The sequence below is a fragment of the Stegostoma tigrinum genome, chromosome 6 (assembly GCF_030684315.1).
Source record: "Stegostoma tigrinum isolate sSteTig4 chromosome 6, sSteTig4.hap1, whole genome shotgun sequence".
NCBI lineage: Eukaryota > Metazoa > Chordata > Chondrichthyes > Orectolobiformes > Stegostomatidae > Stegostoma > Stegostoma tigrinum.
This window is the reverse complement of record NC_081359.1, coordinates 62,059,690-62,203,868: the sequence shown is the minus strand read 5'-3', so window position 1 is coordinate 62,203,868 and position 144,179 is coordinate 62,059,690.

Here is a 144,179-nt window from a genome sequence, read left to right as displayed (position 1 = left end):
CAGACCGGATGGACTAGACACCACAGTTCTGAAGGAGTTTGCTGAGAAGAGTGTGGAAGCATTGGTGGTGATCTTTCAGGAATCACTGGAGTCAGGGAGAATCCCAGAGGCCTGGAAAATGGCTAATGTAACACCCCTGTTTAAAAAGGGAGAGATGTAGAAAACTGGAAACTATAGGCTGGTTAGCCTGACCTCAGTCATTGACAAGAATTTGGAGTCCATTATTGAGAATGAAATTGTGGAGTGCTTGGAAATGTACAGTAAAATAGGGCTGAGTCAACATGGCTTGGTCAAAAGGAGCTCTTTGAAAGCATTGTTGTTCAGTTTGTAGATGACACAAAGACAAGTGGAGGGACAGGTAGTGTTGAGCAATGGAGAGGCTTCAGAAGGACTTGGACAGGCTAGGAAAATGGGCAAAGAAGTGGCAGATGGAATACAATGTGGGAAATGTATGAAGTTAAGAACTTTGGAGTCCTAGTTCAACATTCACAAAGTTAACATGCAGGTTCAGTTGGTAGTTAGGAAGGCAAATACAATGTCGATATTTCATTTGATCGGGCTGGAATACAAGAGCAGTGATTATTGCTAAGCCCAAATAAGGCTGTGGCCAGACTGCATTTGGAATATTGTGAGCAGTTTTGAGCCCGATATCTAAGGAAGTTGCTGGCATTGGAAGGAATCCAGAAGACGTTTACAAGAATGATCCTAGGAATGAAGGGATTGCCATATGAGGAGTGATTGAGGACTCTGGGTCTGTACTCAGTGAAGCTTAGAAGGATGAGGGGGATCTAGTTAAAACTTTAAGAATACTGAGACGCCCTGAATAAAGTTGGCAGAGAAGAGATGTTTCCTTTAGTAGGAGAGACTAGGTCCCAAGGCACAGCCTCAGAGGGAAGGGGCGATCCTTTAGAACTGAGATGAAGAGGAACTTTTTCAGAGGGTGGTGACCTGTGGAATTCATTGCCACAGAAGTCTGTGGAGTACAAGTCATTGAATGTATATAAGACAGCGATAGATAGGTTCTTGATTAGTAAGGGAAACAAAGGTTTCAGGGAGAAAGCAGGAGAATGTGTTTGAATAGCATACCAGCCATCGCTCCTGTAACTTACTTTTAATGAACTTTGACCTTAGCTTTATGTTGCTTATGCTTTGTCATCCAAATCAACTGTAGATTTAACACATAATGATAATTAATATGATATTTTTAATGATGTTTACATAGCATAATTCATTACAATCACAAATTTAGTTGATAAATAGTCCCCATTATAAAGTCTGATTCACTGTGTCTGTTTGAAGCAAAAAAAACTTTTCCAAAGCTCTTGTAACAGTCCATCATTGCTGAGTTACAACACTTAGTTCAAACACAGACAGATTCCTTCAGCAAAACATAGAAACACTGTAAAATGAGTGACATTCCTAATTGTTAGGTCATCACCAGACTTCATATGTTTTCTCCTTATTTTGCTCAATTCTAATTTGCTTAATTTCAGGCATGCCAGCAACTTTGTAAGTCCGTATCTACATATTCTGTGTTAAGTTTGATCTTCTTAGAATTGATCAGAGCACCTTCTGAACTTTGGTTTCACTGAACATTTATGACTTTCTCTGGAGTCAAATATTCTTTTGGCAGTAATAAATCTGATAAAAGCAATTCCAATGACAATTATAAATTCCAACCTTAAATCACATCAATCACATATTTCCAGTAAACTGTAGAAATTTTTGTGGATTCCTCTGGATTCTGAAATTTTCTATGAAATATTACTCTATCAATAATCATATTAATCTGATGTCAAAGTACTTGCTAAATGCTTTCAGTGTGTTTTTAAAATGTCTTAGGCTTCGTTTTAACTTCTTGGTGAGATACAACTTAGTCAGCTTTATTGGCCAATGTAAACAGAAGCATATTAAATTGGAGATAATGGGAACTGCAGATGCTGGAGAATCCAAGACAACAAAATGTGAGGCTGGATGAACACAGCAGGCCAAGCAGCATCTCAGGAGCACAAAAGCTGACGTTTCGGGCCTAGACCCTTCATCAGAGAGGGGGATGGGGTGAGGGTTCAGGAATAAATAGGGAGAGAGGGGGAGGCGGACTGAAGATGGAGTGAAAAGAAAATAGGTGGAGAGAGTATAGGTGGGGAGGTAGGGAGGGGATAGGTCAGTCCAGGGAAGACGGACAGGTCAAGGAGGTGGGATGAGGTTAGTAGGTAGATGGGGGTGCAGCTTGGGGTGGGAGGAAGGGGTGGGTGAGAGGAAGAACAGGTTAGGGAGGCAGAGACAGGTTGGACTGGTTTTGGGATGCAGTGGGTGGAGGGGAAGAGCTGGGCTGGTTGTGTGGTGCAGTGGGGGGAGGGGACGAACTGGGCTGGTTTAGGGATGCAGTTGGGGAAGGGGAGATTTTGAAACTGGTGAAGTCCACATTGATTCCATTAGGCTGCAGGGTTCCCAGGCGGAATATGAGTTGCTGTTCCTGCAACCTTTGGGTGGCATCATTGTGGCACTGCAGGAGGCCCATGATGGACATGTCATCTAAAGAATGGGAGGGGGAGTGGAAATGGTTTGCGACTGGGAGGTGCAGTAGTTTATTGCGAACTGAGCGGAGGTGTTCTGCAAAGCGGTCTCCAAGCCTCCGCTTGGTTTCCCCAATGTAGAGGAAGCCACACCGGGTACAGTGGATGCAGTATACCACATTGGCAGATGTGCAGGTGGTTCCCACTTCCTACAGACTAAGGGGGTGGCCATGGGCACCCGCATGGGCCTCAGCTATGCCTGCCTCTTTGTAGGTTACGTGGAACAGTCCCTCTTCCGCACCTACACAGGCCACAAACCCCACCTCTTCCTCCTGTACATTGATGACTGCATCGGCGCCGCCTCTTGCTCCCCAGAGGAGCTCGAACAGTTCATCCACTTCACCAACACCTTCCACCCCAACCTTCAGTTCACCTGGGCCATGTCCAGCACATCCCTCACCTTCCTGGATCTCTGAGTCTCCATCTCAGGCAACCAGCTTGTAACTGACGTCCATTTCAAGCCCACCGACTCCCACAGCTACCTAGAATACACCTCCTCCCACCCACCCTCCTGCAAAAATTCCATCCCCTATTCCCAATTCCTCCGCCACCGCCCCACTGCTCCCACGATAAGACATTCCTCTCCCGCACATCCCAGATGTCCACGTTCTTCCAGGACCGCAACTTTCCCCCCACAGTGATCGAGAACGCCCTCGACCGTGTCTCCCGTATTTCCCGCAAAATGTCCCTCACACCCCGCCCCCGCCACAACCGCCCAAAGAGGATCCCCCTCGTTCTCACACACCACCCCACCAACCTCCGGATACAACACATCATCCTCCGACACTTCCACCATCTACAATCTGACCCCACCACCCAAGACATTTTTCCATCCCCACCCCTGTCTGCTTTCCGGAGAGACCACTTTCTCCGTGACTCCCTTGTTCGCTCCACACTGCCCTCCAACCCCACCACACCCGGCACCTTCCCCTGCAACCGCAGGAAATGCTACCCTTGCCCCCACACCTCCCCCCTCACCCCTATCCCAGGCCCCAAGATGACATTCCACATTAAGCAGAGGTTCACCTGCACATCTGCCAATGTGGTATACTGCATCCACTGTACCCGGTGTGGCTCCCTCTACATTGGGGAAACCAAGCGGAGGCTTGGAGACCGCTTTGCAGAACACCTCCGCTCAGTTCGCAACAAACTACTGCACCTCCCAGTCGCAAACCATTTCCACTCCCCCTCCCATTCTTTAGATGACATGTCCATCATGGGCCTCCTGCAGTGCCACAATGATGCCACCCAAAGGTTGCAGGAACAGCAACTCATATTCCGCCTGGGAACCCTGCAGCCTAATGGTATCAATGTGGACTTCACCAGTTTCAAAATCTCCCCTTCCCCTACTGCATCCCTAAACCAGCCCAGTTCGTCCCCTCCCCCCACTGCACCACACAACCAGCCCAGCTCTTCCCCCCCACCCACTGCATCCCAAAACCAGTCCAACCTGTCTCTGCCTCCCTAACCTGTTCTTCCTCTCACCCATCCCTTCCTCCCACTCCAAGCCGCACCCCCAGCTATCTACTAACCTCATCCCACCTCCTTGACCTGTCTGTCTTCCTTGGACTGACCTATCGCCTCCCTACCTCCCCACCTACACTCTCTCCACCTATCTTCTTTACTCTCCATCTTCGGTCCGCCTCCCCCTCTCTCCCTATTTATTCCAGTTCCCTCTCCCCATCCCCCTCTCTGATGAAGGGTCTAGGCCCGAAACGTCAGCTTTTGTGCTCCTGAGATGCTGCTTGGCCTGCTGTGTTCATCCAGCCTCACATTTTATTATCTTGCATCCCTGAACCAGCCCAGTTCGTCCCCTCCCCCCACTGTACAACACAACCAGCCCAGCTCTTCCCCTCCACCCACTGCATCTCAAAACCAGTCCAACCTGTCTCTGCCTCCCTAACCTGTTCTTCCTCTCACCCATCCCTTCCTCCCACCCCAAGCCGCACCCCCATCTACCTACTAACCTCATCCCACCTCCTTGACCTGTCCGTCTTCCCTGGACTGACCTATCCCCTCCCTACCTCCCCACCTATACTCTCTCCACCTATCTTCTTTTCTCTCCATCTTCGGTCCGCCTCCCCCTCTCTCCCTATTTATTCCAGAACCCTCACCCCATCCCCCTCTCTGATGAAGGGTCTAGGCCCGAAACGTCAGCTTTTGTGCTCCTGAGATGCTGTTTGGCCTGCTGTGTTCATCCAGCCTCACATTTTGTTGTCCAGCATATTAAATTGTTCAGCTTTTAATTTGCTATTTTGAATGTTATTCAGCATCTTAAGAACTGCCATCTCCAAATGTCTAGCTCCATTCTGTACTAGGCCTCACTCTGAAAATAACTCTTCCTAGCAATATTATTTCTGCAGCCACGTCTTCCTGTGATGTTATATTTTCCTGTTTTAAGAAGCTTTTAATTTTATAGTCATGACAAAGCTGCCACTGGAGGGTTTTCCTGCGTGTTTGCAGTATATTCCCACATTTTGTGCATTAAGTGGAGAATTCACCATTTCCTATAGCTTCACTGGACGTTTTCCACGAAAGAAGGGTCAAGAACCGAAACGTCGGTTTTCCTGCTCCTCTGATGCTGCTTGGCCTGCTGTGTTCATCCAGTTCCACACCTTGTTATCTGAGACTCCAGCATCGGCAGTTCCTACTATCTCTGCATTAGTTCCTGTTTCCTTAACAGTACTATTGAATGAATCCCACGGCCTGCTACTTTAATAATGATGTCTGCCTATGTCATGTTAATTTTTGCTCGTCTCTTTGGCACCAAAAACAATCCCTATTTCTTTCACCTTTTAATGATTCCCACTTTTTGGAGTTTCAATAAATGTTTCCCACCTTTACTGTTGTTTTACTAATGGATTTCCTGCCGTTCTGTGGCCATATTAAAATCCACTGATCTTGTTATTTCATTATGCCTTGTCAGTTTAGGCTTCAAATATGCCTTTTTATTTCTTTAATTCTGGCTCTGAAATGTCTCTGAATCTGTAATGTTCATCTGAATCGCTTCTATGTTCCTTGATTTCCCTTCTTGTGCTTCGTGATACCCAAGTGCACTGTTGATGACACATGACCTAAGTTGCATTTACTTTTCCTCACTTCTCGTTTTTTCCCGCCTGTAATTCTACACTTTTTTTTTAAAGTTCTCCTTGTCTACCAGTGATTTCAGCTTTACTCTGAGATCCTTCGATAATAATTCCTTCCTCAGCTGAATCCCAAATCGGGATGCTCCAACAGATCACCAGCATTTTGTGTGATCTATAACTGCATTAGTGTGACTAATAATCCAACTCATGGAGTTCCTAATATTCCTGTTTGAAGTGTATCTTTTACTTGGTTGCAAATGTGTTTATTAACAACAGTAGTTTCTGTGTTTTTGCAGGAGGTTTCCTTCTTGAGTTCTTGAATGTTCAGCTCTTCTTGCTGCTGGCTGTATACACCAACAGGATTCTTAAAGTTGTGTATGAGGAAATCTCCAGACCTCTGCTGCTGCCAGCATGTGATACAAGGCAGCTAAATAGAACCCACACGGCTGCCTGAGCAGTCCTCACCTTGAAACACCTACCATGCAGTAGGTTTGTTACTGCCTTCCTTTTTTTAGCATAGTGACCACACAGGCCTTGCGGTCTGATATGGTAGTGAAAACCATTTGCTACTTTCATGAAAAGAGGTTTTTGTCTTCGTCAAGATGATTTTTACATGTTAGCAACTAAGCACACGTTACACTGATATGATGGACAATGTTGCAAAGACTATGTGGTGGATCTGGATGGTATGTTTTACTCCTTCATGATCCTAAGCTGTTATCGCGCCAAGCCTGCGTGGCATCATCAGTCAGTGGTTCCTAATGCACTCCTCCATATTATTATACAATATGTAATATCCTTTTATTGTCACATGTGCCCCATTGCAGGAGTAAAGTGAAAAGCTTTTACAATGTCTGCCTTCTTATGGCAACATCTTAGGTACAAATATTTAGGTCCAATTCTTGCATACAGCAGAAAGATAAAAGTATTACTTAATTACAGAGTTGAGGTAAGTTAAAAGCAGGAATATATTCAGAGAGATATTAATGGGTTAACATTGCAGTGTTATAGGGTAAAGATTGTCCTCTCACACTGCTCTATGTCCACGACTTACTGCCTACATGCTGCTACAGGGATTCTTCTCTTTGCAGCTCCGAGCTCACAGCCCACATGCTACTCCAAGGCTCAGAGATAGTAGGAACTGCAGATGCTGGAGAATCCGAGACAACAAGGTGTAGAGCTGGATGAACACAGCAGGCCAAGCAGCATCATAGGATCAGGAAGGCTGACGTTTCAGGCCTAGACCCTTCTTCAGAAATGGCTCATTGCTCATGGTGTTCCAGGGCTCAGGGGTCAAGCCTGCATACTCCCAAGTGCAAGGCCATGCTGCTCGGTCCAGCCCCCACGGGTCTCTGCCCTCTCCTTCTACCCCCCACAGTTCTCTGCCCTCTCCTTCCATCCCCCATGGGTCTCTGCCCTCTTCCTCCATCCCCCATGGGTCTGTGTCCTCTCCCTTGGCCCCTACAGGTCTCTGCCCTCTCCCTCCGGCTCCCACGGGTCTCGGCCCTCTCTCTCCGGCCCCCACGGGTCTCGGCCCTCTCCCTCCAGCCCCCACGGGCCTTGGCCCTCTCCCTCCGGCTCCCATGGGTCTCGGCCCTCTCACTCCGGCCCCCACGGGTTTTGGCCCTCTCCCTCCGGCCCCCACGGGTCTCGGCCCTCTCTCTCTGGCTCCCATGGGTCTCGGCCCTCTCCCTCCAGCCCCCACGGGTCTTGGCCCTCTCCCTCCGGCCCCCACAGGTCTCGGCCCTCTCTCTCTAGCCCCCATGGGTCTCGGCCCTCTCCCTCTGGCCCCCACGGGTCTCGGCCCTCTCCCTCCAGCCCCCATGGGTCTCGGCCCTCTCCCTCCGGCCCCCACGGGTCTCGGCCCTCTCCCTCCGGCCCCCACGGGTCTCGGCCCTCTCGCTCCGGCCTGTTGCGGGTCTTGGTCTGTTCACTCCTCAACTCCACACTTCAGAGAAATGGAAAAAGAGTGAAAACAAAAAGGGAAAAGAAGTAAAGAACCGGTGAGCAGAGGAGCTCCGACTGGAGCAACCCATTCTGCCACCGTCTTGCCATCCATATTAATCCTTTCAGTCACTTAAACCCTTATAAAACAGTACATATTGCTGCCATGATACACCATTGATAGACTGACTGAATGCTGAAGGTAGGGATTAGGGCTGATCATATCAATCGCTTTGCCTGGATGATGTTGAGCCTCTTGACCTATAAAGGAAAATTGGGAATTATTATCTTCTCATGGAAGAAATCTAGCAAAAAGAGTTTGAAAATCTGGCATCTCAGAAATCGGTCATAACCTATAATGTATACCATATGACTATCAAATTACGGTCAAAATGCATTGGAAACATTATAACAAAATGAGATTAACAAATAAATCTTTCTGACCCTGTGTATTTGCTTCCTATATCGATTTTTAATTTACCAACATTTCATGAAAAGTTGTGCTTGAAAGCTCCCATGGTTAATGTGAAGTAATTACAATATTAATAAAAGTTGCCAAATTTTGCTAAATACACAAGAAGTAGCTGTGTCTTCATTTAGACTGAATCACCTATTTCCCAACAAAACAAAAATCAGAATATGGAGCTTGTGATGATCAAAGTTATATATTTTAAATGAAGCTGGGCTTACTTTAGTTAAAGCTTTGCATTGTTAATTATTTTACAGTGTTCTTTCGAGAAGCTGACAACAAAATCTGAAGCATAATAACAAGCTACACTATCCTCAGTAGGAGTGCCATCTACTCTGTGATTAATTGAACACAGTTAATTATTATTTCTCAATTAATTGTTGTTCAGATCTCAAGTGTAATAAAATTAATGATATGGGGTAAAAATTTGTTTGGTCACTGTCTAAATATGTTCACAAAGTTTGCTTCACCAATCTGTATTTCTAAAGAAAGGATAAATGTGTCTTTCACCTTGGGTTTTAAGCTAAATGGAGATACTGAACTGAAGAATCTTCACAGATGCATTTACAAAATCACTCGAAATAACAGCCAAAGGAATATTCTCCCCATGCTGTGTTAATTAGCATGAGATCATGTTGCATAATTTATTTCAAATGGAAGAGAAATTGAATGAAAAATGTAGCCAATTTTTAAATAATATCTAATAATTAATTGCTTGCTTATATGTTTGTAAAAAAATTGCACTTTTACAGGGATGTGTGTAAAGTATGTATCTATATTCTTTACCTTAAAAAAAAGACAGAAAAGCTGTACTCTGAAAGTTGACTGTTTTACTTGATTTAATTTAAGGCACAATATATTAACTCACAAATCACAAAACTCACAGTACTAACTATCAATTTCTGCAATGTCATTATAAGAATAACAATTTTTGTATAGAGAAATAAAATCATTTTTTTATTTGAGATTAACATTTTATTTGCCAATATTTTATTATTATTTATTTTATGTATATTTTTATGAACGATTCACCATATTACATTATTTGTTTACGTTAACTGCAACTTCACATGATCAGTCACTTAGACATGCTGCAAGATGCAATTAATCTTTGGATTTAAGTTAATTTCTTCATAAGATTAAATAAACCAGTTGCCACATCACTCAATTTTAGGATAATCTCTACATATTAAGGCAACTTCCTTCAGATTAGGGAGCTATGAGAAAGTTAGTCTATATTTCTCCTTTGGATTACACATGATCAGACACTTTATCAACTCTGCCTCCCTGAGACATTGTCAATATTTCAATCACAGTTATTAAAGAAATTTAGCAAAGCCAGAAGTTCCGGCCAATATTTTCCATCTTGATTCACTGGTCATAGTCTAATCTCTAAATCTGAAGGTTTTTGAATTATGTTTGCACCCAGTTACATAAGTGGGTATCCTTAGATTGACATTTCAGTGCAGTACTGGGGAAGTTCTGCATTGTCAGGAATGCTGTCTTATGGACAAGTATCAAACTGAGACCGTCTTGTTTATTACAAGTGGACACGAAACATCATGTATTCACTATTTGAAAAGATGCAAGAATATTGACAAATTCAATATTTACTTCTCAACTAATATCACTAAAAAAGACGTAGTTAGGTCATTATGTTATTGCTGGACCTTGTGTATAATTTGGTTGCTGCATTGTTACAAGACAGCAGTGATTTCAGAAGTACTTAATTGGCTGTGAAGCACTTTGGCATGCCCTGCGGTTGTAAGAGGTGTTATATGAATGCAAATGTCTTATTTCTTTTAATTATTGCTTCTAACTGATGTCCATCAGCTTACATCCTCTGGAAAAGGAGATTCTAATTCAAGGAACACAGTGATTAGTAAATAGTAAGTATACAGCAAATCTAAAAGTACACTTTCCACATTTCAGAAATAATTAAATCAGAGTTCTAACCAATTTAACAACAGAATGAAATTATTGTCAAAATGTTGTTCTTTGACATCACACCCAGGCCTTAAAATACTTTTTTATGTTTACCTCATCCTGTGATGATTACTGCTTAGGGCATTGTTTGGGGTTTTTGAATTCAGTAGTTTATAACAGCAGGTCCTGGCAGAGGCACAATTTTATTCTGAAAGCAAAACTTCTGTTTATTCAAGTTCTGATCAATGTTAGAGCTTGGAAACAGGCAGTTTCTTTATTCATCATTTCCCTACTTATTTATATTGACATTTGTTACACTGGTTTCTTGCCTGGCTTCAAGTTAGTATGTCAAAAAAACAAAAGTGCTCGCAGAAATGAAAGTATCCTCATTATGCAAATTCAAGTTCCACTATTAGGCATGTTCTGTTTTGTAAATTACATCCACTTGTCATGAGTCAAAATGTATTTGAATATCAGCAGAGAAATTGTCACCAAGATTTTAGAATTATGTACAATGAATGCCACTGTTGATTTGGTCAGTGAGAGAAAAAATAGACATATGTTGTTTTCCCTTGAATTTGCATGCAAGATTTCTATGTCACAAAATCTATTTACATGTGGCCTAGATGCATATCTTATTTATCATTATCTGTTGCTGCTTATTTTCCTTTTTGCAAATTTCACAGTGTTTAAATACATCTTAATTTTGAGGTTTCAATATCATCCAATAATATTTAGTAACATCACAGAGTATTACCTTGTATAAAATTGGTTCATTCGGTCTGGAAAGAATTCTGTATTTTTTAAAAAATAAGATTGATAACTTCACCTTTTAAATAAGCTAATTAACCACTCTGTTCAAAATAAAACTAGCTGGATAAAGTAATAATTCAAAAAGGCTATCTTTGATTTTGGGCGCGAGCTTGAACAAAAAGGTTAATGTATGAATACTAATTTTATTGAAGGAGAGGAATAGCAAGTTAACAAGAGATTTTCTGTTGTCGAAATGGCAATACTTTCACAATATATTACAATTTAAGAAATAAAACTACTTATATTTGTATCAAAAATAATTGTGAATTAATTGAAGTGCACAATTAATTTGAAACAGTTTAAAAACATTTTCCTCCTATTTTAGGGGTCGGGCTTTTCAAAATCTAGGAAACCCGAATCAACTGCATTAAGAATAACTGCTACCATTGCGATAAAAAATAATTTTGAACATTTTTACTGGACATATTGCATAAAGAGTTTTAAGAAAAAGATGATTTGCTTGCAGAGCTTGATTTCAAAAATGTTAAAAAAATAGCATCGTTAATGTTTGTTTTCTGGTTTCAACAATGATTTTATCTGGAGAGATATTATTCTGCAGATTTTTTAAAACAGATTATCATTAATTGTCAAAGGTGTGAAATAGTTTTAAAACACAGGATTTGATGAAAAATAACAATAAGAAGGTTATTTCTGCTTGGACTATTATTGTATACATTCACTTAAATAATTCAGAAAGTAAAAAATTGTGTAGAATGATTGGATCTCTTCTGATCACCTGGCAATTAGAATGGCAGAAAATAATTTTCTAAATACATTTGAATCTAATTTATTCGGATATTATGTGTCCTTTTCAAAGCAAATCAGAGAAAAGCAGTTTAAGAGCAATCTTTGTTTTGATACAGAAATTTATTGATATCTTTAAGATGTCTTGCAATAAAGCCATTCAAATCATTCTATAAAAAAAGTTTTTAATTTTTTTTGTTCATAGTTGAAGCTTAGTTATTAAACCTAAAATAAAACTTCTGACCAAATTACCACTGTTTTTCCAGTATGTGGTGTCAATAGCTGTTTAATTTAATTTTTGATATAAGCTCTGCTTAGAAAAATCATGAGTTCAACTTGTGTTGCCATGGATATCATACGGGATCTAAGCATGTCTTGCACATCTGGTTACATTAATAACTAAGAAAAGCAACTTTTATATCAGAGATATTTAATTATCTTTATATACAATAATCTCAAATTACAGGAAATTTTAAGTTTCAAGTATTTGTCAGAGTAGAATTGTGCCAATCCTCAACCTTCCACCCACCCTGAGAAAAAAATTGTTGGGGCTAATTTTAATATTAATGAATTCTTTACAACATCAGTTCAATGGTTTTGATTAAGCTTTAATTAGTAGCCAGAGGGGTATCAAAAACCAAAATAAGGAGTTGAATTGCTAATTTGGAGTGTTTATATGTAAGCAGAGCAGTAGGAAGTGTCTGGTAGTTGGGAGTCAGACAGGTTCTAACAATACACAGGATTGTTATCTTTATTGAAGTCAAGTACTGAATGTTGCTAGATAATACCACAGGCAAATTCTTCATTATTTTATAAAGCTTCATATCTACAATCACTCAAATTAAAGTCATGTTAATACAATAATAGAAGGGAAAGTGAAGAAAATTACAGATATCAACTTCATTAATTGGTAACGGTCTTCATTTAGCTTATTCATTTTCCAAGTATTTTTCCGAAATAATCTTTCATTATTGCAAACTCCAAATCTTGAACAGACTGACGCATGTATGGAATATTATATGCTGAAAGAATAATTTTATTGGCAATATTTTATATCATATGCTAATTGATGTTAGTTAATTTTATTAATTTAAAAATGTTATTTGAATTTTTTAACTCTGGTTTTCTTAAGGAGATGCATGGCCTTAATAGAAAATAGCTGAACATCATAAATTAAAATTTAATTACTTCCGCTTTCCTTGGGTATTTTCCATAAATAACAAATACATCAGCTCTGATATAAAATCAACACATTAAAAGTTTTTGTTTGAGCTTTAAAAAGTCCAAATTATCATGTCCTGGCCCATTTTCTTTCTTCTATGCATTCTTTATTTGTCCATTTAAAATGAATTAAAAGATTATATATTGCTGTCTTTCTGCAAAAGAAATGTTTTTGCGCCCTTGTTTCATGTGAATTTAACCAGGACTTTTTTTTAACTTTTGATATTACTATAAATATGATCATAGTATTTCACCCCATTTTAAGAACATATGAGATAAATATAGGGTTGCTTATTCTCATTGGATCAAACGTGCAAGCGTAATTTTTTGTGTATTCCGGCATTACTGTTGTGTAGTGTGTAATTTATTTTTAGTCCTTCCCTTAGTCCACAGGCTTTAGAGTAAGCCAACCCATTAACCAAAGAATAAAATAAAACTGGAGAAGAAATGATATTTTTATAGAAGCATTAAGTCTAAGCCTGGCTGTCACATCACTGCAGTAGAAGAGAATTCTGAGCAGATGATTTGGTTTATCCAATTGTGTTGTATAACTGATGGACAGAACAGTTGCAGTCTGTGGTTGAGGGAATTCATTCCACTGTGAAGACTCCAGAGAATTAGCCCAGAAATTACCCAGTCTATGCATTGTAATGTAATTCTACACAGCATAAATCCACATCAAACAGTGCCATCTAGAAACTATCTAAAAAGTTCAGTTGTCCAACAGTAACATCTGGTAAAATCTTATATACAACATTGTAGGCATCAACTGGATCATTGAATTTATAAAAGTAATTGATTTCATGGACATGGTAGAATAAACTCAATATAAATCCTTATCATTTATATTAAAATGAGAATATGAGTCTTTCTGGCTGTAGAATAACCTTTTCCACTTTAATGCCTTCCTTTTTGTTGCATTGGTAGCATTATGCTTCAATTATATTACGTCTTTAAGACAATTTCTCATTGAAGTAATAAGTGGGAGCTGGAAATTGGTTAATGTGCATTCAGTAGCTTCCTATGAGTTTATATCCAGGCTCAATGCGATTCTGTGAATTTGAAATAAAACTATTCAATGTTGATAATTTTCTGATTCTTTGGCTGTCATTTATTTTTGGTTATTTTTGATAGATAGATTTTGGATATTTTTGGCATGAATGCACAGTTTATGTAATATAATAATATTTGCCCTGATATATTATTTTTCCATATTGGCGGAATATCTCAATGTACTTCTCAGAAATAATTACTTTTAAGAGCAGTGAATGTTATTATGGAGGCAAGCACAATAACAATTCTGATAATGGGATATCCCATTGAATAATCTGAGCTTTAAATGCTATTGGTTGTTGAAAGAATTTAGATTGGAGAGTAGCACAATTTTCTATGTTATGTTGTATAGAATGCAAAACTTTCCAAGGTCTGAAGTAAGTGCAGCAGAGCTTTGCATACAACAAGCAGGTCAATGGATGGGAGATAGATTGTGGCTAAGGCAGCTGCTATTTTTCTACATATCACTCCAGTTTTGGAAGGTTGCATTGTTGATACATGGTCACAAAGGTGCTTCCTTGAATGTGTCAGAGATAATGGGAACTGCAGATGCTGGAGAATTCCAAGATAATAAAATGTGAGGCTGGATGAACACAGCAGGCCAAGCAGCATCTCAGGAGCACAAAAGCTGACGTTTCGGGCCTAGACCCTTCATCTGATGAAGGGTCTAGGCCCGAAACGTCATCTTTTGTGCTCCTGAGATGCTGCTTGGCCTGCTGTGTTCATCCAGCCTCACATTTTATTATCTTCCTTGAATGTGTCATTGGTTTAATATCTGAAGAATGGACATGTATGATGACCAAGCACCTGTACATTAATTAGATCTTATGTGTAAATTAAAACTATAAACATTATTTAAGAAACTGAATCTCATCTTGGAATGTTTTTTGCCTAAAGCTGTACTTTCAGAATAATGCTCTTAATGTGATCTCCATGACTGCAATAAAGTTCACTGTGACTTCCTATGTTGACTTATTTTCATGAATCATTATTTGTGTGTTTTATTAGTTTTTCAAAGCAGGAAAACATGTGCAAGTTATTTTCGTTTATATTGGAAAAAAAACCTTCCTGATTCTGACCAAATAAGCAAGGATAAAAGATTGAGGCAATGGAAGTGATGTACAGTTTGCATTCAAACTGTCTACTGCCTACCAGACAGAAAAGTCACAAAATAGAAGCTAAAGAGAGAAGCGGCTGTGCCTTGTGTTACTTTCCTAATTAAAATGTCATTAAATATGTTACCAAGCACCAAATTGCTATTTTAACTTCCCGGCATGATTGGAACGCATTTATGTTGTTAACAATGAGAATGACTCTTCAAAGCAAGGTATCCAATCCATTTCAAGTTTACAGAAGCATTTTCCAACTCTAAACTTCTGTTCTCATCACAGTTGTTTGATAAACTTCAGGACTTTAAAAAACTACATTCGTACATATATTTATAAGAGTTATTAAAGAGATAGAATTATTTTAAAGCTCAACAGAATTCAAGGCATCTCACACCTTCCATTCCATTATCTCTAATATTTATCCTGCATCTTTTCACTGCGTAGTTGGAGAATCACCTGCTAGCTTTAAGACTTCAGCCCACAGAATTCTCAATCTAAATGTTTCTATTTTGCCAATGTCTGAGTGGCCTGCCAAAGGAATTGTATGTTGCCACGCCTAGGCCAACCAAGGACATATTTTGGGGCAAATTTATTTGCTCCAAATGCCTTCCACTGATTGGAATGACCTCCAAAGAAAATCCACTATCTCTCCTTTGTGTATCTTATGTTGAATTTTTCCGCAACTCTTCTGAAGGCATAACCTGGGCACAGTTTAAGAACTGTTGGAGAGTCGGCACCCATGAAGACCTCAGCTGACTGCAAAACAAGCTACATTTCCAATGGTTTGTTGCTTGTAAGTCAAGAGGCATCTTTACTCTCCCCATACCAAAGTCACATAGGCAAATTATAGCACATTTACAGTACGCTGAATGAAATTAGCTAATTCCATGCAAACTGACGTTAAAAATTGGGACCTTCTGACTGCACTGTCTGGACTAGAAGGGCCGACCAAGACTTTAGTTTTTATTTGATTATTTTGGTTTGTGAATGTAAAATGAGTTGTTGTTTTCATTTGAGTGCAAATTTCAAGAAGCTTTTAAAAATCACTGTCTGAATTTTAGCACTAGTAGTTCTGAAAACGCATGTTGATTGAGCTGTATGGCAAAATCATTTAACAGTACAACAACCAATGTGATAATGCACTAATCAACATTATCATTTATTCATTTATCACTCAAGACAGTGTGATTGTTGTTTTATTTATTGGAATATATATTACTTTATGAGGTGAAAATTAGTTATTTGACTGATTAATTGATCACACATAATCTCCAATGTTGCAATGCAAAATACCTGTTTTTGACTATATGTACTTTTAATTTAATCCTCCAATCCCTGATTCCAATATTGGTTACAAACTGAGCAATGATGTTAACACTTTTGAAAAACATGTTCGACAAGACCACTTTACCACTTTGTGATTCAATTGACATGGATTCAAAGTCCCACTGAACTGAACAGATCTCTTTTAGAATAATTTAATCTTGGCAAGAAGAAACAACAAAACAAGACATAAATTAAGGTATTTATGAAAGGACTGTTGTCTAATATTATTGAACAATTTTAGGAAAACTTATTTTTGTTGTTTTATTAATGATTTGCCTGTAATAATAATTAATCCTTAAATAGAGCCATAAAATGCCTCTTAACATGATTTTCATTTTGTTTTTGCTTTTCCTCATGTTTTTAGATTTGTTCACATTTGTTGCGAATAACGAAACACTTCACTTTGTGTTTCATGCTAAACCATCACAATTCATTATTACAAATTAGGGTTCACTATAATTCTTAGCCTAAGTTAATTGGAAGATGACATTGCGCTGCACCGGATAATGCAACCAAGCAGTAGGTTAGCAGCTGTGTGTACTGAAGTGTGACAAGGTCAGTTCCTTAGCTCTGTCTCCTAGGTCAAGCCCTGCACCCTTGGCAGGATTTGACAGTCACAGCTCACAGCTTCCACCTGCTGTGGAAAGAAAGCCTCCAAATTAAATAAATTATATCAATTCCTATTCATGTGAATTCATGGATGGTGATAAAGAAAAGCCTTATATGTTCATAATGCTCCAGCACACAAGATTATGGAAAATAAAAATCAAGGCGTGTCAAACAGTCATTCATTTGCAAAGATTTGGTTGATATTAATTAACACTTTCACATGAATGCAAACTTGCAATCATCACATCTTGTGAGTGAAATATTGCATGTTGAATTAAGCTTCTTGCTTTAGTCTTTGTTGCATGTGTTAATTTGTGCAAGTCACCAGTCAAAACTGATGATAAATTGACTGGTAATATTATTCAGCACAATATATCTCAATGCCTTTCCTTTTGTTTTCTGTTTTCTAATATCATTAATGCTAATGTGACCTAAATGATATATTTATGCAGTATTTTGCTATTAGTGTAAAAAAGTAATGTACCTTTTAAAATTGTTATAGTCATCTTGGATTTACATTCTATTCATTTCTAATCTTTGCAGCATCTAAGCATTGGTTTTGCTATGCAATGCCAAGATTATATGTTTATTCCTCCTCACACAGTACTTACTTTAGCTAACCAATTCAACGTTAGTTGTGGCTCAGTGGATATTATTACTGTTTCTCAGTTAGAAGAGTGTAGGTTCAAATCACAATTCACAGATGTAGGCATAAAAAAAAATCAGAGTGCTATTCAAGTTCAATACTGAGGGAGTGCTGCATTGCCAGAGGTGTGTTTCTTTGAATGCAGTACAATAAACGCAGATCCTATATCCTCTCTCCGCTGCTTGAGAATTACCCAAAAATACGACTTGAAGAAGATGGGGATTATAATCCTTAAGAGTTCTTGCTATACTTGTTTCTTAATCTATGTTGCTAAAACAGATTATCAGATCATTATTCTTTGTAGGAGCTGTGACCAAGGTGGGCATTGTGTTATCTACATTACAAGAGTGACTACACTCCTAAAGCTGCTCCATTGACTGTGAAATGGTTTTGGTATATCCTGAGGTCATTTAAAGGTCTGTGAAAGTGCAAGTCTATTCCAGCAGTTAATGTTAAGAGATAGCATATTGCAATCCAATTGGCTGAAATGTCATGCATATAAATCTGATCAAGATGAATAGAATTTTTATTTACAAAAAACAAATATGTGCTTTTGAATCATTTTACCACTTTGAAGGGGAGGTGATGGCCTAGTGGTATTATTGCTGGACTGTTAACCCAGAGACCCAGATAATATTCTGGGGACCCGGGTTCAAATCCTGCCATGGCAGATGGTGGAATTTGAATGCAATAAAATATCTGGAATTAACAATCTAATGATGACCATGAATCCATTGTCCATTTTCAGAAAAACACATCTGGTTCGCTAATGTCCTTTAGGGAAAGAAACTGCCATCCTTACCCAGTCTGGCGTGCATGTGACTCAAGACCCACAGCAATGTGGTTGACTCTCAACTGTCCTCTGGGCAATTAGGGATGGGCAATAAATGCTGCCTGACCAGTGGTGCCCTCATCCTGTGAACGAATAAAGAAAAAAAAAGGAGTTAACAGAAAGGGATGTCATCTCTTCACAAACAGGCACACATACTTAGTTGAATTTCTATGTTTCAAATTTAAAGTTGTATGTATGTTCACTGAATGGGGTGGTATTGTGATAATGTCCATGGACTAGTAATTCAGAGGCTCATGTCCTAGGGACATCGGTTCAAATGCTTTCAGAGCAGCTGTGGAATTTAAGCTCAATTTATTTAAAAATAATGTGGATTGAAAAAGTATTAGTATTGAAATTCAATCTCAGCGATTGTCATAAAACCCATACGGTTCACTATTGCTCTTTAGGAAGGGAAATCTGTCTGGCATGGCCTTCGTATGGTACCAGCCTTCCAGCAAAGTGGTTGACTCTTAACTGGCCTCTGAACCAATCTAGTAAGACATTGCAGTTGCAGCAAAGCACAACAGAGAAGTCAAAAGGAAACAAAACCTGAGGCAGGTCATTTGGGAACACATGACAAGAATAGAAAAAATCAGATTCTCGATGTTGTGGAAGAAACGGTCTACTTTTCCACCCGAGCTATTAACAGTAAGACAGGAATCATACTTGTGAGCAGTGAGAGACCTATTAAGATCTCATTATTACCTAACCTTGCAGCTGTTATATGCAGTTTGTTGTTTTCCCAGGTAAGGGTGAGAAACTAGGCAATAACAATGGCCAACATGAAGCAGGTATCTGGCATTTTCTGTTCAACGTTGGCTCTTCCAGACCACCATTTCGTCCATCAATCCATCAGCATGGTATTTACATAGCTATCCAGTTCCGTTTCTGGTCAATGACAATCCCCAGAATGTTGATAATGGGAGATTCAGTGATAGCAATGGCATTGAATATTAGGGAGAGCTGGTTTGATTCTCTTATGTTAGAGGTATTATTGCCTGATCGTTATGTGACGTGAATGTCACAGACCACTTGTTAGCCAAACTGGGATATTGTACAGGTCTTACTGCATTTAGACACGGATTGCTTCACTGTCTGAGGAGTTGAAAATGGTGATGGATGTTGCGTAATCACTGGCCAACATTCACTGTCTGACCTTATGATGGATCTTAGGTTATTAATGAAGCAGTTGGAGGTGGTTGAGCCTCAGTCACTACCCTGACAAACTCGTGAAGAGATGTCCTGGAGCTGAGAAGACTGACATCTGATAGCCACAGTTATTTCCTTTGTGCCAGGTATGACTCCAACTAGCAGTGAACTTTTCCCTGATCCCCATTGATTCCAGTTTTGCTAAGGCTCCTTGATATCACACATGGTTGAACACAGTATTGATGTTAAGGGCTGTCACTCTCCCCTCACCTCTGAAGAGATCTTTTGTCCATATTTGAACCAAAATCATAATGCTATCAGCAGCTGAATGGCCCTGGTGGTACTCAAACTGGTGTGGTTAAGCAGGTTGGTGCTAAGCAAGGTGCTGCTCCTTCCATCACTCTACTGATGATTGGGAGTAGATTGATGGATTAGCAATTGGCTGGATTGGACTTGTTCTGTTTTATGTGTACAGGACATACCTGGACAATATTCCATATTCCAGTGTTGTGGCTGTACTGGATCAGCTTGTTAGGGGAGCGGCAAGTTCTGGAGCATAAGTTTTCACTATTATCGCTGACTTGTTGTCAGGGCTCAGAACATTTGCACTATCCAATGCCTCTAGCCATTTCTTGATACCACATAGATAAAAATCAAATTGGCTGAAGGCTGACATATGCAATACTTGAGTCTTATTTAGGAGGTCGAAATGGATCATCTGCTGACCACTTCTGGCTGAAGATTGCTGTGATTACTTCATGCTTGGCTTTTGCGCTGATGTGCTGAGCTCCTCATAGAGGATGAGGATAGTTGTGAAGTCTCTTACTCCAGTGAGCGGTTTAATGGTGCACCATCATTCATGACTAGATTTTGCAGGACTGCAGAGCTTAGATCTGATCCATTATGTGTGGAATCACTTGTGCTTGTCTATCACATGCTGCAAATGTGGTTGGCAAGAGTGTAGTCCTATTTTGCAGCATTGTTGGGCTCACACACCATTTTTTGATGTACCTTTTGTGGGTCCTGACATGTCCTTCCTCTACATTCACTTTGAAAGGCCATTCCTGTCTGACCTTGATCAACCAGCTGCATTGCCGACCTGAAATATGCAGCTGGTGGCAGAGGCCCCGGCAAGTCCTAGCAGTAAAGAGTCCTTTTGCCGCTGGCCAATTCCCACTAGCGCAAGAGTGTATCTGTATAGACATGGTGTGTACATATGTGGGCTGTGAAAAATTGCTTCAGCTAACTCACTGGAGCTCATGGAGAGAAACACTACATGAAATTCCCTGAAATTGATGTTTAGCCAGCTTCTAATAAATTCCAGTCCCTGGCACCAGTTTAGGTACCAGAAATAACCATGTCATGATCTACCCCATAAATTCCTCTTTGTTAACATTTAGGGACAGTGCCAAAATTGGAAGAGCTGTCCCACAGATAAGCGAAACAACTTTCCGGCATACGTTTTTTTTACACCACATGGACTGCAGTGGTTCAAGAAGGCAGATCACTATCGTCTCCTCAATGGTAACCAGGGGTGAATAAATGCTGTATCCAGCCAGTGGTGTTGTCATCCCACAAGTGATTTAAAGATACACAAATAAAGAATCAGACTCTCAGAATTATCCCTTATTGAAATTGTCCCAGATGCCACCATCACCATTCCAAGGTTGCCCTGTTCCACCAGCAGGACAAATCCACCACTGGCACAGTGGTGTACTAGTCAAGAGAGAGTCACTCTGTGAGTCCTCAGTATTGACTCCAGGCTCATTGAAGTCTTGTGGCAAAGTCAAACATGGGCAAGGAAACCTCCTGAAGGACGACTAGCACCCTTAAGCTGATGAATCAGTATTCCACTGTGCTGGAAGTAACACTTAGGGTAGTAACTTTGTACTCTGACTGGGAGACTTCAATGTACACTGCCAAGAGCAGCTCCACAATACCACTGCTGACCAAGCTGGATTCAACCTGAAGGACATATTTTCCACACTCCCTAGATGGTGAGGGAAACAACAAGAGAGAACCTTGTTGAGTTCTCATCCTTACTAATCTATCTGCCACAGATGCATCTAACCACAATTGTATTGTTTGGAATGACAACTGTACAGTGATTCGGAAGGCAGAGTACAATCCTTACAGTGAAAGTACTCTCTATGTTATGTGGCGGTACCACTGTGCTAAATAGAATTGATTTTTAACTGCTCAAAAGTGAGCATCCCAGTAAGTGCTGTGGGCCATTGCAGCTGCTGAATTTCAATCACAATGTGTAACTTCAATGCCCAGCCTCATGTTCACTCTACCATTAAGGTTAAGGTTAAATGAAGATTGCAGGAGGATATAACAGGAATAGCAGTTATAATGAAAATGAGGTGTCAGTCTGGTGAAGTTACAATACAGACTACTTTCTTGCCAAACTGCAGCATGAACTGGGGAAAGTTAATTTGTTCTAAATTGTTGTGGCCATGTCCACTGTTACGATATGAGATCATTCCTTCTTATTGGTCTTAGTCTCAGTAACTGTTACTAAGTGGGAAAGGCAGAAAAGAGATTTGATTTTGATAAACACAGTAAGTTTATTGCATTGTAGTTGGCAGCTGGTTATATTTGATTTACAGAAGACTCTCTGTAAAAACTGTGAAATCTGAGTCTATACCTAAGGGGAACTATACATTGCTGTTTAACCACATAGAGTTTCGCCCTGAGGTTACACCTCAGAAAGTCAGATTAGCTCCTCCCAAGAACTTGTTCTCGATATTATGATCGGCAAAGCTTGTCCCATCATGTCATTTAACCTCTTCAGGTACTAATTCCCTAATACCACATCTCCTCCAACCTTTCTTTCTGGCAAATAACATATTTTTTACAATTATGCAAATCAATAAACTTGATTTATCAAATAAATTCACCACTACCCCAGTGGCTGATGACTTGCTTGGTTTGGAAGTCTGGTGCTTGAGGATAAACTTTCATGTCTACATTTTTACTATGTTGGAAGCTTAGTGGAACATTGATCTGCACAATGTCCTTTGCAGAGTATATCCTGAGGCATCAACGTTGCTGTTGAAAATCTGTGTCTTTTAGTGAATCTTTAGTGTCCTTAAATCATATCAATGAAGATAGTTGTGCTTCTGAAAGAAGTAATCTTCTACTTTTTTAACATTGTCATGATGTAAACTCTTATGTGATCGCTCCATTCTCATTTATGTTCTTTTGAGTAAAATTGTCAATTTATCTGGTTCAGTCACAGATAGTCAGGCTGACTGAACTGTTTTGCTGTTGTTTGTGTACAGCTGACTTGACGGTATGAAGAGATGACTGCTAACTACTGGTGATTGTGGTGTCAGGTCCCCCATCGCCAATCTTATTTTAAAGATTCTTCACCGGTTGATAAACAATTGAACAATTCCTCTGGACCTGCGAAATTAGGCATATCTTCTTATTGCTAAATCACGAAGAGTTGTTTTACACCAATGTAATTAATCTTTGTGGTGCATATTTTCTCTTGGGTTCAAGAAACTCTCTTCATGCTATGTGTACTTAAACCCCAGTAGCACACGATGTCAAACACTACCACTATGATCTGAAGTAACAATCACGAGTCACAATTCTGAGAGAGAATGCAGCAATACTGCAAGAAATTTAATGACTCTCTATGCTTTATAAAGGTAAGTGCCACCATTGTCTGTCTACTACCTCACACTCAGTCTAAGTCTGTCATTGCAGTCACACCCCTTCTTTCTCGGTGGCAAAAATCTCATTTTTCCGACCTCTCCATATTTTACCAACTGACTTGCAATTGTCCATGTTATCAAGGGCCTGGAAAATTCGTCCTGTAGAATTTTAAGAGGGAAGCATGCAGGTCGAAAGTGTTGGTTTCTGATGATATTTCACATAGTATGATCTTCTGTGTTATAAAGCTTTATGTGACTTTTAGCAGTGTTCTGCCTGAACCATGCAGCACTCTGGCAGAAGCTTGTCATTCTCTTCAAACCTGATTGCAAATAATCCAGTCACTCTGGTCTTGGTATCAAGTTTGAATTGATTTGGATGACTGTTAACCTGCATGATCTCTGTCAGATCTGATTTAGATAAATCACCTATTATTCTTAGGCATTTTTGAGCTGCATTTTCTTTAGGTAGTATTTCCTAATGTCAGGATTTGAATTCCAATGGAATTGTAGCAATCCATGTTCTGTAGGTAGACTGACAATGCTGTAAGTGAATGGACTACAGTAGTTCATCACATCTCTTCAAGGGCAACTGGACAAAAAATATCTGTGCTCAGCTCCCACCAAAGCTGATGCATTGCTACTCTCACTATTGTCTGCAACAATTTCCCGCACCTACTCTCTCCCACCCAACCTCCCATATTACGATCTCTGCATGGATTTTCATTGCTTCCTCAGTTACTCAGAAGGCCGCACCATCATTCCATCACCTGTGCTAGCAATAGCAGCAGGGCCACCCACATTCGCCTCAGTCAATTCCTCCATTTCTCCCAGTACAGGAGAAGACAGCCCATAACCGGGCAGAACAGGCAAGTATAGGTGAACAGGTGACATTCGGCTGTTCACCCCAAAAGGAGAGAATTATGATCCTTGAAGGAGAAGACTGACCCAGCTCATGTGGGATGTAGGGACAACCATGCCTCATTTAACAAGTAAATACTACTCTTAGTTCCACTGTGATTCTCACAGTCTGCTTCATTCATTGAATACCCCTTCTAACGACCGGCTACAATGCCTTATGCCTTTGTGCCTTTCAGGCACAGCTAACGTCTCCAGCACTTCCAAGGAGAAATACCCAAAAGGCACATTGGGAACCTCTAAACTCAAAACTCCGAGACCTTGGCCTCAGATCCACCCTCTGCAACTGGATCCTCAGCTTTTTGACCCACAGACCGCAACCAATGAGGAGAAGTAACTGCACCTCCGCTACAATAACGCTCAACACTGGTTCTCCACCCTCCCCCCAACAAAGATGCATCCACAGCCCCTACTGTACTCCCTGTACATCTACAACTGTATTGCCAAATTCCGAACAAACGCCATCTACAAGTTTGCTGACAACACCATCTTAGTAGGGCGAATATCTAACCAGGTTGAGTCAAAATACGGAAGGGTGGATAGAGAGGTTGGTGACACAGTAGAATGAAAACAATCTGTCCGTCAAGATTGGTAAAGGTCCCTCACCAACTTCTACTGTTGCACAATTGAAATCATACTGCCTGGGTGCAAAATAGTTTCATGTGGCAACTGCTCTGCCCGTGACCTCCTACAACCTCTTCAATCAGGCTGAAGATATAGAAACCTGAATACACGCACAAGCGGGTCCAGGACCAGTTTCTTCCCAGCCGTTATCAGACTGTTGAATGGACTCTAGCCTCAAATAACGTAATTGGCAAAGTAAACTGTATGCCTCTAAGTCATTTTGATTTGTACTCCTTTGCTTGCTGGGATCTGCCTGTCTCGCTCGTATTTCGGTATGTGTCAATCAATCAATTAATCAATGAATGAGTATCAGAGTCACAGAGGAAGCATTCTCAAAGTCCTCCCAAAAGCCAGTTTCAATAGAAACATTAGGCCTAGAAAGTGTAGAACCAGAATCCAGTGGGCACCTGGTCATGACAGATGCCCCAGGAAGAAATCAACCACTTGCGCTCACAGGCTGTTCAACTATTAGCACGTGAAAGACTGCTGGAAACCAGGCACATGCTCAGCCCCCCTCAGGAGGAACCCGTGGAGTCAGCAATTGTGCATTTCATCCACCTGCAAAGGAAGGAACCGGAGCAGCAGACAGGTATGTGGGTACAATGGCCCTCATTACCCAGAATTTGTCACAGAGCAGTGAGTCATGTGACAGTTTGTCTGCCTCCATGGATAGGATGCCAGTTGACATGGAGACCCAGGTCCAAAACAGCACAGACACGCCTGCCCTCCATTTCTCCAGCCATTTGTCCTCAGGACAAGGTATCTTTTTAATAAGATATTAAACAGTGGGGCAGGGAACTTGGCATGTACTGCAGGTGCCCTTCCACATAAGGAGATAGGGTGGTGCCAAAAGTCACCCAGATGGAGCTTATACGGTACATGGCCCTTGGTCAGGCTGACACTGTTGGCCCTGCTCATGCAACACCTTCAATCTTTTGCAACCACTGTGCCAGAATTCTAGCTGTGAATGATTTGTCCAGCAATGTCAGCTGAGTAAAACAAATTAGTGTGTGCCTAATGAATTAGGGTGGTCAGGGAATGGTGACCATGCAGATTGGTGCCCTGTACAGTGCATGAGTCTGTGTGCAATGCTCTTTCCGTTTAAAAGTCCTAACATTATGGGTGCTGCAGCCCCCTCCCTAACAGGACAAGTCACTTACCTCACCCAGACCCGAGTGTGGGCGCAGCCGTTCTCTTATCCATTGTGCACTTTGCATTTATAGAATATTCGAAAGTGACAATGAGTGCTCCGTGGATAGTGGTTTGCTACCTCCATCTGAATGGTGTGAGTGAGCCCCAAAACATCCAAATCCCTTTCTTGATAACCCTTCCAGTAAACCACAAAGGCTTTAACCCTCCCTCTGTTTCCAACAGCCGTCTCCACTTACTCACCTTTCTCACCCAGCCCAAGGCAAATAGGGTGACCAGCCCAATTTTAGTCATTCACTGCACTCCTTTGAACTCAAGGTGCTCTTGATCACGGACAAACCCCTCTGCCACCACAGAGATGATCCTGTTCCCAGCCATGTCATTTCATAATCCCCCCCCATTACAGATACTGTTGACCCCCTTAACAATTCTCATCTACCCTTCCCTTCCTCCACTTAATCAGCACCATATCATGCATCATTTATCAAGAGCACAAAAGTCGCTGCGAGATGGCCTCTACTAAACTTCATGTTCAATTCTGCCTCGCCATCATCCACATTGCTGAGACCCCTCTCTGATTCTGCCTGCTTGTTTCTTTGTTTTTTTTTTAATCTTCCCATCTGGAACAGCGACTTCCAGCAGTAAAGAGTGTGATGTTGTGATGTTGTCCTGTTTTAGTACCTTAGATGTTGGACAAAGTCTGTTTATCCCTTCTTAAGTTTGGTTGACTTTTTATTCCCATCTGTTCTCTGGTGCTATTTTCAGATTTCAGCTTCCACTATCATCTGGGTAGCTTTTTTCTTCCAGTATAAAATCCTCTTTGGACTACAATATACCTGAAAAAGAATAATTAGAAATTCCAACTACAGCCCTATCTTGAATTATTAAGTTACCACAATCGCATAATTATGACTGTATAAAGACCATTACCAATATTGTTGGCAGGTTCTGCTGGAAGCTGTGTTCTTCTATTCAATTTTTCTCTGCATTTTATGACTAGTCCCTCATGTGAAGCAATTGTCAAAGGTTATTACAATATACCAAATGCATCAGTCTTTTCATTGCATTCTTCTGCCTTAAAACAAGATCAACTATGAGACCTTCTCTGGGGTTCTTACATGGTCTTGAAGTTATTCTTTATCGAATGAATTGTTGCTTTCATGTAAAAGTTTAATTTTCTGTCTAAAGTATTTGTAATTTTACATCTGCGTAGAGGTATAATATAGTGTGCCTTGTTGACCATTGATTTTTTATTTAACTGCTGTTTCACTTTATAAAATGATTTACTTGACAAGTGTTGAAGGATTTAAGAAGAAAAATTGCACCTGTAGCTAGTTTTGCTGTTTGTTTATGCACCACTTCAATTGTATTAAATGTTGAATATTCTTCAACACATTTTTACCAAACTTCTATTAATATTAGATGGGGTTTTCAGTGATTTTCTCTTGGAAATTGTCACTCGACCCCTTTTTTAATGAAACATGTGAGCTCCTCATTTACGACAGAAAATTTAAATCAGCACCCCCCAGAAAAATGAAACTGCTCTTTCATTCTGACAGTTGTCTCAGAACTGACAGGAGACGGCAAACCTGGAAAAGGTCCCTTCTTCCTGCAGTGAGCTGCTGTATTCTGAACCTTTAAGGTCCAGACTTACAGCCAGTTTGACGGCTGCTGTCAAGTACTAAGTACATAAGGTAAGTGAGAAGTTTGGGCGCCAGGAGGCTTGAATGCAAAAAAAAAGTTGAGGGTAACAGATTGGATCGATTCCAAGTAGGTAGGAGGTCAGGTGCCAGGTATGCAAAATGGCAAAAGGGCCTCAGGTAAATGAGGCAGTGCTTATGGCAAATTGGGATTGTTGGGAGATATTAGATCAGACAGGAAAGGGTGTGTGTTGAGTCTCGGGGTTTCCAGTAGCAGGTAAAGAGGGGACTCAGGTGGTGGTGAAGGGATCAAAGGCAGATTAATTCCAGATCAGAGGATAGAGGGGCAGTGGGTCCAGATTGGGAGGAAGGTGACACTGGATTTAGAGTGAGGGAAGAGGGGAGTGGGCCTGGAGTGACAGAAGGAAGTAACTACTGGAAGTTGGGAAGCAGATCTGGAGCAGGTAAAGGGGCCTATATTGTCTGGAGAGTGGTTGTCAGGTTCAAGGGAGGGAGAGAGGGGGTATGTCACAATCAGAGGGCCGTAAGTGGTCTGTGGTATTGTTTTGGAGGTGTATAAATTTGGGATCTGTTAACTACTTACTCAGGAGCTAGACTATGCATTTAATAGTCTCATGTTTTTCCTGATTTCTTTGTCTTATTGGATCCTGCTGAATTTTATATTTTAAATTGAAACTTAAAATAATTAATTTGAAAGGATTCAAGATATAGAGGAACCGCTCCATAGAATCTTCGTTTTCCAGGCCAATTTCTTCAGATTTCCTCTGCACAGGTCCCAGCTACAGTGGGTAATGACTATCTGTACTGGAAAAAGTCTGGGTCATGTTCATTAGTTTTAATTTACGGGGCAATGAACATGGATTGCTGAAAAAGCTTCACTATTTAAAGTTTTGTTTTACTCAAGTGATTTTTTAACATCTCTTTTCATTTTAAGAATCTTACTTGAATTTCAATCTGTTTTAAAGTTGTAAATGTTAAATGTTTCAGGAAATCCTCTTGTGTCTACTGAAAACAAAACTATTTTCACACATTTAAAGATTATCGAATATTTTAAAATGAAGAAATTGGGCAATTTTTTTCCAAGATGAGAGCAATGTCTGGAAATCTGGCATTATCGCTAGGCTATCAGTCCAGAGACTTAGATGAATTTATGGGGACACAAGTTTGAATCCTGCCATGGCAGATTGAGGAATTTGAATTGGAAAAATCTAATGATGAGCATGAAACCATTGTTGATTGTCAGGAAAAACCCATCTGGTTCATTAATGCCCTTTCAGGATAGAAATCTGTCATCCTTACCGTGCCTGGACTATCTTTTTGTTGAAATATACTTCTTTGTGCGATTTATTCCTATAAAATGCCACTGCATTATTATTGCAGGAATTAGATTATGTTTTTAGATATACAACAGATATTTGTTTTTACATCAAACCAATAACTTTGAATAAACCATTCCTTTAACTTTAAATGTTTCAGTATAAGTAATCAAATTATACTTCTGGTAAAACAGCTCTCTTAATGTGTGGAGCTGGATGAACCCGAAACGTCAGCTTTTGTGCTCCTATGATGCTACTTGGCCTGCTGTTTTCGTCCAGCTCCACACTTAGTTATCTTGGATTCTCCAGCAACTGCAGTTCCCATTATCTCTTAATGTGTAACCATTTTTCCAAAAATAATTTTTCCAGCTTTTCTTGATATTTTAAAATTTCTTTTTGCCTCTCAGACTAGATTTTTTTTGTAATGGAACAGACTTAACTTACTATAGGCATCCAACATTAACAGCTTTATCGCAAGTTTATGGTTAAGATTCTTCTTCCTATAACTTTGGTGATATTCTTTGTGGCCTTCACCAGCTTTTTCAATATGTTTCACTCTTTCAATGAGCATCTACGAGCAGGTTTAGTACTTTGATTGTCTTTCTTAACTGCTAGTTGCTCATTTTACAGAAGCAGGCTGACACTGAGCTTTGAAATATTGAATACTTTAAGATATGGCCATGATTTTCTATACTGGAATTTCTTTTCTTCTTTCTTCTCCTCAGATGGCTGTGTTATTTGTTGCAATGAAGATGTATTCAGACTACCATAACATCCAGCATATCTGAAATAGTGGTACCATCTACTACTGCTACCATGTGGCATGTTGGTATAAACCCAGTGATGTAATTATAGGATATATCAAATCCCAGATTGAAATCTGGCTTGATAGATCATATTTTGTTTATTTTTGGTTTAACGTGGTGGTCCTGTGCTGAAATACAAACACACAAATTTGTAGATTTGATTTTAACAATAAAACCAATGGTTACTATTCATAAGGTCAAATGTAGAATGGATAATCCATATGATTTACATACAAGTTTACAGGTTTTGTAACAATTAGTAAAATGCAATCCTATTAATTTCAACAGCATCCCTTTTTAGTACTCAAATGTCAGAGAGAATTATTTTCACTGTCACTTGAATATGGTTTAACTTAATAGATACATCAATTCCAGGTCTTAAGAATCTGGTATCCTCTTCATTGAGTCTTCGACAACTGAGCTTAGGCTTTCACTTCTTCACATAAACCCTTCAAGGTTTTGACCAAACACTTCTGGACTGAAACTTTCAAACCAAACTCCTTATACCATATACCTCCTTAAATCATACTATTTCTTAACAGTCTAAACAAATTCTTTTCTTCAGAACCAACTGTTTCAGACATTAAACTTCTACTAAGCGTTGCACAAAGTGAAATCCAACACATTTTCTTCAAGTTATTGGCATTTTCCTGAGCCAAAATAATTCCATAATTCTAATTCCTCGTAACGGAAGTATAATGCAAAACTGTTCAGAATGAAAGTTGCCATAATCCTAGGGGACCTGGAGTGCTATTCTCTCAACTCTCTCTCTCTCCCTCATACTACATTTTAAAAGAATTTGCCATGGCTATGGAAATACTTATAAGTTAGTTATTAAACCCCTTAATAACCACAGATCAAATTACACGTACCACGAGTTCAAAATCCAAGTTCTTAATCTAAATGCTGTTAAAATAGATATAACTCATACACATTATATCACAATAGATTCTGGTCATGTCTATCTGTACCACCTGATGTTCATTATGTAGATTGAGTACTACCAATTCTTCTTGATAACATAGTCTAAGATATTGATATTAAATTGGGAAAGATGCCAACATAAAGTCTGTGGCAGATGAGAGGATTAGTTCTGACACAAAGAAGGGGTTTATTATGTTGCACTTAATAGCTAGTTACTTTACATCTGAGTCACATGTTTCTTTCATTTGTTCATGGGATGCAGGCATTTTTGGCTAGGCTAGTATTTATTGACCATACCTAGTTGCCCTGTAGATAGATGTGGCAAACACCAACCTTGAACTTCTGGAGTGCATGAGATATAATGACAGCCAACCTGTTCTCAGGAAGCAATTCCAGTATTTTAACCTAGCAACAATGATGGAACAGAGATAATAATCTTTGTCAGGGGGGTGTGTGACTTACAGGGGAACATGTAGTTGGCAATGCTCTTGTCTTTTGATGTATTACAGTTGTGAATTTGGAATGTGCTTTTGAAGGAGAAACTCAGCAGGCCTGGCAGCATTTTTTTTATATATTGCTACTGCCAGTCAAGAATAGCAAGGCAACTTTCGTCAAATCAAAACACTCTTCTCCATCTCTGTATCAACTTGGTCAGCTGATTTCAAGTGAGTTAATCCTTGACAAATAGAAACAACACTTGCAACTCCGTTTTGATTTTGCTCTTCTCTCTCTTCCAACCTTCGATGGCTTACATTGCCCTTAATGGGATTTTTTACATAAGTTAATCAATTGGAAAGCATGAGCAATTTACTAGTCATAGAATCACTGTGTGGAAAGAGGTCATTCAGCTCATTGAATCCACACTCAACCACAAAAGAGCACCACACCCAGACCCAACCTCCCCATCCCATTAACTCGATATTTACCATAACTTACCCAACTGTTCAACTCATCCCTGGACACTAAATGACAATTTAGCATGGCCAATCCACCTAAACTGCACATCTTTGGACCATGGGAGGAAACCAGAGCACCTGGTGAAAACCCACACAGACACAAGGACAATGTACAAACTCCATACTGACAGACACCTGAGTCTGGAATTGAACCAGGGTTCCTGGTGCTGTGAGGCAGCAGTGATAACCCCTGAGAAATGCTACCACATTTTTAAAAAGTATTTCCTAAGTAAAGCCAGTAGTGTCAGTCCATAAATATGTACTATTGGTGATATGATAAAAAGAAGTGATCAGTCGTGTGCAACAGCACTTCAGGATATAAAAATGACTTGTAGGCTCAGATTCAAGTCCTACTTGCTCCATAGTTGTGTTATTCTGAACAGGTTAATTAAAAAACCAACAAGGAAAACGTGTTATGAAGTCTTCCCTTGTCAGAAGTCATTTCATAGGATCTTATATTTGTAAATTACTCTTTCATTTGATTTTAACAGGGAGATTTCATATACAGAGTACAGAGATTTCCCTCATTACTACACATGGTTTTTGTTTCTCCCTTCAACAATCCCTTAGGATGAATGGAACAAGAGATATCACTTTTGCAATTGATTAAAGAGCTACTAAAAACTAACTAAAATACAAGGTCATATGACATCTGTCACGGGACAGTTTAAAAAAACATTTCTCTTGGAAAGCATGATCCAATAATTTGCTTTCATAATTAGCAGCTACTTCTCATAATCCTATTTCTTTTGATCTTTTTTTAGAATGTTTCTGTTTTCTGCATCCATTCCTGACCTGGTTGTCTATTCCACTCCAAGTCGTATACTAAAGATCTGCAAATCTCATCCTTTTAAACCTTCCCTTTGAACAGAACTAAAACAAAAATATTGCAACTAGTAAAGCACTGTCTATTTTTTGTCATGTTCCATAAACAGTAACTTCAACATTTAATCATTTTATAAAATCCTTTGAATGTCATTCAACCATCCGGCTTGTAGTGTAGCTCTGTCTTCACTTGATCATTGCATCTCAATTTTCCAAACTCCACTCTGCCTTTAGTATTTGATAATACCCTAATTTAATCACTATCAACATCCTCCTTGTTTGTGTGTGGTACTCTTCTTTTCCTTTCTTGATCTTCCCACAGCCTTTGAAAGAAAACTGCCTCTGTCTTTATTGGATTCCCCTTCTGTACTTATAATCAGCTCACAAATGTCTGAGACTTCATTCTAGCTCCCTGAAAACAACATCAATGTGCATCAGAGATAGTAGGAACTGCAGATACTGCAGAATCAGAGATAGCAAGGTATAGAGTTGGATGAACACAGCAGGCCGGAAGGGTCTAGGCCTGAAATATCAGCTTTCCTTCTCCTATGATGCTGCTTGGCCTGCTGTGTTCATCCAGATCTACACTTTGTTATCAATGTGCATCGGTTTGGACTCCTCATTCATGCACTTTGGTGCTCAGCTCTGCATTCTCTTCCATGACCTCAACTTCCTTATCTGTCTGCTTGCCTTAAATATGGACAAAGTTTTTCAATTTAACCTGGGAAAAATATTTATTTTGTTTCACTCCTTTGAAGTATGCTGACATTCAGTCTCACTGTTAGCCCTTTGGGCTCACTTTCCCTAAATGCCACTGAGGATGGCTATATCCATATTAGTATGAAACTCTCAAACTCTCTTTCCAAACCTTTCATTTTGCTACTGTCATAGGCATGTCATATTTATGTTATAAGTGTCTTTGGTTACTGCACCTAACGATCTCCCAATGCTCACTGTTTGTGTTTACCTTTGTAAAACCCTTCGGTATATTTTACTGGATTAAAGATTCTATAATCTTTGGCATTGCTGAGTTGAAGTGCTATGGGTTCATATATCATTAGATATACGTTAAAAGTCAGGATTATTTTTTAATAGCTTCTCAATGAAATTTAGTGCATAACCTTGGCTTTAACCTCAGCATTTAAGCTGTCCCCTGTGAAGAATTTGCTTCTCATTCAGTTAATCTGTGTTAAAACTGTCAAATTCTGTTTAAAAAAAAGTTGATCCTCTGAGAACAGTAGTTCCATTTCTGTACCAAAATATCATAGTTTTGATTGTACTGGAAATACTCTGATACTGGTCTGAGAGCATTCGTTTCTTTTTTTTTTATTTCTGTCTTGCCCTGCTCTACATTTTTTAGCAACTGACGCTCAACTCCCTTTCTTCTTGTCTCGCTGTGTTGTAGTTCTTTCTCTATGTCCATCAATTATAATCTCTGATTACTTTATGTCCTCCATTATTGATTTCTCCAACAAAGAAGATGTTTGTTAGTTGGCACAAAAATACAAAGGATCCTAATATGAAGCTCCCAACATGTTTGCAATGTTAATGAACATTATAGAGCCCATTTTTACTACAAAAAACTCTGATATTGCATTTTAAGCGAAAGTTGTGCAATTATTTATTTTATAGTTGCACTTTGGCAGAACCTGAACATGGTCAACTTTAGACAAATTGATAAATGTTGTGCACAACCTATTAAATTCACCCATTTATTTTTTATGCTTCCAGCTGTTAAATACAATGTTTAATCAAAAAAATGTTTTTGTCATAACCAATATGAGAGGCAAAAGACCTTAATATGCTTGCAGAACGGATGTTGGAGAAGTTCTTGGACGAGGTTGAGGAGAAGTACAGAAGGACTGGCAAAGACATCAAATGCTATCAAAATGTTTGTTGCAATGCAACTTATTGCAACACAGACCAATGCACAGTGAGTTATAAGTAACTGAAGAGCAGAGGCTTAAGTTTAAAGACAATCTCAACAATGGCAGGACCACTTCATCAAACTCAAGTATGCCATAGATTTTGGTTGGTAAGCCTTAAGCTACTTTAACATTACTGCAGAAAAGTAGCAATTACAATCGTCTGAATAGATTGGGTACATTATTGACACTCTCTGGAATCATAGTCAACAACAGAAGTCCTCAACTGGTTGCAAGCCTGTTAATCTTCTTCATGTTGTCGGGCTACAAAAACCAGAATCTACAAAGCACAAATCTGAGTCTCACTTTCTGATTTCTAAAAGAACTTGGGAATTTAAGATTCCTGAAGCTAAGGTTCTTTAAACTCTTCATGAAGAATTCACATTTCATTCCTTTTATTATCCAGTGGGTGTGTCATTGAGCAAATTTAGGAAAATAAGGATTATAACAAAAAATGTTATTTTAAAAAAGCAAAAATAATAAATTAATGATACAAATAGATAAACATTTTAAAAGTGGCAAGCAGCAGAACTAACTAACAAAACCATTTTATGAAGAGAGCTTGAGAGATGCAGACTAGGTCTCAAAACACACATTACTCAAGCAGAGCTTAGGAGTTATGTTTAACTAACGATGACATTGCTTTCAAGGGTCAGGGTGAACGTAGAAACACTGGGAATGATTCTGGACTTCACAAGCAAGATTACCTTTCAAACGACAGTGTGGCATGTTGTATAAACATTTATCAGGCATGTTACATAAGTAAAAGATTTTTTTCTATAGCTTAGTCAGTACACAACGTAATGGAGTCACTGAGATAACAAGGTGTAGAATTGGATGAACACAGGCCAAGCAGCGTCAGAGGAGCAAGAAAGCTAATGTTTTGGGCCTAGACCCTTCTTCAGGAATGAAGTCACTGTTGGCTTTAGTTTGTTACAACAAAAGTCTTAAAATGGTAAATCTTCTCACAAGATACTTCAAATTGGCCTTCGGAAATTCAAAATTTTTAATAAAAAATATTTGTCTCTATTTCGGTGACTCTTTTTGCCTGGAGTGTAGGAGACTGAGGGGTGACCTTATAGAGGTCTCTAAAATCATGAGAAGAACAGTTAAGGTAGATAGCCAATAGCTTTTCTCCAATGGAAGGGGAGTCTAAAAGTAGAGGGCACAGGTTTAAGGTGAGAGGAGAGAGATACAAAAGGAGTCAAATGGGCAGTCTTTTCATACAGAGAGGAGTGAGTGTCTGGAATGGACTGCCATAGGTAGTGGTAGAGGCGAGGACAATTTTGTAATTTAAGCAATACTTGGACAGTTACGTGGGTGGATAGGTATGGAGGGATTTGGACCAAATGCAGGCAAATGAGACTAGATTAATCGTGAACATTGGGCAGCATGGGTAAGTTAAGCCAAAGGGGATGTTTCCATGCTGTAAACATTTATGGCTTTCTGACTCTGTAGGCATCATTATACTTCTTAGGTGCTCTGTGGTGTATCTAAACCAGATATACTGCAGTTATTCTGGCCTTATTCTCATCAGACTGCCTGCAGGCATAGACAGTAGAACCATCATTATTAGAAAAGATGGCTGATGCATTTCTAGGGAAAATTTCAACCAACTCAAGTTTGATTGACCCTGTTTATTTTGATAGACATCTCATTAAAATTAAACTTGTAACAGGGTAGGGCGTCAATCTCTTTTCACATTGTTCACTCTTTTGAAGTAACAAAAGTTGCAGTCTACAGTTACTAAACTAAACTGTCTAGGTGAAACAGCTCTCAGGATTAATGGTTTTCTACAATCATAAAGTGTCTAAGTTACTAGAGAATGTATACGTCATTCTGTAGTCAAGAAATCTCACTCCTGAGCACGCAGACATGTCTTAACCACAGCCTTCTTGAAGTAGTAGAAAGAGCCTAACTAGTTACAACCATAACAAACAGATCAAGAGAGATCAGTTGTGCCAAATTTGCTAAAGAAAAGCCATTCAGAGAAAAGTAGTCCAGGAGCAAACAGTTGTTGGACATGTGCTGAGGGAATAATTTATAGATCATCTAACTGGGTTTCTTAGACTTATTGAGAAAGCAAAAAGGGAAAAAGGCCTCTACATCGCTGAGGCCAGACGCCAACTCTCCGACACCACCTCCTACCGCCTCCTCGATCATGACTCCACACCCGAGCACCAAACCATCATCTCCAACACCATTCACGACCTCATCACCTCAGGGGACCTCCCACCCACAGCCTCCAACCTCATTGTTTCCCAACCCCGCACGGCCCGTTTCTATCTCCTTCCCAAAATCCACAAACCTGCCTGCCCTGGTCGACCCATCGTCTCAGCCTGCTCCTGCCCCACCGAACTCATCTCCACCTATCTGGACTCCATTTTCTCCCCTTTGGTCCAGGAACTCCCCACCTACGTCCGTGACACCACCCACGCCGTCCACCTCCTCCAGGACTTCCAATTCACTGGCCCCCAACACCTCATATTCACCATGGACGTCCAGTCCCTGTACACCTGCATTCCGCATGGAGATAGCCTCAAGGCCCTCCGCTTCTTCCTATCCCGCAGGCCCGACCAGTCCCCCTCCACCGACACTCTCATCCGCCTAGCTGAACTCGTCCTCACACTCAACAACTTCTCTTTTGACTCCTCCCACTTCCTACAGACTAAGGGGGTGGCCATGGGCACCCGCATGGGCCCCAGCTATGCCTGCCTCTTTGTAGGTTACGTGGAACAGTCCCTCTTCCGCACCTACACAGGCCCCAAACCCCACCTCTTCCTCCGGTACATTGATGACTGTATCGGCGCCGCCTCTTGCTCCCCAGAGGAGCTCGAACAGTTCATCCACTTCACCAACACATTCCAACCCAACCTTCAGTTCACCTGGGCCATCTCCAGCACATCCCTCACCTTCCTGGACCTCTCAGTCTCCATCTCAGGCAACCAGCTTGTAACTGATGTCCATTTCAAGCCCACCGACTCCCACAGCTACCTAGAATACACCTCCGCCCACCCACCCTACTGCAAAAATTCCAACCCCTATTCCCAATTCCTCCGCCTCCACCGCATCTGCTCCCATGACAAGACATTCCACTCCCGCACATCCCAGATGTCCAAGTTCTTTAAGGACCGCAACTTTCCCCCCACAGTGATCGAGAACGCCCTTGACCGCGTCTCCCGCATTTTCCGCAACACATCCCTCACACCCCGCCCCCGCCACAACCGCCCTAAGAGGATCCCCCTCGTTCTCACACACCACCCTACCAACCTCCGGATACAACGCATTATCCTCCGACACTTCCGCCATTTACGATCCGACCCCACCACCCAAGACATTTTTCCATCCCCTCCCCTGTCAGCTTTCCGGAGAGACCACTCTCTCCGTGACTCCCTTGTTCGCTCCACACTGCCCTCCAACCCCACCACACCCGGCACATTCCCCTGCAACCGCAGGAAATGCTACACCTGTCCCCACACCTCCTCCCTCACCCCCATCCCAGGCCCCAAGATGACATTCCACATTAAGCAGAGGTTCACCTGCACATCTGCCACTGTGGTATACTGCATCCACTGTACCCGGTGCGGCTTCCTCTACATTGGGGAAACCAAGCGGAGGCTTGGAGACCGCTTTGCAGAACACCTCCGCTCAGTTCGCAACAAACAACTGCACCTCCCAGTCGCAAACCATTTCCACTCCCCCTCCCATTCTCTAGATGACATGTCCATCATGGGCCTCCTGCAGTGCCACAATGATGCCACCCGAAGTTTGCAGGAACAGCAACTCATATTCCGCCTGGGAACCCTGCAGCCATATGGTATCAATGTGGACTTCACCAGTTTCAAAATCTCCTCTTCCCCTACTGCATCCCTAAACTAGCCCAGTTTGTCCCCTCCCCCCACTGCACCACACAACCAGCCCAGCTCTTCCCCTCCACCCACTGCATCCCAAAACCAGTCCAACCTGCCTCTGCCTCCCTAACCTGTTCTTCCTCTCACCCATCCCTTCCTCCCACCCCAAGCCGCACCCCCAGCTACCTACTAACCTCATCCCACCTCCTTGACCTGTCCGTCTTCCTTGGACCGACCTATCCCCTCCCTACCTCCCAACCTACACTCTCTCCACCTATCTTCTTTACTCTCCATCTTCGGTCCGCCTCCCCCTCTCTCCCTATTTATTCCAGTTCCCTCTCCCCATCCCCCTCTCTGATGAAGGGTCTAGGCCCGAAACGTCAGCTTTTGTGCTCCTGAGATGCTGTTTGGCCTGCTGTGTTCATCCAGCCTCACATTTTATTATCAGGGAAAAAAAAACTTATTGTTGTGGTTGTAACAAGGTTTGCCAGCTGGACCTCACAGAATGTGAGTTCCCTCATTAGGAGCTGTTATTCTGGTCCAATCAGGGAGCTGTGACTGACAGATAAAAACTGGAGTGTCAAAAGCACTCTACGAGCTGACTCTGAAGAGGCAGTACTTGAGTCAAGGACTGTTCATGTGGAAATAAAGGATGATTTGGTGACAGCATACCGGCCTCTGTGGAGTTATTTCACCTCTAAGAAATATGTTCCATGTGGTTAACAAGAACCTGAGGAGCCAGTGAGACTAAATAGGCTCAAACAAACTCATCAAGAATAAAAGGAGACAGAGAATATATGACTATTTGCTGGTATTGGGTTGGAGGAAGACCCAAGCAAAAATCCAGTGAATTGGCCAAAAACATGTTCTACAAACACTGCCAACATTTCACAATCACAGTCAGTCTGCTAGTGTTTGACAGAAAACCAGTTATTTCAGTTTTGCCTCACTATGATGTCCTAGAAAGGATGCACAGGGACAGACAGACGTTATAACATTGTATTCTTCACTCCATTCTATTAACCTATGCACTTTGTATGGTATGATCTGCCTGTACTGCACGCAAAACAAAGCTTGTCACTGTACTTGGGTACATGTGACAATAATAAAGCGAATCAAATCAGAGCTCAGTGAGTCATGTGATGGTCAGAACTCTCAAGAGAGATTGAAGATTTCATATCTAATTGTGAAATCTGTAAGCACACAAGACTATCAGGACTGGAAAACAGGCTGATCATCCCTGAAGAAAATTCAGTCAGAAACTAGCAACATTTGTGAGAAGATGCAAACAGGAACAAAAAGCATGACCAGAACAATTCATTGAGCTCAGTGATCAATCTTTAACTGAAGTTCTTCAGGCATTAACACAGCCTGTGGGCGAATTGTAACTGAAGATTTGAATTTGCTGTCAGATGCTGAAATGACACAACTTCAAAATGACACAATATATCAATTTGTCTTCCAAGAAAAAATCATCAGTATTAGCCTGAGAAAATCAGCAGCAACCCACAACGAGCATGGCTGAAGATGTTAACATGTCATGTTCATCAGTAAGAAAACCAGAGAGTGAATGAAGATAGTCAAGTAAGTACAAGTTGAAGCAAAATGTTTACATTACTCAATAACCGTATTAGATGATTGAGAATAATGAGTGAAGATGGGCTCTATGGGAGCCAACACTGAGATGAAATAACCAATAACTTGAGGACACTGTCAAGACAAAATTTCCTGTTTCAGAAATTCAGGTGGACAGCAAAAAAGAAAATACTGTTTCAACAGAGCAGCTGTTTTCCATGAAGGCAAATCATGAGATGAAGGGATCCCTGCATGATATTGTGCAGACTCTAGCTGTCTAGGCAGGGAATTGTTCCTCTACAAAGGAAATTCAGGAGATAATGGTTACCTGATAAGGTACAGGTTTTAGGAGGAACAAAATCCTCAGTGAAGCCTGAAAACTACAGTACAGAGAGAGTCTACAAAACATGCAGAGCCAACAAAATGGTGAAGGTCAATTGTCCTCAAATCAAAGACCAAATCTCCTGGCTGCGTGAATCTGAGACTTGGCATGGAGATCTGATGATGACAACTGTGACAATAAATGTCAATTATTTGAAAGTTGGAGAGATGAGGATGTATGCTGTGCAAGGTAAAGGTTCCTTAAGGGCTAATTTAGGAGACTACATTAATAATGATGGCATAAGGGCTTGTTTAGAGATAGGCAGAACATCTTAAAATCTTGTAGGTTGAAGATCTATGGGTCCAGAGGTCTGGCAATAGTCATAGTAATAATACCCACTTTAATAATGCAATTTGTACTTCTTTGCCATCAAGAATAAACTATACTCTGTTTAAGACAAGAGCTTCTACTTGAGAACACTCACTAGTGATGTTTCTCTACCACTGTAACCAACTAGGCCCTTAGATCTAGACCCAGTCATTAAATGAGGATGGTGTGAGCAAATAACCCCAACCACATTCACAGCACATACACCATGCATCTTTGCATTACTGTCCTCTTGTTATTCGTCCTTAGCCTGGTCAGGTTGTCCTTCATTGTGTTTAGGAGTATAAAGTCACAAGGTAAAGCTAGGATGCCAGGTTGTGGTGTCCCTACCTTTTAGGCAGGAGCCCTGAGTTCAAGTCCTACCTCCTCCAGAGGTATAAGTGTATATTGCTGAGTAGGTCAATTCAGAAAATTTATCAAAAATAAAGGTTGTGATGTAGAGAGTTAAGTGGTAGAAGGTGTTTGTAAATCAAAAGAGACTTTAAGATGAGCAGGAGGTGGGATATATGAAGAAGAACTCTGCCTGAAGGTGCCGTCATCTTTGGCTTAAACCATTCACTGACCACCTTAAGGGTATTGGGCGCGGTCTCTTTTATGGTCATGTCAGCTTTTCCCAGGACTTCATTTCGATTCTGGATGTCAATAACCAAGGCAGTCCTAACAATGGGATATATTCCACTGGAGAGGCACTGGCCTAGAATGCTAACCCTGCGATCCAGATAGTGTTCTGGGGATTCAGGTTTGAATCCCGTTCCAGCAGATGGTGAAATGTCAATCCAATAAAATATCTGGATTCAAGAATCGAATGATGACCATGAATCCATTGCAGATTGTCACAAAATCCATTTGGTCTACATGTGACTCCAGACCCACAACAATGTAGTTGACTCTCAACTGCCCTCTGGTAAATTAAGGATGGGCAATAAATGCTGCTTAGCCAGTGATGCCCTCATCCTGTGAATGAATAAAGAAAAAATAATGAAACATCACATGCTTACCAACACTAACAAATCAGAGCTCAGTGAGTCATGTGATGGTCAGAACTCTCAAGAGAGAGTCAGACGGCTTACATAGGCTTGTCCAACAATCAAACCAAATCATGATCAGCCTGCTTCATTTTAACCTCCAGTCACTGATCGGAAAACTCTCATTCCAACGCTCGTCAACTCTTGCTCTGCGGCATGCTTTCTTCAACTTCTTTTCCATGTGAGCAACTTATATGATCAAAACTTGACACTGTCCAGCCTTCTGTAATTGATCATTTCAACCACTGGTAAATATCACAAGTGTGTAGTGTTTTCCATGGTCCAGTTAGTCTTTTGCTCGGACAGTTACTTGCTTTCACTGAAAAGAGGCTTTTCTCTCAATTTAAACGAGTTTTGACCTTGGGTGTTGTCTGTGTTTCAGACACTTTGAACAGTTGATGCTTCAAAAACACTCTCCAAGTAATCTGGTCAGTGAGGCAGACAAAAGGACACAAAATTTGGTTTGTGCTTCAACTCGATTTTATTCACAAAATATTCTTTATTAAAAACACAATGGGAACATTTCCCAAATTCCTGCAATATCTGCTGTCTAGTTCTATTTGTCTGAGAAAGGATATTATCTGCAATGATCCATGTGTTTGAATTGTGCCACGAGAATCTCTTTCCTCTCCAATGTAGGGCCAGCTCTCTTCCACAAAGGTGGATCTTGCAGATAAGGATGGATCTTCCCTGCATCTTCTTAGTTTGCTACACAGTCTTCCGCCAATAGTCTTGCTGTGAGTCTTTGTTGAAGGGGTGGCTTCCAGGTATGTGTTTTTATCCCTTTTGCCCAAGACCTTCCTGAATATTGTCTGGTCTTTGGCCAATGGGTTCACGAGCAGGGTTCAAAACATACATGGGGTTGTGCTAACACCATTCACTGTTGTCATACCAGGGAGGTATAAAGTATCAGCCACTGGTTGGAAGTAAAGGTGACAAAATGTCTGATCAATACATCTCTAATACACAACTGTTGTGCTGGTTGTAACTGGTTCCTCTCAACCGTTGTGGCCTCTTTGACCCACTGTTCTCCATAGTCAGTAGCTCCTGGTTGCTGTTTAATTCAATTTGGTCCATCATCTGTCAGGCCCGATTTCTCTGGTTGTGGGTGGAGTGATTGTAATGAAATTAGCCAGATGGATCTCATAGAATATGTCTTCCCTGACTGGGGCTATTAACCTGGTCCAATCAAGGAGACCTGGCTGACAGATATGAACAGGAGTGCCAGAGGTTCTATTCATTCTGAGAACTGGCTCTAAGGAAGTTGGATAAGTGTCAAGTGCTGTGTACATGTTAATAAAGGGTGACTTGGTGATTGGATACAGGCCTTTGTGGATTTACTTCTGTGGGTCAATTTTGAGTCCAATTTTCAATCCATGGCCAATTGACCACATAAACCAGCTTATTCAAGTTGTTCATAAAAGCTATTTCAATTCTTGTGTCATTCAATCCACAGTATGAAATTATAATCACCCACACTTTGTTTCAATGACAAATGGTACAACATAATACATCCAGTGTACTGTATCTGTTTTAAAAAGAACTTCAACCAGACCACCTGTGACACAGTTCCAACACCAAGGGTAAATGTGTGTATCCCTTCAGAAAACTCAGAAACCATTAAGACAAAGTCCAGTGATTGTGTAAAGTTTAGGTTACCGTTCGACTGACATGCTAGCAGGGCACGCTTCATAAGTTTTTCCTTCTCATTTTTACTAACCCAGCAAATTCTGGATGCTACCAACAGTCATTAGGTCTAGCACACTCCTCTGGGCCCTGCATTTGACTCTTACTGTCTTGTGCTACATACCAACCTGTCCTGTGATGGGTTAAAGGCATCAGTTGATGCAATATATTCTGCTTGGGTGATGTGGGCATAATGGGTGTATAGCTGGCAGCACATGTAAGTAGTGAGATGTTGGGTTGAGGTTTGCAGCAATGTGTGAGTGTGCAGAGAAACATGTGAATGTATTTGCAGATTCATTCACTTATATTGATCACTGACATGAATTCATTGAACATGGTGCAGTAATGAAACCAAATCCTTGGGGATTCATTCTTAGCATTGTCCTCCATGGTTATCCACTCCCACTGCTTTCTGAGTGTCTGATTGGATCCCTGTAGCCAACGGCATCTCTTTTTCTTTTTATCTCCTTCACGATAACTTCCAGTGCAACATCTGAAAGTGTTGGATGTCAAATGTTCCACGTTTTGACATTTGTTATTGTTTGCCAGGCCAGAATTGCTTCTGCCATAGCTATTGGAATCTGCTCCAAGCGCACTAAACCATTCTTTAAGCAATGCAGGATATAATTTAGCAATACTAGCTATTCATGATGTCAATCTCCCGTCAATGCATCTAGTCAATCAGCAAACAATGAACATTAGCTAGGTGCCAAAGTTTTTGAAACAACCAGACTGAAGAGTCACTGGACTCTGTTTTTTTCCCACAGATGCTGTCAGACCTATTGAGTTTCTCCAGAAATTTCTATTTATGTTTTTGATTTCCAGCATTCTCAGGTCTTGGTTTTATATTAAGGTACAGATGCTACCTCCATTAGATTCAACAGTCATGCGTTAATCATATGTTGCTATCAGATTTAATCCTTAAACTATTGCTGCTGGTTCAGGAATCGAGGAACCGGGAGACATAGCCTAAAAATTATAGTATGGTCATTCAGGAGTATATTTAGGAGGTTCTTTAATGTGCAAAGATAAGCAAATGGTTAGAACTCTCTCCTGCAAATGGTGGTTGATGCTGAGTCAATTGTTAACTTTAAATCTATATTTGATAGCTTCCTTTCAACCAAAGCAAAGTATTAAGCAGAAAAATTGTATGGAATTTGACCACAATTCAACAATGTTCTCATTAAATGGTGGAACAGGCTCTAAGTGGCCTGTTGGTGTTCCTACAGTCCAAAGTAAAGCATAGTAAAATGCCAACTTGAAAGAAAAAGACTTTCATGGGATGAGAATGTTGCTGGAAAGCCCAACAGTTGTTGCCCATTTCTAACTGCAGTTGAGGAATGCTGGACAGCCACTGCAGTCTGCCTGAGTTCAACACACCTACAATGTTGTTTATAAAGAAATTCCACACTTTTGACCCAGCAACACTGAAGTCCAAATCAGGATGCTGTATGGCTTGGAAGAAAGGTTGTAGGTAGAGATGTTCCCATGTGTCTACTGCTTTGCATGATATTGAGGACTTTGGTGGTGGCGGGGGGGGGGGGGGGGTGAACTAAATTAGATAACCTACTCTGTCCTGCTGGCTGAAGCTAGTTGCAAATACCTCTGTTTTGCTTTATGCAATGATGTGCTAGGCATTCCCCTTGTTAGGTCTGAGCAAGTTTATGGATGTTTTTTCACTGCACTCAACAAATGAATCTTCGAATCACAAAGCTGTTATAGTACAGAAGGTTGCCATTCAGCCTGCCATGCCAGCTTTAGATCTCTGAGAATTTTGGTTTAGTGCCATTTTCCAGCCTTTTCACTTAATCCTGCACATTTATTTTTAAAAAATCATCTCAAATCCTGTTGAATACCTCAATTGAACCTGCCTCCACCACACTTCCTAACAGTGCTTTTCAGATCCGAATTACTCACTGGATGCAGGAAACTTTTTTTGTCATGCATTTGCTCCTTTTGCAAGACAGTTTAAACCTGCTGCCCCTGCTGCCTCAACTCCCCACCCTGGATCTTAATCATCTTTTTAACAGGCATGTTTTTCTGCTAGCTATTCTGGCCAGACCCCTTATGACTGACAACTTCTATTAGATGTCTTCCTAGCTCTCTTCTTCCAAGAAAAGAAGTTCCAATTTCCATAGTCTGTCCTAATAACTGATGTTTCTCACCCCGGAGTCATCTTCACAAGCCATTTCTGTACGCTATCCTATGTGCTCACGTCTTTCTTATAGTGTGATGCTCAGAACTCTATCCAATATTCCAGGTGAGGTTTGACTGTTATCCTGTATAAGTTCAGCATAACTTACCTGCTCTGGTACTCCCAGATTCTGCAAAGTTAGTCTTGACTCACACAGAGTCAGTTGTTTGAATCAAATCAGGAGTTCCACAACATTTTTAGAAATTAATAGTGGTAATATGACAATGACAAAGGCTTGAATGTTCAGATGCTTTTAATTTACTGAACCAGAAAATATATAATGTTAAAAACATCTTTTTTTCCTCCAGTATAAAAACTTACCTCATGGCAGCAGAAGCCCTCTTGTTTTCAGCGGCGAGTTTGTGGAGAGAACACGAGGCAGGAAGGAACTGTTACATTCAGTCATTGGCTAAACCTGAAACACTACACGTGTAGTGTCTCCCACCTGTCCTCCTCCTCGAACCAAAAAAAAGACTGTGTGTAGGGTCAGTAAGGTAAGGCTTTTTTAAAATTCTTCGGAAACCCAGAGTAGTGAGAATGGGAGCTGGGGCAGCTGCATGCTCCTCTTGCAGGATGTGGGAGGTAAGGGTCACTGCTGGTGTCCCCTCTGACTTCACCTGCGAGAAGGAAAAACACTCGGGAAGGGATGATAGAGAAGAGTTGTTAAGAGGTGGTCACACCCAAGGTACAGGAAAAAGGTAGCTGGGTGACTGTTAGGAAGGGGAAAGGGGATAGGGAGACAGTGCAGGGATCCCCTGTGGCTGTTCCCCTCAATATAAATATTCCGTCTTGGATACTGTTGTGGAGGGGGGGGGGAGGTACTTACCGGGGAAGGCCATAGCGGACTGGTCTCTGCCACTGAGCCTGGCCCTGTAGCACAGAAAGGAAGGGGGTAGAATAGGAGAGCAATTGTAGTAGGGGATTCAATAGTAAGGGGCACAGACAGGCAGTTCTGTGGACATGAACGAGATGAACAGATGGTATGCTGCCTCCCAAGTGCCAGGGTCGGTGATATCTCGGATTGTGTCTTCAGGATCCTTAAGGGGGAGGGTGAGCAACCAGCAGTCATGGTACACATCAGTAGCAATGACAAAAGTAGAAAAAGGTCTGAGAATGTGAAAAATGAGTACATGGAGTTAGATTGGAAACTAAAATCCAGGACAAACAAGCTAGTTATCTCTGGATTACTACCAGTATCAGATGATAACGAGGTAAGAAATAGGGAAAGAGCGCAGCTAAACATGTGGCTACAGGGCTGGTGTAGGAGGGAGGGCTTCCATTATGTGGATAATTCTGGGGAAGGTGGGACATATACAGTAAGGACTGGTTGCACCTGAACCAGAAGGGCACAAATATCCTGGGAGGGAGGCTTGCTCGATCTATACGGGATGGTTTAACCTAGATTGACATGGGGTGGGGTTTATAATTCAGAGGATGAGGTATTCAGCCTTCCAACAGATAGAACAGGGAGTGAGGTTGTTCATAAAGAAATGCGGTGGACGGAGCGGAATTGTGGACACAGCGATGGGTTGAGTTGTGTCTCCTTCATTGCTAGAAGTATCAGAAATAAGGCAGATGACCTTAGAGCATGGGTAGGTACTTGGAATTATGATGTTGTGGCCATTACAGAAACTTGGATAACTCAGCGAGAGGAATGGTTATTGGAAGTCCTGGGATATGGATGCTTTAAAAGAAATAGGGAAAGTGGAAAAATTGGCATTGCTAGCCAGCTACTGAAAGTCAGTTCGAGAGTGATATGTCTACAGAATCAGTTTGGGTTGAGGTCCAGAACAAGGAAGGAGCGGTCACTTTGTTGGGTTTTTTTTTACAGACCCCCTAACAGTTGCAGAGAAATAGAAGAGAGGATTGGGAGGCAGATACTGGAAAGGTGCAGAAATCACAGGGTTGCAGTCATGGGCAACTTCAACTTTCCAAACATTGATTGGAAACATTTTAACAAAGTGTGTAACTGGATAATCACGGCAGGCCAAGCAGCATCTCAGGAGCACAAGAGCTGACATTTCGGGCCTAGACCCTTCATCAGAGAGGGGGATGGGGTGAGGGTTCTGGAATAAATAGGGAGAGAGGGGGAGGCAGACCGAAGATGGATACAGGAGGAGATAGGTGGTTAGTGTACCCCCTCCCCATCCCCCTCTCTGATGAAGGGTCTTGGCCTGAAACGTCAGCTTTTGAGCTCCTGAGATGTTGCTTGGCCTGCCGTGTTCATCCAGCTCCACACTTTCTGATCTTGGATTTTCCAGCATCTGCAGTTTCCATTATCTCTGGAAACATTTTAGTTGTAATAGTTTAGATGGAACAGATTTTGTCCAGTGTGTTCAGGAAGGATTCCTGACACAGTATGTAGATAGACCAACACGTGGAGAGGACATTGTGGATTTGGTGCTTGGCAATGAACCGAGCCAAGTGTTAGACCTGTTGGTAGGAGAGCATTTTGGCAGTAGCGATCATAACTACTTTTACAATAGTCATGGAAAAGGATAGGCACATACAGCAGGGTAAGGTTTAGAATTGGGCGAAGGGTAATTACAATTCTGTTAAGCAAGAACTGGGTAACATAAATTGGGAACAGATGCTGTCAGGGAAGAGCACTATTGAAATGTGGAGATTGTTTAAGGAATGCACACTGTGTGTGCTCGATATGTTTGTCCCTAGCAGGCAGGGATGATGCGGTCGAGTGAGGGAGCCATGGTTCTCAAGAGAGGTCTAACGACTGGTTAAGAGGAAGAAGGATGCTTATGTAAGGTTTAGGAAACAAGGAATGGAAAAGGCTCTAGAGGGATACAAGTTATCCAGGAAGGAGCTGAAGAAAGAGCTTAGGAGAGCTATAGTGGGCAAGAGAAAACCTTGGCAGATAGCGTCAAAGAAATCTCCAATGCTTTTTATACATACGTGAGGAATAAGAGAATGACCAGAGAAAGGGTAGGGCCGATCAAGGATTGTAAAGGGAATTTGGGCACGGAGCCAGAAGAGATAGGACAGGTCCTTAATGAATACTTTTCTTTGGTATTTACAACAGAGAGGGACCTAGTTATAGAAGAGGACAGCGTGAAACAGGCTAGAGGATGTGGACATTAGTAAGGAGGATGTGCTAGGAATTTTGAGGAAGTTGAGGATAGCTAAGCCCCCTGGGCCTGATAGGATTTATACAAGGATTCTATGGGAAGTGAGGGAACTGATTGCAGGGCCTTTGGCGATGATCTTTTCATCCTCACTGTCCATGGGTGTAGAGCTGGAAGATTGGAATGAGGCAAACATCATTCCCTTGTTCAATAAAGGGAACAGGGATAACCCCAGAAATTACAGGGCAGTTAGTCATATGTCAGCGGTGGGCAAATTATTGTAAAGGGCTCTGAGAGACAGGATTTATGATCACATGGCAAGACACAGTTTGATTCGTGATAATCAGCATGGATTTGTGAGGAGTAGATCATGCCTCACAAACCTTATTGAATTCTTTGAAGAGGTGACCAAAAACGTGGATGAAGGTAGAGCAGTGGATGTGGTATACATGGATTTAAGTAAGGTGTTTGATAAGGTTCCTCATGGTAGGCTCATGCAGAAGGCAAGGAGGTATGGGATGGAGGGAAATGTGGCAGATTGAATTCAGAATTGGCTGACCTTTAGAAGAGAAAGGGTTTTAGTGGATGGAAAATATTCAAGATGGTGCTCAGTTACAAATGGTCTACCACAAGGATCTGTCCTGTGTCCTCTTTTATTTGTGATTTTTATAAATGATTTGAATGAAGGAGTGGATGGGTGGATTAGTAAGTTCGTGGACGATACGAAGGTGGGTCACGTTGCGTCCGGAGAGCTGTACTAGGTTATGAACGAACATTGATAGGATTCAGAGCTGGGCTGAGAAGTGACGGATGGAGTTTAACCCTGAAAAGTGTGAGGTGATTCATTTTGGAAGGACAAATTTGAAAGCAGAATACAGGGTTAACAGAAAGATTCTTGGCAGTGTGGAGGAGCACAGGAATCTTGGGGTTCATGTTCACAGTTCCCTGAAAGCTGCCACCCAGGTGGATAGAGTTGTTAAGAAGGCCTATGGTGTGATAGCTTTCTTTAATAGAGGTATTGAGTTCAAGAGCCGTGAAGTTATGCTCCAGCTGTACAAAAGCCTGGATCGACCACATCTGGAGTATTGTGTCCAGTTCTGGTCACCTCATTACAGGAAAAATGTGAATGCATTGGAAAAGGTGCAGAGGAGATTTACCTGGATGTTGCCTGGAATGGAGGGAAGGTCTTACGAGGAAAGGTTGAGAGAGCTAGGGCTTTTCTCTTCAGAACAATGAAGGATGAGAGGTGACTTGATAGAGGTGAACAAAATGATCAGAGGTATATATGGGGTGGACAGCCGGAGACTTTTTCCTATAGTGGAGGTAGCTATTATGAAGGGGCATAGTTTTAAAGTGAGTGAAGGTAGAAATAGGGGAGATGTCAGAGGTAGGTTGTTTACTCAGAGTGTGGTCGGGGTATGGAACGCATTGCTGGAGAGGGTAGTGGAGTGGTCCTCTTTAGGGGCATTTAAGCATCCATTAGATAGGCATATGGATGATAGTATAAGGTAGGGGTGGAGGTTAGATAGATCTTAGGATTAGGGTAAAAATTTGACACAACAATGTGGGCCGAAGGGCCTGTACTGTGCTGTACTGTTCTCTGTTCTATGTTATATGTTCTAGAAGTCTGTATTGATGTATACAACCAAGCTAGAGATAATTCGTGCTTTTTAAGTCCCCACGTTTTTTGTAACTTTTACTGTATCTATTATATTTGTAGTCGTGCAAGTTAGTTTGACAATGGGCTCTCCAGATCTCTTGCATGCACAGATTCTATTGTATTAACAATTAAATTTTGATAATGGCAATACATTTTCTGGGACTTTCACAGCTATATCCTAATAGGGAATACTTATTCCTTGTACTTTTCCCATATGTGAAATATTTTCCCAAAGCTCGATCAGTTCCATGAAAACGAAAAGAAAAATGTAAAATGAAATACATCGTTGAGTTTCATTCAAAAAGTGTAGCAATTTTTTTTCCGAGATATTTAATCTTCTGCTCACAGTTTTATGTTGTTCACATGCCCTGTTATCCTGCTGGCACCAAATGTATTCTGCAGCTAGAATTAAGGTTTGGAGCTGGGGGTTTGTACATGTATGCATCACAATCGTCCACTCACGGCCAGTTTGTGTCATCTACACTGTAGGCACTCCACAATTGTGTTTTGTGAGCACAGAATACACTCTAAATTCTGCCACTTTACTGTTATTCCAGATTGGGAAGCTTTTTTTTTGTAATATCTGCAAGTACTTTTTAGCGGAAATCCTGCCATGCTGGGTGGACTCTTAACCTTTGAGAAGCATAACATTCTAATTCTAGTATTGAATTGAGGTGATGTTACATACCGAGTCCCCCGATTCTCATCTGTAGTTGAGAATTTTCTGCAGTCATCTTAGACATGGAGGCTTTTTATCTTATGAAGATCACTTGAAAAGTAACTTCTAAAGTTGCTTCTTTTAAAATTGCTGACTCAGTTGCACTTGTACTCATTGTTTTCTTTTTTTGGTGAGTTTTGGCAGAGCAAATTGCAAAATATCTGGGTCTTTGCCTACAATTATATCACTGCCAAATAAACTTGCTGTTCTTGAAAATATATGTCACGTTCATTAAGTAAAATAATAGAAAGGAACTAGAACATAGTAAGCATTTGCCATGTTGTATTGTGTAAGGAATATGAAGAATGGAAGACAGACAAATGAAGACTGATGCTCTTCTGGAAAAATAGTGTCTTTGCAGATCAAGAAGTATACATGTGATGCAATGGCATCATGGAAAACACAAATTTCTGCCAATAAGATTACTAATATGACATTTTAAACTTTAATCCAATAGTTTCCTGTTAATTTTCTTCTATGGATGCATCCTTTTCTAAAGACAATGGCCAAGTGATGAGATTCAAAACACTAGGCTTTTGTGATTTTTCCATTCTACCAAATAGCGAATCAACCTTTATAATTAAACGTGACAAGCTGACAAGTAAAATGAATGTAAACCGTTATACTTATATGAATTTTTGTGTCATATTGTGGTCTGGGTAGTTCTTTCCTCCTTGTCAATAGCTGAAGGCTCATTTCTCTTCTCGGTAAGCATGTTTTATATTGAGGCCTTCAGACAGTTCTCCTTCGCCCTAGTGAATTTGCTGATTAATTTTTGATGCTCATCTTAATTAACACCCCAAAGGAAGTCTTGATTTTTTAGCCTATGTTCTGTATAAAACAAGTGAATCTGAAGAATGATGACCTAAGGAGACAGGCGCGCTCCTAGTGACTGACATTCCCAGAACATGAAATATCTCACAAGTCATGACATGGTCAGGCAATGCCTAGGGAAATCACAGTCCTTTAATCAGGGCAAAAATTAGGTTCATATTAGTCTAATTTCATTTCCTGTATTACTAACAAAGAATAGACATTGCAGATTCTACTCGACAGTTGAAACATGCTATACTTGTGCCAATACTGGTGCCATAGGCCTCAATTATTCATTTTTGTATTTACTTTGAGACGCCAGTGATGGATGAGGTGGAAATAGAGATGAGATTAATTGGAAGTCCTAATAATGAAACGTAATCCTTAATTAACGGGCAGAAGAAATACAAAATCCAAATGGAATGGACAACACAGGGACATTATTTCCACAAGTAAATATGTTTAGTCTGTGAGGATTGGTGATTTTTCTTAAGAATGAATTTCCTGAAATTTTCACAAACGAGGAGTTTATTGAAAGCTTTTTTGAATACTGTGTCTTTTTTTTTTCATTTCCTGACATTTATGTTAAGAAGCAGCACTACATTGGAAACCAACTGTTGCATCTTAAGTCAAAGATGTATAAAGATCTGTCCTGGGATCACAAGTGTTTTCAGGCTTTTGTTGTCAAGCTGCAATGGAAAAGCTTAGTTCTCAAGCTCCACAATGGAATAAACTGATAGACACAATCTCTCTGGGGTCACTGCTGCTTATAACATTTCTGAAATTTCTACTCTGTTCATGTTATTCAATTTAACTTTACACAAACATCAACTAATGTGTGAAATATTGTTTAGAAACAGGTGTGGATTTAAAGATCATAGTGAACAAAGTAAACTGTCAATGAATTGGTATGCCTATTGCAATTATGCACTGCTAAAAGACCAGTCGGCATATTGCACATTTAATGCATAAATTGCATACTAGATTGAATTTTTAAATAATACGTTTTTTAAAATCATTAATGGATACATAAGAATGTAATCAGCTGCCTCTTGATTCTTCCTTGCTTTTTTTTGCCTTAATTTACTTTAATAGTTTTTATTAGCATGAATATCTTCTATATTTCATCTTTAATTTTAATTTTCAGCAACTAGAAATCCACAGGCAGTTGAGGATAATACATGCTTAAACCTGTGCTACTTACTCCAAGAGCAATTTTAAAATTACTTCTCAAAAATCATGGCACAGTTTCTTTTTCTACCCTTTCCTCCCTCTTATGAGCTGATGAAGTAATTTGCTTCATGAAATTTCCAGATTTACTGGAATCAAAAGTGCTACTGATATTTATTGCCAAAGATGAGTAAAACTAGGGATACACCTTTAAAAAACAATGGGATACAGAAAACACTGCTCAGGTGAAGACTTCTTATATATTGGGCAGATAAATCATAAAAGTTTGCAGGATGTTAGCAGTTGTTGTATTTCCACATCCTGTTCTTTTTCAATCAAATGGCTCACTTTATCTTAGATCCCATTGTTGTGTCAGCTATGTTTGCAGAAAATTCTGGGCCTTTTTTTTTCAGGATATTAGAAGTTACTTTCATAAGGTGATTAGGATTCATGCCAGAAATAATTCAGTTTGGCAATGACATAGAATGCTTGAAATGTGATGGAGTTCAAGTTCAAATTGCCTTTCATTTATTTCATGGAAACCATTCAATAGGACACTCCTGTCCTGAGAATCTTGGTCTGTCTGTCTGAACAGTTAATAATATTTTTAAAATATTTTGCTGTTTCATCAGGAAAAAAGAAATTTGACACAGATAAGATGCAGCAGCAATTTCAATTAAATGACAAACTCACTTGAAATACATTGAGTTTGCATAAGCAAGTTTCTTACTTTACAACTGTGACAGCACTTTTAAAGTACTACATGGACATTTTCAGACATCCTGAGGTCACAAAAGGGTCTGATATTTGATATTTTATAAGCACATTAGTTCAACCTAGTGCATAAGTAGCAGCTTTGTCTATCAATCTGAATTAACTGAATGCCGTTAGCGCCAATGTCCGGTTTATTTGATTTTAGAGACAGATCAGATACCATATTTTCATATATTTTAGTTCAAACTCCATATTATTGGGCTCTTCATTAAGTTGTACACTGACTACTGCCACAAAGTGTTATTTAATTTTCAGGAAAATAGTGCAAGTTGGACAACAGTATTTTTGATTCAGGATTCTATGTGTCTATCGTTTTGCACACAACAATGACTGTCTTTCAGCTGGTGCTTATCTATAAATGAATCATAGCTCATGATAGATAAAGCTGTGGATGACAAATTATGAAACATTACGTTCACATTATGATGTAGGTTCACTGAGAATGAATACTGTTATATGGTGTTCCAAATAGTTTGTAAAAACCGCTGTTAGCTTTCACAATTCAAGGTAACTACTTTCTGAGAAAGCATGAACATTATCAATGCTTTTACTGAAGAACCCAATCTGCTTTCAATTATATTCAACCAGGCTATTCAATGACACACGAATATGTCAGTTTTGTTATGGACACTTTATTTGTTAATTTTACCCTTCTGTCAAGAGGTCCCAACTGCATGAATTTTCTTTGCAGTGTCTATCATGCAAAGCCATACAAAGACAAGTACCAATAACTGATTTATCACGTAGCAAAATAATGAACAACAATAACAAAGGCCTGGTATAACTGAAATTTTCCAGATCTCCCTGTTCAATGGGAATTATTGTGCTGTAATTCAGACCGAAAATCTATCCCATCGAGTTCATTTATTTTTTGTCCTACTGTCTTATGTCACTGACACATTGTGGGCTCCTTTTTGCTGAAAATGTGATGATAACAGTTAGATTTAAGGATAAGTATGGCTCAAATCAATTAGACTGTCGAAGAGTGGCACCTGTCAAGGTATAGGGTTGCACTAAATGATTGTAGCATCATTGTTCCCAGAAAAATGTTTCAATTTGCAACTTTATTACAGCCACTGCATCAATGGGCAATTTGTTCCTAATGGATCCCTACCAAGAAAGCAGGTCTTATCCTCCAGTTCAAGGTAAATCATCAGTAGGATTCATTGAAAACAAAAAGAGCATTTATCAACTCCGTTTCCACCAAAAATTATCTGGATTTTTCTCAGTGCTAATTATCTGCCTTACTTCCAATGTTCAGTTTGTTATAAATTTGTAAAAGCAGCCTTCTAAACATTTGATTTAATCAATTCAAGAACAATGTGTATTAATTAAACAAAACATCAAATAAACAGTACAATTCTTGTTGTCCTACAGGAGAAATGGGTGCTTTGATGACATATGACTGATACCCCCAGCAGGTGGAGGGAGTACAAGAGGAAATAGGTGCTGGCAATGGTTGGAGGGAATATATGGAATAATTGAAAATTACAGATTGTGTTTAAAGAAATACACAGTTTGTAGAATGTGGAATGAAATTGATTAACGCTATTATTTCTTCTGTTTCCAATTTTGACATGGGAAGTAACTCACTTACAACAACCTACAGCCTAGAGAAAATATTTCATAAATATTTTCATGCGATGCATCGCTAGTCCAGAAATAGTACAGTACAGTATGCTATTAATTCTAAAATTCCTGAATTTGTGCGTCAGATTTTCTTGACTTTGGTTCCCTTCGTTGAAACACATCATTTAGCACATCAAGATCTTGTTCATGAAGAAAAATGACTAAAATGACACCCAATTGCTAGGTTTCAGTTATACTGTGACAATGGAAGCAGGAATTGTTTCCTTCATTGAAAAGCAGATTAAGGGAAGCCTTAATCTATCCCAGGGTACTGAGGGAAGCGAGAGAGGAAATAGCCGGGGCCTTAACAGATATCTTTGCAGCATCCTTAAACACGGGTGAGGTCCCGGAGGACTGGAGACTTGCTAATGTTGTCCCCTTGTTTAAGAAGGGTAGCAGGGATAATCCAGGTAATTATCGACCAGTGAGCCTGACGTCAGTGGTAGGGAAGCTACTGGAGAAGATACTGAGGGATAGGATCTATTCCCATTTGGAAGAAAATAGGCTTATCAGTGATAGGCAACATGGTTATGTGCAGGGAAGGTCATGCCTTACCAACTTAATACAATTCTTTGAGGACATGACAAAGTTGATTGACGAGGGAAAGGCCGTAGATGTCATATACATGGACTTCAGTAAAGCATTTGATAAGGTTCCCCATGGCAGGCTGATGGAGAAGGTGAAGTCACATGGGGTCCAGGGTGTGCTAGCTAGATGGATAAAAAAACTGGCTAGGCAACAGGAGACAGAGAGTAGTAGTAGAAGGGAGTTTCTCAAATTGGAGACCTGTGACCAGTGGTGTTCCATAGGGATCTGTGCTGGGACCACTGTTGTTTGTGATATATGTAAATGATCTGGAGGAAGGTGTAGGTGGTCTGATTAGCAAGTTTGCTGATGACACTAAAATTGGTGGATAGCAGATAGAGAAGGGACTGTCAGAGATTACAGCAGAATATAGATAGACTGGAGAGTTGGGCAGATAAATGGCAGATGGAGTTCAATCCGGGCAAATGCGAGGTGATGCATTTTGGAAGATCAAATTCAAGGGTGAACTATACAGTAAATGGAAAAGTCCTAGGGAAAATTGATGAACAGAGAGATCTGGGTGCTCAGGTCCATTGTTCCCTGAAGGTGACAACTCAGGTCGATAGGGTGGTCAGAAGGCATATGGCATGCTTTCGTTCTTGGGCGGGGTAGTGAGTACAAGAGTTGGCAGGTCATGTTGCAGTTGTATAGGACTTTGGTTCAGCCACATTTGGAGTACTGTGTGCAGTTCTGGTCGCCACATTACCAAAAGGATGTGGATGCTTTGGAGAGGGTGCAGAGGAGGTTCACCAGAATGTTGCCTGGTCTGGAGGGCACTAGCTATGAAGAGAGGTTGAGTAGATTAGGATTATTTTCATTAGAAAGACGGAGATTGAGGGGGGACCTGATTGAGGTCTACAAATCATGAGGGGTATAGACAGGGTGGATAGCAAGAAGCTTTTTCCCAGAGTGGGGTCTCAATTACTAGGGGTCATGAGTTCAAAGTGAGAGGAGGAAAGTTTAAGGGAGATATGCGTGGAAAGTTCTTTACACAGAGGGTGGTGGGTGCCTGGAATGCGTTGCCAGCAGAGGTGGTAGATGCAGACACGTTAGCATCTTTTAAGATATATTTGGACAGGTACATGGATGGGCAGGGAGCAAATGGACACAGACCCTTAGAAAATAGATGACAAGTTAGACAGAGGATCTCGATCAGCGCAGGTTTGGAGGGCCAAAGGGCCTGTTCCTGTGCTGTAATTTTCTTTGTTCTTTGTTCTTAATCAAATTGTACAAAAGATAGCAACTGATATAGTAAAAGGAGAACTTGTTTCATAGTTTTGAACATTAGTAACCAAGGAATATAGAGTTAAAACAATTAGTGAAAAGACCAGTAGAGAGATGAGAAGTTACTTTGTATGGTGAGTTGGTATGATTTGGAATAGTTTGCCTAAAAAGGTGATAGAAGCAGATTCAACAATAACACCCAAAGACAATTGCTTATACCCTTGAAAAGGAGAAAATTCAGAGCAATGGGGATGAAGCAATAGATTGGAACTTACTGTCTAACTTCTTCTAAGACCTGAAATAGGCATAAATTGCCAAATTACTCTTTCTAAGTGGTCTAAATCAATGATTTCTGATAAGCAGGTTTTGTCTGACCTAGAAATACTTAACTGACACAGGCATATTTCAGATCCAAAGCCATTTGCATGAAAGAATGGGGTCTTCTGCTTCTGTGGGTAAGTGCAGGGAGGAACTAAGTGCTTACAATATACCCAAGGAAAAGGCAGCATCTAGAGAAAGAAAAACAGAGTTAACGTTTTGAGTACAATATGACTTTACTTTGAATCTGAAAGAGACCAGAAAATAATAGCTTCTGTGCCATCAACTAAGGGAGAGGAGGAGCAGTTGGAAAGGGTGCCCAGAGCAAAAGACAAAGGGAGATTAATATCAATTTTGGAAGGTTATTTCCATCTATCAATAGTGATTGAAGGGTGGAGAATTAGGACAAGTATGAGCTGATCCAATAGTCAACATGGTTTTTGAACAGTGGGTTGTATCTGACTAATCTGTTCAAGACATTGAGGAAGTTACTGACATGGTAGATAGGGGTCCGCATATGCTATTGTCTATTGGACTTACAGAATTTAATAAGATTTCAGTAAAAAAAACTGTAAAATGGAACGCAAGCAGAATTGAAGGTATGCCAAGGTTAGATAATTACTCGGGCGTTAAGACTTGGATAATAAAGATAAAGGCTTTATGTTCGTACTGATAGAAAGTGGTAGATGGAATTCCAGAGTTTCATATTAAACTCAAGTTCTCGATGGCAATATGGAGTAATGTACATGAAAGCTTGCAGATGTTAGGAGATGTAATTGACTTTTGTCGTTGGGAGCAGTAGGTTTCAACAGGACATAGATGGACTAATCAATATGAAGAAACTTACAGTGTTCTAATTTGAATCTGAGAAAAACAAATCAGAATATTTATTTAATCGAGAAGAATTAGGACTGTAAAGTAAATTGTTTCAAAAGTCCAAATGCACAGAACAGATGAATAACAGAAAATATAGTCAAAAAAATACTAATGGCCTTTTGTCTCAAGGAAGTTGGAATGTCTAAGTGACAAAGGCAAAGAGAATTGTAGCAAACCTTGATCATATCTCAGTTGGAGCGCTTCACTCAGATTTGCACATTAAAACTCTTGCTAGATACATACCTAAAGACAGTGTAGGCACAAGAACCTGTCCTTAACCCTCTCCTGGGGACACTGGCCGGGAGAAAGGAAGTAGAGAGCCCACATGAGGCAGCCAGGTGGTGTGGGTCACAATAAGGGGGCAGACAACCAGGCAGCAGCCATTGAGGTAGGGAGCCCCCGGGAAAGCCCCAGTGCCACAGCCTGCAAGGCCTGGGCAGGTGGTTTGGGACTCAGGAAGTTCACCAGAGCCCCCAGGGGAGGTCACAATCCCACAGGGTCACTGATCAGACAGCAGCCCCAGACCATGGAGAGCTCCCAGGGGAAGCTACAGGCCTCAGATCCAGGGGCAACAAAGACCCTCAAAGTCCAGGTCAGCCTACCTACAGTTTGTGACTCAGGAGGTCCCCAGGCGCAGGGAGCCAGGCAGCAGCCCTGGCATGGGGAGACCTCCCGGGGGAGGCCATGGGCCAGGCAGCAGCCACAGGCAGTGAGAAGGCCCTAGGAAAGGACACAGCCTGACTGGCTGCAGAGTTACAGTTAGCCAAGCACTGTCAGGCAAGGCCTGCCCACCCCCAGTCTGGGGTCCTGCTAAGAAAAAAGGATACCAGTGAAGAGGTCACTCCAAACCCCAAAGCTGTGGACACCCCAGTCCCCAGTGTACTGGCTACCCAGAGGGCAAAGGAGACAAAGAACCATCAGGTTCTCTCCTGGCCACCTGGAGGCAGGTGGCTTTCTACAGTTCGAATATATATAGTTTTGTGTAGATTTTTGAACTAAGGTTTGTGTAATATGTAGGAAGCTGGGTTGTTTTCATATGGAGCCGAGACTGAGTACAGCTCAAGGATGTAGTTGTGGCTGTGTTCTGGGTCCGCAGGAAGGGACGGTCAGATGAACAAGATTTTTACCGCTGGGTTGCCCTACCATTATTGGGGGAGGAGGTGTGGTTTGGTGGTGGTGATGGAGCAGGTAGGCCCTAGTGGTAAGGGGGACATTTCACAAGATGGGTGTCTTGCCGCCCCCAGGGGACCAGGGTACTCCTGAGTGAGAATGGGTTCACTGGGCCCTGAGGTCCCTTCCACTAAAGTTTAGAAAGAAGACTCACTTAGCACAATGATGCCCATAGGAGACAGAGCGACTTTTGGAGATGTTCCAAAGGTTCCACAAGATAGAATTTGGGGAACACAAATCAAACGAACACAAACACAACAAACAAACCAGGCGACACTAAACAAAACGGGGTATCAATTGGAGGGCAAGGTTTCAAGTCTGTAGATCCCAACACTGGAGAGAGTGTACGACAGGCCGGAAGTGTGTGTGAAAATTTGTTCCTGGAGAGGTCTGTTGATGGGGATGTATTTAGTTTATCTTGTGTGAAAACAAACAAGCGTAAAATGTGTTTAAGGTTTGATTCTAATGTCCTATGTGTATTGTATGCCTGTATCTTTTAACTTTCCCTAATCCTGCCTTGTGTTTTCCTTTAAGGGGACAATGCACTGTGTCTTGAGGGAGGAAATAAGTGTGTTTTGGGTTTAGGGAATTTGGGGAGTTGGCTTTTGGGTCTCAATGGTTTTTGCTCACACAGAATGATTATTTAGTGTAAAATATCAATGGGGTGATATGTTGGATTGAGCCTATGATTTTAAAAATGGATCAAAACCCCGGACTATTGACAGAACTTTTAAATTTATAAAAAGGCAGCTGGTCTATGCTGTGGGAAATACACAGTTACTGGAACAGCTGCCCAGAATCATTCAGAGGTAGCAAGAACTGCCGATGCTGAATCCAGAGACGACACAGCATGGAGCTGGAGGAACACAGTAGGCCATTGCAGGAGCAGGAAAGTTGATGTTTTGGAAAACCAGATTTGACGCCAAGATAAGAGACCTGTAATTTAGTATAATCTCAGCTGGGGGGAGAGAAAAATAGGATACAAGAAGAGCTATTTCCCTCAGCTACCAACAGGAGAAGGACTCTAGAGAGCTACTGCACTGAGAAAGACTTCTGCAGCCATCTCCAAAAACTAGTGCAGACTGAACAACAGTGACCTCTGAGAACCACCGACTTGATCAACACTACAAGGTCTCAGACACATCCTGAGGTGAAAACCTGTTAACAAAACCCACCAAAAAAATAAGCAAGACAAAGTGCTCACTCAGTACATCCACAACACATCTTCCCACATCAGCAGACTCAACACAGACTGAAGGCCTACACTGTCCATAGTCTTCAGTGAAGCACTGGCCACAGCAAACAAGAACAGCTAACTATAATTCAAAATACGTTTATCCCCAGTGTTGAGATCATTTTCCTTGACACCCAAAGTATTCAAACTAGCTAGCAGGGAGAGGAAGGTGGGGTGGTGACAGTGCAGACCACCCCAGGGCCAGGAAGCCTGATTAAAGTGTTTATGTTTAAAACTGTTTTGTTTATAATAGTAATTGGCCTGTGTGAATAGTCAGTAACTGCTAGTGCCAATTTCACTGTTTTGCATTTGTTTTTCTATCTCTTGTAATTCATTTCCTTGCGTATTAGTTTTGCCTTTTTATTTCATGGTGAAATATGTATCTTTGTTTTTAATAAATGCAGAGATTCTTTGCTCCAAAACACCCACCTCCTGATTTATTGCTCCACCTTCACTAATCTAAGTCCGGTGTCAGAACCAGGAACCCATTGGGTGATCCAGACTGCCAGTGAGTTCTGGCAGGGTTACCGATCGCACAGACCAGAACTCCTTACAGTACATATGGCTGGATCCTGGATAAAGATGCAGAGAGATATAGGAATGTTGGGTCCTCTTAAATTGGTCCTATCTTTCACCCACAGACAACCTCTGAGTCAATATCTGACATGCTGCCTTCTGTCCCAGTGTGCTGAGTCTGTTCCAGTGCAATGTATGAAATGACTGAGCAATTTCCACGAAAAATGTGCACATGTGTGTCTGAGAAAATGTTGACCTGATACCTTTTTTATACTTTATTCAAATATCCACTTATTCAGACTGTCACCATTGCACAATTGTAATTATTTTGTCACCACATTTTCAACCAATCTCAATAAGTGAATATTGATGCTGTCTGTGGCTTTCTATACATTACTACGAATAATGTAGATCATGAATAGTAGGGTTTATCTGAGTCAGATATGTGACGTTTATTTACAATAATATGTTTTTACAAATCTACAATATCATAGATATGCACAGTCTAGATTCTATGCTTACTGATGTTACTGTATATTACATAAAAAAACCAATTGATAGCATTGACTGTATAATACAGAGACTGAAGGCAAGGCAGGTACCTTTGTATTGAAAGCCAATTGTTATGATCTAATTTGTTTACGTTTAAGATATAGCCCTGCCCAGTCTGTAACCATGCAATAATTAGCAAGTAGCAAGTGGCATTCTCATGATTCAAGAGAAGAAAAATTGATGGACTTAAACAGGGCATTGTCAAAAGAATGATCAACTGGTTCCAGAGTTGCTTAGTGTTAGTGCCATTGGGTTGGGAGGTGCAAACTGATGAGCATTTTGCATCAATTATCTGCATTTCCCTGAGACATGAGTCCACTGGTGAAATCTGATTGCATAAATAATGCCAAAGCTGGCGTAATAGGCAAAAGTGTGACCACCTCAGGGGTGTGCACTGTTTTTAACACCTTTCTCTTCCCCTTCTTCATTCTTAAACTCCCCTGAATTATCTAAGGATGATCTGAGGACTGCCTTAATACTCTTACAGGTTCAACCTCACTGTTGTGCATAGTGATATGGAACACAACCCTCCACAATGTTCTGGTCATCCAGACTGGTTCATATTGAATGGTATCATAAGGACTGTCCAGAAACATGAAATGCAACTTCAGCTTACTGATGGCCTGTTCAACCACACATTTGACGCTGTTCCCAGACTGGCTGAGATCACCATGAAGGTACGTCCTCCTCAACCTCACCCCTCAGTGAATTGTGGTGACCCCCAGGTTAAACTCATCCCCAGTCATCTCTCTCTAACAAGAGAGTAGCCCTGTGGTCCTCTGGGATGATGGTGATTTTACCTGCCATTCATTGTAGCACAGTTAGGTTTCAGAAATATGCCATGAACCAAGTTTACAGTGACTTCTGGTTTAATTTGCTCAGGAGAAGTGAATATTTCTTATAAGTCATGAATTTATTGTCCATCTCTAGTAACCCTTTAGAAGGTCACCCTTTCTCACTGCTTTGTTCTATGAGGCCCACATACACCCATCATGCTGTTAAAGAGAGGGTTACAGATTTTTGATTCAGCAAATAAACAATATATTTCCAAGTCTCAAAAATGAGTAACTTGGAGGGGAACTTATAGTTGATGCTGTTTCCATGAGTCTGCTGCCCTTATCCTTTACTAGTCTTCATATATTAGATGAAAGGACTTTGCAGGGTTGACTGAGTAGGATGTGTCTTTGCCATTTCTTGTGCTGAGGTCAATCTTAGTAGTTCATCCAATTTTATTCTTGTTCGAATTTTCTGCACAGCTGTTTGATATAATTTACTGGCTTTCTAGGACATTTCAGAGGCAACTAAACATGTCAGACCACGTAATGATGGCAGATTTCTTCCTTAAGTTGAATAACATAGTTAAGCTACTGTGACAATCCAGTAGATTCATATTCACTCAATGGGATTAGCATTTTTTTCCAGATTTATTGATTAAATTATTTTTAGTTCCCCTAACTGTCATGACGCGATTTAAACTCATGTCTGTAGTATTATGCCAGCTCTCGGTTTCCTTGATCAGTGACATTATCACTAAGTTAACAGATTCCTCAATGCCTTGCAATCTATTTGCAGGAGGGAATTGAACAGGAATCTCGGAATTTCTGAAGATGCGAACATCCTAGCAGTTCCGCAAAGACCTTGGGCATCCCTGCACAATGTTCCTCTTAAAGACTGTATCTCATTCCAAGAAGTTAAAAGCATTACCATTTGCATATTGATGGAATGGAAGACATTGCGATTGATACATGTGGGTTATTCTGGAGGTTTGCAGACTGCCCCACGGGTCAGGTCAACAGCAGGCTGCAGCTGCGAGAAGTCACCTGAAATTCAAAACTAAAAACCAATTTATACTGACTGGCAGAATTGCTAATCCAGGGTAACAAACCATCAGACACTGTTGTTTGTATTTATTTTTAGCTGTCGCCTGAGAGATCCTAGATACGGTGACTTATACAGTATGACCAATACGTCCAGCAAATAGTAAATCTACTAGGGCAACCTCTCAGTTGTTCTCCCCTTGGCTGCCCTTACCTGGTTTGCTGCCTCCTTCCCATTCACCTGCTGTTTCTCACTTGGCTACTCTCCCATTGGCTATTCCCCTCTCGGTCTTGCCTTATTCCCTTCATGTCATTTCCTTTTGTAACCCTGTGCTCCTCTGACCCATTATTTCTTTCCTGACTTTTTGCTGAATGCTTTTTTCCATTGGCAATCCATTTGAAGACATATGTGGAGAGTAAGGTATATCACATCATCACCCCACCATCCACATTCAAGTAGTCTCACCCAATATATAGCACGGTTATTAAATGAATCATCACTAATTGTCAAGCAGCAAAACAAGGTTTTCTGCATTGTCATGCAAAACCAACTAATTACCATCACAGCACAACTTATGCTCAAAATCATAGAATCCCTACAGTGTGGAAGCAGGCCAATCAGCTCATTGGGTCATTACAACCCTCTGAAGAGCATCACACCCATACCTACCCTATCCCTGTAACCCTGCCTTTCCCATGGCTAAACCACCTAGACTGCACACCCCTGAACACTATGAGCAATTTAGCATGGCCAATCCACCGCATTTGCACATCTTTGGACTGTGGGAGGAAAACAGAGCACCCGGAGTAAATCCGTGTAGAGATGGGAAGAATGTGTAAAATTTACACAGGCAATCGCCTAAGGCTGGGTTCAAACCCAGATCTCTAGCGCAATGAGGCTGCAGCGCTAACCACTGAGCCATCATACTGTCCAAAGTCAAGTGTGAATGCCTTTGACAAGCAATAAGTTGTTTAACCATTTCAACTCAGAGAAAAAGGTCCCACAAGGCAGAGGAGTATGGAAGAGATACAAGCAAAAGATTCTAAAATGTGCAACCAGCCCAGATGATATGAAGTATTCACTGCTCATGATATTACACTGTGAAGGAACAGAAGCTGGCTCAGAGCAATGTGCAACAAATCAATCCTGCATGAACATATTGCAGAAGACTCTGACAATGACGATCGCTTGGTGATGTTGAGTGCAAATGAAAAGCTTGACAAGCAAGTTGTCAAACAGGTGAACATACAGCAACGCATATCTCTCCAGGTAGATATTAAATCATCAGATCAGGATGAGTTGTCAAACATCTTAAGTATTACCTTGAAGTCTGAAATGTTTATCTTGATGTTTGTACAATTAGAGTTGACACCATATGCTTATGTACAACTACATATATGTTTCGCATGAATTTTTATCTTTGGAAAATAGGTTGAAGGGATGGAAATGTCTCATGGTATGTGCATATAATTGCTACTCAAAAGAAATTTGATTCTGCAATGCCACAATACGACATCCAGTTTCTTATGTTATGGGAAATGTGTACCACTCTAACTGAGTGATTTGGATCTAGTGATTGGCAACTCTATTCTTCCAAAAGGTTTGTGTGCAAGTATTCCAAATATGCTCTAACTAGAGTTGGGCAGCATGGTGGCTCAGTGTTTAGCATTGCTGCCTCATAGTGCCAGGGACCCACATTCGATTTTTCCCTCAGTCATCTGTCTTTGTGGAGTTTGCACATTCTTCCTGTGCCTGCATGGGTTTCCTCCAGGTGCTCTGGTTTCTTCTCACAGTCCAAAGATATGCAGGCTAGATGGATTAGTCATGGAAAATGTAGGGTTACAGGGATAGGGTAGGAGATGGGTTGTGGCAGGATGCTTTTTGGAGGGTTGGTGTGGACTTGATGAGCCAAAAGGTCTTGCTTCTACACTGTAAGGAGTCATTGAAATGTAATGTTGGTAGATTGCAGCTGGGTTTCTGACACAGTCACTTTCAAAATGTTTAAACCCCAATCACATCTAAAGTCTTGTGTTTTTCCTGTTTAAAATCTAGCCCAAGGAAATTATTTTCTCAGTGGGTGTTAGGTCTCATAGTTTCCATTGACAGGCTGAGTCATAGGGTGGTTTCAGGTAACCTTTATTGCAGCTTTATTTTTAGTATAGCTTCATTTTTCCAGAGCAATAAGTCATGCAAAAAGCTTTGGAAGGTTTTAACTTATACGTTTCATGCTTAGAGCTCACATGCTAACCCCCCCACCCCCCTTTGTTTACTGTTGGTCAGCAGCACCAAGCTGTCCCCTCGTAATTGGATCTCTGGTGCAGCATCTTATACAGTTCAAGTTTGCCTCAGTAATTTACTTGCTGTCGGGTATACCGTTTAACTGTTGACAGTCTTTTGCTCGAAGGAAGTACGGCCGCACTCAGCAATTTCAATATATCTCCAATTAAGCTGAATATTATCACTAAACGACAAAGACATGGACAGGCTTGTGGTCCACCCCTGGTTCTCCATAGTTTCATGATGTTCCCTGTAATGATATGGGAGCTGTTTCTATTGTCTGAATCTTTTTCTCTAATGCTGTTCGTGATTTTTTTGCATATAGGTGAATCTATAACTACTTTGGAATCTAGATCTATGATTATCTGAAAAATTGTAACTAAAACCCACTGTTAGTTGATTGTAGATTAGTAAATTGATTAGTAGATTGATTAACTGTTCAATAATTAAATGGCTTATCTATGTCTTAGGCCTTAACAACCACAGCTGCACATTCTATCTCAGTCCAGTAGCCTTAAGTCTACAGAGGTACTATTGTTCTACTTGCGAACACTACACTAAACAGGTAGTTTCCCCGGCTCTCTAATTACTGTCAGCCATGTTCTGCTGCATTAGCCCTGGACAGCCGTCAGCCATTTTGTGCAGCTCAGTCATGGCAGTCCTAACAGTGGATGAGCTTAAAACAGCATTGCATAGTTTTAAATTAAATGCTTGAGTGTAATAAAACAGCTCTTGTTTTGACTCAAGTGCCTTTGGAAGTATGTTGATTCTCTCCGCTAAGACGTTGTGGTTAAAAGCATCAAGTGACACAGAGAAGAAAAGTCTGATCTATCGATTTAAGGCGCAGATCAAACAAAATCCAATAAGATAGTGGCTTGAGGATATGAGTAGGTTCCTTCTTATCCTATTGTTCTATTTCATGATTGTTAGGACTTGTAGCAGCAAACTGCTCTAAAACTAAAAATCGAAACTTTTAAAAATTGAAACCTTTACTTTACAGATGGGATTTGTGCATAGTTGCACCCTGTGGGTTCTTGCAAATAGCATCATTTTCTCTTCACAATGACCTGAGGAGCAGTTCTCTTGAGCTCTGACATTGAGGCCTGCAAGAAGATGTTTGCTTCTGATATTCTGAAAATGCAACCATGAGAATCATAATGGAATTCATGTTTCCATCTTTAGCATGTTACGCAGGAAGATAGAAAAAAAACATTAGATTGGGTTTATTTGGGTTGCTCTGTCATTCAGATAGATCATTGCTGGATCATAACTAGATCTGTGCTGAAAATCTACATCACCTCAGTTCAGTACAACAACTTGTATTGATATGGCAGATTCAAAATCACAAAATATCCAAAGCCACTTCACATAAGTGTTATAAAAAAATCTGACACTGAGCCACAATAGGAGATTTTGAGGCAAAAAGAATGTAACAAACTTTGGCAAGAGGTCAGTTTAACGAGTGTCTGAAAGAAAGAAAGCGAGCTGGAGAGGGGAAGAAGTTTAAGCAGAAAAGCATGGCCACCAATTACAGAGTGATTGTAATCTGGAATTCCCAACAGGCTGCAATCAGAAGTGCGTTGGTAACTTTGAGGGTTTTTAGGATTTTAAGACATTACAGAGGTAAGGAGTGAAGAGGATAGGGAGAGTGAAAATTTTAAGAGCAAAATGTTGCTAAGCCAGCAGACAATTTAGGTTCGTGCACACAGAGGAGAAAAATGAATGGGATTGGCTGCAAGTTAGGGCACAGGCAACAGAGTTTTGGATGAATTCAAGTTTAAGGAAGGTAGAACATGGGAGGTCAGCCAGGAATGCATTGTAATATTAAAGACTGGAGGTCACATAGGCTTGAATGAGGGTTTCAGCAGGAAGACCTGAGGCAGGGCAGAATCAGGCCACTTTTCAAGAAATGGTTGGTATTCGTTATAGTGAACTTCTGTGGTTCGAAACCTACCTCATGTCAAATTATTCCTCTTGAGCAGTAAGTTTGAGGTTCAGAACAGTCTGGCTCAGTCTCAACCAGTTGCCAGAGAAAAGGATACAGTTGGTCGTTGGAGAGTAGAGTTTAGACCGGAGATTAAAGGCAATGAGTCCAGCCTTCCCAACAGTTAAATGGAGGAATTATTTTCTTATCCAGCACTAGATATTGGACAAGCTGTTTGAAAGCTTGTAGACAGTGAAGCAATCAAAAGAAGTGGTGGTGATGTAAAGACATGTGTCATCAGCGTACATGTAAAAACTGATATTTTTCACTGACATCACAAAAATGTAGATGAAAGATTGAAGTGTATCAAGAATAGATCCTTGGGGAAAATCAGAGAAACAGTTATGATTAGAAGGCTGAAATCATTCAAGATAGTTCTTCGACCATGGCTGGATTAATAAGCATGGAACAAGATGAGTGCAGTCCCAGCCAGTTGGACAATGGTGGAGAGAAAATGGAAGAAGATGATGTGATCAATTGTGTCAAAGTCTGCAGATAGGTTGAGAAGGATATGGAGAGATACTTATCAGTGACCAAGATATGTAGAATTTCATTTGTGATTTCGATAAGAATATTTGGTACTGTAGAAGGGGCAGAAGTCAGGTTGGAGTAACTCAGACATGGAGGGTAGAAATTGTCGTAGCAACAAGTGACTAATTCAACATTCTCAAGCATTGTTCTTATGAACTGCTTGGCCCAGAGTTTTGCCATGATGAAGAATCTTATTGCCCTCGCAAAAATATTGAAAATCCCTGACAATTTGAAATCTCACCCCTCACAAGTGTCATTTTTTACATTCTTGAGGCTGGGTTTGTCAACATCCTGTTCTTCATGCGTACAAGCTTAGCCATCTGTCTCCTTTTAAATCGGATTTCAGTATCCCCACTGTCAGGAAACAGGAATGCAACTAGCTGGATCATGTTGGAGAAGCCAGAGAAGATTATTTTACTTTGAATAGTGAGAAAAGGTGAGGTACCCCTGTAGATGTGGTTCCAGGTCACATCAGTGTCAGATCAAGCAGCCTTAAGGGAATAGTTAGATCGCCCTTGAAATTACAAAATGTAGACAACAGGTGACTTTAAATTGTACAGACGTCTTGTTACCGTGAACACCATTAAAATACCTTGAATCATACAGTCATGAGGTCTACAGCACAGAATACAGGCCCTGCACCTGACTGAGCCTGCACTGGTCAAAAACAACAATCTAACTATTCTGATCCCAATTTCAAACACTAGACCAACCGCCTCAGCATTGCATGTTCACATCTAAAAACTGCCTCAATTTTATGAGGGTTTCTGCCTCTATCACACTCACAGGCAGTGAGTTCTAATGTCCCACCACCCAGTGGGTGAAAAAAATCTTTCCTCACACCTCATCTAAAACTCTAACCTGTTACCTTAAATGCATATCCCCTAGCTATTTACCCCTTCACTAAGGGGAAAATGTCCTTCATGCCAACCCTGTCTATACCCCTAATAACTTTATACATCTCTACCATGAACTCCTCTGCTCCAAGAAATACAACTCCAGTCTGTCTAATCTCTCTTCAGAATTTAAACTGTCCAGCCTAGGCAGCATTCTCTGCACCCTCCCCAGTGCAAACACATTCCTCCAATAACATAAATTTCAGAAGTGCACACATTACATTATCTGTGGCCTCACCAATGTTTTACACAGTTCCTGTGTAACATTCCTGCTGTTAAATTCTATGCCTTGGCTAATAAAGACAAATATTCCATGTGTCTTGGTAACCACTTTATTCATCTTTCCTACCACCTTAAGGGACTAGTAGATGTGCACTTCAATATCCGTCTGATCTTCAGTGCTTCCCAGAGTCCTATCGTTAAATATTTATTCCCCATCAAAGCTGTCAAAGATTTTAGATTGAAAGTGTTTGTTTATATTAGATGTGGGAATTTCAATATAGACATCATCAACACATGCATAACTTTAGTATGTTTCAGTATGGCTTCTGATCATTGCTCATGGCGCATACAAGATGTGTGAACATAGATGGAGGATGGTAAAGGTTGGCAGGTGGAGGCATGGGTTAGCATCAGCGGGCACTAAATTGCCCGAGCAGCTATAAAGGGCCAGGATGATGGATACAGGTTCATTGGTAGCCATAGCTGCTATAAAGACCTGAGAGAGTAGGTAGAGGAGCATAAGATAGCACCAGGCAAGTGAGGGACCATTGTGATGGGTAAAGGAGGATTGGATGTCACCAAGGATATGAGATGACATAGACTGGGAAGGGGGAGTGTGAAGGGGAGATGCGTATGAAGGGGAAAGACTAGACGGATCTTTTGGTTTCATTAAATATTTTCAATAAGCTACAGTACAGTTGTTATGAACCAAGGCAGACTTGCACCCAACATACATTATAGGCAACAGCCTCCATTCTCTTTCTGGGCTTGTGTGTTCTGCCTCCTAAAGAATACTGCAATCCGAGAATGAAAATCCAACTTTCCAGCATATTATTTCCTCAAGCAGGTTTAAAAAGCTAGAAAATGTCTCATAACAGGCTATTGAAGAGGGTTTTTAAAAGCTTTTTAATGTAAATTTTCTTCCCTTTGAAGAGAATGGCAATGTAACAGAATGAAAACTTTCCAATAGCACATCCAAATGTCTGCCCTACAAACCAGATAAAATGCAAATCTTTCTCTACTTTACTCTTGCAATGTGGCTCAAACCCAAATCTAAGAAGAATATCTACTACTGAACTGTTAGACAATTTTCATTTCTGACATCAGCAGCTTTAATAAACTTTAATTAAAAAATATTACTTTTTTTGGCCCATGCTTTCTGGAAGCTAGATCGAGACAATCTAATTTGATGTGTGTTCCAGAGGTAAGTGGAATTTTGACCAATGTGTGTACCTAATTTTCTTTAAGACTGATCTTTTTCAACCAGTTGCAAAAAGGATTACTGCTCTTAAAAGATTACAAAGTGTGAAGCTGGATGAACACAGCAGGTCAAGCAGCATCTCAGGAGCACAAAAGCTGACGTTTTGGAAGGGTTTAGGCCCGAAACGTCAGCTTTTGTGCTCCTAAGATGTTGCTTGGCCTGCTGTGTTCATCCAGCTTCACACTTTGTTATCTTGGATTCTCCAGCATCTGCAGTTCCCATTATTACTGCTCATAAAACCTTTATTATGTTACAAATATAATCCCGACAGCCTGATTTTGTAAACATAGCTGAGTCAAGATAAAAGTATATAAAATGTGAGGCTGGATGAACACAGCAGGCCAAGCAGCATCTCAGGAGCACAAACGCTGACGTTTCGGGCCTAGACCCTTCATCAGAGAGGGGGATGGGGAGAGGGAACTGGAATAAATAGGGAGAGAGGGGGAGGCGGACCGAAGATGGAGAGTAAAGAAGATAGGTGGAGAGAGTATAGGTGGGGAGGTAGGGAGGGGATAGGTCAGCCCAGGGAAGACGGACAGGTCAAGGAGGTGGGATGAGGTTAGTCGGTAGCTGGGGGTGCGGCTTGGGGTGGGAGGAAGGGATGGGTGAGAGGAAGAACCGGTTAGGGAGGTAGAGACAGGTTGGACTGGTTTTGGGATGCAGTGGGTGGGGGGGAAGAGCTGGGCTGGTTGTGTGGTGCAGTGGGGGGAGGGGACGAACTAGGCTGGTTTAGGGATGCAGTAGGGGAAGGGGAGATTTTGAAACTGGTGAAGTCGACATTGATACCATTAGGCTGCAGGGTTCCCAGGCGAATATGAGTTGCTGTTCCTGCAACCTTCGGGTGGCCATTATCTCAAGATAAAAGTATAATCGGTTTTGATTTAATGATAATGGTCTAATCATCATTCAGCTGACATTTTGTTATATCTCAGTGGATTCATGCATTTAAAACAGTGAAACACTTAACAAGTTATAAAGCAGATATTTAGGCCAACAACAGACCTCTGTTTACAAACCTACAGCAGACTAACTGATCGACAAGGTCATAACCCAATGTTCATTTAGTACTTGGAGTTCTCAAAGATGAATTTTTAATGGAAGGTACACGTAGAACAACTTTAACGATTTGTGAACTGATATTCTGGAGTACTTTTCACCATTGCTATTACCATGATCATTAAAGGTATGACAATATTGGCAAGAGAAGATTTCTGGTTTGATAGTTGTAGAGAATTGAATTTCTACACATGATATAAACTTATTGCTTATGACAGATGACAAAAAAAAATTCCACTATGTAAAAATGGAATCGATTCTATGAGATAAAAAGAAAGCATTTAAAGAAGTTTCGCAAAATATTGATCTACTTAGTATTAGAAGCGTATCGGCATTTTTTTATGTTAACGCATCTGTTCTTGGTAAAACATAACATTTAAACAACAGCCAAATGTTAGTAGTTGCGCTGGCTATCAAAAAAACTGTTTATAAGTAAGATGTATCTTTCATTCAAGATCCAGCATGGCTAGGCTAAGAATTGGGCTTATGACTTTGTTTGGCCATAGTAGCTACAAGAATTAGTTGTTTGCAATTTAGTTTTCCTGTTTGTTGGTTTATAAATGCTATAGATCAAAATGCATTTTGTGGCTATTCACTATCATTTTTCACCACAGCAAAGTCACACAATCAAAACTGGGAAGAGAGGTGAGGGAATCTAAGTTAATTCTTGTTTGAAAACTGAAAATGTGGATACTGACAGTGAAACATTATCCTGCCTTGGACGAGATCAGCTATGGCATATAATCTGAGGGAACCATGTAAGAAGTCCAAAGAGGGCTTACTCAATGGCAGGGGAGATCATTTGCATTACCTAAGAGTTCAGGATGTCAATATGAGATTCTCACTAGTGGGCATATTGAGAGGAATTGTTGCTCATTATCACTCTCATTAATGGCCAGTGTTGTTTTATTAATATTGTCATATTCTACCGCAGGGTGGATAGTAATTACATGCTGAGAATTTCTAACATGAATTCGGAGTGGACACCTACCAACTTCAGCTTGCTCTTCCTCTTTCTGACTGCCATCTTGCACGCTTAGCACCAATATCTTAAGATACTCTCAACATACAATGGCTGCATGCACTACATGTCTAACAAACTTTGGCATCGCATGCCAGCCTCTCCATATCATCGTGGTACAAAGCTGGTTCATTTAGAGTGCACGTATGCACTTCACTGCTGCACTTTGGAGTCCTCCACTCAACGCAATACTGCTGCAAGGATACTCTGCACACTTTGACAGGCATCCAGCTGACAGATTAGAACAGGCTGCATCTCAGGGCTTCTCGCTCCCAATCCCGGCAGTCACTCATCATGCTCCTGCTTGGATGCTCACAGCATCTTTGTCTTGCCTACACAGCCAAGCAGCTTTTCATTGTTATCAATTAGGGGTGGATGTCTTGCTGAAAGTCACCATAATATATCTGTGTTACATTTTCATCATGTTCCAGCAGCATACTTGGCAAACATACTGCACGTGTTTCAACCAAATGGGTCAAGTTTCAAAATCAGAGGGGAGTAGTGATCAATCATATCAAAGGAGACACTCTTTAGTCAGGGGCTTCACTGCACCAAGCCATTGCTGCCCCTGAAACCAGTGCACAGTGCACAGTGCGGCAGTTGTGTGGCATGGTCAGGATGAGAAGCCTGTTTTCTTAGGGAGTGAGGAGCTGAGTGTCAGTCACCCCCACATCTGTCTTAGCTCGTTCTGCCCTATTGGTGGCCACTTCCTCCTGTTCTGAAAGAAAAGACTGGGAGAAGTAAAAGCTATGGAGCATCTATTAATATCTAGTGTAGGTGGAGGAAATGTGGTGAGGTGGCCTCAGTGAGTGAGTAAGGAGTTCAGAGGTCAGGCAGGGCTAGTAGGCTGGGGGCGTTAGGTGGTTGCGTGTGAGTGAGAGAAGATGCTGCATGCAGTAGTAAGAAAGGCTAAGCGTGTGAGCCTTGATGGGATGTGGATGCAGTAGCAGAGATAAAAAGTGTGAGGTTGCTGAGGGAAGGTGGTGGTTCTTACCCTTGTAGACGGAAGAATGCTTTTAACCTTCTTGTGGAATTGCTGTGTGTTTCAGTGGATGGCTGTGGCAACACTAATCTGGGTGGCAACATCAGACCAGATTGGCAGGGACTGGTTTTGTGGTCTCCACTGCAATCCTGAGGATGCTGGGTGGCCCTTTCTGCACCACCACATCCATGAGAGTATCCAGGTCCCTGTGGACAAGCTGATTGGATTTTATTACCGTCACATGTACTGAGATACAGTGAAAAATGTTGGCCTGCTTGCTATTCAGGAAAATCATACGCTTCATAAGTACATCAGGGTAATAGAACAGGATGCAGAATATTGAGTTATAGTTACAAAGATAGTGCAGAGAGAAATCAAATTTACTAAATGGGGGGCCTATTCAAAAGTCTGATAACTGCGGGGAAGAAGCTGTGCTTGAATCTGTTGATAAGTTTTGGTACATGCTGATACATGTTGCACCAATGCCATCATCGAAGTGGGCACTGGTTTCGGCTTCACTGCTGTGTCCGAGGCAAATGATGAAAAGCAGGCATAGTGGCTCTGAATTTCCAAAAGTTTTCTGGAAACATATAGCATTTTAAAATGGCACTGGCACCAGGGATGACAGCCTTTTCTGGGATATCCCAGCTATGGCACATTCTTCTGGGTACAGTGAGTGGTAGGATTGACCTAGTGCCAGATGAGAAGGGTGCCACTGGGGCCAGGTGATAGCTAATACACTGCATTTAGGATAATAGTGCGAGAAACTTTGTTAGGCCTTATGGGAAGAAATGGTCGATGAAACACAATCATAATGACATTTCTCCAAAATATTATAAAATTCAGCCGAGGGAGATTTCACATTGAAGAGATTGGAAGATGTGAAATAAATTCAACTTAACTGAATTGAAGAAAAGATTTTCACATTCAGAGCCATCAATTTGTGGGAGAATCTGCCATATAATGCAGATATCCTGGCTCAACTGAAGCACTTGTAACGGAGTCTGGTCAATCCCTGATACAGCATAGATTATGAGAATACAGATTCATGAGAAGAAAAATGATTTTTTTATTGTTTTGAGACATAAGCTGGAAACAGAAGGAGCTGGTCAATAGAGGGATCTTTGCAGTTTCCCATTTTTTAAAAATCCTGATTTCACCCAATTAAACAGATGTTACCACTTTGACTTCAAGGATGAAATGTTACATGAAAATAACCTGTAACTCAGAAAGTCAACATATTAATTTTCAATCAGCTCTATCAATAGAAATTGGGATTGACCATGAAAACATGCTGTGGAAAGCTATGAAACTAAAAGAAGATCCACCACTGTAAAATTGTTTTAATTTATCTATTTTAAATGGATAAATCCCTTTCTTAAAGTAAAGGACTGCTGTATTAAAAGATTTGTTACTCCTATTTGACTGCCAGATTCCAATCCAGTAGAAATTCTATCTCTTAGTAAGCTAGGTAGTTTATTGACATTTAAAGGACTTTATTTTGCTAAGTATAAAATCTCCTTCCAGCCAAACTCTGTTATTATAGATTCATAGAAATTACAGAGTAACAAGGAACTATTCCACTGATCATCCACACAGAAGTTATCAACAAAGTTAAGTTTGAAGTCTGTCATATTCTGATTCCTGCATCAATTTTTATGTTAGTCGTGGCTTAGAGATGTTTTCAGAATTTCTTTTATCATAGAATTCTGTGGCTTATAGTTCCAACTCATCTATAAATCTGTCTCTTTTCAGAATGATTTTGTGTCTATTTTAATCAATATTAGTATTAAAAATTGCTACCGCCAATACTAGTGCTTTGTGATCATCACTCGTGCCATCATCTGGGATTTGCTGATAGACCAGACTATGTCTTTCTTTGGTCTGTTGTTTCCTCTCTTTTTATCATTTGAAATTCATCACAAAAAAGTTTTCATTAAATAAATAGTAAAAGCAAATCTGAGATTAGTCTCTAAAACATTATGGACGTCCTATCTTCTTCTTTAGACTCTTTGGCCTCTTTTCCAGTGCACAAACTCTTCCCTGAACATCTTTTTGGCATTGTGAATAAATTGAAACAATTCAAAGTTAGAGACCAACAATAGGTCTTTTGCTATGGTTATCCATCCTTACAGGCATAAATGCTTCCCTGTGCACAGCCATCAGCTCTGAGACAGTTTAGCCAGAAACGTCAACCAGTACTTAAAACAAAACCATCAAATAAGGGAGAAATCAGGTCCAAAAACATGTGCAAACATTTTCTCTGATCTGAACCCAAGGTTTGTTGTTTCAGATGTGACATTACCTGAGAATTGCTGCGTTCAGAATTCTATAGATGGAACTTTGACTCTCTGCTTATTAGTTTTCTAATCCAGCTCTGCATCTGTGAACAGAATAGCATTACATATTTGCACAGGATCTGTCTGATGGCAGTGTTCTCATAATATCTCGTATTTTGAATTAACATCTTTAATTCTACTGGACCTTATCATGCACGTTTGTGTCAGCTAGTGATGGACTGATGCGACTTCTCATACCTCAACTGAAATAATTCAGTGTTTGACCATTTCCTACCTGTAAAATGAGTTCATGGCAGATAGATGATGAAAAACTGACTTTTATCCATTCATCTCACCACACTGAAAATACTTTCCACGTTGCTTATTAACAAAATACTAAAGCAGAGAAGCTTGCCAGCAGAAAAAGAAAGGAATATAATTCAACGGCGCTCTTCACATCCTGAGGACAGCCCGAGAAGTACTTTTGAAGTGAAGTCACTTGTCATACAATCTGCATCGGTCAAGGTTGCACAGAAGAAAGGCCCACAGTAAGCAAGAGAATAAGTAGTTAGATTTTCTGTTTTAGGCATTCCTTGTGGACTCATGTTGGTCAAAACATGAGGAGAATTTCCTTTGTTTTAGAAAAAAATGGTCATTACATTCAGCTGAGATGGCATAAATTTAATAGCTTATCTGAAAGACTACATTTTCAACAGTACTGCTGTCTTTCAATACCACAGTGAAGTACGAGCATTGATCATGTTCTAAAGTTTCTGCAGAGGGAGATGAACCAATATTCTTTGACACAGAAACAAGTGTGTTCTCACTTAACCAGAACTGATACTCTACCTAGTGAACTCTTCAAAGATAGCTTTTTTTCATTACTGTCTGAGCAACATGATATAAAATTCTCAAAGTGAGGCAAGCTAGAAAATTGCAAGTTGTCAATGAGCTGTGCTCTGATTCAGCGTGTCTGGTTCTGGGTTTGTACAGGCCAGTCATACAGCACATTGTGTCAATACAAAACAGTAATTGGTTGGGGAATCGAACCACTGCTTCATCTTTCCCAAAGGTTCCACTGGCTCATTCTTAATGTTAAAATTTGAAATTTAGATGTAGATTAAGGGATAAAGGACTAGTGTGGAGCTGACAATATAATTCAAGTCCTTGGCTCTATTTTATTCTGTTCACACCAAACTGACAGACATGATAAGACACTAATATAGAAGTAAAATATTGTAGCTACTGGAGATCTGTAATACAGGTGCAAAGTGCTGAAATACTCAGCACATCTGGCAGCATTTGTGAAAAGAGGAAGAAGAATTACTAGCCTGGGTTGTTGCTCTTCATAAATTAAAACAGGGAATGGGTATGGGTTGAACAAAACCAATGAGTCTAAGAAGCTGCAATTGTTAATTTTGCATTGGAAAAGCAACTTGCACCAACTTCCCACAGTTGGGGCAAGGTTCTGATCAATTTCAGGTTGTGATTCTACATGCAAACCCTCTAACACCATAATTGACACTGAGAGCGCTAGGAGAAATTTGTTTTTTTATGTCCTGTTTTGTTTTTCTTTACAGATGGGTTTTGGCAGATCTCTGAATATGTATCTTGCTTTAAAGCTCAAGAATCTTAGGAGAAACATATTGCAGAGTGGGACACATTCTGATTGGTAAGTGTTAAATAACTTGGCATATTCAAAAGCCATTGTTAGATATTGTATCAACATTTGGATGAGTTTGCACATTAGTAATTGATCACAAGGTTCTTTCCAGCAAAAGTAAAGCTGACATTATATTGATTAACATAGTATAAGGGTTGAGATGCATTAGACTTTATTTCCTACCGGGAAAAGTGCCATTATGTATTCAAAACTGCAGAAAACAGTACTTGGAAACTTTACTGTCATAATCCAAAGTGATTTAATTGTCTGATGCCCTTAACGTTTGAAAAGAATTGTTGGTCTGAAGCTTTCATTTAAAGAAACTCTTGGACTTCTATTGACAGGACATCTGCTGTAACTTCAGAGAGTTATTAAAAAAAGGACTCCATGATTTTGCAGTTTTAATGGGATGGATGTATGTATTTGTAAGGATTTTGACAACTGAGAGTATTATGAATGTTTCACTGAGTTTCAAAAACAACACAATTATTTAACTCAACAGGGGACTGTTCACAGTTTGACAATTCGAAAAGCTTATGCAAAGATTATCTGTCTTTAACGTCTATTTCGACAAATGAACAACAGCTTTTTTCTACTGGGTCAGAATTTTAAAAAAATATGATTGTGTCTTTCAATTACAGCATTATTGGATTCTTAAGAGGTGCACATTTAAATGTTTATTTCAGATTATTCGGATTGTTATTTCATAACTTCTGAGCGTTACACATTGCAGGATTCAGAATTTTATATGAGGGCTTCATATGAGATTCGTTCAATGGGAATTTTGGGGCTTGTATTTGCTTTCTGGGGCTACTTTTTCATTTTCACAAGCACTTGTGTTAGGCAATACAGTCATATAATAACATTACCTACTGCAATTGTGTTTTTCCACTATATCCTTCTAGAGATAAACATAGATCATAGAATCCCTACAGTGTGGAAAAAGGCCCTTCAGCCCAACAAGTCCACACTGACTCTCACAGCATCTCACCCAGACCTATCCCCCTATAACCCACCTAATCTACACACATCTATGAACACTACAGGCATTTTAGCATGGCCAGTTCACCTAGCCTGCACATTTTTGGACTGTGGGAGGAAACTAGAGCACCTGGAGGAAACCCATGCAGACATGGGGAGAATGTGCAAACTCCACACAGGCAGTTGTCCAAGGGGGAGAATTGAACCCAGGTCCCTTGCATTGTGAGGCAGCAGTGCTAACCACTGAGCTTCCATGCCGCTAAACAACATGGTATAAAATTCAATTGGAAAACTCTACAAGTTGAACGAGCACCAAGGGTGGGAAGTAAGGAGTTTGTCATTGGAAAACCTGACATAGTAGCATCAGAGGCAGAATTAGCGATTGGAGGAGCATTTGTCACAGATTTTTACCTCTAAACAATGTCTTCCTTGCACAGTACTACTCCATTGAACTGAACATGCTTTTATAGATCTTTGTGCAGGCATTGGGATCTGAGCACATGCCTTGATTGAATTACAGAGCTGTGTTGCTAGATAAGTGAGACTGTAGGCAAGTTAATTTCATCCTTCATCTCATCTACCAATTGCACAAAAACGTTCTCTCTTTTAGTTGTGAAGGACTACAAGCTTCAATAACTCATGGCTATCAACATCCCTCTTGATTTTTCTCTTCCTTCACCTTCCTATGGCCTTATCTCTTCTTCTAAATTCACTCCTTATCAAGCATTGTCAAAACCAGTTGACCTTACCATCTCTGATTATGAATGATGTTTCCTTAGCAAAGATCAGAGTTTTATCTTGTAATGTTGATAAGTCAATTAATTTTGAGCTCAGTGTGATGCTTGTCCTGTCACCTTCTTCCTTGCACCTATTAATTTAGCCAAGAATCTTCCCCCAGCCCAGCAGACCTCTTTACTGGATTCCCACTCTGCCTTGACTCTTCCCCCTGACCGCTTACCATCTCTACATCTTTACATTGAAATCTGTTTGCATCATGTCCACCATCTCAATTCCTTTGCTCCCTTTACTCACATTAACCTACCTCCCTCTGAGCTTGCTGCACTCCATTATTTTAGGTACAAATGTAAAACTGTTATGATACATGCTGACAAGGATAGAGGTGTTGCTGTCTGGTGAACTGACCACTATTTTGCAGAGATGGATGTCAGCCCTTTGACATTTTCTTCTATCTCCCTTTGTACCATGCCCCCACTGCAATATCATCAAACCAAATCATCATCTCCTGGACTCCCAGCAACTCCATCTCATCTAGAAATCTTCTTTCCAAGCACTCACAAATCAATATCTGCAAAGGCCGCCTATGTTAGCACTGTTTCTGTCTTCACAGATGGTGCCTGACATGAGTGATAGAGATAATGGGAACTGCAGATGCTGGAGATTCCAAGATAATAAAATGTGAGGCTGGATGAACACAGCAGGCCAAGCAGCATCTCAGGAGCACAAAAGCTGACGTTTCGGGCCTAGACCCTTCATCAGAGCAGCCTGACATGAGTGTTTATTTTTAACTATTATAGCACAGGACTTATGAGGCATGAATATAACGGCATGGTCTCAACTGTGAGCATAGGGAGGATTTTAGGCTTCCCAGTTGGGCAGATGTCACTCTCACTACTCTGTAAAATTTGCCATTTTAACATTGGGTCTGGTCCCTAATGTCATTCTGTCTAACTGGAATTATATAGCTAAATTGCCAGCACATTGAGTTCCTGATAAAGCCTAATGAATGTGTTGTTAAGGCAATTATGAAATCTACTGAAGTGACTTCTTGCTGCCGAATAGTTGGTCAACCAAGTGCACGACAACTCATCACCACCTTCTCATGGGCAAATATGAACGCATCCTGTGAATAAATAAAGAAAAGGGCTAGAAGGATGTAATGAGGACTGCCACGTGTTCAGCCCAAGGAGAAGAACTTTGTCTACATGTAGGATGTGCAAGCAGCTCTAAAATTACCTCCAGATGCCCTGTACCTTCACGATGGAAAAGAAAGACACCAACAGCCTTATAGAAGTTTAGAAGAATCGAGGCAGAGATGACTGTAGGAGCCAACAGTAAGGAGAGGATACTGGGAAAGCTGAAGGGTCTGAAGGTGGATAAATCAACCAAGCCAGATGGACTCCATCCAAGGGCTCTGAAGGAGATAGCTGAAGAGATTGTGCAGGCACTGGTGCTGATCTTTCAGGAATCTCAGAGTCAGGGACAGTCCCAAAATACTGGAAAATGGCTAATGTCACTCTCCTGGTTAATAATGGATGCAGGCAGAAGACTGGAAATTATAGGCCAGATCGCTTGACCTTGGTTGTTGATGAAATTTTAGAGGATGAGATTGCAGAGAACTTGGAAGTACATGATAAAATAGGGCTGAGTCAGCATGGCTTCATCAAGGGTCTCATGCCTGACAAATCCAATAGAATTCTTTCAGGAGCCAAGCAACAAGTTAGACAAGAGAGAGCCAGTGGACTTTTTTTTGTGTGGATTTCCAGAAGCTCTTTGACAAGGTGTTGCACAGGAGGCTGCAAAATAAGATAAGAGCCCATGGTGATAAGGGAAAGGTACAGGCATGGAGAGAGGATCGGATAACTTAGACCCGTCTCTGCCAGTGGGGATACAGGGTTCTCTTTCAGATGACAGTTGGTGACTAAAGAACTTCTGTAAAGGTCAGTGTTGGGACCACAACTATTCACATTATACATTAATGTTCTGAAGAAAGGAACTGAAGATATTATTGCTAGGTTTGCAGATAACACCAGGATAGGTAGAGAGACAGGTAATGGTGAGGAAGGGGGAGCCATAGAAGGACTTGGACAGGGTAGGGCGGTGGGAAAAGAAGTGGTAGATAGAATGCAATGCCGGAAAGTGAGAGGCTATGCACCTCAGTCAGTCAAATAGATGTGTGGAGTAAATTCTAAATGAAGAAAGGCTTTGTAAATCTGAAGCAAAAAGGGACTTAGGAGACCTGGTTTAGGATTCCCTTAAGGTTGATATGCAAGTACAGTTAGCTGTTAGGAAGCTAAATGCAATATTAGGCATCCAAAGCAGTAGAACACAAGATCAGGACATGCTGCTAAGGTTGTGGTAAGGAACTGATCAGACTGCATTTTGAATATTGTGAGGTGTTTTGAGTCCTGTATCTAAAGAAGGATATGCTGACTTTGGAAGGAGTCCGGAGGAGGTTCATAAGAGTGATTCCTGGAGTAAAGGACTTGTCATATAGGGAGCAGTTGAAGACTCTGAAGTTTGTAGTCTCATTGAAACACTACAGAATATAGAGAGGCCTGGACAGAGTGGGTATGGAGAAAGGGTTTCCACTAATTGAAGGGACTAGGATCTGAAGGCACTGCCTCAGAATGAAGGGACAACTCTTCAGAACTTGGATGAGGAATTTCTTGAACCAGAAGGTGGCAAATCTGTGGAACTCATTGTGGCCGATGGCTGTGGAAGCCAAGTCACTGAGTGTTTTTAAAACAGAGATGATTTTGATTAGTTCTTGGTGGGTAAGAGGATCAAGGATTACAGAGGGAAGGCAGGGGAATGGGGTTAAGAAACACATCAGCCATGATTGAATGTTGGAGTAGACCCAATGGGCTAAATGGCCTAATACTGCTCCTTTATCTTCAGTCTTAGCACGCACCACTATCTTAAACATCTGCAACTTTCGAAGGGTCAGTCACGTCTATCCAGCAACACACTGGCTGGGTTGGTCATTCAGGAGCATTGAAGCTGACAGTTGCATTGAATTTCTATGCCTTGGTATTCTTTCATGGATTAAACAGAGATCCCAGCAGAGTATCACAATTAGCAGCACAGGATTGTTCTGGGGTTGTAACAAATTTATAACTTCAACAAGTTCCAATTGATGAGAACAGCCAAGCTAAGAGATCAAGAGGCTTTACAGCTTTACGGCTATTTCTGAATTCCCTAATCTACAAGGGGCAATTGATTGCCTGTAAATGGTTATCAAGGCTCAAAGTGTTAACTCTGTTTCTCTCTTCACAGACACTGCCAAAGCTGCTGGGGTTTTCCAGCATTCTCTGTGTTTGTTGCCTATTTTTATACACCATTTTCTTTTAAATATAGGTCAATATTCCATTTACCTTTTCCATTGCCTGCTGTATTGGTACTGCTAGCTTTACATGATTTATGTGCAAGGATCCCCAAATCCCTTTATTTTGTAGATTTCTGCGGTGTAGGGCTCTGATTTGCTATCAGTAATTTGCTGATTTTAAGTTGTTAGAATCACCCACAATCCCTGATTCTAGACACAGGATTTGTTTAGGAATTTGAAATGAAGAAGGCATTAGACAGGCATTTCAGGGCAAAACAATCTCAACACATACAAAACAATCTCTACATTCATTTACAATACAAAAAGGTAAGTACAGTACAACAAATACAAGTGAAGCACTAAACAGCGAAATTAACACTATCAATTATACAGAGGACAGTAATTAAATACGCAACTTAATTAAACACGGATTAAACACGATTAGAACCTAAACAGCACGTTTAATAGCAGAAAATTTAAGCGATCTTCCTATTCATGGAGTCCCATGCACTGTCACCACTCGCCTTCCCCTCCCTCCTAGCTAAGTCGGAAAATTTGGGATCTCCAGATTTTAAACTCATCACTGAGGAAAACACCATTTGGAAGGAGCGCTGGCTGCTGACGTGCTTGCTGTCGAATCTCATGGTTCAGAACTGGTCTGTTCTTTTTCTGATAGTGCTTGGTTAGCATCCCCCCTCTCGGATATCCTTTGTTGCAAAGATATATTTGGTTTCTCTTTCCTGTTCTTGGTTCTCAGTTTGTCCTCTGCGGCCCTTGGTTCTGAAGCCGCTTTTTGGGAGTGGTTTTGGGGAAGCAGTTTGTGCAGAAGTTTGTTGATGAAAAAGCTCCCTCCTCTATCAGGTCAGGACTAGCAATTATACAGACTGTGTTCCCTGTTATCGCCTCTCAAATCTATGTTGCCATTGTGTTTCTGGTAATCCCTTTGACATCAGTTGGCTTAGTTAAGAGCATGTGTGAAAGTATTTTGATAGAAGTTGATTGTTCAGTATCTGTGTAGGCCCACTATCATGTCTGTGCTGAATAGCCCGAGGTGTAAAAGTTAATTCTAGTCCAGAATGTAGAGCTGGATGAATACAACAGGCCAAGCAGCATCAGAGGAGCAGGAAGGATGACATTTTGGGCCTAGACCCTTCTTCAAGAGAAGGACCTAGGCGCAAAACGTCAGCTATCCTGCTCCTCTGATGCCGCTTGACCTGCTGTGTTCATCAAGCTCTACACCTTGTTATCTCAGATTCTCCAGCATCTGCAGTTCCTACTATCTCTAGCCCAGAGTGTTGTGTTTGATTAATTGTTCTCCTGGAGTGGAAGTGTAAATTGGAATTCCATACTGAACAACAGTCCCAGACTGGAGAGATAGTAAGAACTGCCGATGCTGGAGTCAGCAATAACATAGTGTAGAGCTGGAGGAACATAGCAGGCCAGGCAGCATCAAAGGAGCAGGAAAGTTGACGTTTTGGGAGAGTCCCAGACTGAAATTGTTTCAGCTCTCTGTGTGTTTGTTGCATCCAGTATGTTAGATGTTCGAAAAATCAAGAATCTTGTCCAGTATTGTAGATGATGGGGATTTTTGTCCAATCCTACAGCAGTGATTCTCCATTGAAATTATATTAATATACTAATTAAACAATGCATAATTTGACATTTTTCCATATTATATTTCTTCTGCCAAGTTTTTGCTCACTTATTTAATCTGTCTCCCTCTGCAGACTCTTCATGTCATCATCACCACTTGGCTCTCCACCTGTTTTAGTGTTTTCACCAAATTCATTTATGTTCACTTTCTTCATCCAAGTCATTAATATTTATTATAAATAATTTGTGAGCTCCTCAAAATTTGAATACTGTAATATACTGAAAGAAAAGCAGTTGTATTGCACTTATAAAGTCAATTTGAATTGTTACATAGTGTACACTGCCAAATGTTATGAAGAAACTACATTTTTGGAAGGAAAACTTAAATTTCCCTAAGCATCATGAAGAGACATCAGGATGTCTCAAGGAAGCCTTTGGCCCTTTAAAACAGAGCCACACACTCTAGATCACCACATTTCTTTTTCCCCCAAGTCATGGCAAAAAAGTATGATGCAAATTTGAACAAAAAGGGAGAGTGGCATCACTGGACCTTTGAAATGGAATAAAATGAAAGTGTGACTGGTTCAGCAGGATGTAGCAAGGTCCTCTTTTATGCAACAGAACCACATTTTCTGAACAAGAGATTTTAGATGCAACAACTCAGAGAAAACCATGGCCATCCAGAACCTTCCTCCCCTCCCTTTCCTCTGGCTCCACCCTCTCTCCCCAACTCCACCTCCTGTCATGTATTTACTAACCCTCCTGATGTTCCACTCTCTGATGCTAAATGTTCTGTACTCAACAAAGGTCTCAGTTTTATCCTCCTGCATCCCAACCTTAATGACTTTCAGCCACGACATGGCATTGAACTTTTCGTCCATCACCTTTTCCTCTGTGCCCATTTCTTTGGACGAGAATCCTCTCCCCATCCCAAAAGACTCCTTTGCCCAGTTCCAACTCTCTCCCTCCATCTGGACCCCTCCCTCTGGCCTTTTACCTGCACTTGATCTGTTCATTGAGAACTGTCGACTTGCCTTTGGTCACCTCGATTTCTCTGCCCTCCCTCATCCATTCCAACCTATTTTCCCATGAACTGCCTGCATTCCATGCTCTCAGATTCAACCCTGACCTCCAAGGGTGTTGCTGTTGTTGTCTGGTGGACTGAACTCTACATTGCAGAGGCTGAGTGCCAGTTCTTAGATTCCTCTTCCTATTTCCCCCTGACCATGACCCCTCCGTGGATCATCTGGTGAGCTCCCCCCTCCACTGCTTCCAAGCTCATAGTCTCCCAACCCCGCATAGCTCACTTCTACCTCCTTCCCAAAATGTACAAATGGGACTGTCCAGGCAGACATATTGTTTCTGCCTGCTCCTGCACACAGAACTCATCTCTTCCTACCGCAACTCATTTTTTTTCTCCCCTTTTCCAGTCCCTTCCTGCTTACAGCCATAATTCCTCTGATGCTTTATAGCAGTTTCAGAATTTCCAGTTTACAGGCTTCAGCCACCTTCTCTTTACTACGGGCACACAATCCCTTTACATGTCCATCCTCCACGATGATAGCCTCAGGAGCTCTCTGCTTCCTCTTGGAAAAAATGTCAGAATCATCCCCATCCACCACCAACCTCGTCTGCCTGGCCAATCTCATCCGCATCCTGAACAGCTTATCTTTTAACTCCTCTCACTTTCTTCATTCAGAGGGGTGGCCATAGGTACCCGCATGGGCCCCAGTTATGTCTGTCTCTTCATGGGGTATGTGAAACATTCCTTGCTCCAGTACTATTCCAGTCCATCCACAACTTTTTCTCCAGTATATCAAAGATGTCATCAGTACTGCTTCCCTCTCTTGTCCAGAATTGGAAAAGCTTATCAATTACTCTTCCAATTTCCATCCAACTCTCGCCTTCACATGGTCCATCTCTGACTCCCCACTTTCCTTCCTCGAAATCTCTGTTTCCATTTTTGGCCACCAACATCCATTTCAAACCCACCAACTCCCACAGCTACCTTGACTCTACATCTCACGCCCTGCTTCCTGTTAAGATTCCTAGTTCGTATGCTCCCATCGCATCTGTTCTGATATTGCCAACTTCGATAAAGGGCCCTTTGAAATGTCCACCTTTTTTCTCAATGGAGGATTCCCCCAGCACTGTATTTGATAGGGCCGCCATCCGGGTCCGACCCATATCCTGCACTTCAGTCCCTATCCCCACTCTTCCCTCCCACAAACTGCAATAGGGTCCTTCTGCTCAGCACAATTCCACCAGCATCCACATCCAGGGAATCATTAGCTGCCATTTCTGTCACCTCCAGGGGGATACTACATCATCTTCCCCTCCCCTTCCTTGTCTGCCTTTCTCAAGGACCATTCCTTTTGGGACACCCTGGTCCACACCTCCTTCACTCACAACAGCCACCCACAGCCCCATTGCACCTTCCCCTGCAACCACAGACGGTGTAACATCTGTTCATTTACTTCCTCCCCCTTCAGTATCAAAGGGCCCAAGCTTACCTTCCAGGTGAAACAGCACTTTACCTGCACTTCTCACAATCTAGTCTACTGCATTCACTACTCACAACATGGTCTCCTCTACATTGGTGAAACAAAGCATTGACTGGGTGACCGCTTTGCAGGACACCTACATTCTGTCCCCAATAAAGACCCTGAGCTTCCAGTTGCCTGCCACTTTCATGCAACACCCTGTTCCCCAGCAAACATTTTTGCCTCAGGCTCACTGCAGTGCTCCAGCGAAGCTCAGTGCAAGCTAGAAGAATGGCACCTCATTTTCCAGTTGGAAACTGTACAGCATTCTGGACTCAATATCAAGTTCAACAATTTTAGGGCTTGAGACACCTTCTCCTATGTCCTTATCACAACCCCCACCCATCAGGCCTTGTTATCACACTATCCACTACTACACGCAATGCATTATTTTCCACTAAACATCACTATCAGCAGCTATTCTTTCTCCTAGGCCAACCATTAGCCTCTCCTTTGACTGTCCAACTGCTCTTCTCTATCCACCTATCATTTACTCCTTACTCCCTTCACCCCACCCTACCATCTGCATAAAAAACAACTTTTTCCTAGCTATCATCAGTTCTGAGGAAGGGTCACTGGACCTGAAAAGTTAACCCTGATTTCTCTCCATTGATACTGCTAGACATGCTGAGTGAGTTTTGAGAAGATTTGTAGCTCAGGTTGAGGTTCTGGATGTGAGTTTGCTCACTGAGCTGGAAGGTTAGTTCCCAGACATTTCGTCACCATTCTAGGTAACATCATCAGTGAGCCTCTGACGAAGCGCTGGTGTTATGTCCCGTTTTTGGAGATCTAATTCCTAGAAACATGGCATTCCAACCAGAATTCCATCAACAAACACATTGATTTGGAGCCAATCTACCATCCCCTGAGAAAAAGAACAAGAAATGACATCACCAACGCAGGAAATGACATCACCAACCCAAGGAAACCTAACCAGATAAATAGAAAACGGGACATAACACCAGCGCTTCGTCGGAGGTTCACTGATGATGTTACCTAGAATGGTGACGAAACGTCTGAAAACTAACCTTCCAGCTCAGCGAGCAAACTCACTTCCAGACATGCTGAGTTTTTCCAGCAATTTCTGTTTTTGCTTGTGCAAGAGTAATTTTCATTATCCAACATCCAGCTGTTCAATAGATCTGTGCACTGAATATTGTCGAGTTGATTTTACTTTTCATTTGTGTTTATGATGGGGGCTTGGGGTTCACAGAGTGTGCAGCTATTCTTTCGTAAATGCCAATTGGGGTAGAAATATAGAAATTTGATGTTCTGACCTTTGCGTGTGCAGAATATTCAGCTTAGACCATGTTGATAAAATCAGACATACTGGGTTGCTAGGAATTAATAAGTCAACTGGAAGTTCATTTAAAGGGCATGATAATACCAAGGGGAGTGTTTATCAGTCATTTTTGGGCTCTTTCTGATCTGTTAAAGCTACATTGAATTTACAGCAGTTTTTTTTTAAATTCTGGCCCTTCAGACCCATTATTATGCTTCATACAAACTTCCATTCACACCACTTCATCTAACATTATCAGAATGTCCTTCTCCCTCATTTTTCCTTAAAAAAAACCTAGCTCATTTCCTTCTGAAAGCAAAATGCTATTAGGATCTAATCCTAACAGCAACAAATTCTACATTCTACCTAATCTCTGGATGAAAGAGTTTCTCCTTAGCTCCTTATTAGATTTATCAGTTAATATTATACAATTCTATGGCAGTAGTGGGTTTAGTTCTCATACCAAGGTGTTTGCTCAGATCACTCCTTCTCAGGCTTGGGTGTAATGATTACCAATATCCTCACCGAAGGGAATAGGGGAGGTAGAAGAGAAAAGCCTATGAGCAGGATGCCTTTCCAGCCAGGGTTTTCAGGGGCCAGTTTTATTTACCTCAACTTCCATAATGAAAAAGGTTGCAACACTTCTGTTTTAAGAGATATTTACTGAAATCTGCCCAATCTGACAGGCAGATTTGCAGACTATGGCAACGATAATGTTGCCGATGGCTGCGAGGTAAGATTGGCTATGAACATCTTGATATCAGATTCCTCCCAATGTCTTGCAGTTCATCACCTATTTTTATATAAAGAAGTCACTTTATATAATTTTATAACATTATATAATTTTATATATATTGTGTGTCAAGAGAGAGAGCAACATTGCATTCTTGATAATGAAATGTGAGGCTGGATGAACACAGCAGGCCCAACAGCATCTCAGGAGCACAAAAGCTGACGTTTCGGGCCTAGACCCTTTCACCCAACATTGCATTCTTTATGGCCAGAGTAAATGCATTGCTCCACAATTCCAAATCTGCTTAATCAAACAAACAATGTAATGTCATAAATAATGGTCAACTACTCACCTTTGTGCATTCCCTTCACACACTTTTGCCTGGGCTAGTTTCCATCCACAGTGCTATAACTTAAGTGCTGCTGGAATTGGGCAATTCGCAGATGGCCTTAAGCACTTCTGGTTCCAGAAAACTCACCTTGCCAAAGATGGCAAAAGGACTGACTGCCTGGCAGACATCAGCAAGGACACCAGCAGAGTAACAGTGGTGAAGGATAAATACTATCATTCTGAGGTCGGACAGAAGATCCAAGCACCATAGAGGCATAGCCTCACCTCAGGATGGTACCTCAACATACATTGTAAGTTCAGTAAAACAAAGAACTGCAGGTGCTGTAGATCAGAAATAAAAACAGAAGTTGCTGGCCAACTCAGTTGGTCTAGCAGCATCTGTGGAGATAAAGCAGAGTTAACTTTTCAAGTTCAGGACTGACTTCTGATTTCTGAAGAAGGGTTACTGGACTTGAAATGTTAACTCTGCTTTCTCTCCACAATTGCTGCCAGACATTCAGAGTACGTTGTTGGACTGCTATGGGACACAAGCTCCGTTGAACACTTGTATCTGAAGTCATGATGGTAGTACTGAGTCTGCGTGACAGCAAGATGAGATTTTTTAAAAAAAATCTTTTATTGATAGGCCCCTGAAAGTGGCCATGAAAGTGGATAAGGTGTTGAAGAAGGCATATGGCATGCTTGCCTTTATTGATTGAGGAATTGAGTACAAGAATCAATATGTCATCTTGCAGCTTAATAAGACTTTGGTTGGGTCACACTTGGAGTATTACGTTCAATTCTGGTTGCCACATTACAGAAAGGATGTGAAGGATTTGGAGAGGGTGCAGAAGAAGTTTACCAGGATGCTAACTGGATTAGAGGGTATGAGCTATAAGGAGAGACTAGAAAAACTAGAGTCGTTTTCTCTTGAGTCAGAGAGGCTGACAGGAGGCTTGATAGAAGCCTATAAAATTATGAGATGCATAGATAGGATCAACGGTCAGAAACATTTTCCCAGCGTTGAAATGTTTAATACTAAGGCCATGTATTTAAGGTGGTGGGGGATTGGGGAGTTCAAAGGGGATGTGAGGGGCAAGTTTTTTATACAGGGAATGACAGGAGTCTGGAATGCACTGCCAGGGGTGGTAGTTGATGTAGATACAATAAGGGACTTTTAGATAAGCACATGTGAGAATCTGAAACTTGGATACAGGCTCAAGGTGGCTTCTTGGTGCAAGTCAGCACAACAAAATGGCTTCTAGCCTGGGAACTGCAAATTCTGCTCAAGCTGCTCTTTTAGCCTGGGAAATCTGAGTTTTGCTAGAGCTGCATAAATAATGCAGTAATGATAAGATAAAACAGTACTAACCGTTCTAGCTGACCTTCAGTAACAAATATTGTGGCGCTATATGGCAAGACAAAAAGTAACCTAAGCATTATGACATAAGTTGTTTACCAGTTAATACTATTGGATTATGTAACTGTCAATGAAGCAATGTCATGTATTGACTGATAATTGTTTGAATACACTATGTGATCACGCCACGTACTCTGCTTTAAGAAAAGTATAAAAATGTCTTTGTATTAAGTTGTGTGTGCAGCTCCTCCGAGGAATACAGAAGTGCTCGACTTCTGTGTTTTCCAGATGATCTGTACCCGGCCGTATGATGAAATAAAAAGTAAAATCGTAAACAGCCAGACCGACTGCGAGTGCTCATTGACTGAGCATGGAATCGAGAGACCCCACCGGGGGTCAAGATTTACATCTGGTGCCATGACTCGGATTCGGTACGGACGGATTGTGGACAGCAGCGTAAGAGCCTTGAGTCCTCCACTATTGAGTGTAGAGGATTCGGCTGGCCGGACGTGAGTATTTTCTCCATCTGGTTTTCCTCTCATTCAGGTAGTGGTGGACTCGACCCCTCGCTGCCTATAGTCTAAGTCCAGCCCGAAAAAACATTGGTCTGGTCATTTGTAGAGAATAAAAGGAGTAGAGGACTCCGTTTAAAAGTCAGATTGGGGATCTGAGACAGAGTCAGGGACTCTGACATTTGTAGAGAAGAAAGGGAGTTGAGGTCTCCATTTAGAGGTCAGGGACTCTAACATAATATTGGAGAGTGAGATAAAATAGACAGGTCAGAGACCTGAGTATTAAAGACTTTAAATGAATCAGGGACTTAAATCTGGTCAGATTGGCATTGTTTAAAGTGATTTCCGAATTAGTCTGTGAAAGATGACTCTAGGGAATATCGCGATATATTACAACGAAGCTGTTAAGGTTTTAGAATGATGTGAAGGTTTGTGGGTAATTTGTGAATAGTTTGCTATTTGATGATAGATCGTTGACTCATGAAAAGTTTTGAGTCGAGGTTAAAAAGCAAGGTTGTTTAAGATGGGTAATAATATAGATAAGACAGACAGGCCATCTTCTTCACTGGTGAAACTATGTGAAAAGTACTGAATATGCCAGGAATGGAGGGATATGGACCAAGGGCAGGCAGAAGGGATTAGTTTCATTTGGCATCATGTTCGGTGCAATATCGTGGGCCGTAGGGCCCATTCATGTTCTGTACTGTTCTATGCGCTATGGTGTGGGTGTCATTAGCAAGGGCAGCATTTATTGCCCATCCCTAACTCCCTTTGAAATGCCACAAACTCAGTCACAACTTTGACTTTAGTACCCAAAAGCTGGTGCCTTTAGCTTGTATTGTGGTGGAAGCTGAAACATCAGGTATTAGATGTTGCATTTTGGAGAGGTCCTGAAGTGTGGTCACACTTCCACACTGCAAAGTATGTGCCCCAAGTTGTTCACAAATCCCTGTGCTAAATGATGATTGTTGATTGACAGTGATTACAGGGCTTTCTGAAAAGCTAATCAACATACCACCAATTGTAGTATGCAAACCCATCAATACTTCTCTATATATTAAACCATTGTTTCCCTTCTTGTGTGTCCTATGGCAGAAACTATATGTGATCTTACTACCTGATGGACTGAGCTGTACACATCTCTCCTGCCCTGGCTGCAAACGACTTGTGTCCACCTGTAAGAACAAAGAAAGATGTTTAATTATCTTCAGCCTCCTGCTCCTTTAGGACCTTACATTACTTGCCAATTGCTAGTCATGTGAAAGTTTGTAGGTATCTGCAAGGAATAAGTAGAAGGGAAGGTTTGTGGTGAGTGGACAATGGGAAAGCACGAGGTGCATGCTTATTTCATCTGCTGCCTGGGAATCAGAAGAGATTGTGCAATGGGGTGAGTCTGATGTGAAAAGGTGAAATGCTCAGTCATATACCATCACATTCAATGGTCTCAGATAGACCACTGATCAGTGCCTCAGACAAAATTGCTCTAATGGTTGTAAAATACTATTCACTTTGTGGAGATGATGTCATGTTAACAGACATTTTCCAGTGATAAATTATGATTTTTGTGCCATCTTCTCCTGGAAAAGAGAGAGTCAGTGAGAGTGGTGTATACATTTGGATGATGTGACCAGCATAATTGAATAGCGGAAAGTGTGGATAAGCTATGAGGAGTTTAGTTTAGCTCAGCTGTTAGATGGTTGGTTTGCAAAGCAATTTGATGCCAACAGTGTGAGTTCATTCCCCACACTGGCTGAAGTTATCATGAAGGATTCTCCTTCTCAACCTTTCGCCTCCCCTGAGGTATGGTTAATAACCACCAGTCATCTCTATCTAATGAGCGAGCATCCCTATAGTCTGGTAAGTCTATAGCAACTTGATAAGCTATGAGATGTAGGTATGTTAAGTGATGGTGAGATGGATTGAATGTTCAACTTGAGTTGTGATTGTTGAAGATTATTGGTAAGTGCATGGTGTGGGTGCAGTAATTTGAGCCTTTGTGAGACTAATGGCATAGTTAGTGGTATTTGAAGAGGCATTCAGCAAACTTGGCCACTCATTCAGTCATTGATTTTTTGCAGTACTGCAGCTAGGCCCTCAGAACTCTTCCCTGGCACTGAATGGTATAGTTATCAGCTTCCACTGTCTTCTGATTTGTTCTGGAGGACACCATAGCTGCCTTTGGATAACGATTTTCTTTCTTCCTGACCACCTCCTGCAAAACATTGAAGAACATTTTGAAATTACTCACTGTCATTTTGTGCCATTCAAAATGTTTTCCCAGGGCAAAATAACTTGTGCAATAAATTCCAGCATCTGTTTCAGCTAAGATAATTCTTTTCTTTCTAATTACAGGCTAATTTGAGTTTCTGTTAGCCTCTCATGAGTCCCTACTCTGGCATGCACACACTCAACAATGCAATTAGCACATATTTAAAAATATGTAAATGTTTGTGTACTGTTTGCATTTGAACAAACATATTATGCATTAATACTGCATCACAATCCCAGAGACCATTTTCCTGCCGTAGACTGCAGCCATCTAAGTTTTAAAACTCTAACCTTTGTTTTCCAAATCCCACTATCTCTCCAATCTTCCTTGCATTTCACTATGCTGAAAACCTTCATAGGCCCCACAGCCCTGCACAATATATGCATTTCTCTTAATTAAGCATCTTGCACATCTACAGCTTTCTTTACTCAATTGTCTGTAATTGTTTTAAACTAACAGACTAAATTGGGGGAACAAAGGATCAAATTTGGAAAGTTGAAGGAAATCAATGAGAATTGGCAGGGCAAAAGTAAAAAGTATTAATTTGGAAAATTATCAGCAAACCATGGCAAAAATGGATAGAATGTAGAAGTCTAAAAGTAAAGCAACAGATAAGGCTATAAGTCACAAAAATAAGAAGAAATAAGGAAAAAGCTACAGGCTCCAGTGTCATGTAATACTCAAAACAAAGCAAATGAAATAATAGTGCAACTGGGAGTAAATAAGTGTCATGAGAGGTGTGCGTTTTTGCATTTTCATTTTTAATATTATTTTTGGTTTTTGGATTTGAAAATAGAACCAGACAGAAGTTAGCTACATCTGTGAACATTTTTCTTAACCTTTCAAAATCATTGGGTGCATCTCATTCAGTCTCAGGTCTTCTCAACTTTGAGTAATGACAGTCTATCCAATGCTTCTTCCTTAACAAATATGAACTCTTCTAGAGATAGGGTTTCCTCCTCAGTAATCATGCACTGGATTGCTTTCTTTAGTAAAGACAGATGCAAACTATTAACTTAACACTGCAGCCATGTCTCTTAGTTCCACGTGTCCCTCCTTTCTGGACATTAATAGGCCCTACTCATTCTTTTACCTCTGTTAACTATCTATATTCCTATAGAAGACTTTGGATACCTGGTATGTTGGCTGCCTGTCTTTTTTACACAATTTCTTTGTTTCTCATATTTGTATTTCACCTCCCCTCTGAATCTTTTCTCTTCCTCTTGGTTCTCAACTTAATTTTCTACCAAACACCAAAAATGCACTATTTATTAACCTTAACCTTAATTTCTATCTCCATTGCTTTCCGGGTAGCTCTACCTGTTTCGGTGCTACATCTTTCATTTGAGAGAATATGACTGAACCATCTCCTATTTAAATGTAGCCCATTGTTCAGTTATTGCTGTTCCCACCAGCCTCTTATTCCAGTCAATTTTACACAGCTCTGTCGTTGTTCCTTTAACATCGGCTGTCTACCAATTAATTTTTTTTCATTCTGGATTATTGCATGCCATTCTCCTCCACCTCACCGAACCTTATGAAAGAATGATTACTGTCCCCTAAATGTTCCCCCATTAACACTTGATCCACTTGGCTTACCTCGCTTCCAAGAGTAGGGCAAATAGTACATCTTTACTTCTTGGACTGAGCACATGTTAATGTAAGAAATTGTCCGGAACACAATCCATGAATATTTGTCCTTCTTTGCTTCCAACGCTACAGGTTTCCCAGTCAATATTTGTGTAATTTAAGATCCTATTATCCCTATTCTATAACATTGGCATCTCTCTTGTAATTTTCCCACGGAATTTTTACTCTACCTCCTCCACTGCCTGGTTGTCTGTAGATTACACTTAGCAATGTAATTGTTTTCTTTTTGTTCCTTCTCTCATATCATGCTGATTATGTCCTTTAGCCCTCCGAGACATCCTCTTTCTCAAACACTGTAATGTTAACCAATGCAGCTATCTCTCCCCTTTTCTTTCGTGCTGACAGGACGCTGAGCTGGGCAAAGAAGTGGCAGATGGAATTCAACCCAGAAAACTGTGAAGTGATTCATTTTGGAAGGTCGAATTTGAATGCAGAACACAGGGTTAATGGCAGGATCCTTGACAGTGTAGAGGAACAGAAGGATCTTGGGGTCCATGTCCATAAATCCCTCCAAGTTGTCACCTAAGTTGATATGGTTGTTAAGAAGGCATATGGTGTGTTGTCTTTCATTGGCAGGGAATTGAGTTTAAGAGGATATGCTGCAGCTCTATAAACCCTGGTTAGACCACACTTGGAATACTGTGTTCAGTTCTGGTCACCTCATTATAAGAAGGATGTGGGAGCTTTAGAGAGGGTGCAGAGGAGATTTACCAGGATGCTGCCTGGACTGAAGGGCATGTCTTATGAGGATAGGTTGAGGGAGCTAGTGCTTTTCTCATTGGACCAAAGAAGGATGAGACGTGACTTGATAGAGGCGTACAAGATCATGAGAAGCATAGATAGAGTAGATAGCCAGAGACGTTTTCCCCAGGAAATGGTTATCACAAATGGGCATAATTTTGAGGTGATTGCAGCTAGGTATAGGGGAGATGTCAGGAGTAGGTTCTTTATACAAAGAGTGATGGGTGGGTGGAATGTGCTGCTGGCGGTGATAGTGGAGTCAGATACATTAGGGACATTTAAGTGATTCTTGGGTAGGCACATGGATGATAGTAAAATGTCGGGTATGCAGGGTAGTCTGACCTTACAGTAGGATAATAAGTCAGCACAACATTGTGGGCCAAAGGGCTTGTACTGTGCTGTACTGTTCTATGCTCTATGTTCTATGTTCATTTTCTATCTTTAGAAAACTTTGTCCCAAGAAATAATTAACATCCAATCTTGTCCATGGCAATCTATATCTGTAACTCCTGAAATTCATTTGCTATAGTTTGTGCATTTACATACCTGAGCAATAATTCTGATTTAGCATTCATTTCTTACTTCTTTACTCACACCTTACCTATTAATTTGGCATTCTCTATGCAAGTGGTAGTATATCTCCAAGTATTTTGCAAACCCTGGATTTTCTTTTAATATTGTCTTTTGGTTCCTACACCCCTGCCAAGTTAATTCAAAGCCTCCCCACAGCATAAGCAAAACACCAGACAAGGAACTTAGTCCCAGATTTGGTCTGAAGCACCCGAACAGATGGATTCTATGAGTGCCATTACAAGTCCCAAGATTCTCAAGCCCTCCATCCTGCACCATTTTTTCGCTACACATTCATCTTCCTTCTTCTCCTACTTCTGTACTCACTTGCACATGGGCATGGGAGTAATCCAGAGATTACGACATTCAAAGTCCTGCTTGCTAGTTTTCTAACTAGCCCCCCAAATTCTGATTGTAGGACCACATCCTCTTTCTTATCTAGGTCATCAGTATCAATATGGACCACACACTCCGGCTGTTCACCCTTACGCAGAAGAATGCTATGCAGCCATTCTGACATTTTCCATCCTGGCACAAAGGAGGCAACATATTATCCTGGAATTATATTAATTGCTACAGAAACATATATCTGTTCTCCTAAGCAATGAATCCTCTATCATTGTCTCTCTATCATGCTTCTTCCTTCCCTACTGTACAACCAAGGCACAGACATGGCTCTGGCTGCACTCACCTGAAGAACCATTGCCCTCATTGGCTTCCAAATGGAAATTGCATTTTTTTGTTTGAAGCCCTAAGAAATTTACCAACCTCTTTCACTTGAACTGCCATGCAGTCGCCCATCCTCTTCCTGTCTCCAGATCCTTAAGCTGTGGTGTGACCACCTCTCTGAATGTTATAACCACGTATCTCCTAGTCTTGCAGATGTGCCAAAGTATCTCCCGTCATTGATAATGGGAACTGCAGATGCTGTAGAATCCAAAATAACAAACTGTGGAGCTGGATGAACACAGCAGGCCAAGCAGCATCTCAGGAGCATAAAAGTTGACGTTTTGGGCCTAGACCCTTCCTCTCTGATGAAGGGTCTAGGCCCGAAACGTCAGCTTTTGTGCTTCTGAGATGCTGCTTGGCCTGCTGTGTTCATCCAGCTTCACAGTTTGTTATCTCCCGTCATTGTTCAAGTTCTGAAGCCTGGAGCCTGAGTTTCTAAAGCTGGATGTACCACCTGCATATTAGTCATCAGGAGCACCAGTAGGGTCATGACCTCCTGTTATTACAGGCTATACATTCCACGTGACTATCCAGTATTGTCATTCTTAAACTTAAACTAACTTTTTCTTTCTTTATTTATTCCTTAGTCTTCAACTTACTTGCTTAATGCTAACTTTACTGTCCTTCTATTATCCTACTTTGCCTTACTTATATTAATTTATTATGTTGGCCCTGGCTTTTGCTCATTCTTGATGTTTCTGAGTTAATCCTTTCTTTCAAGAGCAATGATACACGTTTCTAATTTATAGCATGAGCTTTATTTTTCCAAATTTCATTCAATTCGAGGAAGTTTCCATTAAATTGGAAAATATGACTCCTTTATTTAAAAAAAAGTGGGCAGAAAGAAAGCAAGAAACTGCAGGTCAGTTAATTTAACATTTGTTATCGGGAAAACGTTTTAAGCCTTTATTAAAAAACTTTATAGCAGGGCAGTTGGAAAAATAAAGGTAGCCTGTTGGAGTCAATATAGTTTTGTGAAAGGAAAATCACGTTTAACCAACATGTTGGAGTTCTTTGAAGAAGGATAATTTATTTTGTATAAAGGGGAAGCAGTGAATATACTGCATTTAGATTTCCAGAAGGTATTTGATAAGAAGCCATATCAAAGGTCATTAAGGAAAATAAAATATATAGTGTAGGGACTAACATATTAACATGGGTAAAAAAATTGGCTACCTAACAGGAAGCAGAAAATAGACATAAATGGGTCATTTTCTGGATGGCAAGCTGTTACAAATGATAAGCCACACAGGGTTGTATGTTGAGGTCTCAACTATTTTCAATTTTTAAACATGATTTGGATGAAGGGACCGAAGATCTGGTAGCAAAATGTGCTGAGGGCACAAAGGTAGGTAGGAACACAACTTGTAAAGAATGTATAAAGAAGGTACAAAATGAAATTGATAGGTAAAGTAAGTGAGCTAGAACAAAGTAAATGGAGTGTAATACATGAAAAGTTTGGCAAGGAAGACTTTAAAAGTATATCATCTCAATGTTTACCTTATTTAGGTAAGTTTGAGACCCAAGTTGCTTTCCCTGAAACTGAATTTGAAATTCTACTATATTGAAATCACCAAGCCCCAGAGGATCCTTCATTATGAGATTTCTTATTAATCCTACCTCACTACGCATGACTAGATCTAAAATAGCCTGGCCACAGGAAACTTATGCAATGTACTGCTCTAAGAAACTATTCCAGATGCTTTCTCCAAGTTTGTTTACCATGTCAGCCTTGCCCATCTGACTAGACTAGTTTGTACTGTTCTGGTTTGCGATCAGCGATTTATTGATTTTTACATAGGCTGAATCACTCCCAGATCGCTGGTACTGGCAGTGGACTTATTTAGGAATGTGACCTGATGAAGGCGGCAGACAAAAGAATTTCTGTGTTTAATTAAACATAAATAAAGGTCAGCATAAGACAAGAAATAAAGGCAAATGTAATGAAACAGTAAAACCCACACAATTGTACAAAGGTGTGGAGCTGAATAAACACAGCAGGCCAGGCAGCATCGGAGGAGCCTTCCTGCTCGGCCTGCTGTGTTCATCCAGCTCCACACCTTGTTATCTCAGATTTTCCAGCATCTGCAGCTCCTACTATCTCCAATTGTACAAAGGACTGTAGTTAAATGCACTATCAAATTAAACACAGGTTAAACACAATTACACACTAAACAACAGTTTAATCACAGCCACTTTCATCAGCCTTCCTACCCTTGGGGTTCCCCGCACTGTCACCAACCACCTTCCCCTCCTGCCAGCTGGGTGAATACTTTGGGCTGTCAGTAGTTTACACCCACCACTGGGGATAAATGCGATTTTGAAGTATAGCTGGCCATTCCTGCTTGCTGCACTTGACGCCTTAATGAAGACTTCAGATGGTGTCAACCTTCAGTCTGTGTTGACTGTCCGCTCTTACAGTTGGGCGTGTTTTGGATTTATCAGGTGAGTGCTGGGTTTTCCTTAATTTGCGGTGGTTTTAGCGGGCCAGTTTTCACCTGTGGATGTGTCTGAGGCCTTGTGGTCTCACATAGGTTGCTGGTTTGCAGTGGTCATCAGTTCTTTGACCTGCTGGTCGTGGTCAGTTGCTTTTGGTTTCCTTAGAATGGAACAGGCCTTCGTTGGTAGTTTTCAAAATTGCTGTTGGGATCCCTCTTCTGGCGATAGCAGCGGAGATAGCTTTCGGGAGACAGCTGTGGAGATAGCTCTCGGGATGGTAGCACCTTGGGATCTCTATCCTGGGGGTAGCAGTGGGGAGATACGAAACGTCAGCTTTCCTGCTCCTCTGAGGCTGCCTGGCCTGCTGTGCTCCAGCTCCACACTGTGTTGACTATGACTCCAGCATCTGCAGTCCTTGCTATCTCCCATCAGACTGTGTTAATTGGTGTTAAGCCTGGTTGATTATTCTTTGAGAGTCAAGTTATGAATTGGATTTTCTTGCTGAGCAATGGTTCCAAGAGCTATCTCTGTGTCTGTATATTTCTCACAGAGCATAGCCCAGCTGCCCTTTCACTTTTAAAGTATTTTGAAAAGTCCAGGGTTTTGGTCCAGTATTTTAGATGATTAGGATTTTTTTCTCAATCCTACAAGGCAATATGCAGAATAAAATCACCCATGACAATAGTAGTGGTTTTCTTATGAGCCTCCATTATTTCCTGACAGAGATGAGGTGAAACAGTTTCTCACAGATGGTAATGATGCTTCAGGGCTCACCCTCCAAAGGCAATGGAAGGAGAGCCCTTCAAATATATTTATATCCAATAGACAGATTCACTCTTGAGTTGTGTGGATTTCTGGCTAGGCCAGCATTTATTGCCCAGCCCTAGTTGCCTTGAGAGGATGGTAATGAGCTGTCTTCTTGAATCACTGCAGTCCATGTGATATATATAGGCTCATAATTCTGTTAAGGGGGTATTCAGGATTTTAATCCAGAAGGAATAACAATATAGTTCCATGTCAGGATGGCGGTGGCTTGGAGGGGAACTTACAGGTAGTGGTGTTCTCATCTTTCTGCTGCCCTTGTCTTCCTAGAAGATAAAGGTTGTTATTTTGGAAGTTGCTGGCTCAGGTTCTTTAGTGAATTTCTACAGCACATCTTTGTACAAGGTACACACTTCTACCAATAGAAGTGGCGGTGGAGGATATGGGTTCATGTGGATGTGGTGTCAGTCAAGCTGATGGTGTCAAGCTTCTTGAGTGTTGTAAGAGCTGTACTCACCCAGGGGTTTATTTCACCACACTCCTGACTTATGCCGGTGGATGGTGGACAGGCTCTGGGGATTCAGAAGTTAAGTTGCTCACAGCAGAATTCCCAGCCTCTGACTTTCTCTTGTATCCACTCTGGTTGTGAGTCCAATTCAGTTAATGATCAATGCTAACTTCCAGGATATTAACAGTAATACCACTGAATGTTATCAGGATATACAGGAATGTGCAATCTTCATATCCATCATGAACTAACTGAATGGTAGAGCAGGCTTGACGGGTTGTATAGTTTATACCTGCTCCTAATCTTTTAATGTTTTTATGCTATGCTTTCTTGTACATGAGCCCTAAGCTCCAAATTTTCCTGAATAACATTTGCAGCTTTTCTAGCTCTCTCTTCTCCTTTAAGAACCTTTTTAAAAGCTATCTCTCTACTTGCTTTAATATCCTCTTATTTGGTTCAGTGCTTGCTGTAAAGAGCCTTTGGACATTTTACTGTATTAAACATGTAATGCAGATGCCATTTATAATTGTTGTTTCATTTCATGCTGTTCAAGAGCACTGATGGCAGGAGTCCATGTGCACTGCTCTTCCCTGGCATTCACTGTTTGTTCCTGATTTACACCACTTTGTTTTGATGAAGCCTGGCTACAAAGCCCTCAAACCTCTGCTTGCTTTAAATGTAGATTTACTTCACCCTTTTCAGGCACAGTCAGGTGCTGACACCAAATAATTCACAAAGAAGGTTCAATGCAGAGCTGTTTGGGAGCAAAATAGGGAGATGATGATTGCAGACCATTTTTCTGTATCCATTTTTGGGCATTAATTGAGAGCAGCCCAGAGAAAATTGAGTCCTTTTTTGCTTTAATTGTACCAATGTTTCATTGTGAGGGAGAGAAAGTGAGAGAGCAAAGAAGAGACTTTCCTTTTGGAAATGCCTGGCTGTATGTTGTAAATTAGGAGTCTGTTCCGCCCTGGCTTTTTTGCAGTTGTAATTTGTGTTGTAGCTATCATTAACATGTCAAACTTGTAATCATGTACAATGAGCTACTTGCTCATAATGACAAAGGCAATTTAAGGCTTTGCCAGAGCAGTTCATGATTATGAAGTATTGACAAAGCAAAATAAATAAGCACTGGACCAATCGTTAAAGAAACAGTAAAGGCCAAGTATCCTGCCTTGTGTGTCTGTTTGACTTCAGTGGATGAGCCTTGTTTGTACTTTTCTATTCAGTGATGTCATGTAAAAGGACTATTTACTGTAACCTTGTAATCAAGCTGCACTATTACTGATGATAACAGTGCTGCTGCAATTTTGTCTGAAAAGAAACTGCCTGAGATGGATTGGCTGATGCTTTAGTTGCAGAGCAATGCCCTATTATCTTCATTTGTAATTTGCTTTCAAGAACTTATGATTTATATTTGAGTTGGATTACTCCTTTCAGTGTATCATGAGCTTTAAGTGGTCCTGTTCGAGGAAAAAGGTAGGAAAGTCACATCTCTGCTAGATTTTAATTGATGCATTTAAGGTTGGAGTAAAAAAGGGATTGCAATTAAAATCAAAAGACCTGCTATCTTTGGTGGTAACACTTTCAGTGCTGCAGTTGTCTAATACTTTATCTTTCTGCATGTAATCAAAAAATTTCATGCAGTCATATGACAAAAATGACCACTTTACAAAACAAACAGAGAAAGGATAGACGGTGACATATTTTTGATGCTCATCGAGGGAAAATTTGGTTAGTCTAGCACACTTGTAGTTTATGATAGCATTAACTAAATTAGACACAAATTGAAACTTTGAAAAAAATGGAAATTGTGGAACATTTTTCCCTGGTTTTATCGACCAACTGGAGCAGAAGTTATTTAGTTCATTCTCCTGTGAGCCTGGAATTTCATCCCAGAGGCAGGAGGCAGAAGTTGAAAAATAGCCGGGCTCCATTCACCTCCTACGAAATGCCTGTGCATTTGGGATTTTTCGTTCTGGGGAGTTGGTTCCAACAGTATTGGGCTTACCATACCCAGAAAGAATTTAAAGTCAGCCGTAGACTAGTGGCCTCAGCTAGTTCAAAGTCCCTTTAGGCTGCTGAAACTGCTGTATCCGAAGTATGATATCAGTTGATTGTTTTCTCTTTATCTAGTAAGGACATGCTTAACGTATACTTACACAGAGGTGTCAAGGGCTTGAAATTTCTGCTGTTGATATTCTAGAGGTCTGATTGATGGACAATTTTTTGGCACTGTGGTAAAAACAGCCTTTTTTCAGAAATTTTGAATAAATAACATTTTTTTAAAAACTTTTTACACGTGGCATTATGACAATAGGGTATATTTGTTCTCTATTGGAAGTACAATGGTTGGCTGAACATGGAATTGCTATCAGTTGGCATGGAGGTTATGAAAGGCAACAGGGATGGATGAGGGGATGTTGGCTTGGAAGTTGAGTTTGAACTTAGGGTTCAAAATGTTCCCTCATCCAAACTACTACTCACTATTAGCTCTGGGGGAAATGAACCAGGACTCCTTTGAAAGCTGGCCCAACTCCACAAAGACTGTAGGGGACAAGTCAATGTTTATTCCTGCAATGGAACCAGCCAGGTTAGGAGTACACAAGTCTGCATCCCTATCCTGTCTTGACAAAAATTTGGAACATTGGGGATGGGTCCACTAATCCCAGGATTAGTTCCCAGTCTCCCCAACTCAGCACCAAATCAGCCTGATGTCTCTGATGCCTATGCTCATCACAAAATCTTTGGCTGTAATTGTGTTGTGTGTTATTGGAAACAAATCTGTTAAAATAGCAGACAAAGGAATTACATACAAATATGCAACTGCTTTCCTTGTTTATACCGAACAGCTGATGAACCTACTACGAGGAATGAATTACTTGCTTGATACGCAGAATTTATATTTGAGTGATTGCAATAATTTCAAGTGAATGTGGGTCCATAGATTTCTGTAGTTCCAAATTGTGCAGCCAGGTTGATAAGATGATTGTGGGCTACTGAGACACTAAAATCAGGCACTGACACCTAATATTCACTACATGCCCGAGGTGCTCAGATGATTTCAAATCCTGTGGCAAATGTAATGGGGCTTGAAAACCTGAACACAAGCCTTCCATTAATATCACAGAGTACCCAAGTTTAAGGAAAATGTTGACCCATCATGCTGCTGAGTACTAAAGAAATGCTTCAGCTGCACAACACATGTTCCAAACTGGCTTTGAAAGGATGGCCTTAATTATTGCCAAAACAAATTAAGATACCCTGCCCAGTTGGCTTGCCTAACCCGTAACATTCGCCATGTACAACATTACTCCCATGTGACAAAGGAGCATTGCCCCATGCCAGCTGCTTGCTGAGTGCACAGCAATCTTTCATTGGCTACTTACACCAGTCATTGTGACCCTTGCTGTCCCAAAGTGTCATGGGACACACACTCAAAATAAGACAGTAATTCTGAGTTGCTTAGCAGGATTATCTTATTACAGCTGATGCAAGGTGCATTGCTTGTTACCTGTCCTAGCGATTCACATAAACAATGAGGAGATGAACTTTTGTTCAATTGTGACAGCAATAAAAAGGGTCATTTTTTTCTAAGGGCATCACTGAGGCAATCAGAATTCAGAGGATTGAATTAAATAAGTAATATAATAGTGCTACTATTTAGTATTAAAGTTTTGAGTCCGGTGTGACTCTTCTTCAGAAGCCTGAAGAAGTTTTGAAGAATAATCATATTGAACCCTTGTTTCTCTCTCCAAAGATGCTACCAGATTTGTCAAGTTTCTCGAATATTTTCAGTGCTTGTTTCAGATTTGCAATATCTGCAGCATTTTGCTTTTAATAATGAAAAAAATGTTTGTTGTCATCACTTCCCTACAATCTTCAGAAACTTATGGAGTCTGCGCACTTGCAGCTGATTGATAGAAATTCAGATGTCACTGCCAGTGATTTCATGCTTCCTCATTGGGTGCACTGCTCAAGTTCTGCTATTATGTGGAGGTGCTGACGTTGGACAGGGGTGGACAAGGTCAGAAATCACAGAACACCAGGTTATAGTCCAACAGATCTATTTGAAAATGCAAGCTTGTGGAGCCTCAGTCCTTCTTCAGCTGTTAGTGAGAGAGGTAGTATCAGACACAGAATTTATAAGTAAAAGATCAAACATTCACATCATTGATGAGGATGTACTCAACAAACCTAAGATGTTTTTATATCTTTAATCAGTTAGAAGGCTTTGATTGACTACTATGTGTTTGTAAATCCCTGAATTCCTTTCAAGTCCCTGCCCTCTGAGAACCATAGGTTTTATCAGAGTAAAGAAGAGGTGACATTTTAGGCCACACAATGCAAGTTAGTTGTGAGGTCTTGTTTAGAACCTGTTTGTGTTTTAGTTCGGATCAGACTGGTTTTATTTCAAAAGTAGGAATTTTAAAAATGCTACATTGTCTGACTGTCTATAAATTGTGCGCTTTTTGAACAAACTAAAATGTATCTGCAAATACACATTCACCCCATAGTTCCATATGTGTGTGTGAGTGTATGTGTGTGCACGTGTGTGTATTTCAGAGACAATATGTGTATGAGTGAGGATCTGTGTGAGAGAGTGTGTTTGTATGTGTATATGTATGCATGTATGTGAGTATGTGTGCGCAAGTTTATAGTACGGTGGGGTCACCTGTAGTGTGACATGAACACGAGATCCCAGTTGAGGCTGTCCTCACAGGTACTGAACATGGCTATCAGCCTCTACTCAGTGAGTCTGTGTTGTTGTGTATCCTGAAGTCTGCCTTTGATTAGATTAAGATTCCTTACAGTGTGGAAACAGGTCCTTTGGCCCAACAAGTCCACACCGCCCCTTGAAGAATCCCAACCAGACCCATCCCTCTATACCCCACACACCCCTGAACACTACAGGCAATTTAGCATGGCCAATCCACCTAGCCTGCACATCTTTGGACTGTGGGAGGAAACCGGAGCACGCGGAGGAAACCCACGCAGACATGGGGAGAATGTGCAAACTCCACAGAGACAGTCACCCGAGGCTGGAATCGAACCTGGGTCCCTAGCGCTGTAAAGCTGCAATGCTAACCACTGAGCCACCGTGCCACTCCATGCCTTGGAGGATGTTTACCTGAAGATCTAAAGTCGAATGTCATTGACCGCTAAAGTGTTCCCCGAATGGAAGGAAACATTCCTGTCTGGCAATTGTGGCGCAGTGTCCATTCATCTGTTGTCATAGCATCTGCATGGTTTTGCCAATGTACCATGCCTTGGGTCATTCTTGCCCACAGCATAGGAGATAGACAATGTTGACTGTGTAACACGAGTATCTGCCTTGCAAATGGTGGGTGGTGTTCCCATGTTTGATGGTATTATCCATGTCCAAGATCTGACATGTCTTGCGGAAGTTGCCGTGACAGAGCCTTACTGTGCTGTGGTCGATGCTGTCCTGAATGCTGGGTAGATTGTTGTGAACAATGGTCTGTTTAATATTTGGCGCTTGTTCGAAAGCAAGAAGTGGAGGTATGGGGAAGATCTTGGCAACATGCTGATCATAATCAACAATGTGTTGAAGGCTGCAATGTACATGGCATGGTTTCTCTACTGGACAACCCCAAGAGTACCCTATCGGACGAATCCTGTGTCTGTCTTCTGAGGAGATCGTAATGGTTTATCACTGTGGCACATTGGAACTGTTGATCGATGAGTTGAGCATTGTATCCTGTTCCTATGAGGGTGTCCTTCAACACCTTCAGGTGTCTGTCTCGTTCCTCCTCATCTGAACATATTCTGTGTATGCGTAGGGCTTTTCCATAGGGATGGCTGTTTTATAATGTTTTGGGTGCCATACACAGTGAATTTATGGGGTGAATTTGTATTTGCAGAAACGTTTTATTTTGCTCAAAAGCACACAAATTATAGACAGTCAATCAATGTGGCATTTTATAAATTCCTACTTTAGGAATAAAACCAGTCTGACTCCAAACTAAAACACCATCACATGCTAAACAAGACCTAACATGCATTGGCTGACTGAAAATGTCACCTCTTCTTTACGCCAATAAAATCTTTAGTTCTCTCAGGGCAGTGACTTGAAAGGGGTTTGGGGATTTACATATACATATTAATCAATTAAAACCTTCTAATTGGTTAAAGAATTAATAACATATTAGGTTCGTTTAATACATCCTGATCAATAGTGTGAGCTGTTGATCTTTTACTTATAAATTCTGTGTCTGATGTTACTTCACTCACTAACACCTAAAGAAGGACTGAGGGTCCAAAAGCTAAGGTTTTCAAACAAACCTGTTGAACTATATTGGTGTCGTGTCTTTTCTGGCCAACTTCTGCTAGACTGTAATCAAGTAGAAATCACAGAACCAATAGAAACTTAGATAACAAAGTGTGGAGCTGGATGAACGCAGCAGGCCAAGCAGCATCTTAGGAGCACAAAAGCTGACGTTTCAGGCCTAGACCCTTTATCAGAAAAAAGTTTTTTCTGATGAAGGGTCTAGGCCCGAAATGTCAGCTTTTGTACTCCTAAGATACTGCTTGGCCTGCTGCGTTCATCCAGCTCCACACTTTGTTATCTCGGATTCTCCAGCATCTGCAGTTCCCATTATCTCTGATCACCAATAGAAACTTGTCTTGTTATGGCATTAGCTCAGCAGGTCTGGCAGCATCTGTGAAGGAGAAAACAGAGTTAACATTTCCAGTCGGGTCACCCTTCAGGTTCTGAGGAATGGTCGCCAGACCCGAAACATTAACCTATGTTTTCTCCTTCACAGGTGCTGCCAGATCTACTGAGTTTTTCCAGCATCTTTGCTTTTGTTCTTGATTTACATCTGCAGTTCTTTTGGTGTTTACTTGTTATGGTATTAGTCTCCTTGTAATAATCCTTAAGTGTGACTGTGTTCAACACTGTATTAAGTTCATAATTACTGCTGAAACTCTCAAGTCCTCAAATTTCTGGAATATCAAATTTATTCTGTATGATAAAAAAATCAAAATTTATGATATTTAGAGTTCTACCTTAACCACAGGTTAGTGTCCAAAAATCATTAATTGTAACCTTTATGAAATTCAATGATAAGAGTGGAATATCACTACAGCTATTTCCAGTTTTGCTGTCAGTCAGTACTCTCCTATCTGATTAGTTGCTAATTCTGCCCAATGACATCACTATCGCTGGATACCTTTGGCTCGGAAACAGATTTAAATTGCTATCATGAGCGGAATATTTGGAGGGTGCAACATATTTACCAGGACCTTTCCATTAGATTAGTAATAATTGTCGTTGCTTCAAAACTATGGCCAGTGTAATATTGACATTGCATTAATAATTGAGATCAGCTCATTCTGGTGAGGCATGTAAATCTGTTGCATAAATACTGTGCAGCCAGAATTGTGTTATATAATAAAAGGAAATGGAATAACACAAAGAAGAGGAATATATAAATAATGAGATGAAGAAACAGTACTGAGAAAATTCATTAATGAACGATAAATAGAACAGGAAATAATATTACAAAGTAGACAAAAAATATCACAGTGGAAAAATAGCCCACAAACTTCCTCTGACTTGGGAGTGCACAAGCCATCTTGGGGCCAGGGATTTTTCTATCCCCACCTTTGTCTGCCTTCCGGAGAGACCACTCTCTCCATGACTCCCTTGTCCGCTCCACAGTCCCCTCAAACCCCACCACACCCGGCACCTTCCCCTGCAACCGCAGGAAGTGCTACACTTGCCCCCACACCTCCTCCCTCACCCCCATCCCAGGCCCCAAGATGACTTTCCATATTAAGCAGATGGTCACCTGCACATCTGCCAATGTAGTATACTGTATCCATTGTACCCAGTGTGGCTTCCTCTACATTGGGAATGCCAAGCGGAGGCTTGGGGATCGCTTTGCAGAACACCTCCACTCGGTTCGCGATAAACAACTACACCTCCCAGTCACAGACCATTTTAACTCCCCCTCCCATTCCTTAGACGATATCTCCATCATGGGCCTCCTGCAGTGCCACAATGATGCCACCAGAAGTTTGCAGGAGTAGCAACTCATATTCCGCTTGGGAACCCTGCAGCCCAATGATATCAATGTGGACTTCACAAGCTTCAAAATCTCCCCCTCCCCCACTGCATCCCAAAGCCAGCCCAGCTCGCCCCCGCCTCCCTAACCTGTTCTTCCTCTCACCTATCCCTTCCTCTCATCTCAAGCCGGACCTCCATTTCCCACCTACCAAGCTCATCCCACCTCCTTGACCTGTTCGTCTTCCCTGGACTGACCTATCCCCTCCCTACCTCCCCACCTATACTCTCCTCTCCACCTATCTTCTTTTCTCTCCATTTTTGGTCCACCTCCCCCTCTCTCCCTATTTATTTCAGAACCCTCTCCCCATCCCCCTCTCTGATGAAGGGTCTAGGCCCAAAACGTCAGTTTTTGTGCTCCTGAGATGCTACTTGGATAGGCTGGAACATTTTTCACTGGAGTATAGGACGTTGAGGGGTGACCTTATAGAAGTTGATAAAATCATGATGGATGTGGATAAGGTGAATAGCAAAGGTGAATTCTCTAGAGTGGGGGAATTCAAAACTAGGGGAGATACATTTATGTGAGAAGAGAAGGATTTAAAAGAACCCTGAGGGAAAACTTTTTCACACCGAGGGTGGTTCATATGTGGAATGAACTTCCAGTGGAAGTGATAGATGCAGGCACGGTTATAACAATTAAAAGCCATTTGGACAGGTACATGAATAGGAAACGTTTAGAGGAATATCAGCCAAATGCAGGTAAGTGGGACTAGTTTAGTTTGGGAAACTTGGTCAGCGTGGACTGAAGGTTCTGCTTCCGTGCTGAATGTCTCTATGACTCTAAGTTCTATTGTCTGTATAATAAGAGACAAAATGACGAGTGATAGGACAAGGAGAAAAATAGAAAGTCTCTTGATAGGAAAGGAGAGAGATCCAATGTAGGGAAACAGAAATATACCAATACCCTTTTAGCTTCCATCGACAAGCAGAGAGACGGATGCTTTTAGGCTTGATGAAAGGAAAACACAAGCAATTGAAGGGAGACCGTCTGTTCAAGGAAAATATATTGAGCAGTAAGAAAAGAGTTATACTGTCAGGGTCGAGAACAGAGAAGGGTGCAAGAGAAAATCTGCTGCACAAAGAGAGAATCTTTGGCTCTGTTGGCTTTCACAGTGAGTATCTAATTCCCTTTCACGTCAGTTGCAGTTTTGTTTAATGATGTAGCCTGGCACGAGTGACAAGGCATCACTTTTAAACACACAGAACCTACTGTAATTCAAGGAGAATCCCCAACACAATTACTCAAATGACGACATAATAGAAAGTTGCAAATACCTGGTCAATGACTCCAAAGGAAAGTAAAATCAGAGCAGGATGTAAAGAATCATTCTCCTACAGTGGTTAGATTAAAATTACCCCAAATATACAGAAGCAGACATTCTGATGTGCGAAAAGGAAAACATACGGTATTTTCAAACTAAACAAAATGCACATTCAAATCTAAACAAAAATTTAACAGTGGAAAAAACAACTAGCAATTCTAATGTTAAAAATATGACTATTTAAAATGAACAGTAGTCAACTGCAGGATTCAGTGGACAACATGGAGTAAATGAGCCCACCTTGACGTATTAGAGATAGAAAGAACTGCCGATGCTGAGACAGAGATAACACAGTGTGGAGCTGGAGGAGCACAGCGGACCAGGCAGCATCAGAGGAACAGGAAAGCTATTTTTTCGGGTCCAGGCCCTTCTTCAGAAATGAGAGAGGGAGAAGGGACCTCCAAAATAAATCGAGAGAGGAGGGGTGGGGGTGGGGAAGGTAGGTGGGATGGTGATAGGTGAGTGCAGGTAGGGAGTGGTGGGGATTGGTCAGTGAGGTGGGAGGAGCGGATAGATGGGAGAGAAGATGAACAGAGTTGTGTCAGGTCAAGGAGGCAGGGATGAGAGGGACAGTTAGTCATGGGAGGAGGCCGGGCGGAGTGGGAAGATTTTGAAACTGGTAAAGTCCACATTGAGATCATTGGTTTGTAGGCTCCCAAGGTGGAATATGAGGTGCTGCTCCTCCAGTTTCCGAGTCATGTCATTGTGAGTCTGAAGGAGGCCCAGGATGGACATGTTGCCCAGGGAGTGGGAGGGGGAGTTGAAATGGTTCGCAACTGCAAAATGTCATTTGTCACGAACATAGCAAAGGTGCTCTACAAAGTGGCCTCTGACCCTCTGTTTGGTTTCACCGATGTAGAGGAGGTCACATTGGGAACAGTAGACCACGTTGACAGATGTGCAGGTGAACCCTTGCCTGATGTGGAAGGTTTTTTTGGTCCCTTGAATGGAGGTAAGAGGGGGGAGGTGTAGGGACAGGTGTAGCACTTCCTGCAGTTGCAGGGAAAGGTGCCAGATGTGGTGGGGCTAGTGGGGAGTGTGGAGTGGACAAGGGAGTCGTGGAGAGAGCAGTCCCTAAAGAAGGCAGATAGGGGTGGGGAGGGAAATATACCTTTTTTGTGGGGTCAGATTGCAGGTGGTAGAAGTAACGGAGAATGATACATTGAATATTGAGGTTAGTAGGGATAAGGAGGATGTGAGGATAAGGAGGATTCTCTGTTTGTGTTGCGGGAGGGGTGTGAGAGCAGAGGTGCGGGAAACACAAGAGATGCAGTCAAGAGCATTTTTGATCACCGAAGGGGGGATGTTGTGGTCCTTGAAATAGGAGGACATCTGGGATGTTTGGGGGTGGAACGCCTCACTTGGGAGCGGATGCGGCGGAGGTGGAGGAATTGAGAGTAGGGGATTGCATTTTTGCAGGAAGGTGGGTGAGAGGATGCGAGGTGGAGGTAGTTGTGGGAGTCAGTGGGCTTGAAATAGATATCAGTTTTGAGGCCGTCACCAGAGACGGAAACAGAGGGGTCCAGGAAGGAGAGAGAGATATCCGAGATGGTCCAGGTGAACTTGAAGTAGGAGTGAAAGGTGTTAGTGAAGTTGATGAACTGTTCAAGCTCCTTGTAGGAGCATGAGACAGTGTCGATACTGTCTTTGATGTATTGGACGAAGAGGTGCGGGATAGAGCCAGTGTAGCAACAGAAAAGGGACTGTTCCACATATCCTACATTGAGGCAGGTATAGGTTGGGTCCATGTGGGTTCCCATGGCCATCCCTTTAGTCTGTAGGAAGTAGGAAAAGTTAATGGAGAAGTTGTTAAGGATAAGGACGAGTTCAGTTATGTGGATGAGTGCGCCGGTGGAGGGGCACTGGCTGGGCCTGTGGTGGAGGAAAAAGCAGAGGGCCTTTAGACCGTCCATGTGGGGAATACAAGTGTACAGGGATTGGATGTCCGTAATGAAAATGAGGCATTGGGGGCCAGGAAATTGGAAGTCTTAGTGAAGGTGGAGGGAACGGGTGGTGTCCCAGATGTAGGTGGCAGTTCCCGGACCGGGAGAGGAAACAGAGTCAAGGTAAGTGGAGATAAGCTCAGTGGGGCAGGAACAGGCAGAGGCAATGGGTCAGTCGGGGCAGTTGAGTTTGTGGATTTTGGGAAGGAGATAGAAACAAGCAGTGCAGGGTTGGGGGACAATGACATTGGACGCTGTGCGTAGGAGGTCACCTGAGGTCCCCTGAATGACACATATTCAATGTAGAAGAAGAACAGATCGACAGCCAGCTCCTTCGAGATATGGATTTTACAACGCATCTATGGTCGATGAAACCTATGCCTAAGTTCAACATATCATTCTCCACCACTTCCACTATCCTCAATCTGACTCCACAACCAAGGATATATTTCCCACCCAACTCCATTTGCCTTCTGTAGGGACCGCTCTCTCTGCAACTCCCTCATCCGCTTCACACTCCCCACTCGGCCCACCACCCCGGTACCCTTCCCTGCAACCGCAGGAATTGCTGCACCTGCCCCTACACCTCCCCCCCTCACCTCCATCCAAGAAACCAAACAAACCTTTCATATCAGACAGAGGTTCACCTGCACATCTCTCAACATGACCTAATGCATCCACTGCTCCCGATGTGGGCTCCTCTACATCGGTGAGACCAAATGGAGGCTCAGAGGCCACTTTGCAGAGCACCTGTGCTGTTGGCGACAAACATTAACACCTTCCAGTCGCAAACCGCTTCAACACCCCCTCCCACTCCCTGGGCAGCATGTCCATCCTGGGCCTCCTTCAGTCTCACAATGGCACCACCCGACAACTGGAGGAGCTGGAGTCTACAGCCCAAGGTGGGCTTTACCAGTTTCAAAATTTCTCCAACCCCAGCCTCATCCTATGACCAACCCTGGCTTACCATGACTTACTACTTATTTTTAAAGTTCATGATAATCTATCCCCACACCAGAATTTTCAGCACAAAGCATACGAAATGCAGTTATTTGCTGAATTTCTCCGGCGTGTTTTATTAGGTCTCCTTTCATTGAACCACGCATATGAATTAGAGTAGGCCTGCTCATTGGGAACTTAGGTTCACCCATCCACCCGATTGTAAGTGTTTTCTGGTGCAGGACAGAACTTAGGTATAGCTTTCATTGGCCATGGATGCATTGTAAAAATCCATATCATGAAGGAGCCAGCCATCTATCTATTCTTCTTCAAGGAAATACGTTACGTTTGACTGCCTCACAATGAAAGCATGATAAGTAATCTCCAAGAAACATGTATTCACCTGAATTGTTGGTGGTGAGGATCACACAATACTTGTACGCTGACAGAATAATACTGCTGACTATTCACTCCAAAGCACTATGTGATTGGGCCAGGAATAAGGAATGTAAATTCAGTCCCAAACGGACTCAGCTGATTTTGCATGAATTGGTGAACTCCTTTAATTAACAGAATTATTTTGTTCTGCGCGCACGAATTAGACCTGTGCAAGGAGCTTGTCAGCCAGGGGACACATTTTCTAGCAGACCGCAGATTTAAAGAATCCCTGCTGTGCGTTAAAGGAACACTCACAAATGTTGCTGATATTTAAGAGATAATGGGAACTGCAGATGCTGGAGAATTCAAGATAATAAAATGTGAGGCTGGATGAACACAGCAGGCCAAGCAGCATCTCAGGAGCACAAAAGCTGATGTTTCGGGCCTAGACCTTTCATGAAGGGTCTAGGCCCGAAACGTCAGCTTTTGTGCTCCTGAGATGCTGCTTGGCCTGCTGTGTTCATCCAGCCTCACATTTTATTATATTGCTGATATTTAATTTTGTTTTAGGATCCTACTGACCGGATTACAAAAGCTCATGAACAGACAACTGCCCTCTGTACAGGATGGCATTTTGCAGCAACCCTTCGTCAAAGTTTGTTATCAGACTGTCTGCGTTAGGTGAATGCAGTTTCCCATTTTGAGGAGACAGCTCCACAGAAGAAGATGCGGTGAGATTTCCCAAGGAATGGGAATCGCACACAGTGCCACTGTGCTCCTTATTTTGAACATTAAGAAAGAGCTCAGCGTTTCTGACACAAGACTAAGATACAAAACTTCTTCAGAAAGAGGAAGCGGTGCTTTCGCCCCAACCGGTCCCCTGTAGCCAGAACAGTTTCGGGTTAGCAAACCATGCCACTTTTCTTTCGCAGAAGTCAGTTGCTATGTTCTGTGAGTCACGTTCCAGCATCACAGAGAGACACTTGAACAGCTCCTGTGAAAAAGTAAGAACATAACATACATATGGCATTAGAGTGCTGAGAGGGAAGGTGCCAGATAGGCATGGGATAGGGTGTCAAGTAGGTCAAGCACCTCGTGGGTAGGGTACCAGGTAAACATGGTGTCAGGTGAGTTGAATGATAGGACACTAGGGGGCCAGGTAAGTGATGAATTGTTTAGAGTAAGTCTGATGGGGACAGATGAGGGTGTCAGCTCTCTGAGGGAACGTGGGGGGTATATGCTGTCACTCTGGTGGTTGGGGAGAGGGAGTCAGGTCCTTTGGGATAGGGTGTCAGTGCTTACAGTGGAGATAAGATGTTGGGACCTAGTGGTGGCTGTTGGGTCCCTGACGTAGAAGGAGATCCCTGGTCCAGTGCTGAAGTGTGTCAAGTTCTATGAATAAAGGGAAGGCTGGGTTCCAGCTGGGTTGGTGAAGGGGTACCAGGCCCCAGAGATGGAGGGATATGTTGAGTCTAGTCACAAATGGCAAATGATGGATCCCGTGGCAAGAGATGATGGTCCCTGGGGAGGGAGGGGATGTGTTGGGTCAGGGTATATGGGTCTCAGGGGCCAGGGCAGGTTGAATGGGGGTTTGTGTAAGTATGTCGAGAGATCAGTTTAATAGTGTTACAACACAGAGACAGTCAGCCAAACAAATCAGCTTTCCTACTTCTATATTCATAGCACAGTAAAATAAAAACTTTCGAAGATCCTCAAAATTGACCCCGATGGTGTCTGAACTGACTTTTTTGAATCATCAATCCTGGACTTCATGAGTAAACAATTCTTAACACTGGTTTGTAACTTAAACAAAAGACTTAGCAATTTATTAAAAATATAATAATTTTACTGGAGAAAAATTAAACAATGAAGTAATCTAATTGGCCTGTGTTTTAAACCCAGCGGCCTTGGCTTTCAGCCCCATTCCCACAAAGACAGACTGTCAAACAAGCACTGTTCTGGGATAGATAAACTAAAATAACAAAATTAGTCAGATTACTCAATAAGTTTTTGCAATAGAACATAGAACATTACAGCACAGTACAGGCCCTTCGGCCCTCGATGTTGTGCCGGTCTGTCATACCGATCTGAAGCCCACCTAACCTACACTATTCAATGTACGTCCATATGCTTATCCAATGATGACTTAAATATACCTAAAGTTGGCAAATCTACTACCATTGCAGGCAAAGCGTTCCATTCCCTTACTACTCTCTGAGTAAAGAAACTACCTCTGACATCTGTCCTATATCTTTCACCCCTCAATTTAAAGCTATGCCCCCTCGTGCTCGCCATCACCATCCTAGGAAAAAGGCTCTCCCTATCCACCCTATCTAACCCTCTGATTATTTTATATGTTTCAATTAAGTCACCTCTCAACCTTCTTCTCTCTAATGAAAACAGCCTCAAGTCCCTCAGCCTTTCCTCATAAGACCTTCCCTCCATACCAGGCAACATCCTAGTAAATCTCCTCTGCACCCTTTCCAAAGCTTCCACATCCTTCTGGTGAATGCAGTGACCAGAACTGTACACAATACTCCAAGTGCGGCCGCACCAGAGTTTTGTACAGCTTCACCATAACCTCTTGGTTCCGGAACTCTATCCCTCTATTAATAAAAGCCCCTCTATTAATAAAAGCTAGAACACTGTATGCCTTCTTAACAGCCCTGTCAACCTGGGTGGCAACTTTCAAGGATCTGTGTACATGGACACCGAGATCTCTCTGCTCATCTACACTACTAAGAATCTTACCATTAGCCCTGTACTTTGCCTTCTGGTTACTCCTACCAAAGTGCATCACCTCACACTTGTCTGCATTAAACTCCATTTGCCACCTCTCAGCCCAGCTCTGCAGCTTATCAATGTCTCTCTGCAACCTACAGCATCCTTCCTCACTATCCACAACTCCACCGACCTTAGTGTCATATGCAAATTTACTAATCCATCCTTCTGCACCCTCATCCAGGTCATTTAAAAAAAGACAAACAGCAGTGGACCCAACACCGACCCTTGCGGTATACCACTAGTAACTGGTCTCCAGGATGAACATTTCCCATCAACTACCACCCTCAGTCTTCTTTCAGCAAGCCAATTTCCAATCCAAACTGCTATATCTCCCACAAGTCCATTCGTCCGCATTCTGTACAAGAGCCTATTGTGGGGAATCTTATCGAACGCCTTGCTGAAATCCATATACACCACATCAACCGGTTTACACTCATCTACCCATTTGGTCACCTTCTCAAAGAACTCAATAAGGTTTGTGAGGCACGACCTTCCCTTCACAAAACCGTGCTGACTATCCCTAATCAATTTATTCTTTTCTAGATGATTATAAATCCTATCCCTTATAACCTTTTCCAACACTTTACCAACGACTGAGGTAAGGCTCACTGGTCTATAATTACCAGGGTTGTCTCTACTCCCCTTCTTGAACAGGGGAACCACATTTGCTATCCTCCAGTCATCTGGCATTATTCCTGAAGACAATGATGAGTTAAAGATCAATGCCAAAGGCTCGGCAATCTCCTCCCTGGCTTCCCAGAAGATCCTAGGATAAATCCCATCCGGCCCAGGGGACTTGTCTATCTTCACCCTCTGAAGGATTTCTAATACTTCTTCCTTGTGAACCTCAATCCCACCTAGTCTAGTAGCCTGTATCTCAGTATTCTCCTCGACAACATTGTCGTTTTCTAGAGTGAATACTGTTGAAAAATATTCATTTAGCGCTTCCGCTATCTCATCTGACTCCACACACAACTTACCACTACTATCCTTGATTGGGCCTAATCTTACTTCCGTCATTCTTTTATTCCTTAAATACCTATAGAACGCCTTAGGGTTTACCCTGATCCTATCCGCCAACAATTTCTCATGTCTCCTCCTGGCTCTTCTGAGCTCTCTCTTTAGGTCTTTCCTGGCTACCTCATAGCCCTCAAGCACCCTAACTGAGCCTTCACATCTCACCCTAACATAAGCCTTCTTCTTCCTCTTGACCAGAGATTCCACCTCCTTCGTAAACCACCGCTCACGCACTCTACAGCTTCCTCCCTGCCTGACAGGTACATACTTATCTAGGACACACAGGAGCTTTTCCTTGAATAAGCTCCACATTTCTAATGTGCCCATCCCCTGAAGTTTCCTTCCCCATCCTATGCTCCCTAAATCTTGCCTAATCTCATCATAATTGCCTTTCCCCCAGCTATAACTCTTACCCAGTAGTATATACCTATCCCTTTCCATCACTAAAGTGAACATAACAGAATTGTGATTGCAATCACCAAAGTGCTCACCTACTTCCAAATCTAACACTTGGCCAGGCTCATTACCCAGTACCAAACCTAATGTGGCTTCACCCCTTGTTGGCCTATCTACATACTGTGTCAGGAAGCCCTCCTGCACACACTGGACAAAAACTGACCCATCTATAGTACTCGAACTATAGTGTTCCCAGTCAATATTTGGAAAGTTGAAGTCCCCCATGACAACTACCTTGTCTATCTCTGTGTTGTTTCACCAGCAAAGACGATAGTTTCTTGGTTGATTTTTGAAGATATTGTTCAAGATGACCTTTACAGCTCAATCAGGTAAAGGCAGTATAGCTTTGTTTTCTATTGACTCTCTGAATTTCCAAGAGCTGCTCGTGGGAGGTTAGGCAGAGAGCTTTCAGATCTTTAGCATGTGACATCAACAGCCAATTCCTTTCTTCACACAAAACAAAGTCCAAAACCCAAATCAAACTTTAACTGCTCCCAAACAGACCTACTGTTTCCTTTATGAGGTCCGAGCTACCGATCGACATTTAGCATCTCCTTGAACATAAACTCTTTTCCAGATTTGCTGGACCGAATTCGCAGGTACTGACCTCATTAATAGACAACATCTACTATGGTGATAAATCATCTACAGAACTATTTAACTTCCAGACTTGGCCTTACGAGTAAACAAGGCTTGTGTGACCTGTTATCCTTTTAACACACGATATTACCCCAATCCTAAAGTCACCTTTAGCTCACAGTCCTCAGTTCACAACTCCAAATCAAAATTGATAAAATAATCAAAACAAAAATAATGAAAAATTAGTGATGGCTCTGACAGTAGTTTTCCGAGAGTTGGACTAGTCTTTTAATTGTTTAACATTTCATTTACCTAATTGCTGTGGAAAATTAGGAATTATCTGATTCTAATGGATACTTTCAGAAGGTTCCAGGCCCAGAGGAATTGCCCAGGGTAAAATTCAATCTCCTGGGTGATTACTAAGAGTTTGCTACATCAGGGGTTTGTAGATTCTACATGCACAACACCCATCTACCTCGTTCATTTCACAGGAGAATACCTTCCATTTTTTAAGAGGTTCCATTCCCCAAGCAGATGATAGGTCTAATAAACGGATAGACTACCTTTTAATTGTACAAGATGCTGAAAGGTCCACAAATATCATTGACATTTCCACAATCAGGTTTGGCTAAATGTGATGGAAGTCCCGCATAGTCTGAACTTTCTGATAACCAGGTAATTGTTTCTGCGCTAGTAAGAACTACAGATGCTGGAGAATCTGAGATAACAAGGTGTAGAGCTGGATGAACACAACAGGCCAAGCAGCATCAGAGGAGCAGGAAGGCTGACGCTTCGGGCCTAGACCCTTCTTCTTGAAATCCTTACATATGGTCATTACTCTGAGCATTCTGAAAACTGAACAGGTATGTCTTGATACAATTTGCCAGTCTTTGAGACATTAAACCTACATTTCAAGCTCCTCATCTCTCCTACACTAAAATGCATGTAGCAAATTTTTCATTTGTGTAATCAGCAGAATATCTCTTTAGCTTGACAGCAGCATGGTTAGTAGTGAACACCACTCATGTTGCTACACATAGCAGCAGTATGAAATAGCTAGTTTTACTTATTGCTGAAACATTTGAGATACTTTGTCATTAGAGGTACACTGGGCACTTACATGCGCTAAAAGTGATGGTCTTAGGCCTGTTCCTGAGGTAGAGTGATACAGATTGAAAAATGATCTCATTAAGGCAAGTATTACCTTGCAAGATGTTATTGATGAGCCATATTTCATCATGAAGAGTGCTTTGGTATACGGATTCCTGTGGCAGGGTAATTGGAGGTAACGTCTAGGTACCTGAAGTTTAAAATTTTATCAAAACCTGAGAACTATCTTTCAGTCATCACTGGACTGTTATATTCTCCAAGGTAATACCTTGTATAATCAGAATTCATTTACCAATGAATCAGCACTCTCTTTTCATTCAGTATAAATGTTATTTTCTCTTTATATTGGTGTGTCTCTTCCAAATTGTCTTGATCAGTGCCAGCCAAAGAGCTTTGACAATTCTGAATCTGAAAACTGAACAGGTATGTCTTGATACAATTTGCCAGTCTTTGAGACATAAAAGCTACATTTCAAGCATCTCTCCTACACTAAAATGCATGTAGCAAATTTTTATTGAAATAAAAGCAAAATAGTGTAAATGCATGCAATCTGATATGAAATGGAAAATGTTGGAAAAGCTCAAAAGCTCTAGTAGCATCTGTGAAGAGAAAAACAGAGTTAACAAGCAGAATTTAACAATTGGCCCAGCAACAGGATGAAGAGCTGCTGGCCATACTACTAGTTCCTTAATTATATCTTCCCAACCCAATTCAGTGCCACCCAAGCACTTACCAGGTCCGGGTCCACAATGTCTTCAGCTGCACCTCTGTGAGCTGCCAACCAATCAGAGGCCAACAGCTTTCAATGGGCAATGCTGGTACTGCAAGGTCGTTGCTGGAATCTAGAGTAGATAAAGGAGGTGAGCTTGCTCATGCAAGTCACAGATATGACAAGTATAGATTGAGGCAAGTAGAGTTTCCATTTGTGGGCAGCCTATCCCTTCTGGCAGCTGCTTCCATTGGGTTTTGGTAGCTGACATGGAAGGGAAAGCCTACTACAACGCAGTCATACTCAATAAGGTTTACCTGCTGGTTTGTCTGCATGGTGTTTTGCATGTGCTCCTGTTTGAATAACCACAGTGATGAAATTAAGCCCTTAAGTGACCCTTAAGTAACAAAGTAAGAGTCTCAAGTGGTCATTTTCAAGCAAATCCTGCCCAATACATAATCAGAGACAGTTGGAAAAGCGACAGGGTCTCAACCCTACACTTTCACACCCAATTAAGTGTGTTCCACATTCCAATGCACCTCCAGGGAGAATAGTATTCCCATCTGATATTTCAAGGTGAGCGCCTTTCATTACTTTTGGATAACATTGGAGATTTAACAGGTTGAGCAAATACATAGACCAAGAATCATGGGACCGTGGATAAAAATAAAGGAGAAGTCTTGTGATTGGGCAGAAAACAGGAAAGATGAAAATACAAACAGAATGATAATACAAAGATATTGCGATTTGATGGGGAGGAAGTGTTTCCTTTTTACGAAGAGCCAAAATGTTTGCTGTGGACCTTCTGTGATCTTGTTGCTGTTCCAAACAAATCATACATTATTTTGAGGAAGTTGGCCAGCAATGGAGGCATGACAAAAACTGGCATATACCAGGCAGGTGTCTATCAGAGTATCACAACATCCATGTTGCCCAACTGTCCCAGCTAAATAGGTTAATGCTCCCATAATGTTGTGTGAACACAAATTACAAATATAGCATGTAGGACGCACAGTTTGAGAAGTGTCATTTAATTTGTGGTCAACTACCCAATCAATATCTGTAAAATAATATTCTCCCTGGTTCTCTCCCAAATATAAGATAAGGCTTCTTTGATGACCTTTGATCCAGCCTTATTTAACCCAGATTAATTAGCCTCTTGACGTAATAATGTGATCCTTATGACTTCAGGAATCAGCATATTATGTAGTGTTGAAGTCACTGTTAGCTTTCTCTGCAATTATTCTTTAGCTGAAATAGTCTCAATAGTCATGCAATGTTTCAGTTCAATGTATACTTCCCAAAGTTAGTCTAAAAGTGTTGCCTGACTGAAATGGTCTGATCTTATCCAGGTATTTGGCAATTTGGCCATTTCTAATTACTGAGAAAACTCTTCCCAACTTTGGAAACATTGAAGCTGATTGCTATCAGGGAGCTTATTGGTGAGAAAAAGATAGAAAACCTAAACTTCTTTTGTCTAAGAAGGAAGCAAATGAAGAATATGCCTTTGTTAACTTATTTAAGCTTCTTAACAGTATTCAAAATGGATTTCAACTTTTTAGAAAACCTAATGTCAACTGTGTAATGGTTACTGATAGTTATAAAGAAAAATAGCTGGTTTGCTAATGTCCTTTCGGAAGAAAATTTTTTCTTATCTCATACGGCACGCATTTAGCAGCAATGCAAAGTAATGTAGTCCTTGTTGCAATTTTAAAAGAAAAGGTAAATTGCAAGAATGAGGTTGATACACTGAATGACATTCCTCATCTGTACTACAAAAATTCCTTAGCTGTACTACAAGAATAGACATTGGGTATGAAGAGCAAGATAAATCAGGCAACTTATTGATGACCCTTGGCATACATAGATTCTTCAGCACAGTCAAGACCAAGTATGACTCAATCACACAAGGACCTAACCTAATCAGATAGAAGAATAGAGTCATGGTTGTTAGGGATAGAGAGGCAGTCAGTGCTTGTTAAATGGAGCACGTTGAGGATCTCCTTGATGAAGCTCAGTCCTTGACATGAATGCCCTTGATCTCTCTTCAAAACTTTTACCATTGGCACTTTATGATTGAAGCATACAATAGAAGATTATTGCAATAACCTTCTTCAGTGGGAGTGTGGGAGGTGATGGCTTAGTCATATTATTGGAGGACTGTTAATCCAGAGACCCAGATAATGTTCTGTGGACCTGGGTTCAAATCCCACCACAGCAGCTGGTGGAATTTGGACTCAATAAATATCTGGAATTAAGAATCTAATGATGACCATGAATCCATTGTCGATTGTTGTAAAAACCCATCTGGTTCACTAATATCCTTCACGGAAGGACACTACCATCCTTGCCTGGTTTAGCCTACATGCAACTCCAGACCCACAGCAACATGGTTGACTCTAAACTGCCCGCTGGGCAATTAGGGATGGGCAACAAATGCTGCCTGGCCAGTGATGCCCTCATCCCATGAATGAATAAAAAAAAAATCTCCTGCCAGTCATTGAACAACTCCTCTCAGATTCACGGTGTGGTTCCATCCTTCAGGAGATGATTTTCATAACAATTCAAATTCAAGAAAAGTGCAGAGAACATCAGCAACCTCTCTACGTTGCTTTCTTTGCCCTTATAACAGTATTCAACTGTATGAATCTGGCTACCTGTGGAAATTCATCATCATCTTCCGCCTGCTACACAATGGAATGTAGGCTGTGATCCTCACAGACCCAAGATGTGTGCAAACTGAGGTCAAGCAAAACTGTTATCACTGCAACATTCTCCTTGATCTTCCTTAATAACACCCCATACCCACGTAACTTCCCTGCTGTGAAGCTAACCTACAGGATGACTGGGAAACTGTTCAACCTAGGTGTGTCTGGTTCTGAATCAAGACCACACCAATGGGCTGTAGTTCGTAGGCAAAGCACACTGAGAGGCTATGTTCCAAAACATTGTTGGTGCATTTGCACAGACTTGGGAGAGAAAGGACTTTGGGCTAAGCATCTGCAAGACAAAACTGTTTTAGTAGTCTGTTCCCATCATGCAACATTATCCTTGACTATCAGAATCTATGATAAGCCACTGGGCAATGTGAATCAATTTTCATATATTGCCACTGTACTGTCAGTGAGGGAAGACTTTGATGGTGAACCTCTGCAATTCCTCTACTGTGACAGGACAGCCTCTGACCATTTGAGGGAGAGCGTTTGGGGATAAAGACCACAAACCTGGTACTAACCACATGAACTACAGGACAGCAATGTTGCATGTTGTCCTGTAATGCATCAGAAATATGGACAGATGGCAGATTTCCTAAATATCTAGGGAACTATCAGTGAGACCTCAGTGAGACCTCCACAAAAAAATCCAATAAATCACCTGAAAGACAAACATGCAAGTATCAGTGCCCTCTTAAAAAAAAACATCCCCAGCATTCAGGTACTGCTTACATTGCTTTGAGCAAGCTACATCATTCATATGTCTGACACAATTATACAATCATTCCAGGTGTTCTCAAAGCCTCCATGAAAATAATGCAATATCCACAATGCCCTGTGGGAAATCTCCTTCCTGAGACTATCCAAATTGGGACAGAAGCTTCCTCAAACTTGCCAAACATTTTGAATTTTTGTGATAGGACCAGGTAGAGAGTAAGCACAAACGGCAGAAGGAGCGTGCAAAAGACTGAGCATCCCACCCTGCTGCCTCAAAGAACACAGCCTGGCCCTCTGTGGCAGGGAATGTATAACTCGCAATTCCAATGCAGAAGGAAATCCATCCTTGATGCTGAAGAACAGCCTAAGGAGAGAAGGTGATGATGGAGCTGAGCTGAGTGGCACATTGCAATGCCCAGAGAACAGCTAGCAAGGAACCCTCAACTTTTTTGTATACCTGCTATCTTGCTTAATTCTTGTTTAAAAAATAGACTCATTCTGGATTTTATAATTTGCACTGTCAAATATAGAATGTGCTACTAGAAATTTACCAGGACAAATGCGAAGTTGTTATCTTCTTGAATGTGTCACAACATGCAATCTATGAAGATTCCAAGACAACACAAAACTAATAAGAGATGGTCTTACCTCAGCCAATTCTGAATGAAACCATTGAAACTTCATTCTGGCTTGACTTTGTGCAAACATCTTTGCAGTTATCTACAACAAAACACACTGGTTTCTGATGACAAAACATCACAACTACTTTGTTAGTTGAGTGCCTCAATCTGGAACTCCTTTCATATGACTAAAACCTCTATTTTTTTTAACCACTTTTCATTATCCAGCTTTGACTTTTGTCTCTCAGTCTGCTCATAACACCAAAGAGAAAGCAGCTCCAGAGCGAGCTCAATGCCTGCCTCTCAATAGGCAGAATTTCTCCAGCCTCTGACCCATGTCGTCATCAGTGAGATAGTTTGGAAAATACAGTGAAAATAGAAAAATGAGATTATTAACGTTGAGAAGAAAAACGTCCAATGTCTTGCATAACATTTCAACAGAAGGATGAGAATCTCACTTTTTTTTTACAGTAATATCTCTTTATTACTGATCTCACCTTATTTATATGTAGGTTACTATTTTTCCAGGTAGTGGACTGAAACTAGAAGGTGTCGATTCTCAACATGAAAGTCAGAGTAAAAACGGAAAGTACTGTTGGAACTGTAAATCAGAAACCAAAACAGAAATTGCTGGAAAAACTTAGCAGATCTGGCAGCGCTCTGAGGAAGGGTCACCATACCTGAAACTTGAAAGTCGGAGTGGTTACCTAATGGATCGAACTTGCTAATATTTTCTCTAGGTATCTACCTTGTTCAGCATGCCCAACATTTCAGGGTTTGATTCATGGGTGGCAACTGCTTGCACTATCTGTCCGTGGAGATTGGCATTGGCAAAGCACTAGCCTCAATACATTAAGGCATAGCTTGAATAAGGTTAGCATGCAGCTCTTCATTACAATACTGCAACTTAATGCTCACTACCACCTTTCATCAAGATGTTGCTGCCAAGCTGGTTTGCACACAGGGAGAAACATCTTTCTCATGCATCAGGACAGGATGCATCTCACAGCTGTTTACTTGCTTTCTTTCATGCTCATTCATTTTTTAACTTGGATGCACACAGCATCTCTATCTTGCCTTGCCTTCTATTGTTCTGCATTTCATTCGAAACTAGCAATTCAGAGTAATTCTCTTGCCTTAGTTTTTGGTGCTTACAGAAAGGAGGATAGTTTGTCATGTTTGTCAGCAATGTACAATCGAATGTGTAGACATGTTGCCGTGTGGTTCTATCTCATTACAGATGGAGAGTGGGCCATAGTCAGTCCTGCAGGTAGAGTCCAATCTGTCTGGGGATTATTGGGACGTCATTTGGGGAGCTACGTGGTGATTTGTCGAGGATCTGGTCCGTCATCAGTTAGCACGGATTTATAGCATCACACGCCACACTATTCTGTCACAGATTTGTCTCCTTTCTGCTGCCCAAGTAAGCCATGAGCCTGAACCACCATTTATATCACCCCCTACTCTGTGTTGCTCTCTCACAGGTCTGATGTTTCTGTGAGTCCCAGATTGAGAAGGATGAGTAGGGGAGGGACAGTTTACCTTTGTTACAGTCACACAGGATGTCGTTTGTGACTTTGAATTAGGAGAGAAACTCCAGAAAAATACTCAAGAAAAGGCAATAAGGAGATTTAGAGAAAATTTTGCATGCAGCTAAAGGGGACATTAGGGTGCTAAACTTGGCGACAAAGAAATGCATGAGTTTGTCACACTTGTAGGAAGTTGGAACTAGAGGATATGGAGGAAACATGCTAAGAAAGACAGGTTGCAGGAGAGAAAAAATGTTATGTGCTAACTTAGCATTCCAGGGGAACCAGAAATTTTGAGCAATTTTCATTGATAAGCGCAAGGCCCAATATTGATTTAGATTGTCCAGTCAGATTTAGATGTGAATAATTAAGCTCATTGCTCTCCACTCCCATTCCAATTTATGACATTTAGATTCAAGGGAGCAATAATAAAGATCACACTGGGGGAATAGTGAATGGGTTTGAGGGTATCAAAGGTGAAAGTGAGGATGAGCAAGTTAGTAGCTGCAGAAATAGAAGAGCCAAAAATAAGTTAATTGGGATAATGAAAATGCAAAGCTAAAATAATTGGGGAGGGCGGTGTTTCTTTTCCAAGATGATATAGAGAAAGATATAGGTTTCTGTACAGGAAGCAAGGTGTGGGTAGAGCATGATTCAAGCATGTGATCAAAGGTAAAACAAAGAATCCCATTCAGCCCATCAAATCTACACCAGCCTTCCAAACAGGATCCCACCCAAACCCAGACCCCACCTACCCCTGTGACACCACATTTACCATGGCCTACCTACCTAGACCACACACGCCTGGACAATTTAGCACAGCCAATCTACCTAACCTGCACATCTTTGGATAGTAGGATGAAACCAGAGCACCCAGTGGAAACCTGTGCAGACATGGGGAGAATAAGCAAGCTCCACACAGACAGCCACACAGGTCCCTGGCTCTGTGAGGTAGCAATGCTAACTAACGAGCCACCATCATGTTCTTACCATATTGCCACCATAATAGTGATGAAACCGTAAAAAGAGGCAAGATCAAGTGAGTGACTGTGAATGTTGGGGATTTTACATGCAGCGCAAGATTAAATGAAGACAAGAAGGAAGTGAATTTAGAAGAATGGAAGCAAGGTGGATGTGGAAATCATCTGGCATGAGGAATCTTCTAGGCAGAGAGGTGGCAACAACGTTCAAAATGGGGAAGTACAGTTTGAAACATTTTGCTACAAAGAACAGGGAGGGGCAATATAAACTGAAGGGTACTACTTGAAAGTATCTGTCAGAGCAAAATATACCTGGGTGCATATGTACCCGAGTCAATACAAGTGGCAGGGCATGAAGAGAGAGCTGTTTATTGTGCATGCACTAATGTAAGCTTCATTAATAAAATAATAGATTATTTAAAGAATTCAATCATGAGATGTGGATATTGCTGACTGGGACAACATTTATCGGCCTTCCTAGTTTCCTGTGAGGAAGTGCTGGTGAGTTGATTTCTTGAGCTGTTGCATCCATTTGCTGTAGGTTGACTCACGATGCTGCCAGAGAGGAGTTCCAGGATTTTCACCTAGTGATAGTTTGGTTTGGAGAGGAACTTGCAGTCAGTGGAGTTCCTATATATCAACTGCTCTTCACCTTCTAATGGAAGAGGTCATGGATTTGAAAGGTGCTGTCTAAGGATTTTGATGAATTTCTGCAGTGCATCTTGTAGGTGGGACACATTGCTGGTACTGAGCATCGGTGGTAGAAGGAATGGATGTTTGTGGATACAGTGCCAAACAAGGTTTGCTCTTGATGATGTCAAGCACCTTGTGTGCTGTTGGAACTGCACCCATCTGGACAAATGTGAAGCATTCCACAGTTGACCTGTGCACTTTAGATTGTGGACAGATTCTGGGAAGTCAGGGGGAGAGTTACTCACTGCAAGATTCCTAGCTTCTGAGCTGCTCTTGTAGCCACTGTATTTATATGGTTGGACCAATTCAATTTTTAGCCAATAATAATCCCACAGTGTTGATAGGGGAGGATTCAGTGATGGTAATGTCATTGAATGTGGAGGGACACTGTTTAGATTTTATCATGTTGGAGATCATCTTTTCCTGCCGTTTGTGTGGTGTGCATGTTGTTTGCCACTTATCACTTGTCAGCTCAGGGGGTGTCATTTTTGACTTTTTAATTTACTTTTAAAGTATGGGCATCACTGGCTAGGCCAGCATTTATTGCCCAGAGCACAGTTAAGAGCCAACCATATTACTCTTGGACTGGAGTCTCAAGTATACTTCCTTCACTAATGTTCATTAGTTTCATGGTCATCATTAGATCCTTAATTCCAGATTCATTCTTGAATTCAAATTCTACCATCTGCCACGGCAGGATTTCAAGCCAGGCCCCCAGACCATTACCAGAGTTTCTGGATTTAAAGTGTCCCAATAATACCACTAGGTATTGCCTTCCCAAATCGTTGCTCTATAACACTGTAATTTCTCCCTTATTTTTCACCCAACACTCATTAGGCTCATTTCCTCTTGATTTTCACCTTCTGTTTCCTCATTTTCCTTCCTTCATGCACAATTGTATTTTTAGCCAATGTTCATTCCCTGAGCTTCCTCCTGGGTCTGCATTTCGATATTGCCCACATCGCACTCCTCCTCAAATAACAACCCTTGATCTCCTCATACACATCAAATATTTTTGCATTCTTAAACTCCCTTCCCTATTTCACGTCATTCTTTTTCTGGGCTTCATGATCATTTTTCATTCAATTTCCAACTGAAATTAGTTTCAACTTTGATTACAATACTTTGTCAGTCCTGATGAGGTCACTAATGGTAGTCTCTACGTTTTACCCCTTCTGGCCTGAGAGATTAAGTGCAATTTTAAAAATTATGTAAATGTCTTGACATTATGTTGTGGGATAGATACCAAGGTGCTTCTGGGTCAGTGGACCTGATATGCTTTTCCTTCTCTCCACTCCCCCACAGAATTGAGAATGGCACATAAAAATACCTTTGTTGGAACTTCTAATTATTTGGGAGCATGTCATTCACATGATAATAAAGGGACACCACCCCCACTTCTGATATCAAAAATTCTAGGTGATATCATGGGTAGAAGTTATGCATATATTGTGGTATTTGCATCATGTGCTCTCATCCCTTATCCCTTTGGCTTCAGGATGGTTAACAGAAAGTGCAAAACCTCAGATGCACTTATTATAAGCATATTGCCTGACACTCATGTCAGGAAGAACTGATAATTTTGGAAAGGCCATGATACTGATTGTCCCATTGTCCAGACTGAGAGAAGTCATTTGATGGTAAGGAATTCAACTGGGGAGAGACTTGAAAAGTGAGAAATTCCTGAACAAATATACAATAGGTGGACTAAGGGAATCATCTGCTGTATGAAGAGAAACTGAAAGTGTGAAAGGTATGTTCTGATTCTATACACAGAACAACATTCCTTTACTGACGAAAACTGAAATAGTTGGAATCAATTTTTAACACTGGGATGGAACACAATCACCTGTTTAACCATATCAGTCTCTGTACTTAATACAAAATAGACACCTGCTATCAGTGTCTATAGAGCCGTTTCACCTGTTTGTGAGCTAATTATTACAGATAAGTGGCAAATAAAAAGCATTCACCATATGTTTTTATGCTGTCCACAAGTACAGTAATTAAATGTGTTGCACAACTAAAGTGTCAAAAATGATATCCCATGAGGTTGCATTTTGCTGACAGACTGTGGATGTGCTCAGCAATCTTGTCATCACTGTTAATGAACTTGTAATACATACAGCTAATGGTAAATTATAATAAGAATATAATTTTCTACGTTTTGAAAAAAATTCTTAATAGATAATATCTTCCTCATTACTGATATTTTTGTGAGAGTTATAATAATCCTTTCAGCTAAAGCCAATCTGCAAATTGGGTTCTGCCTGAGAAATCTAACATCTTCAGCTTCCTCACAGTTGTTGTTTGCTATAATATTTTTAAAGTTATTTTAAATTGCATCATCAGCAAATTTTAATTTCACTTCAAAATACTTGATAAAGCAAGTATTGCTGAAAGTGCAAACTTATTCTGATATTATATTTTACAAGTGGGCTTTCAATATAATACATCTGTTGAGTCCCAGGATATCTTCTTTATTCCCTTCTGAAGGCTGGTCCAGCTCCACACACAAACATCTCCAAGATGGATCATCTAGAAGGCAGATGCGAATCTAGCTCAGTCAGAACCAGGATCAAAGCCTGAGTTTGTGGTACCAATCTGATTCACATCGGGAAACTGAGCCAAATGGGCCTACTGGAAGCCAAACTGAATGTCAGTGAACAGGTCATCAAATGCTGCTTGATAGCACTGTTAGGATTCCTTCTATCACTTTACTGATGACTGAGAGCAAAGTAGATTGATGATTTGTGAGTTGCCCTGCTTTTGTATATGGACATACCTGGTCAACGTTCTACATTGTTGGATAAATGGTTGCATTGTAGCAATACTAGAACAGTATGGGTAGGGACAGGACCATTTTTGAAGCGCATGTCTTCTGTGTTTTAGAAGAATAGGGGTGATTTAATTGAAACTTACAGAATACTGAAAGGCCTGGACAGAGTTGACATTGGAAAGATGGTTTCATTAGCAGGAAACACTAGGACCTGAGGGCATGGTCTCCAGACAGGGATGAAGAAAACATCCTTGTAGAGAGTAAAGGGAAGACCCTTTAAATCAGAGATAAGGAGAAACTCCTTCAGGCAAAGAGTGGCAAATTATCAAAGCTATTGCCACAGAAGGTTGGGGAGGCCAGGTCAGTGAGTATATTTAAGACAGAGATAGATAGGTTTTTGATCATTAGGGAAAGAAAAGTTACAGGGAGAAGGCAGGAGAATGGGGTTGAGGAACTAATCAGCCATGATTGAATGGCAGAGCAGACTGGATGCTCCTATTTATTATGGTCTTATGAACTGTTACTGAAATGTTGTCATGGCCCATAACTTTTGCAGTACCCAATACCTCCAGTTTTTCTTGATATCATATAGTTTAAATCAAATTGGCTCAAGATTGGCATGCATGCATTAGACTCCCTACAGTACAGCAAGAGGCTGAAGCCCATCGAGTCTGCAACAACTCTCTGAAGAGGACCTCACCCAGACCCACCCCACCAGCCTACCCCCATAACCCGCATTTACCACCACTAATTTACCCAACCTGCACATCTTTGTATGACGCCAGAGACAGTTCAAGGGGGCTGTGTTGGCTCATTTACTTGGTACTTCTGGCTGAAGATTGTTATAGCTGCTTCAGTCTTATTTTTTGCACTGCTGGGCTACATTCCCCAGCATTGAGGGTGAAGGCGTTTGTGAAAACTCCTCCTCTAGTGAGATGGTTGATTGTCTGCTATAAATAACTATGGAATGCGGCAGGATTGCAAATCGAATCTAATTCCAATCTATCACTTGATTTTTATGCAGTATGGTGCCCAAGTAGTCCTGTGTTTTGGCTTCACCACCTCTTTTTAGGTTTTATCCAGTGTTACTCCTAATATTACCTACTGCACTCCTCATTGAACCAGGGCTAATCCCTATTGGTAACTTGGGGGATATGCAAATAAAATAGGAGGACAAGGCAGATAAATGCATGGTTAGAAAGATGGTGAAGGAGGGAGGGTTTCACATCCCTGGGACACTGTGCGACATCACCTGCATGAGCCAGACAGGTCACACTGGGTTGAATTCCTTGCAGGGCAATTTTTGCCTCGTGCTGTTGGGAGGACTTTACTTGGCAGAGTTTGGGAAGCAAGCTTGAATATTGCAGAGGACTACCAAAGTCTATGAAATATTTGGAGAATTTGTTAGGGCTCCTACAGAGAATAGAATTCACAATGTGAAGTTGAAGTAAATGAGGATGTATTCTAAATTAGGATTATGGCATGTGAATGCGAAAGTGCGAAGTCTAACAAATAAGTAAACAAAAGTTACAAATGTAAACTGCAATGCGGAAACATGATGTTGTAGCAATAACATAGCTCAAGGAGGGGCAGCACTGGGTGTTCAATCGTTCTGGATGCAATAGTTTTAGAAACAATAAGAAAGGAAGCTTAGTAGGCTGAAGCAGCTATAACAATCTTCAGCCAGAAGTACCAAGTGAATGAGCCAACTCATAGTATTGAGTTTCTGAAGAAGGGTCCAGGCCCAAAACATCAGCTTTCCTGCTCCTCTGATGCTGCTTGGCCTGCTGTGTTCGTCCAGCTCTACACCTTGATACCTCATAGTTTTGAGGGCAGCATTATAGCCTGGAGAAAGAAAACAATGAAGAAGGTTCAATCTCAGAATAAATCTGGCTGGGATTAAGGAATAAAATAGCTGCAATTATGTTGTTCAGTATAGTCTACAACCAGCAAGGATGTTACCTACTAATCTCATCCTGCCTCCTTGACCTGTCCGTCCTCCCTGGACTGACCTATCCCCTCCCTACCTCCCCACCTATACTCTCCTCTCCACCTATCTTCTTATCTCTCCATCTTTGGTCCGCCTCCCCTTCTCTCCCTATTTATTCCAGAACCCTCTCCCCATCCCCCCCTCTGATGAAGGGCCTAGGCCCTAAACGTCAGCTTTTGTGCTCCTGATTTGCTGCTTGGCCTGCTGTGTTCATCCAGCTCCAAACTTTGATGTCTAGGATGTTGAGGAACAGATCTACAAGGATATTACAAAAAAAAGCCAATATTTTAAGTGATTATAATTGGGAATTTAACCTAAATGTAGGCCAGTAACGGTAACATTGAAAAAGAACGAATAGTCTTTGGTTGTGTTCAGGAGCATTTTCTACAGCAATATATGTTCTGTCAATTGAAAGGTTACACTATTTGACCTGGATCTTGGAACTGAGACAGGCCATTACATCCAGGGTCAATAGGAATCTTTTAGGAAGCAATGATAACTGCATTATAAAATTCAGAATTATGGTAGAAAAGGACAATATTCATTTCAGAGTAAGAATAATTAATTGGGAGAACTGACTTTAAGGGGGCAAGAACAGAAATGAGCCAGGTAGACTGCAATCAAAAATTAATAAGAAAAACTGTCACCGAACAAAATCTTTACAAAGGAAGGAGATACAGCTATGGTCTGACAGGAGGACACTCTGCCACTAGAAGTATTCAAAATTGATAAGGAGAAAATTTAAAGAAGCTATTCGTACTTAAAGTTCATAAGGCACAGCATTGGACAAGATGTATCCAATGATATTGAAGTAAGTGAAAGTGGAAATTGTGGGAACATTGGCAATAATTTTTCAGTCTTCCTGAGATTCCCGGACGTGTCAGTGGACTAGAAAATTGCAGACATTAGGTCACTATTCAAGAAAGCCCAGTAATTATAGACTAAATTGTTTAACTTCAGTGGTGGGAAGCTTCGAGAAATGATTATCGAGGTGCAATTAATAGTCACATTGAAAATGGTATGTTGCTTCAGAAGAACCAGTGTGGATTTCTAAAGGGGAAATTGAGTTTGACTAACTTGCTAGGCTTTTGGAGAGGTGACAGAAAAGATCACTGACATTAATGCAATTTGCGTGGAGGAAATGGACTTTCAAAGGCATTCGATACAGTGCCACATTACAGTCTTGCGAGGAAAGTTGTAGCTCATGGAACTAAAGAGCAATGAGAATAAAAAATTGGCTAAGTGAAATGAAACAGAGAGTAATAGCCAATGGATGTTTTTTGGAAGGTAGGAGGTTTTGCAGTGAAGTTCCCCACGAATGGTATTGGAATGGGGTTCCCTCTTTTTAACTTCTTTGTAGACCTCTGAGGCCTCCATATGGCAACAATTTCCAGAATGGGAGTCAATGGCTGTGGTCCATATTGGCATGCTGATAGTGTGTGCAGGACATTGGAGTGGCTGTGGGCATATGCAACTGCATAACTCAGAGGAAACTTCGGTATTGGGAGCCTTCCTTTTCCTGATGTCTATCAATATCCTAAATCTTTGTGTGCAGTTAACAATTTCAAAGTTTGCAGATCATTCAAAACTTGGGAGCATTGTTAATAGTGCTCAATTTGGAGCTCCATAAGAACATTGGCAAGTTGTGGAGAGGTGGTAGATGAAGTTCAATGCACAGAAGTATGAGTTGATGCATTTTGGTACTAAGAACTTGCACATACAATATAAAATAAAAGATACAACACAATTCTGGGTGCTGGAGCAGAGGGTCTTGGGTATATATGTACAGATTATACCAGTATAGATTACTAAAGGTGGCAGAACAGGTAGAGGGTGGATTCATAAAGCATGCTGTATCTTCAACTTTATCAAGAGGACATAGACTCCTGATGAAGGGTTCAGGCCTGAAACATCAACTCTCCTGCTCATCTGATGCTGCCTGACGTGTTGTGTTACTCTAGCTCCACACTGTATTGACTGAGTACAAGAGCAAGGAGGTTATGCTGAACTTAAACAAGATTTATTTTTAACCTCTGCTAGGATGGTAAATATATTGGAGAAGGTACAGAAGAGAAGTACAGAAATGGTTTCAGGAATACGGAATTCGGTTATGATAATAGACTAGAGACAATGGGACTGCTGTCCTTGGAATGAAAAAGATATTCCATAGAAGTTTTTATATCATGACAGGTCTGAAGTAAATAGGTGGGGGGGGGGGGGGGGGTCGTGATTTGTTCCTGCTCATAAAAGAGTCAAGATGAGAGGGCATATGTTTAAAAGTGATTTGTAAAAGAACAATAATGATGTGAGAAAAATCTTCTTCACACAACAAATGGCTTGAGTCTGAATGACACTGCATGGAAGTACATAGGGCCAAGTGCATAGGTTGGTTAACCGAACACAAACAATGTGCAGGAATTTGGGGAATGGCAACTGAATGTCTCTCACTCATAATGCTGATTGGAGGGTCAGTGCAGACACGATGGGCTGACTGGCCTCTCTTTGAGCCATAGCAAATCTGTGATTCTACAATTTTTGCGCTTACCCCATGCACCACTTATTGCATTGCAGTTTTATAGGAAGCACTCAAATAAATGTTCACATCGATTCAATTAAGGACAATGGCCAGGTAGAAAGCCTGGTCAGGGGGTTTGAACACTTTTGGGACCAATAGGCGCACTGGGAGAAATTGACTCTATTGAGGGAAGTAAGGAAAGATGATGATGGTTAAAATGGAGGCATTCTCTTAAACCTAAAAAATTAAATATTTTGAATGCTCTCACATCAGGCTTATGGCCAAGACCATAACTAATGCTTTGATATACAACAGGCTTCTGATAATTTTATTTATTATCTACATTCAGTACAATTAGCCAGTGACAATTCGCTTATTATATCTTTGTTATAAAGAAGGCTTCATTAACATTGTGACACCACAATCAACTTAAGAATAACTGAATGGAATTTAGATTTTAAAATCATAACTGTGATCATTTAGCGTTGGTGACAAATGGCATATCTTCTGCATCCATTTTTTTTTGTGAGTTTACAAATTTGTCTTATTCAAAACAAGTCCATTCCTGTCATTGATTGAAACACATAATGGTAGTGCATCACAAATTATAGGAATGCATCACAGGAAAACAAGCCTGTCTATTCAATATGTATTTTCACAGAATTAAGGAATTTGTCAAAGCTTCCATAGATCATAACTATGCTATTGTCTAAAATACACAAACTGCCTTGTATAGCTGCAATCAACTATTCTTTTTGAATTAAATTTCACTAATTACTATTCAAAAGACTGAGCATTGGTTGAGTTCAGCAAAAAAAAAATTAGTTTTGAACATGTGTTAATCATCTTAATTCATAAAAATCCTCCTTTGTTAAAGTATGATTCAGTGGTGATAATTTTGTTGAATGATTTTGGACTGGTTCGCCTTCTATGTTCAAAGAGATTGCACGCTACATAATTAAAGTTGATCTCAGTCTTACTTTATGCAAAACCTTTAAAAATACAGAACAACTGCTGAGTGGTTTCACAGATTTGCTCCATCTTCACTAAACTATTTTGGTTTTGAACAATTTTAATGAAAACTTTAAAAGACCAAAAAGTTTTAAAATATTTGTTCTGGTCAACTACTGTTGTAGTTGTATTAAGTTCAGTATGCTACTTGAAAATAAACAAATTATTAATTATAGAATCACAGAATCAGGATTCCTACAGTTTGGAAGCAGGTCATTCAGCCCATCAAGTCTGTAGCAACCTTCTGAAGATCATCTCACCCAGACTCAACAGCCCCCCACCCTATCCTTGTAACCCTGCATTTCCCATGGCCAATCCACCTAACCTACACATCCCTGGACACTATGGGCAATTTGGCATGGTCATACCACCTAACCTTGTACATCTTTGGACTGTGGGAAGAAACTCGCGCAGACACGGGGAGAATGTGAAAACTTCATACAGACCGTCGCCTGAGACTGGAATTGAACCTGGGCCCCTGGCACTGTGAGGAAGCAGTCTTTAATCTTTAATTTAAAAGTACTTTTCATGCTAAAATTTATACTTGGATTTATTTACTATATATAAATATAATCCATTAGATTAAGGTATAGTGGATAACATCACAAACATCACAATCGTAACATATATGGCATTAAATTGTAATTTAAGTACACGTTCAGCATAGTACACTGTACTACAGGCATTTTGCTTGGAGCTTTAAAACACTAACAAGCCTACTTCTCTTGATACATCAACATTTCCAGATTAACAGATATTACTACATACATGTGCATGCTAAATAGAAAACCAATAGACTAACTGTCAAAGCCAAACGCTTGTACTCTCTACAGAGAGTAATCTGGAAGAACACTTTTTCCAAATGAAACAATCTGCTGCACAATCATCGTAAATCACAGCCTATCAGTACTTATCAAGTTGCCCTTTGAGAGCAGCCCTACACAGCTCCAGCAATGCATCATGTTGTGGACTTAAGAGAATTTCATTTTATCAGCCATCCTGAGAGAAAACCATTTTAACTGTGTCTGCATCTGAATTAGTTAAAGCTTGATAACTCTTTAACAGCGTCTCGAATTCAGACAGTTGTTTGGTCTCTTGCACCTATGTAAATTTAACTTTGGAATCACTGTCCTTCAGCACCTGTCTAGAAAATGGTTTTAAAAGAAGATCTGTATCTTGAATATGAGACAGTTATACGTTATCTGAGCTCCTCTTCCAATACTCCATCATGGTCTTCACAGTTTTACCATTTTTTGGAGCAGATTTTGACTTTTCATGACAGTATAACAAATGTGATAAGGAATCAGAAGCTTGTGTTCTATATCTTCTGTTTTTTTTTACTGACATGAACGGAAAGATATTATATTGATACTACACATAAAATTTGGAAAGAAGCACAATTTTGTTGATGAGGTCCAAACTGGCGCATCTTGGGCATAAAGCTCACGTATTCATTAAGCTCAGGTTGCAATTATCTGGCAACAAGCATTTGTCATAAAGCCAGATCATTCTATCATTTTTGTGGAGCTTTTTCTTATTTCCCTTTTCTTCTTTGATGTAAGTGAATCTTCAAATGAAACATTATTATTTACTTCCACAATGAAGCTATGTAAATGCAAAATATTTGAATTAATACTGGAAGAAAGAAACTAAAAGGAAAAGATATTATAGAAGAAAAGGTGCAACTATTATATTGAATTAACAACCGAAAAAGGTGCTCAGTAGAGCACATACCACCATCCTGCTGTGTTAATTTGATGCTATTACAATTAAGCTGCTCTGCCTTGAAGCTTTTCCCTGCCTGGTTGTGATCCCTTTCAGAATTCCATTATTCTTATTTTAAAGGTGAAGGCACACAAATTTCCTTGAAAACTTGATGACCTGTTCTCATTAAGGTTGAAACTGGGAACTGGTTTGTTCAATGGAATTATTCTCGTTTTCAATTACAATAAGACTGCTAACCAGTATTCCTCTAAACTACAAGGCAGCACAGAACTGATACACCATTTTTATTGCAATTACTTTTGCTAACCAATTATGAAACATTGACATTACCAAAAAAAACTCTCAAAGAACAACAAGCAGAAGCTTAAGTACGTAAAGAATAGATATATTCACTGTGAATTTGTGACAACCTTTTTTGCCATATAATTAAATGAAGCTTTATTAAATTGTTGATTTCTTTATGAGTTTAAGGCATTATTTCCCACCGAAGTTGCAAAAAAGAGATCAAGACTGTGTCCAGTCTCCAACCCACCCCTGATGGCAGTCACCAAGCTTATTTTCACTGTTATGGTCAATTAAAGACCAGAGGTCCCCAGATACAATCCCCATTTAAGCATGGCATGCTTTCAAACCTGAAGGGCTAATTAGGTGAAAATTCAGCTTGAAAGGAGCAACATGAGCAAGGCATCTGTGTGTGTGTGTGTCTGTGTGTCTGTGTGTGTGTGTGTGTGTTGCAGAGTTGGGGGCAAATGGGGATGCAGACAAAAACTCCTCTATAGTGTGAGCTTCATTTACTCCTGTAACCAAGCAGGCAGGGAGGGTTTCTGAGCAAATTAAGGTGCTGTTTTGCAGATATCACACCAGGCCCAAGCAGTTAAGAAGCCATGGCCAGCTGGGGGAAACCAGGTGGACAAATGGAAAATACCAGTCCACCTCCTTTAATTAGCCTCGATAAGCCTTAACTGAGCCACATCAGCTACTCACTGTGGGTAAGTGGGCAGCCTTGCTGCTATAACCCACACTACCCATCATGCACCTTCAAAAATGTCCTGGGGCTGCATTGAATGGTGCTGGGGGACTGCTGGACTAACTAAGCACCATATACCTGTGATCCAAGCCTCAGATGGACCTAAAAAGGCCCATGACCTCTGGATTTTTTTAATGTATTCTTGGGAATTTGAACATCACTAGCATGGCTAACATTTGTTTCCCATCCTTTACTGTCCTTAGGAAGCCGGTGGTAAGCTACTTTCTTGAACCTTTGCAGTCCATGTGGTTTAATTTCAACCACAGTGCTGTGGGGAGATATTCAGTGTCTTCAAACATGGAATGAATCTAATTACTTGAAGACTAGCATATGTGTTATATTGGCGACTTTAGGGGAGATTGAGACCCATCATCCACTTGTGACATCTGGCAAAAGATGGATGCAAAAGGACAGTGATATAGTTTCAGATCAGCTGGTGTGACATGGCAAGTGATGGCCTGCTCCATTGTTCTTCTAGATGATAGCATTTGTGGATTTTGAAGATATGTTTGAAGGAACCTTATTGAGTTGTTCTAGTGGTACACACTGCTGCTATTACATGTCAATGGCAGACAGAATGAGTGTTTAAGATGGTGAATGGGATGCCAATCGAGTGGGCTACTTTATTTTGGGCGCTATTGAATGTCTTGAAGTTGCACTTAGCCAAGTAATTGGAAAATTTTCTATCTCACTGCTTGTAGATAGTGACCAGGCCTTGGAGATCATAAGATTGCCACAAAGGTCACAACCTCTGACCTGCTCTTGTAGCTTAAGGATCTATACTCTCCACTGGCTGAAGTCACGCCTGGCACAAATGAAGATAGTCCAGTTCACTTTTGGTTTCTGAGGGATTCAGACCATATTTACTGTCAAGAGGCAATAAATAGATTCTCTTTTGTTGAAGGTGGCCATTGTTTTGCACGACAGTTACTTTCCATTTATCACCCCACACTTGCATGTTATCCATGTTTTATTATAAAAGAACTTGGATTATCTCAGGAATTGTAAATATTACTGACACAACGCAATCATCACTGAACAAAGAATACTTTATACCTTATGTTGGTAAGATGGTCATTGACAAGCAGTTGAAGATATCTCGGCCAGGCTTCATTTATGTTCCTGGTACAAACTTATAGCAACAGTATTCGGAAAGATAAATGAGGATGGTGTGGAATGTGGGGGAATAGAGAGGTTGGAAAGGATCAGGATTGATTGCCTTTTCAGGGAAGTGGGTTTGAGGGCAGGCAGCCAGTCCAGGGCACAGTATTATATGGAACCTGGAGAATATCCAGCAGCTGCTCAACAAATCAAATTCTTCCAGTAAAGGGAGAGCAGGAAGATTCTAAGCCATCCTTTAACATTAATGGACCACAGATCAGGAGCTGCAGAAGTTAAGTTCACAGACCCCATCAACATAGTGATAAATTGATTTCAATAAAGCTAGTTATTTTCAGGTTGTCACCAGAAAACATGAAAGCTTTTGTCTCGTCTTCCAAGCCGAATTGATTTATTGGCATTTTTCATGAACGACAACTCTTATGCAGTCAAGCTGCATTTGATTCCATTTTCATACAGTGTGTTTGATCTTCATACTCAGGACATAAGTAGCTTGTATGCTAATATAGTCAGAAATACCTTTTAAGCTAAAGTGTGTTATGGCAAATTAGACGGTATGCGTTGATGAAGTTACAAAGGGAAAAATAATTTTTAAGTTATTTTAGAAACAAAAAATAAAAAGACTTACATTTAAATAGCACCTTTCATAACCTCAGCATGTCTCAAAATACTTTACAATCAATAAAATATATTCAACTGTAGTCACTGTTGAGTAATCACTGCACTGTGAGCGTTTCGATTTTCATTCTTTCCAATAAGAACTATTGTCAGCTTTTAGATATTGCTCCAGATGACTTAGGAAGGTTAATACGCTGCTTATTTGTATTACTGATTTAAACCTAATTTTGTTTCTGAGACATTATTCCCAAATAATATAATTTATCTCAGTATATTATTTTAACAACTTGTATTGTAGTATGAACCAGAATCACAGCATAAAGATTGTATCATACTGAGGGAAAACATTATACATCCAAACATGTTTAGCTAAAACACAAAGAATTGCCAATAGATAATGTTAGTTCAACACTTTTTTTTGTATTTTAAAATGTAACTTCCTGGTTTTAAGTGGAATTATTTTAGCTTCCATGTAATTAATCCATTTTCCAGTGTCTGATTACCGCCTGACAGCGAGAGACAATTATAAAGAATTCCATTAATTGGTAATAAATGCATGAAGTCACAGATTATGTTAATGTCCAACACAAAATTTCTTGACATGCAAAAAGATTGCTTCATCTTCTCTTAGACTTGCACATTGTCTGTAAGAAAATGTAGTGATCATTCAGCCAGAATTTTGTGTTTGCTGGAATACAATGGTTCATTTATTACAACGAACATCCAAATGATCTATTAATATGTGAACAATGAGTATGTTATCTGCTGATGGGTTAATTCAGGAAAAATGAAAATCACCATTCTTTGTCAGAATTTAGGCTACAGGTTGTAACAATTTTTTCTTACCTCTCTCATTTTGTGAAATTTATTTCTTACATCATTACTTAAATTAAAAAAAAATAATTTGCAGATATGGTTTTCTGCTCATTCAGACAGGATGTAAAATGTTAAACTATGCAGTTTGGCTGTTGTTTGCAAGATTTATAGTGGTATGAAGGCAAGTTCTATCCCATTAGAGGTTATCTCAACACTTGCAAACTCTGGTCTTGATCTAGAAACAATTGATACCAGTTGCATTTCACTGTTTTTTCCTTTTATTCATTTATGGGATATGGATTTCACTGGCTTAGGTGGACATTTATTTGCTATCGCTATTTACCCTTGCAAATTTTGTAGTGAGGTGCAATCTTCGTCTATTACAGTTCATTTGAATTCCAGGTGACCCACAATGCTGTTAGTAGGGAATTCCAGGATTTTAAACCACTGAGGAATGGCAATACATTTCCACATCAGGATAGCAAGTGGCCTGGAGGGGAAGTTACTGGTTGTGGTGTTCTCATTTACCTGGTGCCCTTGTCCTTCTAATTGGTAGTGGTCATGGTTTTAGATGGTATTGTTTAAAGGCCTTGGTGAATTTCTGTAGTGCTTCTTGTAGATGGTAAATTCTGCTGCCACTGAGCAGTGATGGTAGAGGGAGAGGATATTTCTGAATGAGTTGTCAATCAAGTGGGCTGCTTGCCCAAGATGTTGTTGAGCTTCTTTGAGTGTTGGAGATGCATTCATCCAGATAAAGTGGGAGTATTCCACCAAGCTCCTCATTTGTGCCTCATAGGTATTGGATGGGTCTTAGGGAGTCAGGAGGTGAGTTATACATTGCAGTATTTCTAGACTCTGACCTGCTCCTGTAGCCACAGTTTTAATATGGCAAATCCAATTCATTTTTTTGTCAATAGTAATCCCCAGGAAGTTGATAGTGGGGGATTCAGTATTTATAATGCCATTGCATATCAATGGGTCACTATTAGATTGTCTCTTAGAGATCGACGTTTCCTGGCATATGTGTAGCATGAATATTATTTGCCTCAAGCCTGAGCCTGGATATTGTTTAGATCTTGCTGAATTTGAACATGAATTACTTCAGTATTTAAGGAATTGTGAATGGTGCTAAACATTGCACAATTAGAAAATATTCCCATTTCTGACTTTACAGTGAAGAGAACATTGTGAACAAAGGAGCTGACAATGATTGGGTCAAGGCATGATCCCGAGGAATATCTCAGAGATGTCCTGGAAGGGAGATGACTGATTTTCAACAACTACAATCATCTTTCTATGCATCAGGTATGAATTCAACCAGCAGAGAGTTTTCCCAAAGATTCCTACTGGATCCAGTTTTTCTGGAGCTTCTTGATGTCACACTTGGTCAAGTGCAACCTTTATATATAGGATAATAGCTTTTATCTCCACTCTAGAGGTGAACTTTTTCGTCCATGTTTGAATCAAGGCTATACTAAGGTCAGATATTGTGAAGTCCTGGTGGAAATTAATCTGGGTGTCAGACAGCAAGTTACGGCTCAGCATGTACTACTTGATAGCCCTGTCGATGGCAACTTCTGCCACTTTACTGATAATTGAGAATAATCTGATGGGGTGGTAATTGGATGAGTTTTATTTGTCCTTCATTCTGAGTATGGGACATACCTAGGTAATTTTCCAAATTGTCAAGTAGGTGCCAGTGTTGTCAAACAAATATTTAAAGTCTGGGCGAAATGTTGTCAGAACCCAAAACTTTGTGAATCCATTTCCTTCAAGCATTTCTCTATATCACCTGGAATGAATCTAACTGGTTAAAGATTGACATCTGTGATGCTGAAGGAGGCCAAAATGGACCATCCACTCAGTGCTTCTGGCTGAAGATTGTTACAATGTGCTGTAATCAGCCACTAGCTTTCCCCATATGTTTCAGAACAGAGATGTATTTTTTCGATTTAAACCCCATATACACATTCTTTCTTGGTCTGCAGGGTTTTGGGTGTTAGAATCTTAAAAGAATAGGCTGCTGTGTTAATAGATGTATTGGTTTTAATTTTCCCAAGATCCCCAGATTCAGGAAAGGTTCCATGAGATCGGAAAATATCAAATGTGTCCTCTATTCAAGAAAATAGGAGACTGATAAAAGGAAATTGTATGCATTCCATCTAACATCTGTTAGTGATATTGGAAAATACTGCAATCTATATATAAGATGATAATGGTAGGGTACTTAGAAAATCTTAATACAATCAAGTAGAGTTTTGTGGAAAGGAAATTGTTTTTGTCTAATTTATTTGACTAGTTAGAGGTAGTAACCAGCAGTGTGAGTAAAGGGATACCTTGAGATGCTGTATCCAAGGATTTTCAAAAGGAATTTTATTAAATACCACATTAAAGATGACTGCACAAAGTGAGAGGTTATGGTGCAGTGAGCTGGTGTATTAACATGGATGGAGGATTATTTAGCTTACAGGAAACAGACTAGGGCCAAATGGTTTAGATTAGCAATATGAAATGGGTGCAGTGCCACACGTATCAGTGCTGAGCCTCACTTCTATACAATCTGTATCAGCAACTTGGATGAAGGATTTGTATGTATGGTTGTTAAATTTTCTGAGGACTCCAAGAGGTGGAAAAGTAAGCTGTCAGGAGAATATATATAAGTAGCGATATAAAGATAGGTCAAGGGAGTACGCAAAAAAATTGTCAGTTGAAGCATAATGTGGGGAAAAAAAAACAAACTTATCCAGTTTGGCAAGAATGTTAAAAATGGAACATATCATTTAAACAGAGAAAGATTACAGAATTCTGTGGTACAAAGAGGTCTGGGTGTGCTGCCACATGAATTATAAATGTTATTACATGTGTAAAGCATGTGATCAGGAAAGCAAATGGAATGTATTACTTACTACTAGGACAACGGAATATAAAGGTCACAATGTTTTCTTGTTCTGTTCAGTAGTTGTATGTGATTTTAGTCTTGTACTTAAAAAGGATGTAATTTCATCAGAAGCAATGTAGAGAGTGTTCACTTGACTGGTTCCAGGCTTGAACAGATTATCTTATGAAGAACGTTTGGACTGGTTTGGCCTGTATCTATAGGAATTTAGAAAGACGAGAAGAAATCTGAAGCATCTGAGAATTTCACAGTGTGGATGTTGACATGATAGTTCCATTTGTGGAAGAGACTAGAACTAGGGAATTTAGCTGAAATATTAGAGGTTTCTCATTTAAGATGAAAATGAGCAGTTTTTTTCTTGGAATGTAGCTAGTCTGGAATTTTCTTCAGCAGAGAACACATAGCTGGG